This window comes from Leuciscus leuciscus (assembly GCF_965113295.1).
Source record: "Leuciscus leuciscus genome assembly, chromosome: 19".
NCBI lineage: Eukaryota > Metazoa > Chordata > Actinopteri > Cypriniformes > Leuciscidae > Leuciscus > Leuciscus leuciscus.
The window spans coordinates 33602952-33747130 of record NC_138743.1 but is presented as its reverse complement, the minus strand read 5'-3'; the positions used below and the strand labels follow the sequence as shown (position 1 = coordinate 33747130).

The 144179-nt window shown below is 36.6% G+C and overlaps 4 protein-coding genes and 2 long non-coding RNA genes across 14 annotated transcripts in view; 1 reads left to right on the top strand and 5 right to left on the bottom strand.

The window, feature by feature from the left end:
* Positions 1-23325: 23325 nt before the first annotated feature.
* LOC309482597 lies at positions 23326-112229 on the top strand. The gene is made up of 2 exons (XR_014200333.1): positions 23326-23733; positions 110306-112229. It is a non-coding gene; the product is annotated as an uncharacterized lncRNA (long non-coding RNA).
* scml4 (Scm polycomb group protein like 4) lies at positions 79015-115571 on the bottom strand. 9 transcript variants are annotated; one of them, XM_082147944.1, is made up of 11 exons: positions 114999-115571; positions 107812-108037; positions 99180-99406; positions 98795-98962; positions 96953-97079; positions 88009-88209; positions 86678-86878; positions 85332-85538; positions 83648-83793; positions 82717-82858; positions 79015-82682 (listed from the first exon to the last, which is right to left on the bottom strand). In XM_082147944.1, the coding sequence occupies exons 2-10, from the start codon at positions 108011-108013 to the stop codon at positions 82733-82735; spliced, it is 1605 nt and encodes a 534-aa protein (XP_082004070.1). In that variant the 5' UTR covers positions 108014-108037; positions 114999-115571; the 3' UTR covers positions 79015-82682; positions 82717-82732. The 9 variants fall into 9 exon arrangements, with proteins under 9 accessions (XP_082004070.1, XP_082004069.1, XP_082004071.1 ...); XM_082147943.1 differs by having other exon boundaries at positions 79015-82858; positions 114999-115569; XM_082147945.1 differs by having other exon boundaries at positions 79015-82858; positions 85332-85535; positions 114999-115567.
* Positions 115572-117086: 1515 nt separating this feature from the next.
* On the bottom strand, positions 117087-136627 carry sec63 (SEC63 homolog, protein translocation regulator). Its single transcript, XM_082147916.1, has 20 exons — positions 136411-136627; positions 134854-134953; positions 131130-131244; positions 130914-131026; positions 130548-130609; positions 130399-130457; positions 130234-130284; positions 129573-129681; positions 129389-129483; positions 129151-129283; positions 128756-128848; positions 126722-126867; positions 125143-125290; positions 124961-125043; positions 124636-124695; positions 124340-124504; positions 122720-122878; positions 122446-122646; positions 121805-121909; positions 117087-119406 (listed from the first exon to the last, which is right to left on the bottom strand). The coding sequence occupies exons 1-20, from the start codon at positions 136532-136534 to the stop codon at positions 119269-119271; spliced, it is 2259 nt and encodes a 752-aa protein (XP_082004042.1). The 5' UTR covers positions 136535-136627; the 3' UTR covers positions 117087-119268.
* On the bottom strand, positions 119829-121798 carry LOC309482592. Its single transcript, XR_014200328.1, has 2 exons — positions 121563-121798; positions 119829-120239 (listed from the first exon to the last, which is right to left on the bottom strand). It is a non-coding gene; the product is annotated as an uncharacterized lncRNA (long non-coding RNA).
* A 718-nt stretch (positions 136628-137345) lies between the features above and the next one.
* On the bottom strand, positions 137346-140046 carry LOC309482527 (uncharacterized protein). The gene is made up of 4 exons (XM_082147988.1): positions 139250-140046; positions 138667-138705; positions 138479-138572; positions 137346-138393 (listed from the first exon to the last, which is right to left on the bottom strand). Exons 1-4 carry the CDS (start codon positions 139345-139347, stop codon positions 137464-137466), a joined length of 1161 nt encoding a protein of 386 aa, XP_082004114.1. The 5' UTR covers positions 139348-140046; the 3' UTR covers positions 137346-137463.
* A 2540-nt stretch (positions 140047-142586) lies between these two features.
* Positions 142587-144179, bottom strand: part of ostm1 (osteoclastogenesis associated transmembrane protein 1) — a 7317-nt gene continuing 5724 nt past the window's right edge. The window contains exon 6 of the mRNA XM_082146579.1: positions 142587-144179. This exon is cut by the window's right edge and continues 260 nt beyond it. The gene's annotated coding sequence lies outside the window, so the exon portion shown is untranslated.

Sequence of the window (144179 nt, the reverse complement as noted above, 5' to 3'; positions counted from 1 at the left end):
AGAGATGAGTTATTCTTACTACTCTCTTTGTGCAAGTCTCTTATAAGTGCTTTTTTTTTTTCTTTTTTTTGTCCCAAAACACTTTTATCGCTACCAACAATTTGGTGTATTAATGTGCAGCGCATGAGTCATTGCTTCTCCTGAATGCTTTCTGTGGCAAGTGGCATACTCTGTCCTTTAAAGATGCATCCAAAATAAGTGGCCTTGTTCCTGTTGACTTGAAAGCAGAAATAGTACATTAATTTCACTTTAAGATGGCTGGGGTTGAAGCTAAGTGACCTAGCAATGCTATCTTTGCGCTAGTGCTGCAGTGCAGATGTCTTGGATGACACAGTAGGTGAATTAACACTAAAATATACACTGTCTCCAGTGTCTAGAGCCATTTTAGATTCAGATCCCAAGTCCTCCTGGCTTTATGGGCATCATCCATCCGAGGCCTCTGTCCTCCATTGAGCTATCCAGGGAGGAGGCAGGTTAAGTATTTATGAGAGATGGAGGAAAAACCAGCTTCAGTCCAGGCAGAGGTAATGGAGGCGAGCGAGAGTGGTCGGAAACGTTAGCGGCTGACCTTTTGCCACAAAGACGCAGCATGAATTCTTCATTACGGCTCTGTGGTGACTCGCATCTCATTTTTGAATGTAACGCCTTCCAAAGAGACCAATTAGCATTGATCATTTTGTTGTAATAGCGTAGTTATGGTGATGTTGCACGCATGCTGATGTAACTGTCCTTGTTTGAAATGTGATGAGACTCACATTAAACACTCCTTATGATCTTGATGAAGCAAAAATATGGGCAAATAAAAGACTTCATCCTAATAGATGCGTAATGATGCTGTCATTTGTGTGTGTGTGTGTGTGTGTGTGTGTGTGTGTGTGTGTGTGTGTGTGTGTGTGTGTGTGTAGTACATATAATGAAATCTTTGGCCTTCATATATATAAAAAATTTGGTTTTGTCAGAATGCATGTCTAATTTTTAAATGATCATCAACAGTGTTTTTATTGTTGCCTAAAACTCAAAATTGATAACACAAAAAATAAATGAGAAATGCTGTAAATAAAGAAAGAAATGCTGCATTGGCAACTAATTGAAATAAAGAATTTTAAGTTGAAGCACTAAAATGACTAAAACTGAACTAAAAAATAAATCAATTAAATTCAAATAAAAGCTAAACCTAAAAAATAATTCAAAAATATATATAGATACTATAATAGTATTTAAATAATAAAAAAAATAACACGGCACAGGACAACAGCTTACGGTCCATGATTAGCCAATCAAAAACATTCTCTGCTTGTGAATTATTTTGTGTCCAGGTTTGCTGACAACAGAAACCCGGTTTTAAGTTTACAAATACGTTGTGATCTTTGTGTACCTTCTACGTGCAGCACAATTTACTCATGCACTATGAGTAAGACATAAAATGAGGAAACATATGGAAATTATTCACCTGGAATAAATGCCTTTTGCCATTGCTCTGCATTAATGGCTGTGTGGAGTTTTTAGTCTCTCTCTCTCTCTCTCTCTCTCTCTCTCTCTCTCTCTCTCTCTCTCTCCTCTCTCTCTCTCTCTCTCTCTCTCTCTCTCTCTCTCTCTCTCTCCCCTAATATACATACAACCTCACACCTATCAGACGAACGGATATAGTATATTAATGAGCTATCATAGCACTGATGACAGTAATGTGGGTGTTTAGGACATGCATTATGTTTAATCCCAGATCAATACAGTACTATCTCAGCGCCCCGCATAATTATGAACACAGAGCGGTTTTAATTACTGTCTGACTATATGAAGGATCGTATGAAGGGTTTTCCATTAGCAGCATCCTGGTGTGATTTTTGTTGTGCTAATTATTGCGGGTCCAACGTTTTAGTGTTGCCGTGTATTTTCAGGGGAAGGGATGCAACATTTGTTTTTGTACCTCAACAGTGAAAAGCCATTAAGCGTGCAGGGCTGAATCCTTGTAAGTGTAGTATACCCTCTTTCTGGAGAGCTCACTGCTCACCTCCTCAGCTCTGCACTCACTCACCTTTCCTCTCCCCTCCCGTCTCGGTGTTCTTGGGGACATCGTAGAGTGACTCTGGTTTATTTTCACATTCCAAGCCTTTGCTTTGTCGAGTCTGTCACTGGCTGTGTGCTGAAGGCTGAAGTTGAAAGGGAATCTGAGGACTTCATGTTCTCTCACTCTCTGCTCTCTGCCCACTGTACGGTCACACTTCACGCTGAATTTACTTTGACACAAAGAAACAAAATAATTAAAGACAGCTGTAAAACAAAGAGAGAAATCTCCATTGTACAGGGGCATTACAAGGGCAGTGTACGTTGAGAGTTTGGATGTCAAACATAGTCATTGTAGTGATTTTTTTCTTCTGTCCTTGTGTGGAAAGGGAGGTCAGAGCCGTATAAGATTGTGGGGAAAATCACTGCTGATGGTGCAATGCTTCTCTGCAGAAGGACTTTGTGAGCACATAATTCTAAACTGAGGCTCCCATCGACAAGCTATTATAAACACCAGGCTGTCCTTGAAGTCAAGAACTTACAGATCTACACTGAAAAATAGATCTCTCGTGACTGGAATATTCCTCTTGTCATGATGATATTCAAAAAATGTGCTTTTCAAAATATTAGACAAAAATATCCCTCAATTTCAGTCTATATAAATCACTAGGCAGCATCACAACATTATAATAATGTACAGTATGAAAATGTTTGAGATGATTTTTGCTTGAGATTAGTCATTAGAGATTAGAAATAGTCATTAAATGATTAGCCATTTTCAAGATTAACTTTAGTGAGGGTTAGATGACTGCAAAGGTAATCTATATGTAACAGAGAAACTGAGCATGCAGCATTAAATCATTGGTATTTTTATATATTATAGTATTTATTAATATTTCAATTTGAGCTTCAGTAATTTTCTTGTGTCCTTATGTAAAAAAAAAAAAAAAAAATTAAATGACCTTTTTATCATTTTAGTACTTCAACATCAGCTTATTTATTTCAGTCTATTTCCAAACCTTTCTATATATTTTTTTTTAGTTCCTCATTTAACATTTATATAATAATAAAATTAGTAAAACTTAAATTTTATTTCAATTAACAAATTTAATACAAATACAATGTATTTGTACTATACAAATCTCTATAGTCTCTAATATCGACCAATATGGTACCAAAATATTGTGCGTCCCCCCCAGTATTCGGATGCAAAGCACATACTCATAATTCATTTCAGGCTGTGATAGCCACAACACAACTGTTAATCTATTTATTTAAAGCTTCATAATATAAAAAGCATTAGGAATAAAGCCATGTATTGATGCACACATCCAATTTATCTAACATCATGCACAAAAGTAGTTCAGCTGAAAGGGGCAAAAAAAAAGTTTGACTTGGTTTGAAGTTTTATCATTAGCATTGCATAATGTGTCCCTTTGCCCTACCGACCTTTTACTCTGGTGGAGGCCACACAACTGGTTTGTAATGATTAACATTGCTTTTAAAATAGATTGATCACGTTGTCTGTGAGGCCGGGCTGTGATAAGGTTCCTTTGAGCTTCCCTTTTTTTTAAGACAACGCTCACTTTTTAATAGGAGATACCAATAACACTGAAGCCATAATTAATTTTTCATATTAGTTACATTGGAAATCTAACTTCAACCCATCCGCAGGACAGTGCTTTTTAAGTTTCCGTGCTGACACCATGGGCTATGATTTAATAATGCCTCTTCTCTTGTGTTGTGTCCAGAGGTATTTTATTAGAATGATTTAATTAGCCATGAAACGTCTCAACATCTCATTTGCCCCAAGCTAGTGTTGTACCCCCTCTCTCTCTCTCTCTCTCTCTCTCTCAAAAGGGAAGAGGAAGTTCTTTTTCAGTCATAACACATTACTAGGTTTGGATGGATAGAGAGCCGCTCGGCATATTGAATGGCTGCCGAGCTTCAAACACATGTGTCCCTGTGTGACTGGATCACTTTGGGCTGACAGCAGTTTCCGGTGCCGACCAAAGTCTTCAGCAGATCTCTCCTAGCCAGACTCCACATTGCCAAGAACCACCTACTTGGATAAGAAAAGACCATGTAAAGTGTTTTTACAGTGTGTGTTACAGGGGTGGTTATATGTGAAATAGATGACAACACAATCAAATAAGTCATTTAAATAATGGTGGGGCAGTCTTTGTGAACGGATGTCCAGAAAAATGAACATGCATAGAGTGCTATGTAAAAGGGAAAGGTACTATCAAAATATTTCATTTTTATTCGCATGGATAGGGAAATTGTCCAAATTTGCTTAGTCTTGAAAGAAAGTGCAAGGTGTAGAGACCTGAAAAATATGGGGATCTTCACCTCGATTTCAATGACTGACAGTTTTGTTTTCTTACACAGAACACAGTGCACACGTTTTTGAAACAACCCTAAAAGTGGCATGCATCAGGAGAGAACTGTTCAGAGGACAAATATTTTTGCACTTGTGCTTTTATAACCTGCAATGTGATGCAATGTAGCAAGGTCTTCTTTCACTGCTGAATTTGGCATTGAGTATCTGGCTGTTATAGCCACTGAAAATGATCAATTTGTGACAAAGTAGAAATGCCAAAATGAATACTCGTCAAGCTCCAAATGAGCGCCAAATGTATCTTGGATGCCTAAAGTTTTCCCCCAAACTCCATGTGGAAACACATATGTGAAATGTTTTTGCATTAATCAACCAAAATGAACATATTAGAACAAAATCGTAATGTCTGTTTATATTTTTGTGGAGAAGAATATCGTGCGCATCGTTTTAGGATGCTGTCGGTTTGACACTAAGAAAAAAAAGAAGAAAAAATATATATAAAAAAATTATGCAAAGTACAGTTTTTGTTTAAAAGAAATATTGTAATAAAGGAATCATTTAAATAAAATAGTATAAAATACAGTTTCATTTGTAAAAAAAAAAAAGGAAAAAATAAGATTTCTGTATGAATAAAATGAAAATAAAAAGATTTGTTGCATTCCAATCTTCTGTACTTCAGCTTACTGATACTAATGTTTTGATCTTGATGATTAAATGGCTTTCCCAGTGCATGCGCTTTCAACCGTGAGATGTGTGCAGATGACCAAATCACCACTAGCTTTAGCTGTGTGATTCAGTATATTGAGTACAAAAGTTCAACCTTTACAAGACCTAAATAAAGGCATGCGCTCTGCCTTTTCATAAGAGCATGAAGGCTGACACCAGACATGCCCTCATGCTATTCCAGCTATTTACTGCGAGCATTATGACGGCAACTTCCTGTTTTTGAGCCTCTTACACATATGATTACAAAATCAAAAACCCTTCTTGCACTATGTGTACGTGTGCATGTGTTTGTGCAAGTCTATCCTTTCTCTAAGCAACACACGTTCCTCGAGGCGACTGCAGACATGCAGAAACAGATTCTGCTTCACCCAATGCATTTTCAATGACATAAATTACTGTGTGCTGTAGAAAGAGAAGAAAGGAGCAGGGGGTGAAAAGAGGGAGAGTTTTGTAATCAAAGGTCTGCTGACAGAAATCACATGTGCTAGCATTTGGTGGATTGATGGGATCTGGATGTATATAGGCGAACAGATGGAGGGATAGATGGATATATGGATGAAAAAGAAAAAAAATCTCTTCAGGTATGCAGTTAGAATGGTGTGTTTACCTAGAGAGGCCAATTTATTTGGTCTCTGCTTTAATAACAGGCTGTAATTGAATGCAGCGTAGTATAGCTTTACTTATAAAGCTTTTAAAACTGTATTGTAAAGGGTGAAAATCAATTGTTGATGGACTGTTTTATAGCTGGAATATAGTGTAAGGCGTGCTGCCTGACATTCACTCTACTGTATATATAGAAAACAAATGTTCTAAAGCTTTCTGAATAACAACAAATGCTTTTGATAAAAAATAAAACCATGTTATGAAAGGAAATTACAGTTCTTAATGTATGCTGGTACGGTACACATCTTACGTAAATGATTGTAAATGTTAAAAAGTGGCATCATGAAATCATTTATAATGTCTTCAGTGTATCCTCAGGCTACTGTAAAGGCAAACATCTTTGATGTCTTGTTGAACTGACATTATAGCTCTGTTTCAAAATTGTGTTCATGTTTTTAAAAGAAGTCTCTTAAAGGAATAGTTGGGCCAAAAATGATATTAAACCCATGATTTACTCACCCTCAAGCCGTTCGAGATGCATATGTCAATCATTTTTCAGACGAACACATTTTCAGTTATTTTAGAAAATGTCTTAGATCTTTCAGTGGTTATAATGTCAAGTTATGGGGTCCACCTCCTTCAAGTCCCAAAAATGTGCATGCATCCTTCAAAAAAGTAATCCATCCGGCTCCAGGGGGATAAACGAAGGCCTTCTGAGGGTAATCCGTGCGGTTTTGTCGTAAAAATATACATATTTAAAACTTTATAAATGAAAATAACTGGCTTCCGGCAACGGGAGATGGATGCCGGCGTATGACGTAGGATGTAGCGTAGGAAGCGTCGTGACGTAGAACGAACGCGACAGCGCAGCCAGAGAGCAGAGCAAAACAAAACTCCACTCAGGATTTCCGCGATTTAAAAAACGTGTATTTAAAAGAAAATGTCGGAGGATTTTGATATTAGAGAAGAGGATATTGAGTTTTTGGCCCAGCCCTATCTGTTTGAACCGGAGTACAGCGATGACGTTCCTACGCTACATCCTACGTCATACGCCGGCATCCATCTCCCGTGAACGCGCGTCGACCGTTGCCGGAAGCCAGTTATTTTCATTTATAAAGTTTTAAATATGTATATTTTTACGACAAAACCGCACGGATTACCCTCAGAAGGCCTTCGTTTATCCCCCTGGAGCCGGATGGATTACTTTTTTGAAGGATGCATGCACATTTTTGGGACTTGAAGGAGGTGGACCCCATAACTTGACATTATAACCACTGAAAGATCTAAGACATTTTCTAAAATAACTGAAAATGTGTTCGTCTGAAAAATGATTGACATATGCATCTCGAACGGCTTGAGGGTGAGTAAATCATGGGTTCAATATCATTACATCACAATATCACTATCCCTTTAAGATCACAAAGGCTCCATTTATTGATGATCAAAAAGTAAAACAGTAATATTGTGAAATATGCCATTTAAAATAACTGTTTTCTGTTTTAATGTATTTTAGAATGTAATTTATTCCCATGATGGCAAAGCTGAAATTTTAACAGCCTTTACTCTTCGGTCTTCAGTGTCACATGATCCTTCAGAAATCATTATAATATGCTGATTTGCTGCTCAAGTAACATTTCTTCTTATTATCAATATTGAAAATGGTTGTGCTGCTTAATATTTTAGTTTGATCTATTTTTCTTTGATGAATACAATGATTCTTTTGATCAATTTAATGCATCCTTTATGAAGTCTTATTGAAAAAAAATCATTCCGACCCCAAACTTTTGAATGGTAGTTTATATACGCTCATTTGTTTCTCACCTAAAACCAAACAGTTATTAATGTGGGTTAATGTGTAGTAATTATAATTATAATTAGATTTTAAAAAGAAGTTAATGGAATTTGACGTTTTAATTTAGTTAGCTAGGATTGTGTGTCTCATGTGGGCCAGAACCTTTCATCAAAACTGGTGACCAGAGATGGGATGAATACTGTATAGGTAATGCACAAGTACAACAGACTCTGAGATTTGTGTGATAGTATGTGCAGGTGTGAATGTGAATGTGTATGTCAGTGGTTGAAAAGCCATTTGGTTTTAAACGAGATTTCCATGCCTAAGGTTTAATTTATAGCCTCTATATCTACACTTCACTGTGTTTTGCAGAGTTAGCACTTCGCTCAGCCCCAGTTCAGTGGGGAAATGAGTTTGTCTTTTAGCTGCTGTTGAGGTGTATGTGTGTGCGCGCACGTACTCGTATTAGTAATGGCGGTATTGGGTTGGTATTGGTGATTGCATTTGGGCAGTAAAACAAGTCAATGGCCTTCAAATGGCCACTTTAAATTTATAATTTCAAACATTGCACAAACATACTATGCATGCTACGTGCATATACATGTACTGTTTTTACATAGATTTAGCTAAACACATTCACATACACAAAGCAATTATGTCTCTAACAAGTCATGCTTGAATTCTGTTGTCAGTATAAAATGTATAAATACTCTTGTTTAACCATGTTTTGTAGAGTGAGACACGCAGTCAGCAACAAAGACTGTTATCCAAGGATGTCGAAAATAAAGAGAAAGAGGAGATTAAAAACAGGAGGAGGATTGCCATCAAAGCATCATCCTCCATGCTGAGTGTCCCCACCATTACCGGCCTTAACCCCTCATTTACACAGAACGCCGAGCAGCAGGGCAGCGCAGCCTTCACTTCGCCTCATAAAAGACCATTTAAAGAGAAGCATCATTACACACATGCACGCAAACACACTGACAGGAAAAAAGGCACAACAACGAGCATCCAAAAAACTACTACAAATTTAACACCGACTCTCGCTTGCAGACACAGTGTACGATCGCTCACAAACCCACGCACATGAGTACAGCATCATTACACAAACCCATCAGCTCCCACTCAGCATCCATACTTTATAGGCTTTCACTTAATCGCACCAGAGAGAACATTTCAGACAAAAGGAAACGGATAGCTTGACACTTTGAAGCTTTGATAAAGACATTATACTGTATATAAGTGAGTGCGTGTATTTATATGTGCGCAGAGTCACTTCCTGTCTGGGGTCATCCCTCTACGCTCCTGGAATACTTGTCCTAGATTTTCATAACTTCAGACAGCCTTCATAAGTCAAAGTTTAGGACTGTGTCCCATATCATTGGTATTCACATTCAAACTATTTAATATAGTTAGAATGTGCATTCTACAATGCAATATAAATAGTTTATTGAAATTTCTAGAGTGCAACATTGTCTGTCCACTTTTTCAGCAGCCTTGGTTCCGGAAGTATTTTTTCACGAGTTTTTTCACGTAGTGTTTTAGCGCAGCGCGTCTGTGTTGCACGTCACACGTAGGCTCACTATTGGCCGACGCTGGTCATGTGTGTGATGCGTGGTGACGTACAACACAGAAGCGATGCGCAGTTATCCTACGTGAAAAAACTCGAGGCCCAGAGAGAAGGAAATGAATAGTGGAATAAAGTCGTTATTTTTGTGTTTTTTTTGCGCACAAAAAGTATTCTCGTCGCTTTATAAACTTAAGATTGAGCCACTGGAGTCACTTGGACTATATTAGCGATCTCTTTAATGCATTTTCTGGGCCAGCAAGTTATAGTGTCTCAGAAGCCTATGGAGGAGTGAGACAGCTCTCAGATTTAATAAAAAATATCTTAATTTATGTTCCGAAGATGAACGAATGTCTTACGGGGTTGGAACAACATGAGGGTGAGTAATTACTGACAGAATTTTCATTTTTGGGTGAACTAACCCAAAGCAACACCATGGAACTTTTCCTCTTCGGTCGCCCTACAGGTTGGAAGCGGAATTGTCCATTACCGCTGTCGTCAATCATTTAGCCTACCGCAGCCTACTGTCGCACGCACGCTCGCTGTTTATCCAGCACCGGCTTTGCAATGAACGATGTCCACAGACAAGGTAGAGTATGATGCATGATTTTATGAAAGAATGATGTATTGCGACATCAGAAGCGAAGAAAAACTAAATAATGACTATTGTAACGCTTGCCATAAAGCTAGTCAAATTTGTAGTTTTCTTATGTCTCATTAGAACTACAGAAACGCAACCCGATCTGGCAATCTTATATAGTGTGGTTAAAGCAGATAAAGGACCGCAAAGCGGAGGCATAAGTGCCTTTCACCCTGTTACAACTTGATGAACCACTGAAATGATTTTGGAAACATTATTTTAAGGTAAAAAATGTTACATAGTGTTGCTTTAAGAGTATACACCATGAGCCAAACCATCCAGCTGTGCATCACAACATTACAAACTTTGATTTGAAGCAAAGTATTGGAAAAACAGACAAAAAGACAAAGTTACAAGATTTTAATGAACAATCCCATGAAGCATTGCAAACAACATAATCAAAAATAAATATAATGGATAAATATAAAACTAATAATTTAAATGATGTTGATTTTATAAACGTATATAGCAATGTTATTTTACATTTATTGCAAGGTGTGCTTTAGCACAAAGTATTATTTTAGTGGGATTTGCTTGTTTTGATTATCTGATTGGTGGAGATCATATAGTTTCTCACACAGTTAAACACAAATATTTAAGTATTATCAAGTATTATTATAGTAAGTAAAGAACTTAGCGATTGTAGTGAAAACCTAAGACCTCAGAGGACTTACGACTTAATAATATTGTCACAGTGTTCATCTTGTTGCTATTCTGATTTGTATATGTTGTAATGGACTATTTTATTTGGGTATGGAAAATGTACTGGTAACATAAACATAGCTAATACATTTTTCTTTTCTAAATTTATGAAGAATAAAAGTGAGGGTAAATGATAAACCAGATCAAATATGAAAAAGTAAACGGAGGAATTATTAAGCTCGAAAATCTGCAGTAAATGAGAATTTGATTCTGCCTCCTTTAAAGTTGAAATATCCCCTAGCGCCATTTCTTTGTTTAATTTTCCACATGACTAAAGCTGAATCGGAGAGAGTGTCATGTTGGTTGTCCTCAGCTCTCAGTATCTGGCAGCTATCTTACCATCAGCACATTCATTTGTGCTCTTTTTTCAGCTCTTTTGTGCTGCTTAATATGTGCAGCCTTGTCATATTGCAAGCTGATTCAATCTTTGATTGAACTTTTAATTGTATTAATATTAATATATAATACATTTCTACTAGGACGTTGATTTCAAACCTAAAAGAAGTGTTGATTTTGGTTAGGTTTGCTGTACATCGATGTGCAGAAATATCTCTGCTTCAGAAGACTTGCAATATGTTGCATGAGTCATATGAACTGATTTTATATTATTTTTGACCTTTTTGGAGCTTGTCAGTCTGTGATCCGTTCTACTATGGAACATTTCTGTTTAAATTATTTTAATAGTCCCTCTTTTGTGTTTCATGGAAAAAAAATAACAACATGTGGGTTTGGAACGGCATGTGGTTGGCTAAATAATGACAGAATTGTCCTTGACCTGTCAACTGTTCCTTTAATTTAGTGTCCCCGTAAGGCTGTTTGAGCACATTAAACCACACTGAAGAAGAGTCGTACCAGCAGTGTGGACAGAGTGCTTCCGTCTCTCCGTGTCAGCGGAAAAAATGTCAAATGAATTCCATACCCTCCCTACGGGAATAGGGAATCTTTCCATTTAAATGTGAACATCATCTTCTGCAAATTGAGAATCCAATTATTTATTTAAAGCTAATCCCGCCCCAATAATTTGACTTTTTCATAATTTAATGAAAGTGCCGTAGGAGACCCCTTTGCTTCTCTATACTGGCTAAGTGCTGACACAGGAACAGAGTAGGAAAAGGGGAGCTGAAGGAAAACACCATTTCTTTTTCTGAATCGCTCACCTCTGAGGATAAAACGCTTGTCTGTTCTTTGTCAGATAGTGCCTGACGATGTCAAAAGAAGTGAAAAATGATTCAAGTCCTGTATTAAAGAGCCAAACAAGTCTCAAAACTCACAGATACGATACGCAAAGATCACAATTCATGCGGCGTGTCCTCAGGTACAGTACACAATGGCTCCATTAGCGTTTATCAATTACTGGGAAAAAAAAGTTCTGCGTTTGAAAACATACACCAACAAAGTCCACATAGACGGGAGAGCATTTTAGTTGTTAAGCAATTGTTGCTGCATTAGCACTAATGGCCCTCCGCTTACACCTTTAAAATCCTCAAATGGGTTTGCAAGCATGGCTGCCAAGATCTCTCCAGAAAAGATAGCAATCCCTCTTCAGGGACCATCGATTAAGACTAAATATGATATAAAGTAGAAACACGGAGTACATTTTCATCCACCTCCATTCCTCCTGCTTGGCTTAGTGCTGAAAGATTTTTTCCTGCTCTGATCATTTAAACATGATCCGTTTGCAAACCTTCTTGTTATTACACCATTTGAGTTGAATGAAAAAAATGAAAAATCGAAGAATTGGGGACAAAAACGAGAAAAAGGAAAAACAGCCTGAGAAATTGCGTTTCAGGAAGAAAAGGAAGTGTTCAAAATAATGTGTAAACACCTGTAAAAGCAGGACCCGTGACCCTCTGTGACCTTTTACAGTGTTGCTTCAGGGCATTTAGATAAACCACGTGTAAGCAAATAGCTAAAGCATAATCAATAAGCTGCTAATCTGCTGTCATGCTTCATGAGTGTGAAGTAGAGACTGAGGCAATGGCAATCAATGTTGACATTTCAAGCAACTGTTTTGCCAGGTATTTTGTTTACTTTTGGTCTGTAATAGTTACAAACTAACTAACTAATAAAATAACTTACTAATAAAAGTCCCAAAAGTGGTCAAAACAACACTGTAAAAATATCAATAAGTTATGACAACATATGTTTATCATTGCAGTAACTCATCAAAATAAATTAAGCAATTTCAACTTTCATGTTATACAAGATTCAACCATTTTTTTAAGTCAGTTTAATGTAATTTAAGTTGAAATTACTTAAAAACTGCACTTTTAAACAACATTTTATATATATATATATATATATATATATATATATATATATATATATATATATATATAAACTTCTTTTTTTTACAGTAAGGATTGAATGTTGGAATTGTCTTCAACAACAAGAAGTTATGTGCTGTTTTCCAGATTTGAACACCTTACCAGATAAGGAAGTTTGATATATATTTTTAGGTGCTTTGACACTCCCTCCGGCCAAAGATACTTGCTCCTGTTCATATTTGACATCGCTGTCACACTGTCTGGGATCCAGGGGAATGTAAACTGTGTTAGACCTGTACAAATAAAATTTGCAGGCTCAAGAAAAAGTACCTTGGTATATATAGCAGCTGTCATGATCTTTTATAAAACTCTGAATGTTTTCTGTGTGATCGATTATTTCTTGCACACATTGCATGTAATGTTAAACTATATTAAACTTATGGAGGAGGAACATTAAAGTGGGTTGTGGTGAAGCTTTGCAAACGGATCACACGTAGGACTATGGGTTTACATTGTAAGCCCTGCACATCAAACTCAAGAGAAAATCTGGAAAGTTGGGAAAAAAAAATTGAACATATGCACTATTTCGTAGGTGTAAGATAACTGCTCTACCAAACACTCAGAACTAAAAAAAAAAAAAAAAACTTGCTGGCATTTTAACAGTAGCGTATCTTCATAACAGGATTTTCCATCCTTATTTCTCAGAATGTGGAATTTTCAGACTTAAAAAAAAAAAGAAAAAATCTTGTTTTTAGTTCATGGATTTGCTAACTGCATAGTAATACTACTGCCCTACGTTATCTACATGCAAAGTATCATAACTGCAAGGATAGTCCTACTATCCCCATAATTTATTGCTTGCCATGTTTCTCTTTACATGCTGTTCTGGTGTGACAGGAAATTAGATTAGACAAACTGAACCAATGGTTCACCTCCAGGCTTTCACTGGTTTCAAACTCGCATTGCTATCTGTACCTGGAAAGAGACAACAAGTACGGCCTCTACTTGAGCGACGTTAGGCAAGACATGAATTTAAACATCTGATCTAGTCATGCTGCTTTTTTCCACTATCGCCAGAGTGGATAATGTGTCAAAATGTCTACAACCTCTAAAAGCAGTTAATGTCCAATATGCTATTTGGATGCTGGCAGGGTTTATCAGACGCAGACCATTTTTATAAACTGGAAGCTCACGCAATTTCACAGCGCCGTAACCCCATATTCCCTATTAAAGTTGGCTCATAACATATTCTGCTTGTCGCCGCGCTATCCTGCAAGTTCAGGACTGGAAAAGGAAATCAGCTTTTTTCCTCCCATGGAGCCGGCAAATTAACAGTTTAATTTCTTGTAAACGTGTGTTGGTGGGGAATGAGGGTCTTTGTATGTTGGAGAGAGTTTGAGCTGCATGTACTGTATGGCAGCTGGCAGCATACAATATATACTCAGCACTTTTTAGTTAAAGGTTTTTTAGGCTGACCTTTTTTTATGTCACATACAGCGAACATCTCCTCACTATCCGCTAGCTGCCTGTCCCCTGAACACACTGTAAAAAAAAAACGTGGTCTCTGTAGACAGCCCAGGCTCCACAAACGGCAACAAAAACAAACTGGCCCAACCTGGACCATGAAACATAACAAACAGTGTTCCAGCCAATAACCGACAAGAATATTTGGGGGGGGGGGGGGGGGGGGGGGGATGAGGAGGAGCAAGGGTCGAGCTAGCCTCCGTTTTGTTTGACAATACTTTGAACGTCAACAAGAAGTGATGTCACCCGACATCGCTTAGTGCACCTTTATTTAGAGCTCCTTTAATTAAAGCACCTTTAATTAGAGCACCTTTAATGTATCAACATAAAATTGCCAGGGGAAATGTGGTATTCATTCATATATGACGTGGAATAATAGTGTTTCTTTATATATTTTTTTTCTCATTGTGATTTATAAAAAGTGTAAAGATAATGTTGATTAATGAACAGAAACATTGAGAAGGGATACAGCAAGGTCCACAAATCACAACATGAAGGGATGTTTTTTGGATATAAAAAAAAAGTTAAAACAAAGAATGACATGAAATGAATAAGAAATATTTCAGATTCTGCGTTATATTTCTAGGTCACTAAAAATTACCTTGTGATGTTCAGTAAATATTTGAGTTCATGGTGCTTGAGCGCTGTGTCACGTCTTGTCTTGGTTTTGTTTCATGTCAGTCATGTTCAGCGCGGTCTGTAATGGGAGAGAGAAGAGACGAGCAAGTAGGTCAAGTGCAAATGACGAACACCTGTGTCTTATTGCAGTGATCCGCGTGGAGAGACCGCTTATAAGCCGCGCGCTGGAACGAGAGAGAGACTGAAGAGAAAATTGGACGCAGAGAAAGAAAACCGGTGGATCCGAGCTCTCATTTTTGAACTGTTTTGTGCCGTCGCGGTTGCCACGGTGAATGCGCGTTGTGCGCGGCTTTTGTTTGTTTTACTTTATTTTAATAAAGTACAAGTCCCAGTCACGCCGACCCCTGTCTTCTTCCTTCCTGACTCTTGAACCTCATCACACTTTTATTTCATTAAAATGAATTAACCGCAAGAAAAGTAAGGTTTAATACTACATTGGTTATCATAGATGTTACTGTATGTCGAATTCATTGTTGTGATAACGCGGGGCAGTTTTACGTGTTCTAAACAATTGTTGTAAAAGTACATTCGAACATACCCACATCATTTGCCAAAATACTGATTAATATGTATGTATAACACATGCTATATTTATTTACATGGCCATAAACACCAGACGTGATAAACAATGTCAATAAACTAAACAGAAATCTAAAGCAATAATACTTCCCTTACATACCGAATGCTACATTAGGAAATATAAAATTAAGCATAACGTTACTTTGTCGACAGAACCAGCTGCAATCGGTAAAGAATAATTATGTTCCATAACGACTGCAAGAAACAAGCTACGTGTGTTGCTTGATAGACGCTACAACTACAACTTCCGCATTTGTCCAGGACTCCACGCAGTACGAGCGGAAACCGAGGGTAACGCGGATATGACGCAATTGACTGGCGACTCCCAGCTCTCCCCTGCTCTAACGCCCCGTTTCCTTGGTTAAAATCGCAATTTTCTCACGATTTAAAAATAGTTGGAAACATTTGGGATATTGTAAGTAATCAACTTAACAAAATATATAACACTGGCCTTGAGATTATGGGATATTTTAATGCAAAATTTTTGCATATTGTACCTTTAATAGGGTCAGATTCAAGTAGTGCGCTAAACCAGTTTCAGAAACATTGAGTCAGAAGCAAGACAGGACATTATGTTGGAAATAGCCCAAACTCTTTACAGAATCAATAAAGTAGAAATAATGGTGAAATTTATCTGGATTCCAGCCCATAGGAGTAATCGGAAATGAATTGGCAGACAAACATGCAACAAGTGCAACAAAAAAAAGAGGTAAATATGGCAGTAAATTATAGTGAGGCGGAAGTTAAAAGCATAATCAAAGGAGAAATGAAAAAGAAGTGGAAGGAGGAGTGGAGTATGGAAACAAAGGCGAGAATGTTCTACAGTATCCAGAAGAAGGTAGGAGGAATGAGAGAAAATAATAAAGAAAGTGTAATTATTAATTGTCCTAGGTACAAGCAGGAAAGTGTGATTCTGAAAGATAGGCTAAGTAAAGAAAAAAATTGCTTTGAAATTAAGGAAATATTACAACTGACCAATATTACCACTTCAGGGCATGTGGGGTATAGAGCAATTGCAATATTTAGTTTTTTGGGAAAAAACTGGCCTTATTAGAAGGATATGAGTTTAGTTATTAAAATTGTTAATGATGTGAATAATAATGTATTATTAATAGTTTTATTAATTTATTTTATTAATTTATTTTATTATTTTGTAGTGGATAAAGTAGGCTATTTTGATCCACACTCATTTTCAGAAGGTGCCATTAATGCACTTTAAAAAGATGTTTGCCAAACGCCATTAAAAATCAGAAGAAGAATGTGTGCTGGTCAAGTATTGTTTCCTGTAACGTCTGTTGGTAAGCATTATGTCCATGTCCATGTTTATGATTATGGTTCGAGTTCATGCCATGCCTTTGTTTTATGTTTGATCCCGTTTTGTAAATAAACTGCGTTTTATAAGTTACCTTCAGTGGACCATCTTTACATGCTGTTGTCAATGAAGCAAAGGAGGCCAAACTAAATAATTATTATTATTATGATTTTTTAATTTTTTATTATTATTATTATTATTATTATGATTTTTTGTATTTTTTTTTTAAGTTCAGCTTGATATTGCTGATATTCTGATTTCTAAAGAAAAAAAATGGACAATTTAATGATTAGGTTGCATGTGTATTTCAGTATGTTTGTTTACACCTTTCTTTTTCTCACACTCACACTCTCTCTCACTCACTCTCATTGTGAATATTAAAAGGCATGCCTACATGTAAATTCAGGCTTTATGACTTTGGAACAACTGAAAATAAATGAATTTCTCACCTCCACACAAAGTTGTTCTCATGGTAGACCGGCTCACGGTCACTGTGATTTTTGCCAAGTAAGGCATGTTCCTGGATCAACATGTTTTGTGGAGCAATATTCCTGTCTGAAAACTGTCCTATCGCTAACCTACCCCCTAAACCTAACCCTATACCCATAATTGATCCCTAAAATTAGAGTGAAATGACCGGTGAATAACACTGATGTAGAAGCACTTGGTTGTAAGCGCTGAGTTAAACTGTCCCTCTGATCTGATTGGTTGATTGCAATGTTCCAACAAAGATGTTGATCCAGGAACATGTTGTACTTGTTAAAATCACGTTCACCACCGGGGGACACCTAGAGTGCGCCTGTAAAATACATCTTTTGTTACAACAACTGATGTCAAAACAGTTGTCGTTGCATTCCAGACTGAAATAATTCCCCAATAATGATATGATGACACACTCACAGTGAATTAAATTACTGTTATCAGATTTTAAAACATGACTAAAGAGAAAACATATTGACTCGAATGCCAAATGTGATAACATTCAGCATCCATTTATTGATTGAATGTGTGATGCAGAACAATCCAAATCACTAGATCAATCTCTGTAACACAAATTAGAGTGTTGCAGTTTATGATTTTTTGTTTTGTTTGTTTTTTCAGTTCAATGACATGCTGTTCTAATTAAGCAAACTGCACAGAGTGAAATCAAGCTTCAGTTTTAAGTCTTAATCCACTAAAGACATGTTAAGTGTGCCTTGCACGTATTACACACGATTAACAAATACCTTTACTTTCCTCCAGTCGTCCTCCTGTATCTTCTTAAAAACAACAATCACATATTTATCATATTTAGCACATCATTGTGAGATGGGACATGAAAAATAATAACAGATTAAAACGTCATAGTAATTAGAAGATCTTTGTTTGGATTTAGCCCTGTTGAACCCTGAGCATGCCATTGCCATTTTCATTTCAATATTTTCCTCTTCCTTTTCCATTATTTTTATTAGTTACTCATAAGCATATCTAATAAAGCAGACTAGTGGTGCATTCTAGGATGGAAAATGAGATTAACTGGGACAAAGCAGTGCGGTTAAATGGCTAACTCAAATTGCTGACATTTAATCAGGCCTTTTCAAAGAATATGTTTCCACTGGGACTGAAGCCACTTCTGTTTGGGTAAAAAGATGCCTGTCAAAAAATTATCCAAAAAGCTGTCTTCCATTTTTCAGAATGAATCTACGATTACAGTTTAGTTAGATTAGCTCCCAGTTTCATTTTGATGGAAACTCATATTTGATCCTTTTTTAGATTACATGAGTGCAATATTGCTTTGAATGAATTTATATTAAATTATATGTTGGCAACAAAAATTCATATTGAGTTGATGCTTGATAATACATCTCTGCTGTGTTATGTGTAAAGTATTGCATTTTACTGCTCATAAAGCTTTATTATTCAAACATTTGTTTAGCTTCCACTCAGTGAGCGTGAGATATGCATTACACTAGTATTTGCGTGAGCAAAATATAATATATCCAGCTATCCATCTTATATACCTTCTTTATCCTCTTTAGGGTCATGGGAGGGCTGGAGCCTGTCCCATCAAGCCTCAGGCTGAAGGCACTGAATACCTTGGACAGGCGAATATAATGTTAAATAATATGTAAATTACTTTCATGGATTTTTTTTTTTACATAATTATTACCACCTCAACATCAGCAATTTTTTATATATATATATTGTAAGATACAAGTAAAAATTCTAGCGACATTTCTTATCAGAGTTGATCGTTCAAAAAGGTGTATGATTTGGTTTATTCTCCAGAAATGATGCCACTCAAGAAATCTCATCTAGTGAACTTTTCTGTCACATTCTTGGATATATTTAACTCTTTGCTGTTCGATTAAGTGTGAAAGGTTAAAGAAATGTTCAAATAAAGTGATAATTTGATTTGAGCTGTCAGCATGTCCTCATTCATCACCAATACATTTTAATGGATTTTATACAATTCTGAAATTCATCTGAATAATCTGTTGTGACATGTTCCACTATATAAATTGTTTGAGATATATATATATATATATATATATATATATATATATATATGACACATACATACATACATACATACATACATACATACATACATACATACATACATACATACATACATACATACATACAGTACAGGCCAAAAGTTTGGACACATTACTATTTTTAATGTTTTTGAAAGAAGTTTCTTCTGCTCATCAAGCCTGCATTTATTTGATCAAAAATACAGATTTTCTTTTTTAATATTGTGATATATTATTACAATTTAAAATAATTGGTTTTCAATTTATTATACTTTAAATTATCATTTATTTCTGTGATGAAAAGCTGAATTTTCAGGATCATTACTCCAGTCTATCACATGATCCTTTAGAAATCATTCTAATATTCTGATTTATTATGAGTGTTGGACACAGTTCTGCTGCCTAATATATTTGATGAATAAAAGGTCAAAAAGAACTGCATTTATTCAAAATAAAAAAATATTTTCTAATAATATAAATCTTTACTATCACTTTTTATCAATTTAACACATCCTTGCTGAATAAAAGTATTGATTTATTTCAAAAAAAGAAAGAAAAAAAATTACTGACCCCAAATTACTGACCAGTAGTGTATATTGTTGTTACAAAAGATTTCTATTTTTAAAACATTTGTTTTTTTTAATTTTTTATTATTAATCAAAGTATCCTAAAAAAGTATCACAGCTTAAAATATTAAGCAGCAGAACTGTTTCCAACTTTGATAATGAATCATCATATTAGAATGATTTCTAAAGGATCATGTGATAGACTGGAGTAATGATCCTGAAAATTCAGCTTTGCATCACAGAAATAAATGATAATTTAAAGTATAATAAATTGAAAACCAATTATTTTTAATTGTAATAATATATCACAATATTAGATTTTTTTTCTGTATTTTTGATCAAATAAATGCAGGCTTGATGAAGAAACTTCTTTCAAAAACATTAAAAATAGTAATGTGTCCAAACTTTTGGCCTGTACTGTATATATACTTTAGACATTCTACTAACTATGAGTAACTTTACCACGACATGTCAACTAGCAGTCATTATATTATTACTGTCTGCTTAATATCTTCTAACACTTTATGATGCTCCCCCAACAGACATTACTGACTAAGTAACTTGTCATATTGGCCTGGCCAAGAATATTGACTAGATAATGTTGCGTGTTGTGATGATATTTGCTAATAAGCCTTTATTTATTGATTTTTATTTTGAACTGCCCTCAGTCCCTCAACATTCAACCCATGTTTCATTTAAAGGGTTGACATTAAAAACACATGAAGTATAAATGAGTGAATCATATTTATTTATTTTATATAAACTGAGTGAAACTTTGATGGTTCCTCAATATACACTCGAAAATAATGTGCACAAATGTTACCTTTAGGCTTTAGGGGTGGTATAACAGCTTATCGCTGAGGCTGTACCTTTAAAGGAACAACTTTGTACCTTGTTTACTCCTATGGTAAATTTATATTGATAGTGTTATACCTTAAGGGTCCATATTTACTCCGAAGTACATATATGCAAATTCGGGGTAGATAAGGGACATCTTTTTACCTTTAAGGGTGACAAGCTGTTGTACCCCTAAAAAAGTACAAAATGTACACGTATTTATTTTCTGACAGTGTACTGTATATATGCTGGTTATGGTCCTGGTTATGTGGGAAAATATGATTGCTTGGAAGTTCAGCAGTAACCTTTTCATGTGGAATGATTAAAAAATCCTGAAGATTTCAGGCACAAATGGCACAATTTCCTGATAAAGGGCTATTTACATGGCAAGTGCTGATTTCCATGTGCGTGTGCGAGCGAGCGTGCGTGCGTGTGAGCGAGCGAGCGTGTGTGTGTGTGTGTGAGCGTGAGCGAGCGAGCGTGTGTGTGTGAGTGAGCGTGAGCGAGAGAACTGCCTATTCTGTTTAGAATTCTTATAATTTAGCCCATGGAAATCTCTCACATGCCAAAGTGTGCCAAGTGCATCAAAATGTAAGATAGCACACTGAGTTACAGTGCAAGCATCTTGCTACATTAATGTCAAGAGTGGGAGAGATAGGATCTCCTTCATTTTAAGGCATGCTGGCAATACTTAAATGAAATATTCTGTCAGATGTTCATTATATTTGTAATACCCTGTGGTACAGATGGGCCCATTGTGTGTGCGTGTGTGTGTGTGTGTGTGTGTGTGTGTGTGTGTGTGTGTGTGTGTGTGTGTGTGTGTGTGTGTGTGCGTGTGCGCGTGCGCGTGTGTGCGTGTGTGTGTGCGTGTGTGCATCAATGTGGGGTTAAGGTGAAGTCAATGTGCTTCTTTCTGTTAATGCACATATGGTTTAGACAAGTCATTTAGCAGCCCACATTTTCTCAGTTCCAATTATTACAAATTTACAGATTATCATATTTCACAGAAGAAAAACTTGATTTATATTCAGCACTTGCCTCGGATATATTACTGTGTGTCAGGAGAGGAAAGGAATGAATAGCGAATTTTAAAAGAATCAGGAAAAAAAAAAAACATGTAATGAAAAACTGAGATTTTCTTTTTTGTCATTTCTCTGTGTGTTTTGAATACTCCGCATTGGGAATTTGGGCCCCAGCTGAATTATATGGCATATTTTATCTGTTACCATTAATACGATGATGAGCCTTTTCAAGCAGTAAGAAATGTCTGTTGTTAGCTTGCCAACATTGTCATAGTGTGTAATTTTGTGTGTGTGTGTGTGTGCATGTGTGTGAAAAACATCATCGAATGGCGTTTCCCTCTCTGTTGTGTGGTTTGTTGTAAGAAGAAAGGATGTGTATAAATACAATAATTTTGCTTCTCTCTTAAAAATGCTTCTGATTGTATTGTAATCCCTCATGGAATTGCCATTATAATAATATTTAAACTTTCAATTGAACAATCATCCCAACAGATATACTGGATCGTAATGTAATGACTGTTTTTGTTTATCTGATAATAAATTGCTTCTGCTGATGAAAAGGATGCAGGCAGAATGAAAGCAGAACGAGAGATGAGAGTACTCACTCTGTCATGGAGAGACACGGGAAGAGAGAAATGCACGTCAGGAGGACTTGTGCTAAGCCTCAGTGGGCAAAAGGAAGTTTGTAATTATCCTGACAACATCTCAGATAGAGGCACAATCTGTCTCTTGTTCGTATTCAGACCGTTATGGCGCATTCACGTCCCCTTTATTTACCCTTGATACTGATCACATCGCTTCCCCTTTATTGATTTCATTTAGCAGATTCCCTTTATTTGCATTGAGAAATAAATTAGTATTTCTGTTTTTTCACTGCTGTGTTCTCCATCAGTCAAAGCAAGTTTAGCTTACAGTATCTATCAAACATGATATTCAATAGTGGTTATATGATTACATTGAAGTAGCACTGTATACAAATATATGATCAATAAGTTATGACAACATATGTTTTTACATTACTTCAACTCATCAAAATAAGTCAAGCAATTTTCAACTTTATTTTATAAGTTATACAAGAATCAACTCTTTTCTTAAAGTCTGTTTAATGCCATTTAAGTTGAAATGACTTGAACATCCAAGTTGATTTTACTTATAAATTTAAGGTAGCAAAATTTTTTTTTGCAGTGTAATACATACAGAGACTGTTGCTGAGAGTGACCTGTTGTAATAGTTAATGTTTTCAGCCATGATAAATGTGTCTTGCAAGATAAAAAAAAAAAGATCCTGACCAATGCAGTGCTACTGTAGAGCATCATTAATCTTCTGCGATTACATTAGTTGACATGACAATTTACTAACATTTGAGGACTCATTATTTTAAGCATGTATGACAGATACAGATGTGTGGTTTAGTGTAGGGATAAACAATTCACACTTTAGTTTAGGGTCCAATTCACACTATTAACTATGACTTTTGCCTCAATAAACTTCTAATTACTGCTTATTAATAGTTAGTAAAGTTAAGTTTAGGTATTGGGTAGGATTAAGGGATGTAGAATATTGTCATGCAGAATAAGGCATTAATATGTAATAAGTACTAAATAAACAGCCAATATTTTGGTAATATGCATGCTAATAACCAAAGCTGAGTTTCCCGAAACCTTCTTAACGCTACACTGTTAAAAAAAATCTGTAGAAATTACAGTATTACTTGCAGCCGCTTGCCAGTAACTTACTGTAGATTTAAATCGATGTTATTTACTGGCAACAGTTTGTTCAAAGTTAAATGAACATTAAACATTAACAAGTCTTTATCTTTACAGAACAAAACTAAAATAACAGCCTCATGCAAAGCATTCTGGGAACCAGAATCTGAAGGAAAAAAACAGAAAAAGGTTGATGAAGATTTCTGGTTCCCAGAATGCTTTGCATTAGGTTGTTATTTTATATTTTTATTCTGTAAAGACAAAGACTTGTTAATGTTTAATGTTCATTTAACTTTGAGTGAACTGTTGCCAGTAAATAACATCGATTTAAATCTACAGTAAGTTACTGGCAAATAGCTGCATAACAACAGCAAATTTTTTACAGTGTACGTCGTTCTTAAGTTACACCTTAAGCTGTACCTTATGGATAATACGTGTTTCCCGAAACGTTCTTAGTTAAGTATACCTTCTGTAAGTCATACTTTCGTAAGGTTGGTCTGGACCACTCTTAGCTTCACCTTATCACTGTTGCGGGTCTATACGAATATAATTCTGAAGTTTTAATACATACAGACAGTGTTCAATTAGGCTAATTCAAGTGTTTTCATGCAAAGAATAAAATTGTCATTACACTGATTGTTGTTAGAATCTTAATTATATTATTATATATAATACAATTTTATAAATGTATTTTAATAAAAGAGCGCTTTTAAAGGCCAATGAAAGCATAGGCTACTGTCAGTTAAGTCCTATTCGGACGCTAATATTGTTTCTCATGGGCTCGTATGGTATTTTAAACATTTGCAGGGGTAAGTCTGTGATTTTAGTGCCGTCCGAATCCATAATATCAGTGTTTTTTCCTCACCCAACCCGCGTAAAAATCCTGGCCAAATTAGTACCTACTGTCTTTTGTAACAAACAGGTCGTGTGGTGATTTAATTGCCGTCTGAATCCACATCTCTGAGTTTACAAGAAGAGATTCAAAATTCACTGTTTAAATCCTTTTTGATCACTGCCGAGCACCGTACACAAGATGTACACTTTTATTACTGAAATGCTTGAAAGTATTTACAAGAACAATATTTCATCGCAGCTCCACCTCAGCGAACAAAAATGGGAAAGAGAAGAAAGCATGTAAAAATTTAAATGGTTATTATGGGCAGCAATATATGATACTATTTTAAAATATGTAGGCAATGCTATTATAGTTTGGATTACTTTTTATAATATCCCATGAGTCCTAATAAATGCAATTTCAACTATTTCTAAAGTGCTTTTTTATAAAGAACACCGCTTTCTCAGATAAGCAGCCCCTGCACGAGAGAATAATTGATTCTCGAGTTATCGATATCAGCAGATTCAGCGCCATCGCCACGGACAGCGCCGGGTAACGTCGCACGTAAGAAGGGATATCTTAAGCAGCTTCCTAAGGTATAGTTCGGGGAACACTCCTAGAAATGGTATACCTTCAGTTAAGTTATACCCAGAGCCATAGAGAGAGAGAGTTGCGACACTCCCATAGACCTCCGTTGTAAATAATGGCGGCGCTTTTAACCGCCTACTTCCGGGATATGAAGATCGGAATAGTTCCAAACACTGTCATTTGGGCGTTGGACACCATTCACTTACATTGCTGCGCGTCGAGTTGTTCCAGAGTTAAGTTGCCGAAATATCGACCTCTTTTGTATTGTCAACTGTCTATATTGTATCAGAGGCCCTTTGCGATGCTTATACTGGTCTTCATTTGTACATGCACAGCGTAATTATTTATATTTTATGTTGGTTGTTTCAACCAATTTTCAAGCACTGCCTGCTAGCTAACATTAGTTAGCTAGCGCGACTTCGTCAGCTAAGAGTTCGGTAATGAATCGCTACCACCTTTATAGCAACTTTTATTTTATTTAATTTTTTGGGATATACTAACTTTTCATTATGTTATTATTGTCTTGAGTGAAGCGGCTTGTGAGAACAATGCTGGACCTTTAGGATTGTTATGGCCATCACCAGTCCTGTCTGTTTCATGGATCACCTGCCCCTGGTTTTTGTTTTTCTTGTTCACACACACAAGCACACATTTTTGTTGTCTGTCATTGTTTAATAAAAAATATTTTATTTGAAAACCTTCATTTGTATCAGCCATGCTTAAATTCGTTTTTAATCTGTTATAGTTTTGATAATGTGTATGGCCTTAATCTTAAAATAATATTCTTAGTCTTAACATGATTATGTTTCACGTTGTGGTCCTGGGGTACTTTCATCAGAAGAAGTGAGCTAGCTTCTAAGCGAATTCTGAACGGACCGCCACGGCAGACCTCTTTGCGTGATCACGAAGGTAGGCTAATGGCTGAATCAAAATTTATAAGCAAAATCACGGGAATCAATAGCCTAATACAGCCCAGTTGTGCTAAAATAAATATCATGAGACGTCCATCATCAGATGAATGATATGGAAAAGTTAAGTTAGAGCCGCTAAAGCCAGTGCTACTACCCATGTGAACATGAACACTAAGCTTTTCCCTCCAAAAATATAGCCTAAAACTTATCTCCAAATGCAAAACTGACATTAACAAAATGCAATAATGCAATAACAGCTGAAAAAGTACTTGGGTGTGTGTTTTATTTTATATTTACCGTTCAATAATGCAATCGCTGCTGTCTGTCCCATAGAAGAACATGACAGCCAGCGTACGTTTTGGAACTATTGGGGCTTACATGAACCACGTGACAGCCATAGCGGCGACATCAAAGAGTGTCGCAACTCTCTCTCTCTATGGCTCTGGTTATACCTTACGAGTCTTCGTAGCGCGCTAAGAGACAACGTTATCGGGAAACTCAGCCCAACTAGTTAATAGTAAGAATTGGACCCTAAACTGAAGTGTTACCAATTCAAGTTACCAAAGTTCCCAATTAATTTTAATGGGAATAATAAAGATAATTTTTCCAGAGGGGGGATTTTTGGAAAGAAAAACATGCCTACAATTCATTTGCACTTCAGACAAAGTATAATTGCAAATCTCTGTTTTTCCACCGAAAAAGAAATCTGCAATGGCTACTAGAATCACACATTACTTCTCATGGTCATTTTCAGCTCGACCTCATCAAAATCCTTTCTGCAGACCATGAATACTTCCATAGTCTTATTTGTCTTTGTGTCATTATATGCTCAGGCAAGAGTGTGTTTTAAATATTGTATGTTCTCATGCTGGATACAGATGTCCCACATGTGTAGCAGAGCTTGAAAGAGCAACTTAAATGCCAGAGGTGAGCTGCTGCACATTATTGAAAAGCCAAACATAATTTGCCCCAATCAGGCTGTTGTTATTGCACACAATCATCTGGGACAAGAACCATAAGGATCTTAAAGCACCTGAAGACTTATAGCACACCAGGGGCTCTGTTTGTTGCTTAGAGTCCTTCACACAGGTACATATGACACAACTTACTATCACTACATTACTAAATGTATTTTCATTATTATTATTATTATTATTATTATTATTATTATTATTATACCATATTGGACATTTTCATGATAATCTTTGGATATGCTTTGCTCATCTTTTACTTTTTGGGAGCTTCATGGAAGCATTTACACAAAAACATACTCTGTATGTGTGTGTGTGTGTGTGTGTGTATATATATATATATATATATATATATATATATATATATATATACACAGTGCTATGCATAAGTTTAGACACCCATGCTAAAGTTGACTAAAAAGAGGAATAAAAAATCATCTTTTGGAAATTGAACTTAATGCCTTAATTAAAAAAATTAGGGAAAATCCAACCTTTAAGGACACCAATTTTCTTTGTGAATGAATAATGTATCGTTAATAAATAAATGTTCTTCCTTAAAATCCAGGGTGCATAAGTCAGGACACCCCTATGTTAAATTCCCATAGAGGCAGGCAGATTTTTATTTTTAAAGGCCAGTTACTTCATGGATCCAGGATACTATGCATCCTGATAAAGTTCCCTTGGCCTTTGGAATTTAAATAGCCCCACATCATCACATAGCCTTCACCATACCTAGAGATTGGCATGGTATTATTTCAGTTAGCCTAATAGCTTGAGAGCATTGAGAGATGATCTTATGGAAAGTACTCCATGCCAATCTCTAGGTATGGTGAAAGGCATTAAGTTCAATTTCCAAAAGATGATTTTTTTATTCCTCTTTTTAGTCAACTTTAGCATGGGTGTCTAAACTTATGCATAGCACTGTATATACACACACACACACACAAACACATACACTTTTTATATATTTCAGTGCAAGTTGCCTTCAGTTAAGACAACTCGAACATGCATTTTATATATGTATGTATTTGTATATGTACATAATATGACACATTTTTGAATACTTGAAAATGAGTGCTGTCCGTTTTATATCTGTGGAGTGCTTTTGTCATCAATAGTTTAAAGACAACCTTGAATGTAAAAGCAGCAACGTCCAAATGAAGACAAATTGAAATGCAGTGGTGAGCTGACTGCAGTGAGCGTACTTTTAAGAACTAGTGAGCATCCAACAGTGGCACAAAAACAAGAAAAAGAAATGATGAATGCATTACGAGATCTAGAGCTCCAATTTTCCACTGTCTGCATTTCTGCTCATCCAATTAATTTGCTTCGCCTGCTCTTTGGGCGTCGTGCCTCGAGGAGACAGCGAATCAGAAGACAGCGTCCCTGCTCTTGGCTTGAGTCATTAATAAGAGCAACGCACTGTACTGAGAGATGCAGTGCCTAATGCAATTTATGAAGCTAAAAACAAAATCTTAATGAAAAGAGATGGGCCTTATCATCCTGTGTCTCAGGTCTACATAGGGAGGGATGTCTCATCTACTATATTGCCAGATTGTGCTTGCATATGTATGGCTTTGTTGCATATTTCTTGGCCAGTGACGTGACATCTGTTATTTGTGCTTTTGGCACATTCTGCGCCTCGTCATGCTCTGAAATGTCATTGGCCTGCCTGTTTTCATTCCGTTGACTGTTTCTCTATATCTGGTGCTTGGGGACGTTAAACAATTGTTTAACTTTGAGTGGCCTACTCTTTGAGAATACTCTCACGGTCTTTGTTCTCTGAAAGTTAGACAAAATAGAAAAAACACATTTCAACTTTGTCACTTATTAATGATGCAAACTGAAAACATCACCAAGTATTATATCTGAATAAGTAAAATAACTTAAATCATCAACATCATGCATAGAGGAATTATTTACTGACAAGATTTTAAACAATGTTCAGACATTCTGAAGCTTTATTATAACATACATGTGCACTGTCCTAGTTTCACAGACGGGGCTTAGATTAAGCCAGGATTAGGCCATAGTTCATTACTGGTGTTCATCTTGAGGGAAAAAACAATGGCAAGTTGCTCTCAGTTAAAACTTTTAGGATTATTTTAAGCCTCATCTGTGAAACCGGGCAATTAAATAATTAAGACATAATTAAAATATAATGAATACAATACATTTATAATATAGTGTATATATTTAACAATTTTAGATGTATGCTCTTCTCTGAAGAGAAGTATTTTTTTCTCACTAAATAATGAGCTACAGACATTGAATGAGAGATGGACACTTTCAGTAAATCGTACAGAAATTTAAGAGTGTCAAAGTGAGAGTTATTTTTTTAATTCTGTAGTAAAAAAAACACTTAAAGTCGGTATGAAATGGAAGTAGCGATTGCCTTTTCTTCCCTATTGTGATATATATTTGAGAGAAACTGCTTCTCGAACTGGAAAATGTAGGGCGGGACATGATTTTGTCTATCGAGAATCAATTGGATCATTGTGGTTTGCTATTGCTGTGATGTCATTGTGAGTGACAGATTTTCCCGCCCTCGTGCCGGTAAACAGAGAAGAGAAGAGATGACGCTGCAAGAAGGAGGGGAAGTTATTTTGATTAAAGAATATGAGGGAAAAAAAAGAAGAAGATGTGCACTGATAAATCATAAATAAAAAAAAAGTCTGTTTTGATTTCATGGTGACTTTAATTTGAAACCTGAGACTTTTTTTTATAAAATTAAAAGAAAACAATTAAAAATAGCAGAAGACAGTTGCTTAAAATCGTGTTTCTTTATTAACGGCTCATTCTAAATTGTGACTCAAAATAAGAGCGTCACATCATTTTTATAGTTTACTTAAATTATTTTTTAGCTATTTATCATTGCCATTGACCTACATTGATTGGAGATATTTCCAGCACATTTCATAGTGCTTCCACTGCATATGAGTAATTATGAGTAATTTTTTCCTCTGAGAAATAATGGAATTGTAAAAGATTTCATTTTAGGGCAAAATCAACAGTGACACTTAATTGCCTTGTGATAAATACCTCTGACAAAGGGTGTTTGTGCGGCACTACTTCAATGTTACGTGTCACAAAGTAACGCAAATGATGATGGAAAATGCCCAGTCAACACTACCAATCATGACTAACGTATCTACAAAAGGTGTATATCGCACAATCTGACATAAAATGTATATGATACGGTCTTGCTTTGGCTCCTGCTCAAACTTTCCCCAGGCTCATTGTACATATCTGAAAAGCAACTATTTTAAAGGACTGAAAAACTGTACTTTGTGCACCGGACTTAGGATGGTGAAGATTCTGTATTGGGTAACACTTTAGAATACGGTTCCATCATTTATTAATAACTACACAGGTGCAAATCAGTAACGCAATATTAACATTCTAGTATATAACTAACAAGAAACTATACCTTACAAAAAAAGCCTTACAAAAACCTCAAAAGCGTACAGTGACTTCAGTCATTACTTGGGAGTTAACATGCTTTTCACTTTAGAATACTTTTCCAAATAATTAGTAATACTTTGGTAATACTTGAGTCATTAGTGGGTTACCATGATCGTCACATTAGAATTGATTAGCTAATAGTGAACTACCTCAACTGAGCACTATTACTTACTCATTTGTTAGTTTCTTGTTAATAGCAGTTTCTAGAATTTTAATATATTGTTACTCATTGGTTCCTGTGTAGTTATTCATTAATGATAGAACAGTATTTTAAAGTGTTACCTTATATTGTTCTCTGCCCTTCAATGGGATGATACTGATTAAAATTCAGCTCAAACATTCTGTTAAAAAGTTCACTGTAGTCTGTTCCACTTAAAAGAGTTTTGACCCCCACTGGCAAAACATTGTAGGCTTCACTGCAAAACAATGTCCCACAATGATTATAAAAACTGCATGTCCTTAGGTCTTCATAGCTAATATCATACATGAGTTAAATTGTAGCTGGGCTGGAGAATGAAAAAGTAGCTTAGAGAGGTTGTAGAGCGTATAATGTGTTCAGTTGGAGAGAGATCGCTGTGCACAGAGGTCTGACCAAGGCCTTAGCTTTCGAGGTCACATGGAAAAGATAGGAGAAACAGCATGCACACAGCATGAAAGATAGAAAAACAGAGTGAGAAAGAGACAGGGAATGATATAAAAAGGCAGAGAGCTAATGACAAACGTTGGGAGACATAGATGAATGGAGAGAGACACAGGAGGAAGGAGATATATTGTCTGTGTTATCACAAGGTCAGGGTTTAAGCTGTGGGGTACTTATTCTATCACAGAGAGCCAGCTCGGTGAATTCTTCAGGAAACGGACCTGAATTTATCATCAGCATCTACACATACGCACACTGGTCATGTTTGTGGGATTTGACCATTCCTGAAGCCAACCGTCACTGTATAGAGCATTTCTCTAGACCGTTCTCTTAAAGTGATACTCCACCATTTTTTTCATATTAAACTATGTTATTCCCTTAACTAAGACGAGTTGATGCATACCTCTCTCGTCTCAGTGCGCGCACTCAATCGCTCTGGCGCGCGGCGACACTTTGATAGCACTTAGCTTAGCCTAGTTCATTCATTAGGATCCAAACAGAGATGAAGTTAGAAGCGACCAAACACCTCCACGTTTTCCCTATTTAAATACAGTTACACGAGTAGTTACACGACCAAGTATGGGGACACAAAATAAAATGTGGCACTTTTCTAAGCGGGTAAAAAGGATAACTATAATGTATGGCGGAATAGCACTTGGGACTCGGGAGCACTTCGACTCTGCGCAGAAAAAAAAAAACGTTGGTTCTAATGACAGAAGTGAGAGGGAGAGGATTTTTCAGGAGTGACTTTTTACTGCACCGAGTCGAAGTGCTCCCAACTTCAAACGTGGAGGTTTTTGGTCGCTTCTAACTTCATCTCTGTTTGGTTCCTAATGAATGAACTAGGCTAAGCTAAGTGCTATCAAAGTGTCGCCGCGCGCCAGAGCGATTGAGTGCACGCACTGAGACGAAAGAGGTATGCATCAACTTGTCTTAGTTAAGGGAATAACATAGTTTAATATGAAAAAAACAGCCCGATCTCATCCCAAGGCGTCATATACTTGACGCTTTTGACATTTCGTCTACATCCAACGCACATGGCACCCTTTAGCGTCAATATGAGACGCAGATAGATATGGGCCAGAAGGCGCCTCCTAGCGGGCTAACCCTAACCCTACCCCAGACCTAAACCTACCCATAACCAAACAAAGCTCTGTGGTTGTCATATTGACGCTAAAGGGTGCCATGTGCGTTGGATGTAGACGAAATGCCAAAAGTGTCAGTATATGACACCCTAGGATGAGAATGCGTTGGAAAAAACGGTGGAGTATCCCTTTAAATTCTGTCATTATTCACTCACCCTTGTTTCATCGCTTCCATGGAATACACGGATGTTGAATATTCTACGTAAATGTTCAAACTACGAAAAGGATACATGTATCATACAATGTTTAGGAATTACTGTTTTTTACTGTATTTTTCTGAATACAGAACTTTTTTTTGAGCATGACTTCTAAAACTTTTGACTTTTGAAGGCGCAAATTTTATTTCTTTTCTGAGCCCCATGAAGCCTGCTGATAAAATGTTATAATATGAACGGCTGATGATTTTGGATGAGGTACTTTATCTCTTTAAATAAACTCACACACACATTAAGGCTGAAGAGTTTATTCTTCAACGCAACCTAGGACTGGAAAAAAAAACAGACGAATACACTAAAGCTAAATCTTGTTGCATGTTCTCACCAAGCTATTTTAAGATTATTTTGTTTCCTGCCAGCTTAATCAGGTAGTGACAGCCCTTGGGTGGTGTTCTAATCCTTAACTAAGACAGTTAAAATGCAGGCAGAACTCCACCATGGCTGCCATCCGTCATCTTCTCCTCCCTGTTACTGGCCTTGTGGGAGCTGTGGCTGCCTTTAGCACACAATCATGTGCAATTTATTATTCCATTTACACAGGTGTGCTGCCTGCAGTACCTGCGGTGCAAAACAATGTGTAGTAAATGTAGACAAATATATAAACACGCATTACCCTCCATTTCCCTCCCCTCCCCAAAAATCTCCCTCCATCACTTTCCAAAAGATTGCGTTTATTTTACAGTTCAGGGGGCAAAAGCAGCTGCCAATTATAAACTTGATTAAAACACAGTTATGCAAATCAGATGTGAGCAGCCCATGTAGCTCTGAGCAGCATAGTGACACAAACCCACTCAGACTCTCTCAATCACAATTACCTTCCTGTGATGCCTACAATACTGATTAGACTAGGAGAACAAAAGCTACAGCATATTTGAACGCAACAAACAGATGCTATCAAATATTCAAGAAGGAACATAACATCAGCTACCTTCCCCTTTCCTCCCTCTATGCCTTTTTTCATCCTTCTTTCATTTAAGATTCATTGTGACAGGATCGATCCCACTGCTTTTCTTGATTAGCATTAGCATGTTGCTTTGGCATGCTGAGATAATGTGGCTGCTGAGCTAGAAAGGGGCCTTTGCCCTTCAAAATAAGTTAAAGTGATTGTTTGGCAGCAATATAAAATCATTCACCTCAATATTTTCATTGATATTTGTCAAATATAAATTGATTATATAAAGAAAAATGATACATTTTGGCTTGTTCTATTAGCCTTCTGAAGTACTTCTGAACGACTTAAACCAGCCTATTGTGGTCTTGCCATGCAGGTCAGTCTGGTGAGTTTTTATGGTTTTAGAGGGGATTAATCTTCTGTAGAACACAAAAGAAGATATTTTGAAGAATGTTGAGGTCCAACCAATAGTTAGGGTGAACTAGGCTATACCTTTAAAGGGATAGTTCACCCAAAAATGAAAATTCTGTCATTTATTGCTCACCCTTATGTCGTTCCAAACCTATAAGACTTTCGTCAAGTCCAAAATTGCATCAAGTTAATGTTTTCACACACTCTGGTAAGGCTTAGATATGGTTCTCCTAAGACCTTGGTGTATTTTTTTATTATTATTTTTTTTAAACCAATCTAGGATTTACAGCTGCTAAGGCGTCAAACAAAAGCAGCAATACTTAAAAAGTAATGCAGTCTGCATACTCTCTGAGAAAAAAAAAGGACCATTCTGGAAATTAACATTTTAACTCTCTCTTGCAAAATTCACCATAAACTATTGAGTAAATCACCTCAGTGTTGTCTTAATTTACATTTATTTCCTTCCACCCTCTCTTCCCCCATCTCCTCTCTCTCTCTTTGGATGAATCTAAAATTCACCCAAAAATCTATGTGGTTTAATGTGAACAATTATCATACAACACTATACATGTTTGATATCATTTGAAATGTCTCAGTGCGACTGGTACAATGGTCTTATCCCCACAGAAGTAAACCAAAAGGTAAAAAAGGTTTTAAGAGTTCTGTCTTCAGTAAGGTGAAAACTACCCAAGTCTGGGACCTTGATTAATGCAGATTCCCATTGTTAGCTCATGTTTCCATTTTAAAGAGGTTTCTGTCTTGATCTGAGTATTTAAAGAAATGTTTCAAGAGGTTCGGTGAAAGCCCGTCAGCCCGTAATGCAGACACTCAGAGCATTTGATGTTATGTATTGATTATCTTTGGACTGATTATGTAATTGGCATGATACATTTACCTGACTAATAATAAATTGTTACATTTGACTTGTGTCCGACTGACACATTGGCATTAGTCATGTATACTTAGATAGTAGAGGATAATACTTGGTTTTCCGTTTAGAGCAACAGTGTGTTGTTCTAAATAGGGTGACCCTCAACCTCTTATTATTGTAATATTATTCTAACTAAGTGTACATGGGAAACCATGGCATGATTATACATAGTCACCATTAGAGGAAGTTAAGTTTTGGTCAGCTTGGTTCTATGGTAATGGTCATGACCTCTGGTTAGATATAGTCTTACCCTAATTCAGTGTGTTCAGATCTATGGGGACTAAATAATATATTCTAGAATGAGCAAGTAGAGTATGGCCATCCAGACTATTAGTCAATCGCCTCTGTCTAATGACCAAGACTGACGAGTTTGTGATAATGAGATCGTATACCCGGCCGGTGCGAGACTCAAAGTGTTATAAGAATCTGGATGAACGGGTGTAATTTCAATAAAGTCAAGTCAAGTCACCTTTATTTATATGTCGCTTTTTACAATACAGATTGTTTCAAAGCAGCTTTACAGTGATAACAGGAAAATAATGCAACAGTTTGTTTCGGCTGTACAGCAGATCTAGAAGAAAATAGTGTCATTGTCCAGCTTAAGTAAGTTCAGTGATGGTTCATTTTTGTTTGTAAAGAAGTTATTAATTTAGTTAATTTATCTATACAGCCACTCTGGAGAAAACAGTGATGTCTGCGTCCAGGTCAGTTCAGTTCTCATTTAATAGTGTCAATGCATGCAGATCAACAAATATTGTTGAATGTTAAGTATCCCTAACTGCAAGCCAAAAGCCAAAGGCGACGGTGGCAAGGAACCAAAAATCCATCAGGTGACAGAATGGAGAAACTTTTTGGGAGAAACCCCTCGGGGGGACCAGTTCTCCTCTGGCAAACGAACGAAAAGTGTATGATTATGATTCAGGCATTACAGGTCAGAAATCAGATTGGATCGGAACATTTAGAATATTTATCCAGTTCCATCTGGTTAAAGATTGGAGTCTTCATGGAGACATCCATGGTTTGTTGAGGATGTTGATGAGGCCTTCACTGCCTAAAAAAGAGTTTAAAAAAATAATCCAATGCATTCTAACCTAAATTCGAGGTTGTGATAAAATGGAGTCAGATAAAAGTTTAATTGGAATTAAACTACTTTGCCACTTATCGGAAACTGTTGTTGGACTGATTGTGGCGGCCCTTACACTTGAGACTAAAGAATTAGTAATCGTCTTCTTTGTCCCTTTGCTGGAGAAAGTGATCTGTTAAAGCGGTCCAAAGACAAAAGAAAAGAGAAGAAGGGAGTGAGAATAAGCATAAGGAATTAAAATGAGATTAATGTGTGGAATGTCATAACAGTAGTCAGCAATTTAATTTTCATGAGAGGATGAATAGTGAAGAGACACCGCACAGCAACACAACAATCACTTCTGCATGCTCCAAAAAAAGGAAAACACTTAGAGATCACGGTCTAATTTCAACTTGACACACTTTAGAAGTGATTTTAGAGTGAATGGTGACAATTATTTTCACAGTGCACACATAAGCATGACAAATACAAACACCTCATAGTTTATTTAAAGACATTGCAATTGTTATATTTTAGACTAATACAGTACTTGAAAAAAGAGGTTTATGAAAGTTGTTTTTCTTAAAATGTAATTTCATTTAAACCAACGGTTGGGTTTGTTCATATTTGACATAAACATGGGTTGAAACAACCCAGCATTTTTTAGATTGTACTATTATTTCAATCAAATCAAATGTAGGGGAGCGCGGGGCACAACCTAACGCGGGGCTAGTTGTAACACGCTTGTTTTAAATACTTCCGCACATGCTTGGATGACGAAACTTTGTGTATTTACTAGTTGCCATATCAACACTATATAGAAAAAAAAAAACCGCCAAAATTATAATTTTTTTGGAAGATATCCATAGACATTTTTTAAACCATAGCAAAAGTAAATTTCTTACTTAAGTAAATTTTTCATCTCTATTTTTTGTGTTTATTTAAAATAAGACAAATCTGATATTATTTTAATCTCCAAGATGTTATTTAACAGTTGAGATAGTTATTTAATGCTTCGCTAACTAGCAGAAGACACTAGCAGGGTTTAAACCCCAGTTGTGCAGGCGGGGGCATGTTGTAACACTGCGTTACAATGAGCCCCTATTAGAAATATGCTATTATATTCTATTCTATACTTTTATTAATTTTATTGGGAAAACGTGAGAAAAAGGTGAATAAAGACTGAGAGTCACTGTTCAGAAATGACTAATTATTTATTTGTTTTGAACTATGTTGTATAGCTGTGTTTTCATGTGTTCGTAGTCAAAACTCAAAAAAATATATATATTTAATTATTAAAAATTGCCATTATTTTATATGAAAAAGTTTTTTAATTGTATTTTATTTAGAAAATATTTTAGTTTGTTTTGTATATATTTTTTATTAGATCAGATAACATTTTAAGCTGTCATATGTTATGTTACAATGTGCCCCACACATGTTACAATGTACCCCACCTATGGGGCATGTTGTCACATTTCACTTCCATTCTTTCGGGGTATGTCAAGAAAAAAGTATATACTGTATTAATAAAACAAAACCACATAATTGTACTAGACATGTGGGAAATTAATGTGGGAAAAAATAAATACTCTGAACCATAAGTAGATTTACACAAACTGAGAAAGTCAAAAAGCGTTAGGTTGTGCCCCGCTCTCCCCTACAGTTTGTTTTATTGCAAAATGACACCAAATATTTTGCTGTAAAAAAAACAATTGTAAATTTCCATACATAACCCTACTCTCATTGATAATAAATCATGATGTAGCTATGTATATTTAATGTGTGTTCTCACATACAAACAGGATGTCCATATGTGTCTCTGTAGTAAAGCAATTGCTTTCTTGTAGAAATGTCTGATAAATGCTTTGGCTAGATTCACCATACAGCTCGTCATCTGAGAGAGCTATGATTTATGTTCCACTTTCTGCTCATCTCTGTCCGTCTTTAACTTCTCCTTTCATAGCTGGAGCTGCAGAGAGGCTTGGTTTCCAATAGCACAGTGAGCAAGCCACAGGCTTGTCAATAAAGTAATCATTACCTCTAAATTGAGTTTGTGCGCCTGGCTGACCAAAGACACTTGAAAGGCGGTGGCTACTGTGCTCTAGATTCAATATTTTGATGCGGCACATCACCGACTATCTCAGCTGGTTTAAATGTTGGGGTAGGTTTATGTGTGCATTTACTCCCATGCACATACTTGAGAGTATGCTGGAGAGTGATCATTTAAACTTACCATTAAACGGTAAATAAAAACACGAAAATTGATCCAGTCTTTTTATTTTAATTTAATTAAATACAGCATCTTAGACATAAAAAGTGTGCTGATGTTGCTAGTAATGTTGGAAGTGTCAAATAATTATAAAATGGATATTTCAGGTCCTTGATTCTGAGCCGCGTTCGATTACTCAACAAACATACACCTGTGATCACATTACATTAGTATTACTGCGCAACTGCCGTTTGTGATTCTACTTTTTTTTAAAGAATCGCTACTTTTCAAAAAATAATCGCTACTTTTCATCGCTACTTTTCAAAAAGAATCGCTACTTTTCAAAAAGGAATCACTACTTAAAAAAAAAAAAGAATCGCTACTCATTCTCTAATTAAATATGCGCTAATGTGCATATATTAAAAAAAACTAAATCTGAGTATTGGATAAACCCAGGTTCAAAATTCTTTTTTCATTGTGTTCACATATTAAAGGGGGAAAAAAATACAGAGGGATATCTACTTTTGTTATCCTGTAAATCAGAATATACTCTCAATAGCCTTAAAAAATTTATTTTCACCATGATTTTTAGAATAAAATGTTATATAAATCAGGCTAGGAATAATATATTTACAAATCCCTCTGTAAATGTCTTCATAATATATCTAGGTACAAGACTGGAAAGTTTGGTGTATATAGGTGCTACTGAAGTGGAGATTTCGGACTTGGAGTATGAGAGAAAAGTCATTTTGAGAAAACAGGCTTTAAAGATTTATATCAGGCAATGAGATTGCGCATTTAGAGTTAAATCCCCCCTTTTACTTTCACGATTGGTTGCTGATAAAAAGGAAATAACCATATTTGGATCCAACAGCATTGTACAGGAGAGAGAGAGAGCTTCGTAACGGTGCTTGTGATGACAGGGTGCAGGCAGCGACCGCGGAGCAGCGGGATTATTTAGAACGCCAACTTTTGTTGAATTTATGAGAAATCTACAGACACAAACAGACTGAAGTGTAGTAAAATAAAGACCTAAATGTGTCTTTCTGACTTTTTTCACCACAAGTCTGAAAGAAGACATGTTATTGAAGACAAATATCCAAAAATCTCAAAATTGACCAGTAAAAAAAAAAAACTATGAGTTAAATGTTACACCTTCCGAGTCTCGCCTTAAAGCTGCCGTCGGCAAAATTTTTTTTGATCATATTCAGTGAAATTGACACTATAATCCGACAGAACAACATAAATAAGATGGTTTTAGAAAAAACCCCCGAGCTTCTAACTCCACCTGGAGCGTGTTATTTGTTTTGCAAAAATCCACCACTCCCGGATCATCGGGTCCAATCAGCGCAGGGGGGTGTGAGATCTGACTGTCAATCACAGGTCGTGCACACGCCACAGATCCCCCTTCACTCGCGCACGTTAATATCACATGCACACGCCACGCCTGAAGTTCGCCTGGAGATTGCATGAAGCGTGATGGCGGAGAGAAAATCTACTAACAAGCTTCCAATTCCTCGGTTATTGCTATCTATGGATAGATTAGCCAGGGCAGCCTACCTCCGAGTCCATGGTGTTGATAGATGCTGAAGAGACGGACGCGTTCACAGAAAATCAGGTACACACGCACAGTGACACACTGACGAGCACGACCTCGATGGGAGGGTGCTCGCTGGTAGTGGGGAGGGGCATGAGAGTTGTAAACATTCAAAATTTTGGCTAATCGACCCAATCTGCCAGACTTGCCGACTGCAGCTTTAAAAAAAGAATGGCTACTTTTCAAAAAAGAATTGCTACTTTTCAAAAAAGAATGGCTACTTTTCAAAAAAGAATGGCTACTTTTCAAAAAAGAATCGCTAGAATCGCTACTTTCTAGAATCGTAAGTAGCGATTCTTGAAGTATGAAAAAGTAGCGATTCTTTTTTTGAAAAAGTAGCGATTCTTTTTTCAAAGTAGAGATTCTTTTTTTTAAAGTAGCGATTCTTTTTGAAAAAGTAGTGATTCTTTTTTTTAAGTAGCGATTCTTTTTTTAAATGTAGCGATTCTTTTTGAAAAAGTAGTGATTCTTTTTTTTAAGTAGCGATTCTTTTTTTTAAATTAGCAATTCTTTTTTTAAATGTAGCGATTCTTTTTGGAAAAGTAGCGATTCTTTTTTAAAATTAGCGATTCTTTTTTAAAATGTAGCGATTCTTTTTGGGAAATTTGTGATTCTTTTTGGAAAAGTAGATTTTTTTTTTTAAAGAATCTTAAAATCTTTAAAAGATTTTTTGAAAATGTCCTCACAAATTCATTCACTATTTGAACTGCTTCCATTTAATGGGAATGCCATAGACCCTTCAGAAATGTGAAAAACACATTTTAGACATTTGGTTATTGTACTAGCACATTTATATACAAATAGAAATATCTATATATCTAATAATGTCTAATATCTACTTTCTGCCTTCAGAAGTTGTGGATCTGCCATTTGTTTGAACTTAGGGAACAGTGGAAGTAAATTCTATGAATAAATATGAAGACCACAATAATGAATGCAAATGCAAAGATATTTTATTAATGTTCAATATATACAGTATAATATATAATAGAAACAATCTGCGTATAACAGGTGTTGTGGAGGTGATTCCTTTAACATCATTCAACCACTGACCTATTCAAAAGTAAGAAGGCGGTTTAATTTTTATTCTGTGATCTGCCCTTTAACAGTAATATTTAGCTTCAATAACTCATCTGTTCAATTCCTCCCCATGGTTTAAAAGGGTAAAATTGTCTTGCTTTTTCTCTGCAAAATCCACAAAATAGCATTCAAGCATGCATCTAAAAGAGAAAAATTAGGCACAAAGCACAAAACAATAAGAATGGGGCAAAAAAAGGGAATATACACATTTAAATGGATGATTTCTACTGTCATAAAATAGCAAGATAACAGACATTTTTATGTCTCACACAGAATATTTAGCAATCAATGTGACACTTGAAAAAAAAATGTTTTTGAACTACATGTCCCTTGAAAACAGTTTTTCAATCTTACACACGAACATTAGCAGAATATCCTTTTAAAACCATAGAGACACTGTGATACTTCAAGGTTAGCATGTGATCAGACAAACAACATATCCTTTTAATTCATGACACAGAGATAGAAAATCCATCCATGTTCCACAGTAAATGAACGAAACCAATTCTAATTGGTCTGTATTCGTCCTGAAGATAAGTGAAAATAGAAGCACATGCCGAACATCACCCAGAGACCTTAGAAGAATTTCTAAAAGGGAAATTATTTATTTATTTGATCTTTTTTACCATTACCATATTACCATTTATCTATATCTATCCATCAGATATGTAAGTTTTGAAATACAGAGCATGTTTGAACCATTGCATTATGACTTTATAAGCCGGGGGTTACCAGCAGAAATGTGACCCCTACAAATAGAGATGGTGTGAGCTGAGAGACTCAATTCAGCCGAGAGAGCAAAGGGCAGAGGAGAATAATGGGCCCATTGAGGACTCCTGGTGTTGCCCCTTTACAGTACTTATTGGTTTTCTTTCTCAAGCATCTTAAACATGTCTCAGAACACTCAGTATTGTAAAGGTACATTGCTATTGTGAGCCAGTAGTGAGCCTTATATATCTTATAAGTTGTCTTCACGATGGTGGCATCAGTTGTTAATAACTTCCTTGGAAAGCTTGTTATTGATGCAAACAAATTCAATGACTATGACTTGGTGTATTTTTAATGTGTTCCAAAATAGATTCTTTATATATATATATACAGAAAGCATTCCTATGTTGACATTTTACAGTAAATGAATATGGTTAGCTGTCACCTATGTCAACTATCTACTCTAATCTATTGAACATATATGCACTTCGTGTATATATGCACTTAACATAACGCACTGTTGATTAACATATCACAGGAGCCATGTGACTCTCAGTAATGACTTCATCAGTTACCTCAGAGAAGACCTTGTCACTGATCTCAATGTTGGCTCATTGATTGCCTTGTCTTTGACCTCATCTGTTCAACTCATTGGCAGGTAATTGAGTCTTCACCTTATCACTCTCATTTTAAACTAGATAAGATGTCTGTGATGTTTACCTTTACATTATTCATTTGACTCAAATTGCTCAGAAGCAGTTTACAGTTCATTATATACATTTTATCAGTACAGTGTTTCTTGAGAATCACTACATTGACATTTACTTACTTTTATAAAAGCAGATGCTCTTTTCCAGTGATGTATTTTCAAGCTATATATTTCCCCAGTATGTGTGTTTTGTTGGTATTGCCATCTCCATGTTCAAACCCTTTAGATATGGTGGCTGTCCATGCCATGGGAGATGTTCAACTTTACCCCATTTAGGGTATAATGTTTGAACCATTAGGTGCACATGGTCCTCCATGGTTCGGTATAGTCTTGGGCCCATCAAGCACAGTATATATATTGGCAATACAGCCCAAACCATCACTGATCCACCACCGTGCTTCACTCTGGCCAGCAACAGTCACCGCTTTGGGGCTTCTCCACACCAGTGAAGGTGAACTCAAAGAACAATACGTTTCACATTGTCCACAGCCCAAGATTTGTACTGTTGGAACAAATGAAACCTATAGCAACCCGACCATGAATATTGACTCTGTAGAGCTCTCGACGAACAGTTTTGGTGAACAAGAGAGTCAAGGGTTTTTGTTAGGTTGTATTTAATTCTGCAGTGAGTTTGGGTTGCTGTGGTTTTATGTTTTTGTTTTGGATACAATCCGGGTTAGTACCTGGACATCCCTTTCAGACAGCTTCCTCTTGCGTGGACAGTTACTCCTGTCCTACGTGGTGGTATGCTGACATTACTCTGGATGCCATAGATATCGACACACACCACACAGACTTGCTGTCCCGGTCACAGATGAGCCAGTAAGATGCACACTAAAAATGTGTCATCTTCTGATATGTCTCCCATTATGTTGTGTGGAATGTGGATTGCAATATCGTATGCTATTGCTCTGCTACATATACATTTACTCCAAACTCACTGAAGTGGAGGACCACAGGTATGCCATTAAAGGGAGTTGTATCTTCTGAAATGACTCGAGTGTTTCACCATATGTAGCAGTCTGTGTCCAGTTTGTTTCTCTTTACTATTGCAATATCAGATGAGGAGATTTCAAGTATCTAAGAATGCTCAGTTACCATTACTCAGTTAGCATTACCCATGAATCCACTGGAGGCAGAGGCAGCAACAGTGGAGTCCATAATGAACAAGTCTGCACATCCTCTCTATAATGAGCACTGTAATAATCTGGGAACACCTTTAGCCACCAGCTTATTCTACCATGATGCTGTAAGAAGCACCACGGGTGATCCTGCCTGCTGCTATCAGACAATACAACACTGTCTCCTCCTCTCCCCACAGTCCTTGGCCACACATTACACTTGACAGAAACCCCCATGAGGAGTGACAACATGGCACCGCACCGACAGTTGTTCTCGTTTCAGGGCACAATGGCATTACCAGATAATTCACTCGCATTGCGCATTAAAGTGTAATGCAAATGCATTTGTGTTTTGCACATGCCATGTCAGTGTACACTGTTTTGTCTTGTATGCATTGTGGCGTTTGATTTACTTTATGTTTGATGCATCTGTTGTTTTGTGCTGGAATTGCTCCTCTATCTATTAATTCATCTTATCTATCCAAGTGGAACAATACAAATTCTATGAATAACAACAGTCAATTTATTCTTTGAGTACCTCTTATATCAACAAGAACCACAAAGAATTTGACCTTTTTTTTTGTTCTTTTTTTTTTGAATTAGTCACATCACTGCCTGCAGTTTCTACTGTCGTCAGCAGAGGTCACAGTTTCCCAGATACTGCTCTATCTCTATCTCTATCTCTATCTCTCTATCTCTATCTCTATCTCTATCTCTATCTCTATCTCTATCTCTCTATGTCTATCTATCTATATCTATGTCTATATCTATGTCTATATCTATGTCTATATCTATGTCTATATCTATGTCTATATCTATGTCTATATCTATGTCTATCTATGTCTATCTATGTCTGTCTATCTATCTCTGTCTATGTCTATCTATCTATCTATGTCTATCTATCTATCTATCTATCTATCTATCTATCTATCTATCTATCTATCTATATACATACAAATTTGCAGCCCTTATTTATTTTATAAATGTAAAATATTCATAATATTATAAACATTTTCATGTTTATTTCACCAGGATTATAAAGTGTATTTAGCCACGTAACAATTTTGGTAATGGTTGTTTTAATTGAAACCATATAAAACTAATAGAAAATGAAACATCTCATAAGATTCGGTTTTGATTATTCAACCTTATGAACGTTTCAAGGACCATTTTTTGAATGAAATAAAATGAAATAAATAAATAAAATGAAATGATAAAATACTATTAACGGTATAGGTTAGAAACCCAGTCCATTGGTTGATCATATAATAGCTGACTAAATGACTATTAAAAGATACTTTTGATGTCAAGCCTGATATCTGACTTTTAGCAAATTGATTGCAATATCAAAGTACCTGTTGCTGCAAACAAAACATGCACCTGATGAGGAATGAGATGTGACCTTTTGTTGTCAACATGCATTAAACTGGTTTTCTCTGAATTCAAGCAGAGATCTATTTACAGTAATAGTGGGAAAACCTGCATGCTTTTCTTGTTAAAAATATTGCTGGGTTATGCAGTACTAATGTATCTGTAGCTGTATACAAATTGGATTAGCATTTGTTTAGCTCAATATAACAAAAAGCATAAAATATTAACATAATGACTGAATCGCAGATAAACCTATCAGAAAGAATATAATAAATATGCTCCATTTGATCTGAAGCAAACCTCACACTGTTAAAATAACAACACACTCAATAGCCAACAAGGTTTAAAATATGCTTGTCAAGGATGATAAGAGAATAGCACCCTGTCTCCGTGCATCATAACCCTTTACACTTGCTGTCATAAAAGACGACTTTCCACAGCGAAAGCTAAAATTAGAGTTTTTGTTTGTTCCCATGTGCCCTAGTGTGAGCTTTCCAGTGCCATACAACATCCAATCCTGGAAACTGCTCCATACTTTATCTCATACTGGGTTGACCTTTGAGAAACAAATTGTTTGTGGACCAAAGTTTATAAAGTTGAAAAAATGAATTATTCATTTTTATTAATACGTTTTCAAGGTTAAGACTTGAGACATGACTGCAAAAACATCACATGACCTGATTCCACCCAAAATATCATGTTACTATGTTAGGCTTAGTCAAGATGTGCGCTCTATTTCTATTTTGCCTGCTACAATAATTCTCCTCTGTTTAACATGACACTATTTTTTATTTACAGTACAGGCCAAAAGTTTGGACACATTACTATTTTTAATGTTTTTGAAAGAGGTTTCTTCTGCTCATCAAGCCTGCATTTATTTGATCAAAAATACAGAAAAAAAAAGTAATATTGTGATATATTATTACAATTTAAAATAATTGGTTTTCAATTTATTATACTTTAAATTATCATTTATTTCTGTGATGCAAAGCTGAATTTTCAGGATCATTACTCCAGTCTTCAGTGTCACATGTGACATCCAGTCTATCACATGATCCTTTAGAAATCATTCTAATATTCTGATTTATTATGAGTGTTGGACACAGTTCTGCTGCCTAATATATTTGATGAATAAAAGGTTAAAAAGAACTGCATTTATTCAAAATAAAAAAATATTTTCTAATAATATAAATCTTCTTTACTATCACTTTTGATCAATTTAACACATCCTTGCTGAATAAAAGTATTGATTTATTTCAAAAAAAGAAAGAAAAAAAAAATTACTGACCCCAAATTACTGACCAGTAGTGTATATTGTTGTTACAAAAGATTTCTATTTTTAAAACATTTGCTTCTTCTTTTTTTTTTTTTTTCTTCATGAAAGTATCCTAAAAAAGTATCACAGGTTATGAAAAAATATTAAGCAGCAGAACTGTTTCCAACTTTGATAATGAATCATCATATTAGAATGATTTCTAAAGGATCATGTGATAGACTGGAGTAATGATCCTGAAAATTCAGCTTTGCATCACAGAAATAAATGATAATTTAAAGTATAATAAATTGAAAAGCAATTATTTTAAATTGTAATAATATATTACAATATAAAAAAAAAAAAATCTGTATTTTTGATCAAATAAATGCATGCTTGATGAGCAGAAGAAACTTCTTTCAAAAACCTTAAAAATAGGTATGTGTCCAAACTTTTGGCCTGTACTGTATGTAATATTGTTGGCGTTTTGAATTTCCCTTTGTGGTTGATTGTTACAGTGGCTGCCATTTTGTTGTTTGACACTCTAATTTCCTCCATTATACTCATACTCAGTAATATATTCATTATTACTGCAGAAAGATTCTGCTCTGTTATCGCAGTGTTCTACTCGGGAGTTTATTTAAATGGTTCACCGTGAGTTTAAAGGGTAATAAATTTTAGTTTTAGAAAAACTTCAAAACAAGCGCAATCCTTTGCAAATAAAACAAAAACCTGATTTATGCAAAATAAATGTAAATGCATGGTAATTGCTATACTTTGCTTTTTAATTGAGGTATTAATTCTGCTGTCAGTGTAGAGCATTTTAAAGAAGAAATATAACTTTATAGGAGTTATCAGTGATTTTGTTTTCTTTATAATAAAGACATTCAGAGGAAGAATATAAAAAGCCAGAATGTCTAGCCAGACTGGATAAGGATTAATGAATTCCATGTTGGCATATAGAAAAAAACACTTTGAACAAAGATATAATGGTGCTGGTGTTCCTACTTTTGATATCCTTTTGAAAGCCTTCCAGTCACAGAAAAATCCAAGAGATTCAGTCACCAAAGATGCTTGAAAGCAAGACACTTAGAAATGGTTTTGTATTTAAACATTTAACGAGTGTGTTTGCACAGGGAGGCTCAATTTCAGAGATTTTATTGTCACACTAAAAAAATTAAAATAAAAATAGTTATTTTTGCCTTTATTTCCAGTAAAACAAAATTTTTTGAACATCTTAAAAAAAAAAAAAAAAAGGAGTAAAAAGTTAAATTGCATGATTTGCTTTTTTTTCCTTCGAATAATATTTATTGAATTATTGAATTTTTGTACCTCAATGTTTTTTTTCTTTTTTTTTTTTTTCTTATTTTAAGCATGAACAGCAATTAACAATACACTATTAAGTGAGATTTATTCGTAAAAATAAGAGAAAAAAAAAAACATTTAGCATTTCAAATGCAATGCAGAATAAATCACACTAACATGGACGGGTCCCTTCTAAATAGGACTGGTCTGAATCTGATTTACTAACGTCAGAGTCACTAACGTTTTCGATTTAGCTTTGCAGGTAAGGCGGAGAGAAGGAAGGGTTTACCTTTAAGAAACCCATTACCCGTTTGTCCACTGTGGCAAGGTAATGGAGTGAGTGCATTATAGCAATTGCTCACACACCCAAGCACCAGATGTCAGGAACCCCCTCAAGCACAGCCTATCAACCCCCCAGACAAAGTGCCTTAAAAAGTTTCTCCGACAGGCCAGCCCCAACTGGATATATTTATATGTTTTATTAATAAGTATAGATGTTAGTGTTATGTGAGTTTATATTGAATTCCAAATGTGCCATTTCCTTCGCGAGGTGGACGAGGGGGGAATATGTTTCAGCCTGTCTCCTGCCCGGTGAATTAGAACCTTCTCGGCACACTGCGGTTTTGCCTTGGTGCTCGTGGACCACAAGGACTGCGCCTGTGTGTAGCCACACATCCCATTCCTTCCTGGATCCCGCTCCATTCCCATCAGGGAGATTGGGACGAGATAGAGGGGTAATAGGGTGTGAAGAGACGGGAAATGCACCACATTTCACTGCTTCTGGATTTTTCCATCTTCCTCCAGACGCCTGTCAGATTATGGTCTGTTTTCCATGTCTCCGGCTAAACATTGGAGGTTGGGAATCTAATTAAAAGGGTTTGACTCACACCACTATGTTCATAGTGCTGGCGGGAGTTGGAGAGCCATCGTCTGTATCATGGGATGGAATTGTTTTCAAGCAGTTGTTAAGGAGCAAATCTGAAAATGAATCATTTCAAGTTCAGTCATACATTGACAATACAGGATATAATTTTAATCAGCTTTGACAAGCAAACAATGCTTTGTTTTGGTTTGGTTTCATTAAAATGTTAAATCACAATGCTTCATAAAAGCTTCTAAGGTGGTCTGAACTACTTTGTTTCTTATAGCTAATATTCACAATATGCGGAGATAAACATGATAAATGAAAAAGAATCTGTAATGGGGGGAAAAATGCTGTTCTGCAACATCCCAGAGCCTCATCTGTCAGTGAGTGATAAATGTGATATCTAGAGGCTATATGCTAGGCTAGCTCCTTTTGTACCACACAAGATTAATCACTTTGAAATCGAAAGGGAATACTACAGATATTATGCTGGTTGATTGGTGTCGAGATTGAAAATAGAAATATTTAAGCATAACCATAACTTTTTGTAAATTGTTATGGGTAAATATCCCTATACAAATGCAGTGCTGTGTTCGGCTCCCTGGTTCCCTCCGGGCCGAGGCTCTCCGGACTCAGCCCGACCGACTCGGGGAACCAGGGAACTCATTTGTATTTGAGCAAACACTCAAATACAAATGAGTGTTTTGAGTGAATGAACAATCACAAGTAGGGTGGCAAGATCAAATGCAAACTGAATGCAAGTCTACACTGTGAAGACTAACTAGAATACTCACTCATTTGTAGCTATAACGAAGTCAAATACATTTTGCTAAACTAAATACTTTATAAAAAGGTGTAAATAACATGTAATCAGTGAATCTGAATCTTTTCATTTAGACTCACCGTCCGAATGAACCGACTGAACTCACTAGAATGATTCGACTTTCCACTGTGAATGAGAGTTTTTTTTTATTAGAAAGAATTGTTTTGTCCAATTCAACACTTTGAGAGCGAGAGGAGCGTTTCACTAGGAGGAATCAGACCTGTCAGCAATCGTTTATAACGAACTGATTCACTAGAATAAATCGGACGTTCCCAGCATTGATAAATATGCAGAGAGAGAGAGACAGAGAGAGAGAGAGAGATACAGAGAGAGAGAGAGAGACAGAGAGAGAGAGAGAGAGAGAGATACAGAGAGAGAGAGAGACAGAGAGAGATACAGAGAGAGAGAGAGAGAGATACAGAGAGAGAGATACAGAGAGAGAGAGAGAGAGAGAGAGAGAGAGATACAGAGAGAGAGAGAGAGAGAGAGAGAGAGAGAGAGAGAGAGAGACAGAGAGAGAGAGAGAGAGAGAGAGAGAGAGAGAGACAGATACAGAGAGAGCTCAAAAAAGTAGCTTGTTCTGACTTGGATAAAACATTCTTTAAATCTATAAACAAAATGTTAACCTCTTTCATCTGGAAAAATTCCCTACCAAGAATAGCTTTTAAAACTCTAACAAAATCTAGAGAGAAAAGGGGGACTGGCATTACCAGACTCACAGATGTACTATTGGGCCGCCCAGACAAAGGGCCTGATAAGCTGGGTGCGAAGACGATGCACACTGGATAGACATAGAAGAAGAACTTTGTACACCTATTTCTATAACCTTGCTACCATTCATTAACAACATAAATGCAATACATCAAATAACAAAAACATATGTAGTTTACAACACTCTTCCGGCTTGGCAAGATATAAATAAGTTCTGCGGGAATTTTGGCAAAATCTCCAGGCTTTCCCCCTTATCCTTAAACCCAGATCTGCCGCCGTCTATTGGTGGTTCCTTGTTCGCAAAGTGGAGAGGAAATGGTGTACATCAATTCCAACAATTGTTTGACGGGGATACGCTCAAGTCCTTTGCTGTTTTAGTTCAGAATATGAAATCCCGAAACAGGACTTTTATAAATACTTACAGATTCGCCATCTAATAAACACCCTAAAAGGGGAAAAACGCCTGGCTAACAAATCTTGAGGAGATTTTGGTCAAATCAACATCATTTAAAGGAAAAATCTCTGAAATGTCTTGTGCTTTGTTGGAGCATTACAGCTCTTCCTTGACCTCACTTAGGAACATATGGCAGAAGGATATGGGATGTGCTTTAGATGAAGATCAGTGGGACACGATATGTCAGAATGTTTTTTCCTCACTGTCCTGTAATAAAATAATCGAACAAAATTATAAATTCATGCACAGGATGTACTCCGCTTAAGTAAAATGTTTCCCAACTCATCCCCCAGATGTCATCGTTGTGAAACATGTAAAAGGTCAATTATGCATGTTTTTTGGGAATGCAGGAAATTAAAACATTTCTGGAAGGCGGTACATGATTTAACAGTTAAGATTGTGAAAACCCCGCTGGACATTACACCAACACGGTACCTCTTTGGTACGGAATTGGACAAGACACTGGACACCACATGCAGGAAAAGGATTATCATAATGTCCTAAAGAAGTGCATCTTGCTCAATTGGAACCATCAAAGACCTCCATCATTTAATCTGTTTAAACAAATCCTAAATGAAACTTTAAGACTGGAACAACGCACATACGCCCTAAAAAATAAGGGAGATGCCTCCCGAAGGATATGGGAACCGCTTATGGACCTCTGACACTACCATGTCATAATGGGGTTTGGCATGTTTACATATCATTCACAAAGGATGAACCGTGATCTGTGACCATGGACGGACTTGATTTAATTTGTTGTATTATTTTTTTATATATATATATATATATATTTATTTATTTATTTATTTATTTTTCTTTCTTCTTCTTATGTTAATAAAATGTTTAAAAAATAAAATTAAAATAAAATAAATGGAAAAAGTAGCTTGTTCTGGAAAAGCAGCTGAGCCATGTGTCACACACACTATGTAGTATACTTAAGTAAAGTTCAAGTATATTTTATGTAGGAAGTACTATATACTAATATCAATTCTAGAAGTATAGGCCTACTTGTAAATGTACTATTTCAATATTAGGGACTAAATTGGTCCACTTTTTAGGGTATAAAAGTATACTTTTAAGTGTACCTTAAGTGTTACAGTTTGAGTACACGACTAGTTTATAACTGTCTTTTTCATATGTACTGCAACTATACTACAAGTGAACTTAGCCTATAGATACTGATCGTTTACTAGTTCGATGTATAGCACATTTTTTAGTTTACGATTGTAGTTTTATACTACAAGCATACTTTTTATGTTTTCTTTAAGTGAACTTAACATCATATTTAAGTGATCTTAACATCATACTTATAGTTTACTATATGTATATTTTTTTTATTTATTTTTTTTGCACTTTGAATATACCATATGTTCCCATTTAGGTAGGCTATTAATTTAATAGACAAATTTTTTTTTGCAATTTTTCACAAAACTTTCATGACCCCCAGAATATTTTGTTGTATACCTATATCAAAAGAAAGAACAGAGCCTTTTGGTTAAAAAGGCAAAAAAAAAAAAAAATCTAGCTTCATGCATTCTTTTTCATCAACATTATCGAGAATGTGGTTAAGTTTCATAAAAGAAAAAAAGAAAAGAAAAAGCAACAAGCAACAAGCGGAGAAAATCATGTTTTTGTACAAGACTAAATCTGTATGGGATTCAGAACGATGGTCAAAGCACGGATGGAGTAGATCAAGTCCATCAACACCCCTAAAGCTTCACAGTCGTTTCCTCTTCATGGAGGACTTCACTTCATTCAGTAACGTTAGCCAGTTTTATTTATATGCTGTTTAATGTTTAATGATCGTGTTAGCGTATATGTGCGTAAGCAATGCTTCTAACTGCAGAACCACACGTCACCGCAGTCTGTTTTCTTTAGAAATCAATATTTTCAAACAATGTATGCACGTAAAACTATGTGAAAAAAGTGTTTAAAAGGCGGATATACTTAGAATACTTAATCATCATTTTAAGTAGATCTCGATCAAAATATTGAGTACAAATAGAGGCTAAACATACTTAGACTGTCAGTATAAGTCAAGTGTACTTGAGTGTAATTTTTTGTATATTTCTGAGAATCTACTTATTTTTAGTTTATAAGAAGTATAGCACACTTATAGTTCTCACTTATAGAATAAAGTTATTTTTTGTAAGGGTCCCCACCACTCCTTAAATGTAAATGCCAAAGTTGCCATAGTATTTGCTCCCTATTTAAGAAACATTATTCCGTTATTATTATTTATTTGGAGCCATTACGCAACTATAGTCATGTTTAATCTACATGTACTGTTGCCCTCTAACACCAACCGGTGTGCAAAGATACTCTAAATTTAAAGCATAATAAAAAGCCTCTAAAGGTATAGGAAACAGATAAGGTGTGTTGGAATTGAATGAATTATAAACAGGCAGAGATAAGCAAAACCTTCCCCACAGGGCTTTCATATCCCGCAGTTATTTTCTACCAGCCTCTGTAACATGAATCAGTATTTTGAGACTGTGCGAATCATCTGAGTTTTCCAGACATGCTCTCGGGGAATACCGAATGTGTCATGCTGTTATTGCTGTCGGTTTCTTGATTATGCCTTTGAGTGATGGACAGCTGCTACAACTTCCATTTGTGAAACAATAACACAGACATGTACTGAATCACCATGCACATGTTTGGATGCACATGCTTTTCTTCATATTTTACGGCTAACATTCGTGTAAATCTGAAGCAATGTTATCAAACCGATACTCCCCTCATAAAGCTCTGGGGTCAGGAAAATGAAATGACAGGTGCCAAAAGCATGGGTTATTTTGGGATGATTGATTTATCATGACTCAATCAACCATCAGCTCCACCCCTCCTCTCCTGTATCTCTGCGCAGATTAAAAAGATAGAAAAAGATAGCGAGTGTGTGAGGTGTGGATAGAACGAAGGGTCAGATATGATGGGAGTTCGTGCGGAGTAATGGAGATGTATTATTTTGGGCGATTGGAGAATTGCTTTTTATCCCCGCTGATTGAATTCGAGGCAGGGAGATATTGATCAAATGAGCCATCTTTTTTCTTTCCTCTCATATTACACTTTCCCTTCATTTTCTTTGTGTTTTCCTTTTGAAAAGAGACACTATAGATTTCTTGATTCATTTAATTAAAACAAACACTGACCTAGCGGCATTTTGGAGAAAAATACTTTTATTTCTACTTTCGTTCAATTACAGTAATTCAAGTTTGATCCATCCATTGAGTTGAAGGTCGATAGGACCGTTCTTTTAATAAAAAAAAGCATTTATTTACAGACTTTTCCCCTCAAGCTCTGTTTAAATGGACATTTTAAGGGATTAACCCATGGCTCCTAACTCATAAAGGTATTACACCCTGAAACTTAGAAGAAGAAAAAAAGGAAAAAAAATTCTATATACTAATGTCATACACATTTTTTTTCTTTATCTTCTCAAATACAAGAAGACCATCAGAGGTCTCTGTCTTAGCCCATGCTTCACACCGTCGACAAGAAGGAGAGAATCTTTCAGTGTTTCAATGTGTGTGAGAGAGGATGTGCAGCTGTCCACTGACAAGCCTATTGCTGCATGAATTCATTGATTTATTTTGACAATAACACTGTTTTACATGTTCTGACTGCGCCAGAGAAACGAGGGCTCCGCCATCTTTAGAATATTGTCTTTAGTCTTTTAACTCGCTCTGTATATCTCTATGGCGCTGCTGTCCAGGAGTAATTAGCTTTTGAAGTGGATTTACTTAATGTAAAGTTAACGAAAGTTATCATGAGGATTGTAATGTTTAAAGCAGATGTCTTAAATGTCAGTAGACATTTGTAATGTAGTAAACAATGTCAGATTTTAAAACGAGCCGTTCATTCCTAAATACACAAGATCGCTGTGAAAATACAGACCGGAAGTCAAAAGACAACGAGCGCAGCGCTGAAAAGGGGCGGGGCTACATACGATCTATAGTATTACAACTATTATGTGCTGTGTATTTCCTCGCAAATTTCACACTGATAGCGGGAGACAAGAAACAAGAAGAGACAGACCAAGAAAAGGAAAGAGTGCAGCTGATGGAAGAGGGAAGGAGTTTTCTAATTGATTTGGATGCGTTTCAAAAGGGAATGCCAGCACCAACTGGGATTGTGGCAACACGGCACAAGTCGAGTGAAGACGGAGAGGAAAAGGAGAATGTGACAGGAGATGATGCAGAAGTGGAGCAAAGGACGAGGTGATGTAAAGGGACAGGATGCACATTACTAATGGCAAACTAAAACGAGGCTAACTGAGGAAATGTTGCGAATATCCAGGAACCAAAATCTAGAAAGATTTCCAAATAAAGGGAAAATTAACCCATTTTATTATGTACTTTACTCTTGTGTCATTTTTTTTTTTTTTTTTTTAAACAAAAGGAGACATTTCGAAGAATTGTTCCATTCACTCTTTTCTCATTGCAATTTTATGTTTTGGCGAACTGGTGCGTAATTTGTATGAATTTGTGCATTTCGTATTATCTGCTTACACCCCAGTTACAGTTATGTTTAGGGGAGGAATTTCATGATTACTTTTTTTTTTTTTTTTTTTACATCTTATGTTTTTGCACAATTCACATGAATTCATATGAAATCGCCACAATGTAAAATGTTCCTGTAAGATCGAAATCCCATGCAATTACAATGAATGGGTACTGAAGCTTTCAGGCTTTAATAGGCCTTAAAAAGGATGCAAAACCATCTTGTAAAAGAGCAACCAGGACATTCTTCAAAACGGTGTTCTGCAGGGGGAAAAAATAAAGTCATACAAGTTTTGATTAAGACTTGCACTTATGTGTACTTGCAATGTACTTGCATAAGAAAGTATGGTTAATATAAGGTAACTACATTAGTTAAGTTTAGGTTTAGGAGTAGGTTCAGGGTACGTGCCGAGTTACAGTTATTGTAATAACTATAATAAGTACATATGGAATGGGACTGTAAAATAAAGTGTTGCCATTTTCCACACTGTCTCAGTATTTGTACCGCATGAGTTAACTTATACCTCAGACTTAACACACACTACTATCACAGATGTAATCTCAGTGACCTTTACAATATTTTTCCAATATTTCTATGATGTTACTTTTATTCTTTTTCTTCCCTCTCTCCTTTTAGAAGTACATCCTTCTCCAGGGCAATCTCTGGAGAGAGAGAGAGCGCGAGAGAGAGAGAGATAGAGAGAGACAGCAGAGTCTCTGAGTGGCAGAGATAAGCCGGCATCAATGCTACAGGTTTAACCACAGCCAGACACCAACCAAAGAGAGACAACCGCGGGGCAAACAAACGATTCGCCCAAACATGTTTGACAACGAGACGCTCGCTCTCCGGTTACATTCCTCACACTTTGAAGTGCAAATGACATTGACAGACAAACAGGCATGTTCAGGGACTGCTATATTTATTTATTTGTGTGGACTTACTCGGGTACAGGATGAGGAGAGAGGCCTGATGTTCTGAGATGAGTAGATGTTCGAAGGTTGAGTTAGCTGACTGCTGCGGTTAGATAAGGCGATTGGCATGGCTGGAAGGTTGCTCCTCCTGACAGATCCTTTCATTCTGTTGAATATGGGCATTCATTTGACATGCATGAATGTACGAGTTGTCGATAAAGAGCAAGAACTGTAGAAAAACCTGAACATTACCTCAAATATATTGGCCACATTTTTTGGGGGGGCCAAATATATTTGCCAAAATTATACCCAACATATTGCATCATAAGTTTATTCAAAGAAGCTGTACAGGTGAAATGTCTAATGACACCACTTGTATTACCAAACAAGTGATGACTAAAGTAATTAATTCTTTTTTTTAAACAGGTTTTCTGAATAGTCATTGAAACTGCCATTGATTTAAACTTATTAAATCAACCTGGAATATGAGAAAGTATTTCACATCATCTTTATGAAAGTATATTTAGAAGAAAAAAAAAACTACTTTTTGAGTTTAAATGACAACAAAGAATGAAACCAGGAAATATATATATACTGTATATAATAACTGAATTGCATATATATTAAATATTATGAAAACTATTATGAATAAAATAATATTATGGTAGTGAGAATTGTTATAGCGAGAAATTGAATCAATGTGATTTTAATAATAAAAGCACAGGTTGCCTATATCAGTTCCCACTCTAAATATTGGTAAAATGACATTCTTTATATTAATCTAATTAAATGTACTAATAAAGTTTTATTGTGATGGCTATATTAGTTAAATTATATATAATATATAAAGCCTGCACTGCTTTAAAAAGGTTATTTTGTCTTGCTTTCGAAGCTGCCCGTCAGGGTGGGTTTTTCCTTTCAGTAATTAAATAATTAAGCCCAGGCTTCTGTGGTGAGAGATAAGTGCTAGAGGGAAAGTTTTAGCATATTAATTAGCAGTGATTTAGTATCTGCTCCTGCTCCAATAAAGACCTGAAATCAATCGCCCCTCACAGAGGACGTACTTAGTACCAGTTCTCCCTAAACACAAACTACCTAAGGTGCGTAGGCTTCTTGCTCTCAGAGATTATTTAAGTGGCATACTACTATATAAAATGTAAATATTGTTTTTATAACATGCTAATTTAAATGCAGATTCAACTTGAATGGAGTCATGTGGAAATGTCTTTTTTCTGATACTGGCTTATTAGGGGTTCAAGTGCGGGAGTCTGGTTTTCAATAATTATAAAAAAAAAAGAAGATTTTGTGGTAAAGTAAATACTACAGAAAACAACAATGTAATTTACATGAAAAAGTTAGTTCAGTCAAGAGTTAAAAAAAAATTAAGTAAATTCTATATTAGTAGTACTCAATTCAAGCGTGTAGCAATGAATATAAAGAAAATAAATAAAAATAAAATAAAATTACTCAACTTTTCTGATACTGGTGTTCCCATCATGCACTGGGCCTTGAATAATTAATGAGGTTGATTTTTCACTGTTTTCAAACTGTATTTACACTGTTTCATCATTGCTTTTGTTGTTAGGATTAGTAATGAGCCATTTTGTGACATTTGAAGATCATTTTCTACTCAAAATGACACATTCAAACACAAAAACGATCCATCAAATGTTACCGTCATTGTGTATTGTCTACCAAGTATTGAGGTCTCTGCGTTCACATTATACCTAACATCAGATATGTAGATATGCTGACTTGCACATTATCTATTGTATTAATTGGCGCTTTTCCATTACCAGTACCAGCTCAACTCGACTCGACTCGGCTCGGCTCGGCTCGCTTTTCGCTCCGTTTTCCATTGCAGATAGTACCTCCACAATAGTACCTGGTCGTCATAGCGACGCCGCAGGAAACTGCCGTGACTTAATCTTTTACGCGAGACGCGCGAGACACACCCGCTAACCAAACACACAGGACAATGGAGGAAATCGAGTGTATGCTGTTTTTGGATGTTTTTGTTTTTGTTTTTGCTGTTTTTATTCAGGATACTCCGTCTGGCGCGTGCAATGATGACGCAGGGAATAGTGACGATTCTCTCTGACCAATCAGCAGTCTGCTGTGTTTTCACGTCACATTTTAGTATCGCCTCAACTCGCTCAGAACCGCGCCGGAGGTGGTACGAAAAAAGTACCTGGAAGCAGGTACAGGTACAACTTTTACACAGTGGAAAACCAAACAGAGCCGAGTCGAGTCGAGCCGAGCCGAGCCGAGGCGAGCTGGTACTGTGTAGTGGAAAAGCGCCATATTAATTACTTACATTTTTTGGTATTCTGGTATTTTTAAGTAAAGCATATACATTATTCAATTTTATATTGTTTGAGTGAAATGTATTGTAAAGGAAACTTCAACTAAATAAATATTACTCATCCTTTTACTAGCCAAGTTAAAATTACTTATTTTCTTTGTTTCTTTCACTTAACTTATTTAAGTAGAGTTTACTTAATTCCATATGTGAAATTTACTTAAAAAATATGCGTGTGAAATTTACTTAAAAAATATTCGTGCAAAAACTTGCCAAAGAAAAATTTAGTAAATTTTAATTATTGTTTTTTTCAGTGTATTTCCTTGGTAAACTGCCTGTATTATCTGTAAATGGTCTTTACCATCTATGATCTAAGTGAATACATGACTGCTAAATAAAACATAATGGCCCGGTTTCACAGACAGGGCTTAGACTAATCCAGGAATAGGCTTTAGTTCAATTAGGGCATTCAAGTAGCTTTTATAAATGTGCCTGAGAAAAAATTGTTACACTTTATTTTAAAGGGTTAGGGTTAGGATTAGGATGAGGGTTTGGTTTAGGGTTAATTGCATGTAATTATGCATAATTTATAGTTATTACTACAGTAATTATGTGTGTAAACATATGTAACAATGACAAAAACATTACTGGTTTGCATCTTGAGACAAAACAATGGCACTGACATATTTTAAGATGTGTTAGTGCAAGTTTCTTTCCCTCAAACATGCATTTTAGTCTGGAATAAGCTTAAGCCTTGTCTGTGAAACGGGGGGGCTAACCAGCTATATATTCACTGCTATATTTGTCTGGACTCGGACATCATAAAGTGCGGCAGACAAATTGCTATGTGGCTTCCCAATGAAGATATCGTCCGAAGCAGAGAAAAGAAGAAAGGAAGACAATGTGCCCAGAATGAAGTAGTAATGTATTTTTGTAACATTTACTTATTTAGTCTTGACAAACCAATAAAGTCATAATAACAGAGTCCAGATCTCTGAATTGAATATTAGTAAACTGTGTTTCTTTAGAAATGCCCCATGATGAAATGTAATTTTCAGTTTGTGTCAGTAAACATCAATAATCAAAACGTTCTTGTGCATGGTTTAATGTATAAGAAATAAACACATTCCTGTGCAGTCGTGCAAGCTGTCCGGTGAATCCTGCCAAGTGCTTTAAAAAAAATTGTCTAAAGTTAGTACATTTAGAGAATTATTGAATCACGTATTTGGAAAATCATTTCAGCTGTGTGATATCTGACAGCTAGATGTTCATAAAGCACTTCCCGCACTTTCATAAAGCATTTATTGAGCTGTCAACGGAAATTTGGATTTAATTTATTTGTTCTAACTGGCAGTTTAATGTTTTTAAAGGGTTTTTCTTTTCATATATATATACAGTACAGGCCAAAAGTTTGGACACATTACTATTTTTAATGTTTTTGAAAGAGGTTTCTTCTGCTCATCAAGCCTGCATTTATTTGATCAAAAATACAGAAAAAAATTTAATATTGATATATTAATTTAAAATAATTGGTTTTCAATTTATTATACTTTAAATTATCATTTATTTCTGTGATGCAAAGCTGAATTTTCAGGATCATTACTCCAGTCTTCAGTGTCACATGTGACATCCAGTCTATCACATGATCCTTTAGAAATCATTCTAATATTCTGATTTATTATGAGTGTTGGACACAGTTCTGCTACGGTTCCCTGATTTTCACAGAGAGTGAGACTTATTTGGCCCTTTAAACATTCATGGCTCACAAAGCTTCATGAGTCTGATTAGCCTGGCTCACACTCCCTTTTTGCCACATAAAATGTTTTGGTAAGCTGTATAGCACAATTTGAGGCTAGTTTTTTTGTTAACCCTGAATCCCTTCCAATTACGCCCAATCAGCCACTTCACAGTGTGTGAGAGCTCAGCGTGTCCCATGGTAATCAATCTGAAAAATACCTCACTGCTGGCATGCTGCTTAGCTTGGGACTCATGCCGTCTCTCCCTCTCTCTTTTGTGAAATTGTATTTATCATTTTCCATATCGTTCCTCCCATCCACTTTGTTGCCATCCATCTCTCCACTACAGCACGCCACCTCTCTTAATTTGAATTTTCCATGCTGTTTTCTGGCTCTCCGCATCCGTTTCCCTCACTCTACATCATCATGTCCTTCTCTCTCTTTTACTATCAGAGCTGTCATCTCTCTTTGTCTCCAAACACACTGATAGTGTTCCCAGTATGTTTCTTCAAGCCCATTACACAGACTGTGTGTGTGTGTGTATGTGTGGGTGTGTGGAGAGATGCGATATGAGAATGCAGTTGCACAGTTTGGAGGGTCTAACAGCTGAGACGCTGTTAGATAGGCCATTTGGGGAGGGCGATGAGAGCTAACTGGTGTTCATAAGATGTGGCTGTCAGACACGATGTTGATGAATGAGTGTCTACAAGAGGTGGCGGAGCGGGATGGGTTTTAGGCAGTTGATAGAGAATGTTTGATGTTTGCTGAGATGAAGTGCAGTTGTTTCAAGCCGATTGTCGATCGGTAATGGGTTGGGTGGGCTGATATGACTCAAACAGACAGAGTTTGAAGATAGAGGAAGGCCTGGCAGAGTTATTTGCAGTGTGCAAAGGGCGATATGGACTGTGAAACAGGACCGGGAACTGGTCAGCTGCAACCTCACTAACAAACAGCGTGCATGGAAATGCTATGAAACTACTGAAGAAAGTAAATCGATCAACACTTGTTGAAGGGGGAATTATATTTAAACCAGTTCGATGTGTTTTGGCACACACACACACCTTTATCAAGATTTAAAGATTACAAATGAAGACAAACTTTTTAATTATAAAAACAATAGGAAAGTCCAACCATCAAATAGAAGAAAACAGAAGGCTGACCTTTTGTGGTCTCTCTCTCTCTCTCTCTCTCTCTCTCCATATATATATATATATATATATATATATATATATTAGGAGTTAGGAGTCAGTTTTTTTAATACTTCTATTCAGGATGCATTAAACTCATCCAAAATGAGAGTACCCAATCTCAATTCTACCCCTTACCCCTTCACTTTCCCCTACCCCTCTGTTTTGCGCGTTCCTGTGACGGGGTAGGGTTGTCTCGATTCTCTTTTGGTAGGTTGGAGGGGTAGGGGTAGGTTGGAGGGGTAGGGGTAGGTTGGAGGGGTAGGGGGAAGGGCCAGATAGCCCTTGAAACGAAGATTTTTCTTGACCACACTTCAAACGAAGGGGTATGAGAAATGTACCTGCATACACCGGCTACAGAGGCAACATGGCTGCCAATAATAATTTTCTTTATGTCACATTCAATCTTGTGTTCATATTTACGGTCATGTTCTTCAAAGAAACGTTTGAAAAAAAAAAATGAAAAAAAAAAACAAAAAACAATTATAATAATAAAAAAATTAAAATAAAATAAAAATCGCTGAAATTCGTTACCAATAGTCCCGCAACATATTTTCATGTCTGATAACTGGTGAATGTAATTGCGGCAGGGAATTGGCTTATCTTTTACCGTACGTCTGCTACTATGAACGCATTGTTTTCTTGTGGTTATATGTGAACACGATATGAAGGAACAGTGCTTACACAGTTTCGTGCTTTTGGCAACATGATCAACCAGTCTTGTATGTTCTTTATCAAACAGGGACACCTGAGGAAACCCGGCGGCTCGTTCGTTTTCGCGCTGACAACGAGCAACGTTTCCTGACGTCCAAAAATACTTAGGCGTCGAAGATATCGGCATCTCCGTTGTTTTCTGCAAACTTCAGAAGAAAAATGCAAAAAAAATTGCTGAAACACACGCAATCGAGATGACTACAGCTGATGACGGCATCTCTGGCGCATCTCCTGTGACGTAGGCGCTAGCGACGACATATAATGACATGTAACGGTGTAGTAGTGGTGTCCCATTTCTTAGGGGAATATTGTCACCCCTACGCCTTGCCACTCTGTTTCAAGGGGCAAGGGTTAGGGGTAGGCGAAGGGGTATAAAATAGAATTGGGATTGGGACTAAAGACTTTGTTAACCATTCTGTTTCAAATAAATGCTGTTCTTTTAACCTTTCTATTTATCATCAGATCCTGAAAAATATGGATCATGGCTTCCACACAATATTAGGACAACTGTTTTCAATTGTGATAAAAATAAGAAATGTTGAGCACCAAATCATCATTTAAAAATGCATGTGATCATATGACACTAGACTGGAGTATGGCTGCTGAAAATGCTGCTTTGTTACAGGAAATTACATTTTAAAATAGTCAGAGAAATTTAAAAAAATTGTAATCATATTTTAAAATATTACTGTTTTACTAAATTTTTTATCAAATTATTGCAGCCTTGATGAGCATAATACTTTTTTTTTTAAATCGTATGTTATATATTAACTGTTTCAAGGCTGGAATTTCAGAATAAACTGCACTGGTAGACAGATGAGTCTGTTCTTAATGCTTCTGTCTTCCACATTTGTTCTCATAATTGATGCCACTATCCTTCATAGCTGATTATAGCTTTAGGGTTAGACTTACTGCAGTGGGAAAGGTGTTATGTTATGGTGAGTGCTCAACCTAGACAGCACACATTACTAGCCGCTATATGCCAGCATTGCACATTTTTCACAGCTTGCGTATCAAGGGCCTTTTAAGCTGTCAGAGCACTTTTTCTATCCAGCAGCACAAATCTGCAGAAAGGTTGAATTCTAACCTCAGTTTGATGCCGTCCAGTGTGCTAAAAGCGATTTAAACAAGCCCTATTGGCCCTATGGCCTCTCTCTCTCAAGCACACAAAGGCGCAGACTTCATGAGCAGCCAAATATACCTGCATTCTTCCTTCCTCCAGACATTTTCTCAACAAATGCCTATTTGGTATCATGGATTACTCCGATCCTCTCAGGTGTATGTGCACACGCTCGCAAGAAATTGGGTTTCATGTCTTTTTGCAAAAGATTTGTGAGAGGAGGTGAAGATATTTAGCAGGGTCATATGTAAAGGGCAATGGTGCTCCAGAGAGACACTTGGCAGGCAATCATGAGTCTGGAGTGAATGGGCCATGGCAAGACATTGCCGCAGTTCACAGACTTGGCTGCACATACACACACACACACACACACACACACACAATCTGCATCACACAAAAAAGGGAGAAAAAATCTGAGATACACAACATGGCCAAAGCTATGTGAACACCCCATTCTAATAAATGGCTTTGGCTATTTAAGCTTTAACAAGTGCATAAATCAGGCATACAGCCTTAAACATTTACAGTAGAATGGGGAACTTTTTTATTCTTCTGTGAATGAAACAGGGTCTCAGAAACAGAAATGGTTATGGGTAAAGCCACATCTAAACCTCACTGAACACCCTTGCAATGAACTGGAGCAGTCAACTGTGAGCCTGACCCCATCAACGAACATCAATGCCTGACCTCAGTACTTTTGTGTCTGAAAAGAAGTAAATGCCAAGTGAAACTGGAAGCTGTTATAACAGCAAATGGAGGACCAACTTTCCTCTTCATGCCATGGATATGAAATTCAACAAGCATGGGTATGTTCTGGTGTACACTTTCTTTTGCAATACAATATATCAATCTCAGCCAATGGTTATCAACTCAAGAGAGTGTTTAAAGGGGTGGTATAATGCCCTTTTCACAAGATGTAAAATAAGTCTCTGATGTCCCCAAAGTGTGTATGTGAAGTTTTAGCTCAAAATACCCCACAGATATTTTTATATAGCATGTCAAAGTTGTCACTTTTTGAGGGTGAGCAAAAACCCACAGTTTTTGTGTCTGTTCCTTTAAATGCAAATGAGCTGCTGCTCCCGACACAGAGGGCGGAGCTTCAAGAGTTTGTGTCCTTTTACCTCACACACACATGCACTGAAAATTTCTAAAACTTATAGCCTTTTTATGTTCAAACCGAAGTCAGAAAGATGGAAAACCTCAAGAAGAAGAGACAACATGTAGACAACCTTTCTGAATGGTTAGTTGGTGAATTTATGCAGCTAATGTGTAGTTATCTTATAGTCATTGATCAGCATATTCTGTCATGATAATCTAGAAATCATGTTCAGGGGGCGGGGTTTATGTAAATTTTGGGTTAGTGATGTCACTAACCCGGGAGGAATGTGGTATAGTCTCTACCAGCCGTTTGTTGTAGTCCTTAAAAAGCCATTTCTTTAAAATAAAATATCTCCCTTTGCTTTGAACTTTGAGCTTGTAACTTTGGACATGTTGTTTATGCTCAAACAGCAACATTACACACTAACTAAAGTTAAAAAAGTGAAATCATAAGGTTACAAACATAAATTACACCAATGAATATTAAAGATCAAATATTTGGTTCCCTGACAGCGGTATACCTTTATTTCTCCCATGCCAACTTATTTTACACCTTATAACAATCTCTTTACTGTTGTAATCTCTGTACGATCTATATATTGCAGCATATCTTAAATCTCCACTTTCTTACTGACAAATGGACAAGTCTCTTCGCATTAAAGTGCTAGAACTTTAAGAAATCATTTACTCCCTGAACTGGAAAATAGGGCTGTTATTGCACTAAACTGCACTTTTTTGTTTGCATAAAATTAAATGGATTTCGTTTGGACAATGGGGCCATATTTCTTGTAATTCTTATTAAGGTTAAATAGCTGGCAAAGTACTTGAGATATTTTTAAGTCAAAGGCTGATATTTAACTTTAAAGGTACAATATGCAAGAATTTTTTTGCCGCTAGAGGGCGCTACATTCCAAACAACAACAACGGCGTAGCTTGATGACGATGTGAAGGAGCGTGGAATGATGGGAACTGTCGTTTTAAACTCCACCGTGGATGTAAATCAGTCAGACGGGAATCGAAAAATCATGTTCATGGATGAGGCTAAGTTCTATTTTTATAAATGTTGCGTTTAATGACATGCTTTTTGTGGCGAGGGGGGCGTGGTTCAGCGCGGTCTGTGATGGGAGAGAGAAGAGACGAGCAAGTAGATCAAGTGCAAAGTATTATTGGCGTGGAGAGCTTATAAGCCGCGCTGGAACGAGAGAGAGACTGGAGAGAAAATTGGACGCAGAGGAAGAGAACCGGTGGATCCGAGCTCTCATTTTTGAACTGTTTTGTGCCGTCGCGGTTGCCACGGTGAATGCGCGTTGTGCGCGGCTTTTGTTTGTTTTACTTTATTTTAATAAAGTACGAGTCCCAGTCACAACGACCCGTCTTCTTCCTTCCTGACTCTTAAACCTCATCACACTTTTATTTCATTAAAATGAATTAACCGCAAGAAAAGTAAGGTTTAATACTAAATTGGTTATCATAGATGTTACTGTATTTGTTGAATTCATTGTTGTGATAACGCGGGGCAGTTTTACGTGTTCTAAACAATTGTTGTAAAAGTACATTCGAACATGCCCACATCATTTGCCAAAATACTGATTAATCTTTATGTATAACACATGCTATGTTTATTTACATGGCCATAAACACCAGACGTGATAAACAATGTCAATAAACTAAACACAAATCTAAAGCAATAATACTTTCCTTACATAAACATAACTATTACCGAATGCTACATTTGGAAAATATAAAATTAAGCATGCTTTGTCGACAGAACCAGCTGCAATCGGTAAAGAATAATTGTGTCCCATAACGACTGCAAGAAACAAGCTAAAGTTTGTAGCTTGATAGACGCTACAACTACAACTTTCGCATTTGTCCAGGACTCCACGCAGTACGAGCGGAAACCGAGGGTAACGCGGATATGACGCAATTGACTGGCAACTCCCAGCTCCCCCCTGTTCTAACGCCCCGTTTCCTTGGATAAAATCGCAATTTTCTCACGATTTAAAAATAGTTGGAAACATTTGGGATATTGTAAGTAATCAACTTAACAAAATATATAACACTGGCCTTGAGATTTTGGGATATTTTAATGCAAAATTCTTACATATTGTACCTTTAATGGTGTGGTTTTTTATATCACACAAGTACATACATTTAATATGACCTTTTTGTTAAATATGCTCAACTGAACTTTGCATTATGTTGTTGAGTAAATCAAACTGAACTGAAAACTGAACCCTGTGGAACATCCCATTTAATCATTTCATAATTTCATCATTCGTTGAAAATTGCCAAGAATTACAATAATACAATCAAGTTAAAGGAATCATATGTAAGAAATATATTTCAATTAATCATAAAATGGCCCTGATATGTCACTAGACATTAAAAAATCATGTTCATTTCAAATACTTATATCACTGACAACAGTAAAAGTGAAGTTGCAGCCCTCAACTGATGTTGATGTTGATGTTGTCATGTTGTGTTTTGGCCTGAAGCTCCACCCTCCACCTATCTACCAATCACGAAGTCAGTAGTGTTTCGGCATCCGGGTTGCCAGCTCTGCTCTAGTTACCACAGCTGCAGCTACAAACGTGTCGGATAAAAAATGTCTAACGTTACGAAACCTAAAAGACCTCGTTATGAATCCGAAATACGTCGTGATAAAGTCCGGAAAAAAAACTTACCGTGTAGGACTCGTCACTTGCCATTGTAAGCTCCGTGTAGCAGCCGACGTTCCTGCTGGATCCTGCAGCCTAACTGGCAACCTCGAGTCAGGGGGAGGGGGAGGGGATACACCGCTCTACAGTCATTTGAAAGTGATTGCAGTACCAGTTTTGGCCACAATCTTACATACGGTTCCTTTAATTACAGAAGCCTTCATTAGCACTGTAATCATTATTTTAGCCTTGTTTTCCTTAAAAAAGATAGCAACATCCTTAGAATGACTTAACAACTTTTAGAATCAACTTCACAACTTTTCCCAAAAATTTGACAGGCTTCAACCTTTCAGAAAACTACCCTGCACCGCACAACTAACATAATTTCCCAGCAGTGCACACTATCCTTTCTGATCATGTCCTCTTTTTCATATGTAAATTTAAAGCTGAAAAGCTGACAGCTAACACAGTGTTTTAAAGCTCAAATGTAAATTTCCTTTAAGTAACTCCCAGAACACAGAACAAGAATGCTAATTTCTTTGACTTGGAAATTCATAGGGGTTATTTCATCCGTAGATCCCAAACTCCCCAGCCCAGGGATCGGCTGTTGGGAATAAAAGCGAGGCCTACCTCAGCCATCGCTCCCACAGGCGCAAAGGCAAAAAATTGGGGGCTGAAAAATTGTACCTGTCATTCTCACACATGTAGGACAGCTCTTTTTGGCATTTCAATTAAGCTGGAGATGGGGAATCTCACCTAAGCTGTCGGTGTGATCGTTGCTTGGTCTCCGGGAGGATTTCAACACTCTCGCTCAGTATAGGACATTCCTCGCAGACTTCATTATTGAACTGCTGCTCTGTGGCTTACAGTCAGAGCATATAGATAATGACAACCTACAGCTGAATCTTTCCCTAACTCTATAGAGATATTATTAAAATGTCATATCTGTTTGATGAAACATCATATTTTAATACCCGTTGCACTGATACATTTGGCTTTATTCCCTTTGCAGCTAGTGAGACTAAAGTGAAACACTGTGCTATTATTTTCATAATAATGTAGTCAATATCTTAATACATTTGAAACATTCTTGTGCAAACAAGGACATGCATTTGAAAAAAAACTGCACAAGTGATGCTATCATTAAATTTACATGAACATTTAAACGTACAATTTACATGGTAAAATGCCAAAGACACATTATAATTATGCAAGTCCCACTCTTTCAAGGTATACCATGTAACTTTTGGCCCACTAGCAGTTAAAAAACAAAACTACATGCATTTTGCAGAAGAAAATCTTTTTAATTGTGCTTTGTGACTGTGTGGATGAATATGGTTATTCTACTGCTCATAAATCATTCACAACTAGGCTTAAGAGATATAATCAGTTTAGATGGAAACAAGGATCTGAAGCTGACTAGCTGAAGATGTTACTGTAGCTATACCCATTAATAGACCCAGTACTTTATTGAAAATATATTCCAGCATAAAGCCACAACAACCATAATAAAAGATAGATAATGCTTTACGATGAACTCTGTTGAGCTACATATGGCAATTTATCTGTTCAATAAAATACCTTACTCACCTGTTGAGTAATAGAAACACCATCTCTGTGTCCCTTTTTCAAATACAGTTCCTGCCATCTCCAAAAAGCCAAGCCAAAGTCGATTTTATTACGAGCTCAGTCGCATTGTCTTTTTTTTTTGTCACCAGACTCTCCTCAGTCAAAGTAGCTGGAGAAAATTTTCCAGAGATGGGCTGCATCCGAAATCGCATACTTTCCTGCTATATAGGCGAAAAACAGTATGTTACAAAAGTATGTCCGAATTCACAGTACTCAGTACTTCTAAAAATGGTTTTCAATATTAAAGGGGTGGTTGATTATGATTTCACTTTTCTAACTTTAGTTAGTGTGTAATGTTTCTGTTTGAGCATAAACAACATCTGCAAAGTTACGAAGCTCAAAGTTCAAAGCAAAGGGAGATATTTTATTTGAAAGAAATTGCTTTTTTAAAGCTACACTCTGTAATTTGTTAAGTTGATTCTTAGCAAAAAACACTTTGTTGTTTCAAAATGATATGTGCTCATTAATGTGTAATTACTATTACCAACTAATCAAGTATTCTCGTAAGCGTAGAATCTGCCATTTAGAATACATACGAGCGAGTCACTCGGATGGCGGCAGCCATGTTGCGCCTCCATCTTGAAAATACATTAGCCACAGAGGGACATACCTGGAAATTCAAGCTTCGCCTTTCGCGTTTTTACACTCAGTGGCACCGTGACGAATGCGAGGGGGAGATTACTCGCGACTGCCGGCAGATTTGAAATAATACGGCCACCGTAGGAGTTAAAACGCCCTCGGAATGGGAGGGGCTAGAAAGTAATATTCAGTTGGTAGTCATAAACAATTTCACCGCTAGATGGGAGAAAATCCTACACAGTGTAGCTTTAAAGACTACAACAAATGGCTAGGGACTGGGTTAGTGACATCACTAACCCTAAAATTTACATAAACCCCGCCCCCGGAACACGATTTATAGATTATCAAGACAGAATATGCTAATCAATGACTAGAAGATAGCTACAGATAAGCTACATAAATTCATCAACTAACCATTCAGAAATGTTGTCTACATGTGTAGTTTCTTCTTGAGTCTCTCCAACTTTGTCTGTCTTCGGTTTGAACATCAAAGGCTAAAAGTTTTTGACATTTTCAGTGCATGTCTGTGTGAGGTAATCAAAGCTGCCAAGAACAAGCTGTTGAAGCTCCGCCCCCTGTGCTGGGAGCAGCAGCTCATTTGCATTTAAAGGGACGGACAGACACAAAACCGGTGTGTTTTTGCTCACCCTCAAAAAGTGACAATTTTAACATGCTATATAAAATATCTGTGGGGTATTTTGAGCTAAAACTTCACATCGACACTCTGGGGACATCAGAGATTTCTTTTATAACTTGTGAAAAGGGCATTATACCACCCCTTTAAAGAATAGCAGAGTTCACACCACAACTATAATGATAACGGCACAAACAAACCATATTGGAATCCCTTTCAGAACGATATTATCCAGCTGATGAACAAAAAAAACAATCAGAAATAACAATCAGAAAGCCAATCAGAATCCATTCTGCTGTAACAAACTCAAGCATTTAAAGCGGCAGACAAGCAGGGGCCGGTTTCACAAAGATAGACTTTGACTATGGCTCAGATATAGTAGATAGTCAGACTTCAGATAGACATCAAAATCAGACCGTTGCACAAAGCACTGAAGACTATCTTAAGTAGGACTACACTGCAATGCATTCTGGGTAAAATAAGACACTTTTCAAAACAAAAAACATGTCGGATCGAGTAAGCGCATTCAACCGCTCAGTGCAGTTTACCCCAGCGGAAAATATGTGTTTGTTGGAGGAGTATAACAGTTACAAGGACATTTTACTTGGGAAATTTAGCGGAGAATGTAGTAACAAGAAGAGATGTGTAATTTGGAAAAAGATTGCTACGACAGTTAACAGCGTTAATCCGATCGTTGAGCGGAGCGTTAAAGACGTACAGAAAAGATACAAAAACATGGTACAAGACACCCTGTATAACACCCGTGACACAGAAGCTTTGCTGAGACCCACTGTGTCACCAACAACATTCAGAAAAGTTCCTGTTGCATAAAATCTCAACGCAGTGCAAACCGGCGGCGCCCAGCAACGGCTCAGGACCTTGTTCAAAATCCTGCCGCCCCATTTACATTTTTGTCTCATATTTGTCTCAAATCGTCGTTAATGTATATACTGACTTCACCCTGTCCTGCAATATACATTTAAGTTTTACACTCATTTACAGAAATCAGCTGCGTGGATGAAAACTGCTGATGTTATCGGATTTTCAGGTGATATTCTCAATTCATTCAGTTAACGGACGCTCTGAGGTAACGTTAAAGTGTTCACGATTGTATTTAATTGTACAGTACAATCATAACATAGTACAGACATTATCTTAATTCCATAATGTCCTTAAACATAACAATATTGCTAGCCATAAACTGAGAAAATTCGCGTCCGGTGTGCGATACCTCGAGTTGTACCCTACTAGACGCGGCGCGGCGCTGCGCTTCTCGTCCGGTGTGTGATTCCCTTTAGACCCAAGTTAGCCTGGGGGTAAGGTGTCTAATTTTTTGGGTCTAAATTAAGTCAGTCTTCATTTTTGTGAAACAGTCTAACTTGCATTAGACTAGTCTATGAGCTAATTTTAGACTTGTCTTGTCTAACACTATAGACCGGTCTATAATAGCTTTGTGAAACCGGCTCCAGAATAGAATAAGGCTTAGAATAAATAGAACAATTTCATCCGCTGGTGTGGATGCTAATATAGTTATATTTCTTGGTGTAAACAGGCCTTTACAGTGTACCTTTTCAAGTTACCATAAGTATCTTTAGTCCATGTGATTCCAATTCCTTTGCGTTTCTGGTCCTATTTACCAACGGAGAGAGAGAATTTGCTCTCCTGCTCAACCCGACGAGACATGTGAGTGTGTGGGAGTGCAGAAAAAGTAGATGCATCTATCAGGCCTGGAGCAGCTGTAATAATGTTCAAGATGCAAACTGTGAGTCTGCCAGTCAAACCCTGGTAACATCATAATTGCAGCCCAACAGACGGCGCAGTTTCACGCCAAATCTGAAGGAACAGACTCACAGAAGCTCCCCTGCCCCCGTCTCACTAACTTCGCCTGTCATCTTCTCTGTAATCATGTCTTGATTTAGTTATGTTTCCATCATTTGTTCATTGGTGCATGTGCATCAAAACAAAAAAGCTAGGCTCTGGTTTAACATATGCGTGCATAAATAAATGCATACATACATGACCTGATAACAAAGCAATGTTGCAGGTCCTACTCCAATTGTCTCGCGAGAGAGAGTAAATCAGAGACAAAGAAAGAGACATGATGCAGCAGTAGCAAATAAAAGTGATCTATCTTAATTTCCTGAGGCAAAAGAGTCGTCTTACAAACTATTTCAGAATAAAATGATTACTCAAACAGGATTTAGAGGAACCCACAGGGAGGGCAAGACATATCCCACTCTCCGTCTGTCAAATCCAATGAGCTACTTCCTTTTTTCTCATCTGCTGCCGTCCCCCCATTTAAAAGCATCTCCAGACATCTCAACATCTCCAAACGGATGGTGTAGGGGGAGCTGAGAGCTTGCTGTGGTATTCAAGGCACACTGCACAATGTTTCAATATCTTTATGTGACATATTTATGCCAAAGTAAAGCTTATCTCTCTCGTCCTAGGGAGATAAGCTGTATGTACAGGAGAGGCTTGTCTTCAGTTGGTCTGCTGACACTCTTCCATGATCATTGAGATGATGAGTCGACACATAAGACTACAGCACTCTTCTACAAGAAGCCTGCACTGCTGTGGGCATGTTTCCCTAAAGCTTTTTCTTTCATGTGTTACGATATACACTCAGGTTTAAAAGTCGGAAACTACATTGAATATCTGGATTAAAAAATGTATTTAAACCTGGAAATATTCATGCCAATTTTTCTGTTCGACTTTCACAATTACTATGCTGACGATATCATTTGCTAAAAAAAAAAATGATGGAAATAAAAGTCTACACTTTTGTACATGACAGACAAAAAGACTAAAATTTAAATATTAATAATAATAATAATAATAATAAAGATGTATTGATGTCACAGTCTAGGGTTTAGACTGAACATGTTGAGTGCCGGTCAGTTGAATAGAGATCACTTTTTAAAATTCCAATTCAGTTCCTGAATTTGAATTGAGACACCAAACAGGAAACAGAACTAAGTACAAATTTGAATGTAAGGAAGTAAAATTAACATAAATTGAAGCTCAAATAAATAAAACTATAGTTTCTAACTATAAAGCAAAGTTTGTAGACAGACAGATAGATATAGATAGACAGATGTATATATAGACAGATAGATAGAAGGATAGATAGATATAGATCGACAGATAGATAGATAGATAGATAGATATAGATAGACAGATGTATATATAGACAGATAGATAGACAGATAGGTGTTCAATAGGTGATAGCTTTCACATAATAAAGCTTTAACACACAGTCACACTCTTTCTAATATTTTCTTATCAAGCACACAAACTGGAAATATATATTTCCAGATTTTCACTTTATAGCACTTCATTCTATGTGAAGGTTATGTTTACATTTCCAATGGTGGGAAAGGGAATATTCTACAGTATACCATGGTCTGTCTGAATACTCTATTCTGATTGGCTGGAAGGTGTGCAATAAAACCATTTTATGCACAGGAAGTTCCAAGTCCGTTTTATCACCGTTCTATATTAAAGCAACACTAAGGAACTTTTCCTCTTCGGTCGCCCTACAGGTTGGAAGCGGAATTGTCCATTACCGCTGTTGTAAATAATTTCGCCGCCCGCAGCCTATAGGGACGTCCCGCGTGACGTCACGCCATTTGGAGCAGCCATCTTGACGGAATAGAAAATGCTAAACCGCCGGTGATACTACAGCTCGTCGCAAAATATTCCTATCATGCCGGAGCAATGCTGTGCAGTTGTATGCGATCAGATACGTGATCATACAAAAGGAATATCTTTATACCGTAACCCAAAAGAAACAAAACGGAGAAACAAGTGGTTGGCGGCAATAAACAGGCTATCGCTGATGGCAGTGTAGCGTGATGGGAAGTGAATAAGGTGGCTGTAAATGTCACCGAACTCAATGTCAGGAAGTTTTTCTACACATTTAATGCCTGTAAAAAGAACTTGTGGTGCTTCATATGGATCTATGATTCCGAATTCCTTTATCTTCCTCTTGTATATATCTTTTTGTGATGCTAATAAGTGCGATGCCATGACGTGAAGAGTTAGCTGACGGCCGCTGCGCTAATAATAGATAGTGGTGGGGGAAAAAAATCGATTTTGTTCAGTATCGAGATATTTTGCACACGCAATTATATCAATACTGTAGCGCAATGTATTGCAATATTTAGGTTAATTATAAAATAATTATACTAATAAAATTATTAGTATAATAATATACTAATAATATATATTACCCACCCCTAATAATAGATCCATTGCCGCTGAGTAGCTGACGGATGTATTCCGTCAAAATGGCTGACACGCGGCTAGGGGTCACGTGACTGGGAGATCCCTATACTGTCGCACACACGCCCACTGTTTATCCAGCACCGGCTTTGGAATGAACGATGTCCACAGACAAGGTAGAGTATGATGCATGATTTCATGAAAGTATGATTTATTGCGACATCAGAAGCGAAGAAAAACTAAATAATGACTATTGTAACGCTTGACGTAAAGCAAGTCAAATTTGTAGTTTTCTTATGTCTCATTCGAACTACAGAAACACGACCCGGTTTGGCAAGCTTGCATTGTGTGGATATAGCAGATATAGGGCTGCAAAGCGAATCCAGAAGTGCCTTTCACCCTGTTACGACTTGATGAACCACTGATATGATTTTGGAAACATTATTTTAAGGTAAATGTTCCTTAGTGTTGCTTTAATACACTGTTTTCATTGAAGCGCACATACACATACGTCACTCGCACACAGGACGCTGCCCTTGCGTGCGCACGCGACTTTTAGTAATCTTAAAGGGTTAGTTCACCCAAAAATGAAAATTCTGTCAGTAATTACTCTCCCTCATGTTGTTCCAACCCCGTAAGACCTTCGTTCATCTTCGGAACACAAATTTAGATATTTTTGATTAAATCTGAGAGCTGGCTCACTCCTCCATTGGCTTCTAAGACACTATAAGAAAATGCATTAAAGACATCGTTAATATAGTCCAAGTGACTACAGTGGCTCAATCTTAAGTTTATAAAGCGACGAGAATACTTTTTGTGCGCAAAAACAAACAAAAATAACGACTTTATTCCACTATTCATTTCCTTCTCTCTGGGCATCGAGTCTTTTCACGTAGTGTTTTAGCGCAGCGCGTCTGTGTTGCACGTCACTACGTAGGCTCACTATTGGCCGACGCTGGTCATGTGTGTGATGTGTGTGACGTGCAACACAGACGCGCTGCGCTAAAACACTATGTGAATTCACTCGAGGCCCAGAGAGAAGGAATGAATAAAGTCGTTATTTTTGTGTTTTTTTCGCACAAAAAGTATTCTCGTCGCTTTATAAACTTAAGATTGAGCCACTGTAGTCACTTGGACTATATTAACGATGTCTTTAATGCATTTTCTGGGCCAGCAAGTTATAATGTCTTAGAAGCCTATATGGAGGAGTGAGCCAGCTCTCAGATTTAAGAGAAAAAAATATCTTAATTTGTGTTCCGAAGATGAACGAAGGTCTTACGGGGTTGGAACAACATGAGGGTGAGTAATTACTGACAGAATTTTCATTTTTGGGTGAACTAACCCTTTAAGTAATTCAACTCACAGCTTCATTGTTTATAGAGAGAGACGCTAAAAAAAAACGCAGGTACGAATTTCTCATCTCTCTCTCTCCATAATTAATTCAAATAAATGCTATAATTCATTCATTCAAATTAATGTAATCTAACGCACTACTTCATCTCTGTGTCTGATTCAAAGCGGACAGAATACTAGATCTAACAAGCCATAACTGATGAAAATAACCGTGAATTTTACCCTTCCGGTCAAATATTACGCTGCAAACATCAATAACAGCTTAAAGTTGTCAATGCTGTCAAATATGGTATACGCGGGATAATGCACGGTTAAGGTGTGCATTAAATGATTTTAATGCACTTCGCGTTGGGCGGTTCTTTGCCTCCACGTCGTGTATTAAAATAATTGAATGCACAGCTAGCCGTGGATTATCCCTTACATATACTCTTTGTGCAATATTCTATAAAAAATTCTTCATGCCTTTGGGGTGCACATTTTATCTTTTCAACATTAATTTAAGAGCTTCTCCAGAATCTCTAGACTCTATATTTGGTTTTCCGTTCAGAAACACTTGGCCAAAGGCACATTGGGTTTTATTTGGTGGGGAAGTATAGCGTTGTTTGTTGCTCTACTGTTGCATGTTGAGAAGCTTTTGAGTGCTTCCCCTTCAGCATGATACACATTCATTTCAGTTGCATCTGTATTCTATGGACACTCCAGTTTCAAAAAGATTAGAGAGCGAGCCTGACCTGCCCTCTCTGATTCTTGTAATCTTTTTCTTGTGCGTGGGTGCTCTTTGATGCCATCAAAATAACACCCTCAAAATAAACAGACAATAATAAAAAAAATTGTGAAAGAATAACAACATCATGTACACTTCATGATGTGCATTCTTTATGTAGCACTCAGGTTAAAACCTCCCTGCCATGAAAACATGTGCTGAATATCAACTCGTATCTATTATACTCTGTCCTGCCAGAGAAAGAGGTCAGGCAAACAGCAGGAAAAAAATTACAAAATAAAATCAATAAAAAAATAAAATCAATAAAAAAATAACCATAGCTGAAAAGCTATTCAATTATCATCAGGTATGGATGGATTTAAATTATGTACAAAATAATTGCATAAAATCTTATTGCATAGGCTATATTCAGATTATGACACTTATTAACCATTGTGGTGGTCTTTTTTTTTTTTTTTTTTTTTTCAGAAATAAGTATTCCCAAACACACCATGGGAGTGTGAGGCGAGGGAGTGAAGTATGATATATTAGCCCATGTTTAGTTACACACAGCACATTTAAGACACAATAGTGCCACCTATATGTAGAAGATAGTCAGCACATCACAACAGGATCGGTTATAATACAGTTTTTCTGAATTGCTAAAACACTAAACCTCATTCTCTGAACCAAATTCTCAATAGTCTAAACCAATTTGTCGAATAAATCACTCTTTCTGTAAAACATTAAACAAGTTCAGGTAGTTAAAACACTGTTTGCAAATCTCATGCACTCTTTTTTCAAAACTCTAAACACATTCTCACTCATTAAAACACATTTTGCACTGTGATGCACTTACGTTTCAAAACGCTAAACACAGGTATTCCAAAGTTAAACACAACTGCAACACAGCTGTCATCGTTTACACACAACGACTCAAAATTGTTCACACTTTTTTTTCTAATGATGTGACCAAACCAACTGTACATAATACAAATCAGTTCAGAGTCCCAAAATCTACTCAAAATGTTGCACTGAATGTTGATAACAACAATGGATGGAAACAATATAAGAGGGAGAGGAGGAAGAGTATGAGGAAGAGGAGGTGAACAAGCAGGAAGAGGAGGAGGAGGAGGAGGAGAAAGAGCAAGGTGTGGAGAATGTTGTCAAGGCTGGATCTGCTTTAGGGTTTTTCCCTTTGCCTGCAGAGATGACATTGTGATGTGGACAAAGTCCTCCGGCCGGACCGAACATGAAGACATGATCCTGAAGCAAATATTACACAATACTACTATACAATATTCAGTACAATACTATACTTGCAGTGGATACAGTTTATAATTTATTCACCTTACTACTGTAAGTTGTCATTACTATACTTTTTTTACATAATTGCAAAATTTGTTTCATTTGTTACAATACTTTTTTTCTGTGACTGCATGCATTGGATTCTGTGTTCTCCATTTTTTGATGTAGTCTAACGAATGATCTGTAGTGTTTATAATTTTTACCCACTGTCTATGATCTGGAAGCATTGTTTGATTTTGAGCAAAGATAAAATGGTTTTGAGGCAATTGTTTGATTTTGCCAGAAGAGTCAGAGGTTCTGTGAATGTGGTTTTGAGAAAGTGAGTGATGGTTTCATGAAATGTGTTTTAGCAATTCAGAAAAACTGTAATAGGCAATATTTAGATTTTCAATGTGTAACAGTTAAATGGAGGACTAGGATTTGCCACTAATCAATGTATTAATTAAAATTAAATAAAACTTTTAAGTGTGTATATGCATGTATAAAACGTTTCAAAATAAACCGTTTTAAACACCTATTTATGCAAACTGGCATTATTAGTTTATTTTTTTATTTTACGGTTACATTTAACTATAATATTTTAAACATTTAATAAATATTTTTTAATTATGCTTATTTATTTGTCCACTTCAAAATGGGTTTATAAATCACTTTTAAAAAATTTAATCAATTGCACATTTATTCCCTAATATAGGGTTAAGATTAGCTGTTTTTTAAGTATCAACCTTAACACCTTCCTTTCTTTTTATCATGAACACACATCACAAATAGCAAATTTTTCTTTGCCTAAGCAAGCTTAGATGGCTGAGATGATCAGCCTTACCTTCAATACACACTGTAAATTTGTACAGTATATAAGAAATTTTTCTTCAAAAAAAAGTTGTGTCTGTCTACACAAGAGCAGCGCTATAGGGATACAGGAACACTCTTATACACTCATTAATATAAAAGGTTCTTTATGGGCATCTGTGGTTCCATGAAGAAACTATTTCCCTGGAACCTTTCCATTGCACTAAAGGTTCTTTATAGTGAAAAAAATTGTTCTTTTTGATTATTAAAATGTTCTTCAGAGGAAATTTTTTTTATTTTAAGATCTGTTTACTGAAAGGTTCTTTAGTGAACCCAAAATGGTTCTTCTATGGTATCGTTACAAAAATGTTTTTAATTAAGGCTGAAAGAGTTGTTCGGAAGCTTGACTGTGACATTGATAGTTTGTTTATAGCCTAAGGTTAGATTTTTATTTCTGACGGTTGTATTTAGCAGGGTTCCCACACCTTGGTTAACTTCAAATTCAAGGACCTTTCAAGAACTTTCCAGGTCCAATATCCTCAAATTCAAGGACTTAAATTAATGTTGGTATGTTTTAGCTTACCTCAAGGGCATCCAAGATGTAGGTGTCTTTTTTTCCGCAGTAGTTTCAATTTTGATATTTTTAGGTCAAACCGTTCTTGTGTGTCAGTCATATAATGCAGGTCGATGGTCACTATCTCAAAGAGCATGCACAGAGTCCAAATTAAACAATTCCCCATCGTAAGTACACATTGATGGCCTAAGACACGAAACGAGCAGTTTGTGTGAGAAAACGAACAGTATTTATATCGTTTTTACCTCTTGTACACTTTCCGGCGCTACTTCTGCGTCGGACCTACGCCGGAGCCCTACGCTGTAGGCAACGCTTTGGTTTTCATTTATACTTCTGCGTCGTTGTCCGCGTTGACGCGCAATTACACTTGCAGAGAGGGAGCATGTGAAACCTGAGGGAGCGGTCCTAGCAGACCAATCATGGGGAATTGTTTAATTTGGACTCTGTGCATGCTCTTTGAGACAGTGACCATAGACCTGCATTATATGACTGACAGACAAGAACGGTTTGACCTAAAAATATCCAAATTGAAACTACTGCGGAAACAAAGACGCCTACATCTTGGATGCCCTTGAGGTAAGCTAAAACATACCAACATTTAATTTCAAAGTGAACAATCCCTTTAATGTGGGGACACATTTCAAGTGAGAGCAAGGTTACATTGTGTTACCTTGTAAGATACATTGTTACAGTTTTTTATGTGTCAAACACAACTATGCAAAAAAAACAAACTTTTTTTGCATTGATTTTTGGCCATATGACAGAGATCAGATATTCTATTTGTTATATTTCTGATTTGCATAAAACTGAAGAATATTCGTACATCCTATACTGTATTCTAAAATGATCTGATATTAACTTTTGCATGAAACGTTGCGGTACCATTGTTGTAGTTTGGGGAGAATGCACTTAACGTGAAACACTTAACGTAACGCGAAAATGCGCGTAGCGAACGTAAATCAAGCCAGCTAGTATGCATAGGCCACGAAGTGTTGGCGAAATAACACATTAGCGGACTTGAGGGAATAATATGGAATTTTTTCCAGAAAACATCTCGCACAAAATAAATTCAAGCACTTTCAAGAACCTGTATCTATCTATGTTTATTTCCAAAAACTTTCCAGGGCCTTGAATTATTTAATTTTTTTTCAGATTCATAAACTTTCAAGGATTTCAAGGACCCGTGGGAACCCTGATTTAGGCTTCAAAATTCATTAAAGTTGTGTTCATTTGTGAAAATGATCTTGATGGACAAAACGTAAGTAGGCCTATCATAAACTTTTGTTAGTCACAGAGCTTATTTTTTATGGAAAATTATGGAAAAATCCTCCCTGCACCACTCTATAGCCACATATAGATTTACAAATGGAGTTCAGTATAGGGTGCTCATAATGCTTTATTCTAACTCTTTCATAATGCTCTATATTAACCTCACAAACAGACACGCAATGCAGAGCCTGTCGTCAGTCACGAGAGTTCACAACACTGAAGCCTATCTGAAGAAATAAAGCAAACCAACCATAAAATCATATGCATAAAATCATTATTCGTTAAATACACAGTCATATTATAGCACCAACATGAATGGTCCGTGTTGAAGTCCCCCGTTTTCCATGAAAACTCTTTTGTGAGCTGACAAATTTAAAGTCGTACATGGGACTATCATCGAGAGCAGCATTCATAAATGTACTTACATTTTCTGTTATATCAAAAATGACAATGAATGACACGGTGCGGAGGAGGCAAACGCAAACCTGACATATGAATGCACACAAAAACGATCCAGAACTGAACTGAACAATAGATTATCCATAAAAGCCCACTCATATTCCTGACACAAACATTGGTAATATCTTGACAGGAACATCGGAGCCTGTCAAATGTCAGCAGAATATCTGTGCGAGGTCATAAACAGTCCAAAACATTATTAAAGATTGTTATGAAAGTGTCAAAGCTTCCTAACATGAAGTAGGATTTTAGTTAAGTGCAGCCATAAAAAATAATGCTTGCAAGCATCTTTAAAAGCTCAGTGCTGCTATTACTCAGTTAAAGGGCTTTTAAAACCAACAAGATATTCCCATTGTTTGAGTACATGAGTGGAAATATATATATAAAAAAAACGGTCTGCTTTTAAAGCTAATACAAGAGTTTGAACATCACACATGGGTAATATATTTCTATAATCTTGGGTTGCTGTGTTAAAACCCCAAACCCTTTTTGTTTATACCGTTGAACTTTTTCCAACCAATCAGAAGAGACGGTTTATGAAAAAAAAAATTCATTTCAAATCAGTAGATTCACTTATAAAGAGCCCTGACCTCTTAATGCAGCACCAGATTTAAGAGCTCACTGATTAATTCCCTTTTTTTCTGGTGTCACTGTTTTTTATGATTCTCCTCTAACACATTTTTCATTGAGAAAGCTATTAAACCCAGGACAACTGGTGCAACAGGAAAAAAAAGATTTAAAAAAAGTGGGAAAAAACAGACCACTTAAACAGCCTCCCTGATGCAAAATCATAAACAACGATTCTGTACAGATGCTAGCATAGCAAGTTAGCATAGCAGTCGCTTTAAGAGGCAGATCGTACAACAGTGAAGTCTAGCACAGCAAAGCTGGTTACATGTTAAAGCTCTATGTGTTCATTGGATGATTGAATCTAAACTGATTTACATAATTTGCTCTTTTACTTTTGAAATTGTAAATTTAATCTGTGGCTACTACATAAATTATTATATTTACACATGGTTGCAGATACAGAAATGTTGTACACTTGGGTGTAATCCACTTTGGGAGATGTATGACATCATCAGGGCAGACTTAAAGGGATAGTTCATACAAAAATGAAAATTCTGTCATCATTTACTCATCGTTCCAAATTTGAATGACTTTATTTCTCGCATGTCTGAAACGACATGAGGGTAAATAAAATATGACAGAATGTTCATGTTTGATGAACTATCTCTTTATGTTCACCTGAAAAGCAATACAGTAAATTCTGAATGCCATTTGTGCAAAAAAATAAAAAATATAGATATATATATTAAAAAGAAGAAAATAACAATAATGAAAAAGGATGATAATAATAATAATAAAATAATTTCCTGAAATGCCTCAGGAGACTAAAATGACTCTTTTCACACATTTTTCGCAAAAGAAAGCAAACGAAACCTAGCTCAAATGTAACTTAAAATAACATTAGATCAGAGAAGTACCTCTGAAGTACATCAGCTTGCGTGCACGGATACACTGTACATTTATGAAAGAAAATCCACGTCTAATCCAGTCAAAATGTTAGTGAAAGAAAGACAATTTACACACAAAAAAAAAATGGGTTGAAACATGCCTACAAAATTTGTGACAACGCTACAATAAAGTTCAGTTTGTTTAGATGTGTTAATGCATTAGGTATCGTGAACTAACTATAGACAAAAACATTTACAGCATTTATTAATCTAGGTTAATGGTATGTTCACCAAGGTTGCATTTATTTAATAACAGTAAAAACTGTAATATTGTGAAATATTATTACGATTTAAAATAACAGCAAAGCTGAATTTTCAGCATCATTACTCATTACACCAGTCTTCAGTGTCACATGATCTTTAAAAAAAAAATCAGTCTAATATGCTGATTAAAATAAAAAATTAAAATTAAAATTAAAATAAATTAAAAGCATTTCTTTGAATTATCAATGTTGGGGAAAAAAGTGCAGCTTAATATTCTTGTGGAAACAGTGACCCCTTTTTCGGGATTCTTTGATGAATAGAAACTTACTAAAATGTATTTTAATTGATTTAAAATATATATATTTTTGTGTAATAATTTAAGTGTTTACTGTCAGTTTACTGTTGGATCAATTATGCATCCTTGCTGAATAAAATAATTTTGGACAGCAATATGTAGAAATTATTATTAACCTAGACATAAGTATCATTATCAAAGTTCTAGATATCAGTATCAAAGTTCATTATACCCAATGTATTGAATATATTGAACCTTATTGTAAAGTGCTACATATTTTGTAAGTAAATCACAAGTTGACATTTGTGTAATATCAGAGCAGCTTTTTAATATGAGGCCTCTGCTCCGAAAAGAGAGAAAAACAAGACATTTTGGGACTGATGAGAATTTCAGTGTATTTGGTCCACAGTATGAAATGTATAACACCAGTATAGTTGCTTTTAGTTAAACGTGACCTGCTGGTTGAGAAACAGCACCTGGTGAGCATTACTATGTTTGTAATGCACCATTTTTACTGAAGCAGTAACTGCCTTATAGTGCATCCTGTTTAGTTCTGACTCTGGTTGGCTTTCCAAAGACATGACTGGTGGTCCATTGCTGAATATAGAGTTGCATTTGTGCCTGTTATTTGCTGGTTGCAAAGTGTTCATAGTTGTACCCTGCCAAGACTGTGTGCACACTGTACCTGTTTAGTCGAAAAGCACAATGCTGAATTCTGTTAGTAACTGATCTCCCAGGTTATCGGCCTTCGAAGTAGCTCTCCGCAAAATAAGAAGCTGAATGGTTCCTGGTTAGAACGGGGGTAAAGTGTCACAGAGTTGCAGTGACTCCACTTCACCAGCAGGTGGCTGAAGTTCACAGGGTTTTAGTCACAGTCCATGACTCTGTAAAAATGGGAGCGAGTTTGTCAGTGACCCTAATACGTTTCCGTCCATTTGAAGAAGGATGATTTACAGTTATAATTCATCTGCACTCTCACTTGAGGATTAAAAACTCAAATCCCAGAAAGCAGCTGAGATGACTTGCCTTTTTGATTAGAGCAGTGTTCAGATATCAAGTAATCAATAAAACGCTTGCACACTTAAAATTAGAACAAGCAAATGTTCTGGTCAGTGAAATGTCCCAATATACAGGCAGACAAACCACACAAGTAAAAAAAACAATGGTCTGGTGCTTGTCCTTGAATGACCAAAGAATGGGCGATAAAAACGTCCAGTACTACAACAAATGAGAGTGAGAGTAAATACTGTGAGTGAATCCATCTGTGTGTGTGTGTGTGTGTGTGTGTGTGTGTGTGTGTGTGTGTGTGTGTGTGTGTGTGTGTAAGGTGCAGAGACCGGTCAGAACTTGTTCTGTTTTAGCTTGTCAATGTGGTAGCAGAGCTTGAGAGCCGGGCCCAGTTTGAGTCCCAGGTACTTCATGATCATGTCACTCTTCAGGAGAAGAAGAGCATCCCCATCAATCTCCTGAAGAAGTAATCACAATGTCCACAACAGAATGCTTACTGTACACATGAAACAATGTTTTACAGTGTTTAACTATTGAGGATATTAGAATATTCTGAGTTGGGAAAACACATGCACAAAAATCTGGCCCAAAAACTACATTAGATTTAACAGAGTGTTAGCGGTCCAGAGTTGAAGCAGAGCTTAACAACAAAAATACTGATGAACTTTGCACAGAAGTAGTATTGGTACAAATGGTGATTGCAGAATGCTTTTGCTCCACTTGAACTGCTCATTCTAGCTGGATAATATTATAATAATCTCTATTTATATTATAATAATAATAATCTCCCCCTCTATTTCTTCACTTGTAGCAAATGTGGTGAATTACATAATGTGAAGCAGAAGTAAACATGCAGTGCTTTCCAATTACAGTTCACATGATAAACCACACAACCACCAAACTCAGAGCACATACTGAGATGGACGTATTTTCATAATTAATTAAATCACAGCCTTTTTTTGCACTTTAATTGTGCGGCCCTATGTGGAAGAGTAAAATTCAATTTCATTAGATGGTACTTTGCTTTTTGTTCTGTTTTAAATAAGCAATGAACAAAGATTTGAAATCTTTTCCATTTATCATTCAGCTCAGGTGGTTATATCACCAATCATGTGACCTTGAATTGATCTGGTTTTCTAACTTGAAACTGAACTAATGTTACCTACACAGGGATTAGTTATCTGACAATATGTTCAACACATGGTGTTTGTTTGCCACTTGTAAATAAATGTGTCAGTCAAACTCACGTGTTTTCTGAAGAGATCCACGTGCGGGCCCAGCGCTTGAGGATCTGCATCTTTGATAAACCACACCACCTCATCCACGCTCCACCTGGAGGGATCCTTACTGGGTGGGGGCTTCGCCTCCCCTCCGTCTGGGGATGGACTGTAGGCTAGATAGAGAGAAATCAGGTTCAGACAAGGCTAGGATTATCATTCTTGGTTGAAGCTAGAAATATCGGTAACACTTTCTATAAAGCCTGTATTTACAATGCATTTTAAGGGTATATTTAATGCATTATAATACATGCATAATGCCTTACAAACAACCTTATAATATGTTATAAATTTTAAGAGTACAAACACATTATAAGGCAATATGTGTGCCTTATAATGCATTAAGAATACCAGTTTGATGCATTATAAATACAGGCTTTATCTGGTGTTATAATGCATTATACTCGTAAAAGTTATAACCACAAATAGCCAAGTATTTTAATGTATTGTGTAACTATTGTTATGATTATTTATCAGATGATACAACACATTATAAAAGTTGTTTATAAGGCATTATGCATGTATTATAATGCATTAAGAATACCCTTATAATGCATAATAAATACAGGCTTCATAGGAAGTGTTACCAAAATGTCATATATGCAGTAAATGTGGTTCTTAACCTTTTTGACTCCAAGGCCCTCACTGACCACAACTATTTTAGAAGGCCCCATGACTTTTCCAGTTGTTTGTGATTCACTATATAAGTGAATTTCCTAATAAGGAGTATATATATATATATATATATATATATATATATATATTAGGGATGGGACTATTACCAGTTTCACCATAAACCACGATAAAATATACCGACGGTTAGTATTATCATTTAAAATTGAATTATCATTAAAACCATGTTTGATTATCGCAATTTTAATAACTCACTAAATAACAGTCTGGCGCAGGCGCAGCGCGCAATGTTGTTGTTTTTTTATTCGAGAAGGAATGGCGGAAGGCAGATTAATGTTTTAAAACTTACATAATCACAAAAATATGATCAAACTCAGTAAACAATAAATCAACTCTGATTTCATTTTCAATACAATCGAAAACGGAGACGCAAGACGGCAAGTTGTATTTGAATGAAACGAGAGAGCGCGTGCGCGTCCGTTGTGATACATGTGCGCTGTGCTATAATGCGTTGCTATTGACGACAGTCATTTTAAGGAAGGAAATGCCACAGAATATAATCTTGCTTAAAAAAAGTGCATAGAGCTGCTTGTTTTATTTGTTTGTTTGATTTTCAAATATAAAACTTGTTGAAATGTCTTCAGTGTGAGCATCAGTTATTTTTGAACACTTTCATCTCGTTTTAACAAAACCGTGACAATATTAATAAATCACGATAATTTTGGTCACTATTATCGTGGTATGAAATTTTCATACCGTCCCATCCCTAATATAAAAAATAAGAAATATCTGTTTTTTTTGTTGTTTAAATAATTTGAAGTCATCTTGAGACCTCCTAGTGGGCTCCTCCAACCCCCCTTACTTGAGAGCCATTGGTACTTTATATACTATTTAGTTTTCAGTTTTTTGATTATCTCTTGGTATCTTCTCACATACATCTCATTTGATTAACATGGTTTTAAAGTAGTGCAGAAACTCTTTTGCTGCTTTATTGTTTAAGTGTTAATTTCCTCTTTCTTACCACTTCTGTTTCCTTCCTGGAATGTGCTGGGACTGGCTGCCTGCCTGCACACACCTCCAGAGTAGACAGGGCCAGAACGAAAACCATATGCAGGTTTACTCGCCGTGTACGGTGAGGACATCGCTCCAAAAGCAGAGTCGCTGGGGTCAACAGAATAGCGCTTAGGGTCCATTGAATCGCCATGGTAATCATCAACCATCGAGTCTCCTGCACAAAAAGAAAAGCAATTTAGGGAAAATAATGCATGTATTAACATTAACATGCATGTCATTTGGCTCAGGATAATTATTGCTTTTTTTGAGTGCAGATTGGCCTGTATGGATTCATCCAAACCAAATTCTATACATATGCAAATGATAAGCAAACACATCTTTCCATGTTTTTCTGCATTAAAAAGCAAACATACAGAATGACTAGTGTAGTCTGATTCACGAAAGTGGAAATCTTAATTCATTAAGAAATTCATTATTTTAATGATTTACACAAATGCCGTTATGAGATTGTATTAGTCTGATGAACTTCACTGAATAAACTCTCTGAATACTTTGTCATGTCTGATTCAAAATGTTAGTTGATTATACAGACTGTTCATTATACTGACTGTTCATTCAATAAAAAAAAAATATATATAAATAAATTAAAAACTTTTTTTTTTTAAACCTGAAGAATAAAAAAAATAAAATTAGTTAATTTATATTATTAAATAGTTTTGTTTTGTTTTATGAATGTAGTTAGAATGAATTATAGGTAGCTGGTAGACATTGCACAGTAGGAAACACTGATAAACATACAGTGTTGAGGAGTAACGTAGGCTCCCCCTGGAGTGGGTTTTCCTCTCTTAACCACGTTAGCCATTGACATGGGATTAAGTCACAACACAACCTTTGCCTATGTAGCTGAGCGGTGTGATATTGTGTCATACTGAAGTTAATGCTCTAATCTCTAGAGCTCCCAAACCACATTCACGGGGGGGAAAAGAGAGGTAGATAGAGAGAGAGAGGGGGAGAGAGAGAGAGAGAGAGAGAGAGGTGGAGCCAGCAGAACTCAAACACTCAAACCACAGGCCACTCACAGAGGCACTCAACCTTTCACTGCCACTTAAACAGCTCAGCTTGCACTAAAGGCCTCCTCTGCATTTTCAGAAGGGCAAATTGGACAGAGACAGAAACGAGTGCAGATCCAATCAAACAGCCAAATTACAAAACATCCAAACCAAAAATTGACAAAAAACAAGAATTGTCTAATATAGAAATGTTTACTTCAACTGCAGGCTGTGTAGATATAGACGGAAACACAGCTCTAGTATTTAATAAAGGGTAGAATAACAGAGCTTGATGAGCACGCACTTGACTTGGGCTGTCCGTCTGAGTGCTTTTCAGCGTGGAATGAGGAAGAGGAGGAGGGAGACGATGAAGGAGCGATGGGCTGGTCACTGAAGAGGTTCTCACACATCAGGCTTCGGCACAACTTCTTGAGGAAGCGGAGAACATAACCTACGCTGTTGACCACTGGCAAACTCAACAGATGCTGTTTACCATCAAAGGTGGCTGATGAGGAGAAAGAAAGAGTGTTTAAATTCAAGTAAATTGCACACTGTTGTAAATGCCGTTACAGTAAAGGTCCTTGCACACCGAGTCCGAAATTAACTCCCACGTTAAAAAATAAATACGACCTCACGTTGTGTCAATCACGTTTACATACTGCCTCCGAAACTTTCGGATCGGGTTCGTTTTTCGCATCCATAGCAAGCCTTCTGAGAGGCGTTTTGACAATTCAGAGCCACCGAATGGCGAAAATGAAAAACCGCAATCGAAAATTTCAGACTCAGTGTGTGCAAGGACCGTAAGACTTTATTTTGCAGTATCTGTGTTATCCGCATTACATGCTCCTATAAATGTTCAATGGCTGATGCTGACACCAGATGCCAGATGTAATGCTAATATATATATAAACATTTGAAATAATATGCACCACAATTGCTGAAATTAAATTTAAGCTTAAACATGAAAACAGAAAACGTGGTAAAGACGACAGTACCTGTAGATTATGTTACTGTTACAAAAACAAAATGTAACTTCTGATAATCAGCCAAGTGGGCATAGTTAATGGCCGATGACGATGACCTCAAAATGGCCAAATATCTGTCAATCACATGTTTCTATTAATTGAAATTGCACATTTACAAGTAGATTCACAAAATAATTATACAGCAAGTATATGTAATTCCATAATATTACTCAGTGCTCACTTGTATACATACATACATACATACATACACACACACACACACATATTTATTATATAAAATATATACACACATACATACGTGTGTGTGTGTGTGTGTGTGTGTGTGTGTGTGTGTGTGTGTGTGTGTGTGTGTGTGTGTGTGTGTATACATGTACCGTTACAGTATATTTAAAAATGTCCCATAAACCAGCACTAACTTTGTGCTAGATCATTACTTTGTACACTACAATTTAAAATAAAACAATTAATTCAATTAACCATGAATTTTCAGCATCATTACTCCGGTCTTCAGTGTCACATGATCTTTCAGAAATCATTCTAATATGCTGATTTGATGCTCAAACTAGTAGTGCAACAGTAGTGCGTATATACAGAATCCAGAATGAGAATCAGGATGGAGGCACGCATTAGGGTGGTTATGCAAATGAACCTGAGATCTTTTCTCCCCCGTAGCCCTCTGTAAGCAAGGTGAAGACGGCTTTCTGTTGAAACGCGCTGTCGATGCAGCCCTGAACCGCCTGCTGCAGCACCACAGAGGGCCTGGCGGGACCCAAGTGATCCGGCAGCTGCAGCACCTTCTGCCTGTCCAGGTTAGGACCCGTGTTCACCTGCTTATTCACGTAGATACACACTGGAATAAAATGGACAGAGAGAGAAAGAGAGAGATTTTAAAATGAGCAATATCTGGGGCCGGTTTCACAAAGCTATTATAGACCGGTCTATAGTGTTAGACAAGTCTAACATTTACTCATAGACTAGTCTAATGCAAAAATAAAGACTGACTTAATTTAGACCAAAAAAATTAGACATCTTACCCCCAGGCTAACTTAGGTCTAAGACTCTGTTACCTTGGCAACCAGCAGTAACAATCAGTTACATTACAAACAGCCAAAAGAAAAGGGAAAATGGCTCATAATTTAAACATTTCTTCTTGTTACTACATTCTCCGCTAATTTTCCCAAGTAAAATGTCCTTGTAACTGTTATACTCCTCCAACAAACACATATTTTCCGCTGGGCTAAACTGCACTGAGCGGTTGAATGCGCTTACTCGATCCGCCATGTTTTTTGTTTTGAAAAGTGTCTTATTTTACCCAGAATGCATTGCAGTGTAGTCCTACTTAAGATAGTCAGAGTCTTAAGTGCTTTGTGCAACGGTCTGATTTAGATGTCTATCTGAAGTCTGACTATCTACTATATCTAAGCCATAGTCAAAGTCTATCTTTGTGAAACCGGCCCCAGCTTTCAGAATGTATTTTTAACGGAAAGCACAATATGAAACTGCTGTATTTGCATTTTTTTTTTCTCAGTTCATGATATGGTCTGACTAAGTCTTGGAATGCTAATGGAGGGTAATTCGTTGGTTTTGTTCGGCTCTTGCTTTTGAGCTTTTTTTTGTATTATGTACTGAAAATATGAGTTTATACTGTTTGCTTAAAAGAATAGTTTAGTTAAAAATTTAAATTCTGTCATCATTTACTCACCCTCAAGTTGTCGAGTAACATGTCGGTAACCAGACAGTTGATGGACTCCATTGACTCCCATAGTAGGAAATACTATGTAAGTCAATGGGGTCCATAAACTATTTGGTTAACGACATTCTTCAAAATATCTTCTTTAGTGTTCAGCAGAATAAATAAATTCATTCAGATTTAAAACAACTTGAGGGCGAGTAAATTATGACAGAATTTTCCTTTTTATGAACCATTGAACCATTCCTTTAAGTTAATAAGTAATTTTAAAGCAAAGCAAAGCAAAATCAATAGCACTAACATCATCACCACCACAGTATTTAAAAAATGAATCCATGATCTATAAAGACAATGCCTACATGTAATTGTACAACACACACACACACACACACATATTGGCACACAGTGCACATCTTCCTTATTGACACTACAAAATGGCTTGTGATATTTGTCAAGGAATCTTCAAACATTTGAGGCCACATTTATAGATCGTTTCGTCATGAGACCAAAGAGACGAGCAATAAAAGAAAGAGAGGGCAACATAGGAGAAACAACATAGAAATAAATAAATTAAATAAACTCAGCGCTTGTGACGGCTTCAATCATGTGCTATATACTGTGCATTTCAGTAATTGCAAAGGAATTATTTATCAAAATTAAACCTCATAAACATGTACCAAAAAAAAAAGTCTTTACATTTTAGTTTTATTCTCTGAAAAATTCAAGCACTTAGAAATACAAAGAAAATTACAAATATACACCTGCTCCTCTTCTTAAAATAATGCCATTAAACTAGACCACATACTGTAAATCACACCTAATAAGCATCTGCGGTTTTATGAGCCATCCAGAGCCAATAATGTTTTGATTACCCTAAAAAACTACAACCCTTTAATAGGAAACATTTCCAATTCTATGCATTTATTTATCCCAAGTGACTTACAAACGAGGAAAAATACAAGCATGAGCGTTTAATATCAACAAAGAGTAAGAGAGAGAGAGAGAGAGAGAGAGAGAGAGAGTGTGTGTGTGAGTGAGAGAGTGAGAGAGAGAGAGAGAGAGTGAGAGAGAGAGAGAGAGAGTGTGTGAGTGAGAGAGTGAGAGAGAGAGAGAGAGAGAGAGAGAGAGAGAGAGAGAGAGAGAGAGAGAGAGAGAGAGAGAGAGAGAGAGAGAGAGAGAGAGAGAGCGTGTGGGAATCCACCAATCACTCGTCCCCCTCCCATTTCCTCCCACACAATCTGTCCCCACTGACTTCCCTCGCTCGTCTCCAGCATGAGGATGCTTTAATCTGACAGATTGCCATGCTAAGGGATTTCCTTCGTCGTCTGTCATCTAGAAGCACCATGACCAGGAGTCAGACACACACACACACACAGATACACATTCACATACACACACACACACCTAAAATAATCTCAAGAAGTAGCCTGTGCTATGTTTGAGAATGTGTAACAGGATAAAGTCAATGAACAGCAAGTGTACAGAGTACAGAGATAACACACACAGTCTTAAAATAGATAACCAATAGCAAGATACCCGACATGCCAGACGTGTAGGCTTAACGACAGTGAAAATGAACCACCCTCGGGAAAGGCAGTATAATTTAATTGCAAGCAGTCATATACAAACACGTTTTCCGAATAAAACAAAACACCAAAGCTGTTAACAATGACCTGAGGTCATTAAGGTCATGACCTCGACAACAACTCCCCCCCCCCCCCCCCGGTAACACCCTCACATCGGAAGGCAGGTTTGCGAGCACCGAGATGCACTTGTCAAATTTCTTTCTTAAAAGAATTGAAGACAAAATGCTGGTGTCAAACATATCATGAAGGCAAATGAACCTGAACAAAATGAACACGGTTGTTGAAATATAGGAGAGGGACCAAACGAGAGCATGACTTTTCCATTGCAAAAAGAATTAAAGTCTAGAAACCTGGTGGGCAGACAAAAGCCTCTTGTTCAGCAACTACTCCCTACAGCAAACGGATTAAGCTTTGAGAGCTCAAGATGGAGTTCAGCCATACGCCACAACTTCTCATGTTTAAAGTAGACCCTGAACAGCATTGAGATGCAGTCTGCACTCATTTTGAATGGCATAATTGAAAATTACACAAGTTACAGTTGTGATGTGAATTCATTCTAAGCTCATATTTTAAAAATAGTAAGATTTTTTTATTCCATTAAAGGGACAGTGTGTAGGATTTTCTCCCATCTAGCGGTGAAATTGTATTTTGCATTCAAACGAATAGTGCTCTCCAGCGCCTCGCTTTTTCAAATGCGTGTTGCATCTACGGTAGCCGTTGTGTACCAAAAAGCTATGACAGGATGTCTTATAATAGCACTTCATCGAGTTTTCCTTCGGGTGAACTGGGTTGTTATTTCAAACAAACTGCAACTTGACACAACGAACAAACCAATGTTACAGTTTTGAACAAACAAAACTTACAACCTTGTTTTTAGGGCCTTCTCTACTTTACTCAATAGCAGCTATTCATCAAAGAGCCTGTTTAACTTTTAACTATAAATGTTCTACTGTCTATATAATAAAGTACACAACCAAGCAATGAAAAAAAGCTTGTAATTAAGACCGTAACATTGACTTGTCGAGAAGAAAGCAGGCACTTTTGAAAGCTTTCTCCGGCATTAGCTATCCCGACATTAACCCTTGTTTTTTGTAATCTTGTAATGTCCTTTTACGGTCTATTTTGGACTTTTTCGACGACGAGGACTCCTTATCCTGTGACTCAGCATATGTATGGTCCTCCATTATAAATAACCGTGCAGTGCAGCCTTTTAAACTTGCCGGGGCAGTGACAAGCGCCTCTCACTGCTCTGCTCCTCCATTTCTGCTGGTTTCAGTCACGTGACGCTGGCTCTGAACGAAAACGCGTTGGCCTAGTACTTTTTGTCCCTCTCTGCTATTATAGTTTTTCAAGATGGCGGAACTACATGGACGCCTCCGTGGACCTATCCGTCCCATGTATATAAAGATAATAAATTCTTCGTTTACGAGGATAAGTCAGATCATTGGCAGAGGTATTTGTACACCATTGAGGACATATTTATGAATAAAAATACTGATTTTAGATCATTAAAATACCTAAAAAACTACACATTGTCCCTTTAAGGCGAGACACGGCAGGCAAACACATCGATTTTTTCATGCAGTGGTCAGCTTTGAGATTTTGGGCTAGTTTACTCCTTCAATATGTGTTCTTTCAAGCTGCTATAAAAAAAATGTTGAAAATATACATTAAGATGTTTATTTTATTACATTTTGTTTACTTGCGGCAGTAAGTTTCTCCCGAATTTACCAAGTTAGCATTCCAACACGACACACCGAGATCCGAAGTCTGTCATGACCAGTCTCGTTGTAAAGCTCTGAGTCTCCTGCACAACACTATGGGCATTTCCTTTCTATCAGTAACCAATCGTGAATGTCCAAAGGGGGATTTAAAGCTAACGACGAAATCTGTAAATGACTTTTTCTCAAAATGAGATTTTTGTCATTCTCCAGTACAAACATCTCAGCCTATGTAGCACTTATGTACACCAAACCTTCCAGCTATACACTTAGCAGTATTCTGAAGATATTTTCAGAGGGATTTGTTAATAAATCATTCCTGGCCTGATTTATGTGACATTTTAATTAAAAAAAAATATGGCGAAAATCGTTTTTTTAAGGCTATGGACAGTATATTTTGATTTCCTAGGTAATGAAAGCAAATCCCTCTGAATTTTTTTTTTTTTCATCTTGTGTGTAAACAAAATGAAAAAAGAATTGCAAAATTGTGCATATTTAATGAGAGAATGCCTAATTTGCATAATTAAACATACAAATTTCTAAAACTTGTAATACTTTTTTTTTATATACAGTATCAGTCAAAAGTTTGGAAACGTTACTATTTTTAATGTTTTTGAAAGAAGTCTCTTATGCTCATCAAGCCTGCAGTAAAAAACAAAACAAAACAAAAAACAGTAATATTATGAAATATTATTACAATTTAAAATAATGGTTCTCTTTTTTTATATATTTTAAAATGTAATTTATTTTTGTGATGCAAAGCTGAATTTTCATCAGCAAGTACTCCAGTCTTTGGTGTCTTATGATCCTTCAGAAATCATTCTAATATGATGATTTGATACTCAGTTATTATCAATGATGGAAACAGTTGTGCTGTTTAATATATTTTTTTGGAATACTTTTTTCAGGATTCATTGATGAGTAAAACGTTAACAGCATTTATTCATTAAAACAGCATTTATTCAAAATAAAAACATTTCTAACAATATAAATCGTTACCATCACCTTTTATCAATTTAACGCATCCTTGTTGAATTAAAGTACTAATTTCTTTTAAAAAAAAAAGTGTATATAGTTACAAAAGATTTCTATTCTAAATAAATACAGTTCTTTTTAACTTTTTATTCATCAAATAATCCTGAAAAAAGTATCTCAGGTTATAAAAAAAATATTAAGCAGCACAACTGTTTCCAACATTGATCATAAATCATCATATTAGAATGATTTCTGAAGGATCATAAGACACCAAAGACTGGAGTACTTGCTGATGAAAATTCAGCTTTGCATCACAAAAATAAATTACATTTTAAAGTATATTAAAAAAGAGAACCATTATTTTAAATTGTAATAATATTTCATAATATTACTGTTTTTTTTTTTGTTTTTGTTTTTTTTAACTGCAGGCTTGATGAGCATAAGAGACTTCTTTCAAAAACATTAAAAATAGTAACGTTTCCAAACTTTTGACTGGTACTGTATATACTTGTGTAAGTAATCAGCTGAGGAATGATTTCATGGTGATATCTATTATTTAAAAATGTTACCCTATTCACCAGTAGTGTCTCGCCTTAGAAAGGCAATATAGCAGAACAGAACTGATCTCTCCATTGTAATGAAGAGATAAATTGGATGATAATGCCTCTAAGGCTAGAGCAGTCAGGTTCCTCAATAATGTCCCTTGAGACTTTCACACCTATTAACCTTTAAAATAAGAGATGTAACTACTCTTCTCTCTCCGTTCCCTTTCCTTCTAGTCATGGATGTTATTGCCGAACTGGATGGGCAGCCCGTGTGGACTGAAGGGTCCTGACCCCAAAGATTAAGTGTGTCTGTGCCGTATGAAATCTTTACTGGCTACATTCACACATACTGAGTTTAGGATTGACAGATCTATTATTTAAGTCTTATCACAAATGACACAACAATGTTTGCATGCTTAATTTGATTTTTAGATTGTTACAAAATATTTCTATTCCAAATAAATGCTGTTCTTTTGAACTTTCTATTCATTAAAAAAAAAAAAAAAAAAAAAAAAAATTCGATCACAATTTTCACAAAAATATTAAACAGCTGTTTTCAACATTAATACTGATAAGAAATGCTTGAGCACGAAATCAGCATATTATAGCATATTAAAGGGATAGTTCACCCAAAAATTTACCGTATTTTCCGCACTATAAGGCGCACCGGATTATAAGGCGCACCTTCAATGAATGGCCTATTTTAGAACTGTTTTCATATATAGGGCGCACCGGATTATAAGGCGCATAGAATAGAAGATACTGCAGTCAAACGTTTGACTGGGTTTGCGTTATGCAGTGGTCACCAACCTTTTCAAGCCTAAGATCACATCCAAAGTCCAAATGTAAACCAAGATCTACCACTTGCAAAAAAATATGAAAAAAACAAGTGGCTGAGCTGTAAAACCTTGTTTATACTCGACGCGTCCGCATGAGCGCGAAGGTAATAAAAAACTAATATCCGTCTGCTCGGGCAGATTCGGCTCAAAGTCGTGCATCTTCGGATGCGGAGGCGCGCGCGCGGCAAAATGACGTCATTGTGACAGCGCGCGCGCCTCCGCCCGAGCAGACGGATATTAGTACATCTCATCACACCGGCACCCAGTTTGCGCGTCTAAATCAGTTGTATGGTCTGGTGTTCAGTCTAAAACAAAACAGTTGCGTCAAGTATAAATGCCTCGTCTGTTTGGGGAGGTGCGCGCGCGGTCAGCGGAGGCTCGCGCTCCGGTGCCAGGCGAAAGTATAAACAAAAGGTTTAAGTCAGCGGTTGTTTTACAGACATTAATATAAGGCGCCAGATCCATATATAAGGCGCTCCGGATTATAAGGCGCACTGTCGTTTTTTGAAAAAATTAAAGGCTTTTAAGTGCGCCTTATAGTGCGGAAAATACGGTAAATTAGCCCATGATTTACTCACCCTGAAGTCATCTTAGGTGTATAAGACATTCTTCTTTCAGACGAATACAATCGAAGTTATATTAAAAATTGTCCTGGCTCTTCAAAGCTTTATAATGGGAGTGAATGGGTTTATGTCTTTGGAAGTCCATCAAAGCGCATCCATCCCTGATTAAAGTGCTCCACGCGGCCCAGGGGGGTTAATAAAGGCCTTCTGAAGTGAAGCGATGCGTTCTTCTAAGAAAAATATCCATTTTTAAAACTTTATCAACTAAAATAGCTAGCTTCCGGCAGACGGCCAACGCAAGTCGACTTACGCCAAAAGAGTAACACTTGACGATGTATGACGTAGGATGTAGGAGTAGCGTAAGCTTTGACGCCTCTCGTGGGTCAAACAAACAGGGCTGGGCAACCGCGTCCGTCATTAAGCTGTGCGTCAAGTTCAAGGGTTACTCTTTTGGCGTAAATCGATGCGTACGGCCGTCTGCCGGAAGCTAGTTATATTAGTTGATAAAGTTTCAAATATGGATATTTTTCTTACACAAGCACTTTTATCATGAATGGATGTACTTTGATGGACTTCCAAAGACATACACCCATTCACTCCCATTATAAAGCTTGGAAGAGCCAGTACTCAATAACTCTGATTGTATTCGTCTGAAGGAAGAATGTCATATACACCTAGGATGGCTTCAGGGTGAGTAAATCATGGGTTAATTTTAATTTTTGGGTGAACAATCCCTTTAAGCTCTGCCGTCACAGGAATAAATCACATTTTTAAAATACGTTTAATAATAAAACGTATTATTATTTACGTTTAAATAATTTTAAAAAACAATTATTTTAAATTGTAATAATATTTCACAATATTACTGTATTGTTTTGAATCTAATAAATGTAGCTTCTTTCAAAAACAATAGGAGTATTGAATTTTAAAGAACTTATTATAGGATAAGAAAAGGACGGAGAATGAGTACAAATGAAACCAAACAGGCAAAACATTTTCAGAATTTTCCACTGGAACAGATGATGTCTATTTGGATAGTTCCCCCAAATTAGTTAGTCAATAGATTACTCACCCTATAGTTGTCCAAAATATGTATGAGTTTCTTCTGTTGAACACAAAAGAAAATATTTTGAAGAATATGGTTAACAAACAGCTGATGGACCACATTGACTTCCTTTTTTTTCCTCCATACTATGGAAGTCAATGGGGTCCATCAACTGTTTGTTAACCACATTCTTCAAAATATCTTTTGTGTTCAGCAGAAGAAATACATTTATATAGGTTCGGATTGGAACAACTTGATGGAGAGAAAATGATGACAGAATTTTCTTTCTTTTTTTAAACTATCACTTTAAATAAGATGAGGAAAAATATCTAGTCTTGTTATAAAGACAGTGTTGGTGGTCTTCTCTCACCCCTGAGACACATCCCATCATATCATTTTGATTAAAAAAATAACAGTTATCATAATTCCGGGTAGAGTTACAGTCCCTACTGGCCACTAAAAAAAGAATGAGACGGCAGAGAGTCATAATGTGACTCCTCTGAGGACAGTGATGCCTCTAATGCTCACATTTTATTATTCCCTTAATAGTTAGACCCGGTTACTAGTTTCTGGGATTGGCATGGCAACACTTCAGACTACTTCAGTCTACGGATGTGTGTGTCCGTTACCTGTGAGGACCTGTGGGGTGGCTGAGTGGGGGATAGTAGCAGCGTCCTGGGGGATTGAGCTCATGTCTGGCTCTGGGGTGCTGCTGGGAGGAGAGATAGCCAGGGGCGTCATCAAGCGAGACTTCAGCTGAAAAAAAAAAAAGTATTATTATTATTATTATATAATTGATTAATACAAATATATTAAGATATTCAAAAAATTATATATTTATGCCATGTCATATTTTATATTGTTTTATTACAACTACAAATACAATAAAGTAAACTAACAATTACAATAACAAACTATATCTGATATACACTGATGAGCCAAAACATTATGATCAGTCACAAGTGAATATCGTTGATCATCTCCTAACAGGTCCACTTATTAAGGTCTGGATAGATTAGATGGCAAGCAAACAATCAGTTCTAATAATCGATGTGTTGGATCGGATGCAGGAGAAATGGGCAGGAATAAAGATCTACGCGACTTTTACGAGGGCCGAATGATGACAGAATTTAATAGCTGTAAATTTACTTTCCTGCATCCTAGCTCAAAATCAATGCTTTACTGTCAAGTGCATTTCTTTGTGACAAAAATGCAATATTAAAAGGTGCCATAGGTGAATTTTTTTTTTGTTATGCTGGTTGAAAGTCTTCTCATATCTTGATAGCAATCACTCTGTTAAGCGGTCTAAATATATGTCGTCTGTGGAAGGCGTAGGACCATAAAATGTTCAATCGTTGCGTTCGGTCCGAACGATCCTATAGCATGTGTTCCCTGTCGGTCGGTGTGTGTTTGCGTAGCACTGCGCAGGCTGTTCACGCAGACATAAGTCATCTGCGTGTTCACGTACGCTGCGCAGATAGAGCGAGAATGGCCTAACTTTCCTTCTGAACCGACAACAAGTGGCACTGGCAAAGGATCTACGATCTATCTATCTATCTTACTCAGAGCCAAACAGACTCTCATTGTGGAAACCCTGTCATGCAAGAAATATTATTACACACTGACAAGTTTTGCTAGCTAAACAAAACGAAAATATGCTGCATCTAATTCTGTTTTTAAGAATTTGTTTGCGTTTGGTATTGTCGTGTAAATGTTACTAACTGTACTGTAAAGTTCTCTCACCGGTGAATGACACATGATATGGGTATTACAGTAACGTTGTCTCCGGTCTTCTTGGCTGCGCGCGTTCATGCTTTCAGGAGGCGTGGCTTTGGACGGCGATTTGCAGGGAGGGTGGGACGTACCCTTTTAGTGCTATCAGGCTAAAGTTAGCATTTTCCCAGGATGTCCTACAGCAGTGGTTCTCAACTCCAGTCCTCGGGACCCACTGCTCTGCACATTTTGTATGTCTCTCTTATCTGACACACTCAAATCAGTTCATGGAGTCTCTCCTAACGAGCTGATGATCTGGTTCAGGTGTGTTAAATAAGGGAGACATACAAAATGTGCAGAGCAGTGGGTCCCGAGGACTGGAATTGAGAACCACTGTCCTACAGCACCTTTACGTTTGCTAACTGCATTGTATAATAAATCTATAATATCTATTATTATTTGTTTCTGTGCTGTTTTACTGTATTCATTCAGCAAAACATTCCCGGGGGAACCAGATGGGCTGGATTTGTCCAGGGACGAATTTTAGCCCCAGTCCAGCCCTGCCACAGGACAACTTCAGGGGTCAATGCCTCGGCGGGTCGGCGCTGTTTCGGCCGCACACAGAAGACCAACAGCATATTAGGCAGGTGGTCATAATGTTTTGGCTCATCTCATCAGTGTACATCCGGTAGAAAATGTCTTTTTTATTTAAAGGTCTTGCAAGGATGTTTACTGCAAATCTCCTAACATGCACACACATTGTGGTAGTGTGTGTAGCTCTTTAAATCAGCAGCAGAGACATTATGAGGCCTGTGCTCAGGCACACGGCTAAAAATAACTCCGCAGCAGCAGACTGCAGATACATCAGTCAAAGAACAACCACCTTGTCCCCTCCTTCTCTCACAGTCAACATCAGATGGGCCTACCTATATACAAACACACACAAGACATTACTCTGCTCCTCTAGCTAAATAATTATACAATAAGCGTTACACACGCACCAGTATGTATTTAAATGCACCACTTTGATGACATTTATGCAATTGGCAGACACTTTTGAACTACGGAAAGGCCTTATCTTTGTGGCCTACAAATACATACTCATATTTAAATCTACACACAAACACTCTGATGTTTACTGACCTTAAAGCCAGGCTTCCTTCCTCTTTTCTTAGGCACTTTAATGGGTGGGAGGGATTCTGGATAGCGACTCTGATATTCCGGGTGCCTCTTCAGGGGTGGGCGACCCCTCTTGCGACCTGGAACTTTTCCACTTGGGGGCGGGAGGAATGAAGGGCTAATGGCCCCAGGTGATTGCATCTCTCCACCTCCTGACTGAACTGATGCAGCAGCAGGAATACTCATCAGACCTGAGAGAACACCACAATGTCAATGTCAGAATGTTCAACTGCATTTACATTTTTAATACTGTATGCTGAATATTTTTTCTTGATTGAAATGTAAACATATTGATATGTGTACTGTTTCGACTGCATAATGTGATGGAGATTTTTCCTTTTAAAAAATACTTTAAATTGTATAAGGAGTACACATGTCTACTATGTGAACTTTCTGGTTTGGGTTTCATTGGATAATTCAAAGTTATAAACAGCAACAAAAGACACAAACCACAACTTTTTGTAATTCCCAACCAATCAATTCATCTTGTAACTCTCCAACTCACTCACCAACTACAACAAGCACACACACACACACAAATATGTGTAGTCAGTAAGAAATTTTGGGCTCCCAGACCTTTTGACCAATGAATTTCCATGACTTTTCATTCGTCAGTCATTCGTGATTACTGGATAATTTTAGTAATCTGAAAGAAAAAAATAAAATAATATAATATAGCAATTTTAGCTGATGAAAATGTTAAAAGAATAGACATCAATAAATCAAAAATAGTAAAAGAAAAGAAAATGGCAGTATTTTATTTTACAGTCCTGTTCCGCATGTACATACTATATACTTTATTATAATAACTGGTTAATAAATAGGTACTAACCCTGAGCCTACACCTTAACCTAACCTTAAAGGATTAGTTCACTTCAAAATGAAAATTCTGTCATCATTTACTCGCCCTCAAGTTGTTTCAAACCTGTATGTAGCCTATTTCTTTCTTCTGCTGAACACTAAAGAAGATATTTTGAAGAATGTCGGTGGATGGACCTCATCCTACTATGTAAGCCAATGGGGTCCATCGACTGCCTGGTTACCGACATTCTTCAAAATATCTTTTCATGTCTAGAAATCACAATTTTAAGATTCCCTGATATTACAGGTTTTCAATGACCATGATAACCCTGCAATTTCCATTTAACTCAATTCACAGAAAATAAACATCAAACCAACCAAAACCAAAACAGTTTGTTTGCATTCAAATGACAGTCAATGCTTTAACACATTGAGTTTGAGAAAGCAAAACTAACAACGCTAGAAGTTTAACTCAAACACATGACCACGGCCTAAACACTGCAACTTGTAGTTCAACCTGCAAAGCTGCTGTTCCTGGAAACATCACTAGTATAAATAAATATATATTTATACACACGTTCTGACCATAATTACACAAAGGAACTTTTATATTCATTGGATAAATAGCGGAAAAACATGCTCAAACCAAACAGATATGAAATTCTCAAGAAACTGGGCTGGAAATATATGAAGAACAAAAGCTGTGAGGTGGCTTACACTGTGCAGAGGGTGGAAGAAACAGACACTGTGCCACATAAAAGCATCTTCACTATCCTCAGCTCTTCCAACTCTCTCTCTCTCTCTCTCAGTCAGTCCCCCTCCCCCAGCCCTCATTCACTCTCATCCCCTCCCCCTCCAGCTGTGGCGCCTGGCCTCAAGATCAGCCCTGACAGACGGCTTCCCCTGCTCTCATCCAACCTTTTTAACTAAGTATTCCCTGGAACTCTGTAGGACCTGGACCTTTTGAGGTGAAATGAATTATTATGATTTAATTATGGATTTCCTGGAAAAAGAAACTAGTAAGACACATTTAATCTCATAACTACAATTCAAATAATGATAATAAAAATAAAAAATAAATCAGGTTAATCAATTATTGGTAATTTTACTTTATTTTATATCCATCATGCTACATTATAATCTTCTTTAATAAAAATACACAAAACACACTACTTTCAAATTCAGGTTTTTTTTTTTTTTTAAAGGGGTGTAATAAATATGCTTTGCAATGTGTGTGTAGTGTGCACAGACAATAGACAGTTTGAAGCTCGGCTGTTAAAGCAGAGATAATAAGAAAGACATGAATCTGCATCTGCTTTTCCAGATAAATATTCATAAGACTAAATGAGGAATAGTGAATATAAGAATAAGTTATTTGCCCAAAGCATCAGGTAACATGTCATGTGACATATTATGCCGAAATATAAAGAAATGGGTCATTTTAATAACTATTATTTGTCTGCAAGATAAATAGGGATGACCCTGATTCAAAGTTATTTTCCTAGCCACTTTCTAAACATCAGATTATTTCCGCTCACCTGCTCTCTCTCTCTCTCTCTCTCTCTCCCATGCATCAGACAGGCCATGCGTAATTACATTAATCTATGTCTCGAGCATTGTGGTTTCCTACAGATGCATAAATCCATTCTAATTCCGATGAATTTATGAACCGGTGCACAGTAAACCGTTCAGAAAGCAGAGAGAGCGCGCGCCATTAAAAATAGAGCGTCAAAAATAGAGCACCGTTCCTCATGCGCGTGTTCATGTTTACGAGCCGTGTTGCATTGCGCGAGGTCTTCCTTCCTTATTTCCTAATCTCACCGCGAAATCAGCGGCACGCAAACGCATTTTTGAATGTATGAACACTCACCGACCACTCAGCTCTGGAGCGGATTCGTTATCAGCAATGTCAAGAATAGCGTGTATCAAGCGCGCTTCCACAGACGAGACCGGCCGCTTCTGAAACCCCCGCGCGCTCTCGATACCACCGCGCGCTCCGCAGTCGCTACCTCGTCCCATTTCTGTCGTCATGGCAACTGGGCGCCTAACATCCTCCCTTTGCCATAGTCATATGCTGATGCGGAGCCTGCGGAATAATTTACACCACAGCCAAGACTCCCAAAACGCAATCCCCACTGCCAAGAGCTAATGGACCGAATTTTGTTAGCTGATTAAAAAAAAATTATTATTAATGATGTAACCAGCTTACAGCTTACAAAAAAAAAGAAAGAAAATAAAAAGATTCATTACACACGTACTAATTAATATAATACATCATTAATAAATAACTAGATGATTTTAAAGAGCTGGCGAGTTGTTTTACAACAACTTAATAGTATAAATATTCAGGGCAATTTTAAATGCGTAAAACTGAATTTGCAGATTCTCACTGTATGTTTAAATCTAAACTAGAACAAATTGGAAGTATAGTGAGATTAATCTAATCTATATATAATCTAATCTAAATATATATATATATATAATCTAATCTAAACATATATATAGATTAGATTAGATTATATATAGATTAGATTGAGTAGATTAGATTGAAGAGTTCAGATGCAAAAGCCTCTAAGTGCCATCTGAAATTTTCTTCTAAAATAGTCATTTTTATCAAGCTTGTATATTTAAGTTCAATAATTTCACTTAAATGGCAATGCAAATTACCTATTAATTGTAATTTAAGTGAAATTACTTAACTTAAATATGCAAGCTTTATAAAAATGATCATTCTAGAAGAAAATTTCAGATGGCACTTATATAAGCACTTACATATATATGCGTTCTCACATAATTTGGACAGAAAACTGATTTCAAGTTTTTTTTTTTCTCTATGCTTAAATAATATAAACAATTCTGCGGACATAATAACACTGTAAAGAACTTGTAGTTGTTTTAATAGACTGAAAATGTAAAAATGTTCGTACTAGCCTACATTTCATTGGTTAACTGTAGATTACCTTATATGTAGGCTAGTATATTATATTTTAAAAGATAAAACAAACACATGCAACTAATCTAAAATACTGTTAAAAAAAGAAGTAAAAAGATTGAATTAGCTATTAATTGAGAACATTTTATCATATTTAACAAAGCAATATGTAAAAAAAACAAAAAAACAATATATGGGTGAAATGATATTTTGTAGGCTAATTAATCTTTTATTTAAAACTGTTCTGTTATTATTATTATTATTTCATTTTGCAGACAATTTTTAATAGCTTAAATAGGGTGGCATTATATTATTTACTGATATTGACAGTTATGAACTCATGATGCAAAATAATTGTTTGCATTTTAGGGGTAAACTAACAATAAATAAACAAATATACAGTACTGGTCAAAAGTTTGGAAACATTAACATTTTTTACTAATAATAATGATAATAACTGAGTATCAAATCAGCATATTAGAATGATTTCTGAAGGATCATGTGACACTGAAGACTGAAGTAATGGTTGATGAAAATGCAGCTTTGCATCACAGAAATAAATTATATCTTAAAGTATAATATTCAAATAGAAAACCATTATTTTAAACTGTAATAATATTTTTTTTTAAATTAAAAAAATAAATCTGTATTTTCGATCAAATAAATGCAGGCTTGAGCATACGAGACTTATTTTAAAAACATAAAAAAATAGTAATGTTTCCAAACTTTTAACCAGTACTGTATATTAATCTCCAGCTCTTGAATGTTCAAGTCCCTTTTAGGTTAATTAATAATCTTATACAAAGGAATTCAAGCTGCATAGTTTTAAATACCCTTATTAAAGCTTGGAGGACTATATATAACCTCTTTTACTAAAATTCAGGTACTTCATTATGAATCATTTAATTAGAGGCATTTTTTAATTAGACTACTATAAAAATGAATCACAAATGTTACATATAAGTGTGTAAAAAACACAAACAGCACAATACACACACTCCAAGAAAAAGAGCAAATTAAAAACTACACTTCAGAAAACCCATATAGGCTACAATATATTAAAGGCAAACCAGAGGAAAGACTAAATTGACCTTATCAACAACACAAACACTGAACCAACAGCACATCACTGAGCTTCTGAGCTCTCAGCCCTTATGAGACTTATGAGTTTATACTTGCCGTAACATTCACTCATCAGTGATGGTGCTATAGTCACTTGTCAATATAGGTCATTGAAAAGGTATAGCTTCATTAACCATGCATCAGACCAGACCTAAGCAGATGATTTCACGAGGTGCAGTGAAACTGAAACCTGATACCTGAAGAAGTTATGATTGGAACTACAGGATAATCTCAACACTCTGAGTCCTAGCACTGTACAGAGCTGGACGAAGCTTCCTCCTTCCCTTCCGACCCCCCTCAGAAGAACGCCGGGAATGTGTAGCACTCCCTAAGTCGGAGGTGGGGAGGGTGGGTGGGGGTCTGGCTCATGTACCACACACACACACACACACACACACACACACACACACTCACACTATCACATGCTGGCGAGTGTACAGACAGCGTAGTCACGTATCTGCTGACTTGCTCTGTGCAGGAGAATGTTGTTAAATACACAGGCGAAAGATTAAGCACTATGTAAGCTGGACAGTGAAATAAGATTCAGGAAAAGTCTTTATATGAAAAGGTTAAACCATTGGGCAGTGAGGCAATAAATTACATTTTGGCCCCTTCTATCTCAGCACTTTGCTTCTATACGGTAAAGTCTACAGGCACTATGAAAGTACACTTGTTTCCGATCACACAAACACACACAGCAAACACACAACTGGGACTTCTTCACACGCCGTCTATCAGACAGACCTGTCCTTGACCTCCCACTTGGAAACTTGCATGTGATAAACTGCTTCCAGGTCAACAGAAGGTCAAGCCAATTGTCTTTCAAGTCCCACCACACACACACACACACACACACACACACACACACACACACGTCTTCATACACACCAACAAACTGAACTGGAATAAAATGATTAAAGTTCAGCATCACCATGTCATCATTTTCAGTAGAATGAAAAAAAATAATGTTTTTCTTTTCTTCTTTTTTTACAAGCCCTTTACAACAAAGAGCCGCATGCTTTGAACACACCAAATGGATGAACCCGTGAACAGAAACAGCAGCACCAGCAAAGTTCAAACTACAATAGATGTACACAAAATCAAATGGGTCATCAGCGAGATCAATAACCTATGTGGGTTGCTATGACAACAGCACTTGCCAATGCAAAGATAATAGCGAAGAAAGAAAGAAAGACAGACAGAAAGGTTATTTAAAGGGACTTGTAAAGACTCTTGCTGGCAGTCAGAGCACTAGCTGCTATCACAGAAATCACATCCGCTCCCATGGCTGAAAGACAGTGGTTTCTGGGGAGCCGTCGTACTGGCCACCAAGAGGAAGCAAACTAAAAACAATGAGCAAACTTGTGAAAACTGTGCTAGAAACCCAGCTAGTCTGCCACAAATTATTCAGAAAAACCAAAGCCTCTATACAAATCCCAGCATTGGTTCGACTAGTTTTGATTTAGGAGCCATTTAACACTAGAACCAAATGGTGACTGACCCAACATCAAAACTACCGTACGGACCAGGCCCCACGGTTCGGCACGCATGTGATTCACGGATCAGTTTAACCATCATAGAGTGAAAGTTTATCGTGCTTGTCTTGCCAATTTACACATTCAAACAATTTTAAACGCAGAAGAAAAGGTGAAAATTGGGACTCACGTGCGGTTATCTGTTAGCCTAGTACACCCGAAGAGAGAGAGAGAGAGAGAGAGAGAGAGAGAGAGAGAGAGAGAGAGAGAGAGGTTGCGCTTGTGTCGGACACATACACAAAATGATGTCAAAATAACCATATCGGCAAGTATTCTCTTGGTTATGTCATAAGTGAACAGTTGAGAAAGAAACTGGATGTGTGTCAGTATGTTGAGTCTGTGCATGCGCTCTTAAAGAGACAGCAGCCCCAGTAGTTGGCGACGTCACTTTGTAAAGAAACACTACGCACCTGATGCATGCTCATGACATCACTGTTTTCAAAAAAAATTTTGGTTTACACAGAGATGATAAAAGGTATCGGTTTCAAAAACCTGCACTTTGAAACCCATTTTCAAAACTTTGCATTTTCAGGGCCCCAAAATACCATTATCATGTACATGAACGGCCAAAACGTAATAAATTCCCCCCAAAATTCCAAATTCCAAATATTTGCCATATTACCGAAACCCATCTATTGAAAACCAGTGAAATATAAAATTCAGAAAAGGACACATTCACGGCTGTCTCATTGGACACTCTGTGAAATACATTTAGACAGCCCATTTCACAGCCTTGACGCGGAGCTGGGCGCCATTCACCCATCCAGCGGATCACTATATTTAATTTCTAATTATGCCTGGAATACAGAAGCCAATAAATCAAAAGTTAATTAAAGTCATGGATTCATCTTTAGTGGCAACTCAATCATCTCAAACCCATTAACACTGCAGATGAGGGACTACTACTGTGTGAGTGTGTTCATGTATGTGTCTATGTAAATGGAGGAGAAGGAGAGGAAGCTGGACAAAAGCCTGAAGCATGCTACAATAACCTTAGTCTAAAAGGTTTGGGATTTTAATTTTTTAATTCTCCATGACAAATGTGGCATGCATGATGTCAGAGAACTATGCTAAAAATGAACCAGAGCATCATTATTATCACTATTTTCATATTATTTTATTGACACTATTTTGTCACAGTATTTTATAATGTTCACAAAATGTCAACAAATTGCAGCTTTGACTGGAACAAAAGCTCTAGGTGAACCAATCAGAGATCGATCATCAATGTCTGGATTCAGAGTCACATGCAGCCACTGACTGGAAATCATACCTAAAACATTCCCACTGATTACACACACATGCACAAAACATGCAGTATACACACACACACACACACACACACCTACTAACTCAAACCAAAATAACAATAGAAAATCAACCATTGTTTGCCAAGTCCTCCAGCCAACGCCTAGCATAGAGGAGGGGTTTTGTGAAGAAAGAAAAAAAATAAATGAATGTGTTACCCCTCTAATGGCAAAAAGTTATTTACTTCATTCATGGCAAGTTGCCATAGCAACAGACAAGGGGCAACCTGATACTGAAGACCATGTGATCGAAATGTAAGAAAATAACACCAAAAATTAGTGTGTGTGTTAGACAAGTAATACTGTATTCTACCCGAAAAAACAACAAAGCATTAGAAAAAGCGAAGGAACATATGTCTTTCTTCACACAGCGTGAGAACCGGGACTGCAATAATTAAGAATGACACATTAATCTGCATTAATCTTTCTGGAGTCAAGCAGCGCAGAATCCCAGGGTCCGATGTAATGAACGGAGGATCTTCTCGCTCTTCCAGCCTTTCTGTCTGTCTTATCCTCTCTAATATTGTATTTTTCCCTCTTGTGCCCAATTATTCTTCTCTCATATCTTTGCGGTCCTTTTCACCAGCTGGCGAACCATCTAAATCCCTATTAATGATGGTAAAACCCTGAGTATTGCACAAACAGGTCTCTGTATGCATGTATAGCATTTTATACAATGAAGAACTGACCTTTTTCATTCATGAACAGGATGTGAGGAAACAACATCAAGAGGGATCTTTACAACTAAAGTCAGCAGAGTGCTAGTATAACTCCAAGCCATGCACTTTATAATATTCTTGTCATTTCAAACAATTTGGCAATTCAGGATCAATGGATTATATATTTTTGTGAATTCTGCCATTGAACTGTAAGTTATCATGAATGAATGAATGTCTTACTTTGTGAACAAGTAGGAGGTGTCCTATCACGTATCCGCTGCCCACTCTGCACTTCCTCTCCCAGGTCAACCAGTTGCCAAAGGCCCCTCCCCCTGTCGTCACGGCGATCAAGGCGAAGGCGGAGCCTGACGCTCTGCACACCCAGGACACTTGGTATCCAGGAGACAGTGGAATCCTCCAAATCCCTGCCACGCAGTCTCATTCCCACAGCGACCAAAACATTACACTGGGAGACACAAACACACATCATTGAGGACATTAGACTAGAGTGCATCGAATCGTTCTCAGCGACATCTTTACTGTTTCTTTTACGGTAACAAGTAGCCTAACATCTAATGTGAACAAAATGACCAATAAATGTTAAACAGCTTTTCCATCGCTCTCTGAGGAGACTATGCCATTGGCATCTCATTCTCACCATCCTTTATAAAATGTATTATATTAACACAATGGGAATTTAAAGGTCTATATTCACAAATCTTTGAATATTTGGAATCTAAATAATACATTCTTATTTTATTTAAAAAAAAATGTCCAATAAGCAGAGCAAAGTAATTCTTGACTAAATGTAAAAGTGTTTAATGTGCATGCATTTATACAAGGAATTATAAATGCATACTATATATTAGGGCTGGGGATCGATTCGATTTTCGTGGCTTTTGAGAATCGATATCGAATCAACCACATTTAAAAAAAAAAAAACCCCAAAACATGTTTTTACCCAAACATTTTTGGGTGTGTTATATATTGTATGAATTTATATTTTACATTTAAGGAGTGCCTTTGCGCTTTGCTTTTGATACGAATATAGTGTTGTGCTTCTTCAGTTTTGATCTGGGAGTAAACAGGCCTCATTAGCTTGGAAGAAAATGCACACAAGCAGAAAAAGCATTTGCATCAAGGTGATCCAAGAAGCTTTTGGGCAACATCAAGCTTCAACAGACACATTAAATGGAAAAAAACAGCTACGAGTTGGATAGTGGACTGAATAGAAGTTAACAATGGCTAGCAAAAGTCCATATCTGAGGCACACTTGGACTTTGATAACAAATTCGCGCAGCTTTTAATACTACAGAATACCAGTTACACACATAAAAGCACATTCAAATACCTCTTAAAGTGCAAGGGAGGTTTTTATTGACAAGGTATTGAAGGAGTCATTGTGTTAGAAGTTCCTACTAGGCATATTTGTCAGTGCAATAAAAAAAATTAAAAAAAATCAGACCAAGTGCTTTTTTTGGCAAAGGAATATATCTTGGCAGCCATTTCTGACCCACCCACTGGTGGGCATGTTTGTTATTCCACAGAGTGGTGATGCAATACATCTTCAAAGTAAAGATGACCCGAAGTGGTCAGGTCATCTCACTCAAACACACACACAGACACACACACACAGACACACACACACAGACACACACACACACACACACACACACACACACACACACATTGGGTTTCTTTCCATGCATGCTTTATGGGCACCTTCCATAGACATATTGATTTTTATACTGTACAAACTGAATATTCTATTCCCTAACCCTAAACCTACCTCTAAACACAACCCTCACAGAAAACTTTTGTGAGTACATTTGCACAAAAAAAAAACATCACTTAGTCTGATTTATAAGCAGTTTTTCTCATGGGGACCGAAATAAGTCCCCACAAGGTCAAAAAAAATTGGTATTACTATCTTTGTGGGGACATTTGGCCCTCACAACATAGGGTTTACCCTACCCTAAATGATGACAGAATTTTCATTTTTTGGAGGACAAATCCCTTTAATCAGAATCACCACCAGAATTACTTTTTTCTTAAAAAAAAACTACTTTCAGTGCTCAGATTCCAGTCCTTATAACCACAAGTAAACCATTTCCATCCCTCTCAGCATCAAAACAAAATGTGCATCATTAAAATCAGATGTTGAATTTGGGTTAAAAAAAAAAAAGAAAAAAAAAAGGCAATGACTTCTAGTGACCAAAAGAAAAGTAATCATAATAAAAATGAGATGCAAATTAGCCCACTGTCCCAAACAGTAGAGCTATTGTTAGGAAAAATTGGACTGGAGGAGAGGATTAATTTTCAGCACACAAGACAAAAAAAAGTAAAAGTCCCTTCCTCTCCTTCTTCCTGTCTTTTAAAGGGCTGGTATAATGCCCTTTTCACAAGATGTAAAACAAGTCTCTGATGTCCCCAGAGTGTGTATGTGAAGTTTTAGCTCAAAATACCCCACAGATATTTTTATATAGCATGTCAAAGTTGTCACTTATTGAGGGTGAGCAAAAATGCAGTTTTTGTGTCTGTTCCTTTAAATGCAAATGAGCTGCTGCTCCCGGCGCAGGGGGCGGAGCTACAACAGCTTGTGTCCTTTTACCTCACACAGACATGCACTGAAAATGTCAAAAACTTTTAACCTTTTATGTTCAAACCGAAGTCAGAAAGATGGAGAGACTCAAGAAGAAGAGACAACATGTAGACAACATTTCTGAATGGTTAGTTGATGAATTTATGCAACTTATGTGTAGTTATCTTCTAGTCATTGATTAGCATATTCTGTCATGATAATCTATAAATCATGTTCTGGGGGCGGGGTTTATGTAAATTCTAGGGTTGGTGATGTCACTAACCCGGGAGGAATGTGGTATAGTCTCTACCAGCCGTTTGTTGTAGTCCTTAAAAAGCGATTTCTTTAAAAGCAAATATCTCCCTTTGCTTTGAACTTTGAGCGTTGTAACTTTGCAGATGTTGTTTATGCTCAAACAGCAACATTACACACTAACTAAAGTTAGAAAAGTGAAATCATAATCAACCACCCGTTTAATTTCTAATTCAAGCATCCTTTGAGCCATTTCTTTACAGTCTTAAGAGGAAATCTAAGCATGTAAAGCATTCAAACTCATGGCACATCAGGTTTTTCTGTCAAACATTGAACCAACCACCAACCTAGTTTTCGTAAATTCATATTTTACTGGTTAGTACCCTTGGTGGCTTTTTCGATACATGTATTTGCGAACGGTATTGGGTTAATTTACCCTTTTCCATAGCTAACTCGTAATGTTTTAATCATATTTTCACTTGTCCAAATTTTTCTGCTATAAGGGAAACATTTGATATTTAGAGTGTGCATCTTAATGGGAAAAAAAGTTAAATCACTGCTAAATTTGAAAGGTATTAAGGCACGGATTGCAGCCTTTGATAGAATATTACACTGTATTGGATGTTTAAATTGTGCATAACAGTGTATGGAGCGCACAGAAAAATAGTCCTACAATTTGTTTCATTTTTTTGGCCACTCCATTCATCATTTTAATTTAACAACCAAATCAATGTGGTTGGTCTTTGAATATTATGTTAGTGAGCTAACTCCAGGGAAACACCAGTGTAACAAAGGGTTGTAAACAGTGACCGATGGGTGATGTAAGTGAGTTTACCAGGCGGGCTGAAGTAATCACTAAAAATGAACCATTCAGTTTAATGAGAGTAATGAAACTCAGTCATATAACACCCTGAGAGTCAGATTACATTCGATACCTCCTTAGCCTTCAGCACAACAAATCAGTGCAAAAGAGAGCTAGGTTTCACTACCACAAAAAAAAAAAAAAAAAAAAAAAATTCTAACCTGAACCCTCATCCCTTTTAGTCATTAAATAATGGATAAATCTGGATGCAGAAGTTTGCATGCTTTGCTCTTAAGGCAGACCGGCAGCTGCCCCCCGTAATAATGTCTGCCCTTCCAGATAATCCTTTTAGCGAGGGCCACATTTGGCCAGTGCTTTATTAGCATTCATCCATATTTTATCATATTTATTCGTATTTGCCCTTGTGCTCTGTAGGCTGAGAGAGGCTTAGTCTCCCCTTGAGAAATTACTTTAGCAGCAACCGACAGAATCAGAGACACAGACACATTCAGTATATAAACATTAAAATTCACTTGTGCCCAGTATAAATAGTGACTCTTGATTCACATTCACCCCACACACACACACACATCCTTCTGAAATGTTAAAGTGTCTAAATGTGCACTCAGTAATTTTTTACTTGTTAAAAAATGTAAGAAATATGTTTAAAATCATAAAAAGTGGCATAAAAAAAGCAGTTTTAATTTACATTCAGGGGTCACGTTAGGTTGAGATTACATGTTGGGATACACAATATTGGCTGATAATAGGAGTTTTTTTAATTGTTCATTTTTATGCTTAATTCCCCTATTTCTACATTTAGATTACCTTTGCCATCATCTAATCCCCACTTAATGTTCATTTAAAAAAAAAAAACACTAATAATTAAATATCAACACTGTTAAATGTAATCTTGATCAAATCTCAAAATTAACATGCATTTTTTCATACTGTAAATTATCATGTGGTGATGCTTAAGTTCACGTATAGTATTTATTTATTTATATTTATTTATTTTTTATTTTTTAAATAATAGAATTATAATATCGGCCATAGCATGAAAATACTATTCAGAATAGAATTATAATACACTAATCACTTGATATACGCTATTGTTTAAAAGTTTGGGGTCAGTATGCTTTTTTTTTAAGCATTAATGCATTAATTGACCAAAAGTGACAATGAAAATTCAAATAAATGCTGTTCTTTTGAACTTTATATTCATTAAAGAATCCTGAAAAAAAACTTTTCACAAAAATATTAAGCAGCACAACTGTTTTCAGCTGTGATAATAATAATAAGAAATGTTTCTTGAGCAGCAAATCAGCATATTGGAATGATTTCTGAAGGATCATGTGACACTGAAGACTGAAGTAATGGCTGCTGAAAATTCAGCTTTGCCATAGCAGGAATAAATTGCATTTTAAAATATTTTAAAACAGAAAACAGTTATTCTAAATCGTAATAATATTTCACAATATTACTGTTTTTACTGTATTTTTTATCAAATAAATGCAGCCTTGGTGAGCCGGAGACTTCTTCAAAAAACATTAAACCCTCTTACTTTTGAGTGGTTGTGTAATCTCAACATGCATAACATAAACAAACAGAGTGCATTCAAAAACCAATCAAAATTCAAAACTATTTGAAATGCAAAAAATTCTATAGAGTGAGATCTTATGATGAATTTAACACACACCAAACACAACCTTAAAAAACTGAACTAACCCTTCCTCTTGACCGTGAGGAGTGCGGAGCTCGGACTATCATTGATACTCTGCTAGGCTGAGTCATCAAAACAAGAAGACTGGACTACATTCAGTAAGAAATATTCACTTTCTTTCAGCTTTAATGTATGTGTTACCAGAATAGGAGAAATATTTGAATATCTCAGTTAAAACTAGGGGGTTGAATCATGGGGCAAAAGGCATGGATTTAGAAGAAAGCCACATATAATAGAGGTAACAGTGCAATCAGAAACGGGGAGGGTCTAACAATGGTAATAGTGAATTGTCAAGTGATGTGGGGAAGGTCTTGTAAACACATAAAAATAGGGGAGTTCGTGGCGAGGATCATCTAAATGACCTTCAGGTTGATCTCAAATTTCACCCAGCTGAATCTCAATCGTAATCATACTCTCAAGAATCACTTCAGAAGATTGCCGAGCTCATATCGGCACTTGGAAAGGTACTATGTCTCTGTCTATGACACACACACACACAAAGATTAGCCACTTTTAGGGCCAATTACTCCACAATCAAGTCTTATTTTAGGTCCATTTTCAGACCAGGAACCAGGGTGAATTTTAAAGTACCGTGTGGTCTACAATATCCTGCTGATATCTCTGATGCCTGAACGCAGGGTCAACAGAAAATTATTTATCTATCATGCAGTGGTATTTCCTCACATGAACATACCATAAACTGTAAAAGGGCAGGGCTGTTTGTGCATGACCCAGAAGTTCTCTGTGACGCCAGCGTGTTTTTCTAACCTTGTAACCAAACACACTTTCACACAGTCCATCTCTAGGGGCTTATTTGGTTCAATAATAAAGAATGTGTGTATCCACTTATTCACTCTGACACAGTGCCTGAGGGTCTGTTAATACACACACCACTGCATTGTCTATGTGTGTGTGTGGGTGAGCGACCTTCCACAGAAGACATTTCAGACGTGCTTAATCCCTGAAGTTGCTTTTTTTCCAAAAACATTACTGGGGGATTAATAATTATCCCAAAATGATGACTGCTAAAAATCATGACTACAGAGTTTCATGCCATTAAAGTCCAGAAGAATAAGAAAGTATAGCCCACAAATGGCTTCTCTGACAATACACTAAACCAAATTTTTTCTTGCAAAATGTATAGTTTACTAATAAAGCAAACTATATTCAGCTTTCTTATTCACAAATCCCACCAGGCTGAGATGCAGGCCTTTAGTACTTTAGGGAAATTGCCAGGAAAACAAGAGCCAGCACAGGTGGGGCAGATAGGTTGTCCCAGCGGAGTAAAACACATAAACAACCCTTCCCAGAGGAAATGTTTTTTTTACCCAGAGGTTCCTCTTTCATAAATCAGGAGACTTAGAAAACGGAGATCTCCGTAATGTTTCAAAGTATCAACTTCGCCTCAGAAGTTTCCTAATCACACATTTAATGAGGATTCATACATGGCTCAGATAATTTGATGAGAAATCTTTTGAGTTCATATCAAAAATCTCTGGCTTTTGATTGCAGTGTTTGGTATCTTGCCAGTTCCGAGCACAGTGCGAGACATTGCTGAGATCTCTTCTGAAACTCTTGGCATGTGAGATTGCTGGGGTCATTTTCAGGAGAATTAAACACTTTTCTCCATTTAATCTCATTGCTGTATAGGATAAACACCTCATCTTTGACTTCTCTTTCCTGTGGGTGTAATTAAAACTGATCTTCAGATAAAAAAATATATAATATTTAACATTTTATATGATATTTCTTAGTATTATTAGAATGAAATGAATTAATTAGCTTTGCTGCAGATTCAAAGTTGCAAACATTCACAATCTGTTTTGTAGCGTCTCAGCGATATCAATATTAAGTGCAATCTTATCTCAAGATACTCTTATAAACAGACAGATATGCAATGAACAGTAAGTTATCACAATTATTATACACTCTATAATGTTAATTAATCACCAGTCGGACGGCATCGCAGTGACCATTTCATATTTGCATCGATGAACTTGCCGTCTCGAATGACGCTGACAACCGCAAAGATCCAGTTGGAAAAAGCAGCGAATGCCGAGATGATTTACCTCTGCTTGTCGGCGGCGGACGCAACGCTTGGATGGTCGTCAGTCAGTCCGAGTCGTGCAGAACACTTCACCCCGACAGCAGCAGCTGGACTGCGGGCTCGATTTTCTCCCCGTGCCGCCGGTGCAGGAGTGGATTCGCGCGAGGACCGCGGCCAGGGATCCGGGAGCAAAACACAAAACACAAAACCAGCCGGTTTCGCTTGCACGCAGACACGGTGCCAAACTGATCCGCACCCCGGGGATCTAATTAAATGGCTAGGCACGGGGGCGTATGGTGAAACGTTTATATATATTTCGCCTAGGTATGCAAAACGATGTAGAGTAAAACACCCACACAGGATATCCGACTGTATCCCAAAATCTATTGCATAAATACTGTGTGTGTGTGTGTGTGTGTGTGTGTGTGTGTGTGTGTGGATGGAGCTGGAAATCTCTCTTCGGTTCTTGGGTTTTGGAACAAACCCACTTGAACTCACTTGAAGCCTGTTTGTGAAATTCCGTGGAGGATTGTGAGCTAATTTAAACAGTGTTTCCGATCCGGTTATTTTCGCTGATAAATCAGTGTTCAACGTTTATGAACTTTAGATTTTTTTTAACAGTTGATTTTAAATTGTCAACTGACTCATAAGGAAGAAAATACAGCAGAATCGGTGTCATTTTATTAAAATGTGTTGCATCAACTGTCCTAAAAGCTCACTATAAATAAATGTATCAGTTTCGTGTTTTTTTAAATAGGCCTACATAAATAGCTTGTTTAAAATAAGTTCACTGCAAATTTAATTTCATATTACAGTAAGCTCAATTTAGTCTTACAACCCATTCTGCTCGCATTCAGCTATAAAATCATTAATAGTAGGCCTATGTTTAAGAACTCAAATGATTTGGTGTTTTTTTATTATTATTATTATTCTTGCACAGAATAAAAAAAAAATGCGTTTAATTTATTGTTGTTTCGTGCATTGAGTTGATTAGCCTATATTCGTCTTTATTTATTTGTTTATTTATTTTTTGTTTTGAAAATGTATGTCACTGTTCTTTGTGGTCATTTAGCCTTCTCAAAGCTATTCAAAATCAGAAGAGGGGGGAGAGAAAAAAATCATATTGGATTTGTGGGTGTTGAATATGTATCGCAACCTGTTCGGGAAGCCACTCAAGGTCATGGGACGATATCTGATGTTGGTTTCGCACTGCAGAAATACACCGAAAGCATGACAGTCAGAGTGTTACGAGGTAAATATGAGGAAAATACGGCACATTTATGAGCATAAGCGACTCACAGAGACGATATTATACGGAAATCCGTTTAAATATGGCACGAATATAGTTATTGTCTATCTATTATAGAGCGAATATTGTCCACATTATATATAGCCTAATAATAACATATTGACGTGTCAGCGCGTGAAGTTTTGACTTTAAGTTGCACACTTGACTAACTTATTGGTTTAATATATTACATTTCTTACAACGGCAAAAAATATTTATAGAAAGGCGAAAAATGTCGATGAGTAGCCTACTATAAACTATTTAGGAATATACTCTCAGTATTTAAAAAAAGAAATTACACTGTAAATTGTGATTGCTGCTTTCAACATCTAAAAAACGTCTAAAATCTAGACATTGAAATGCATTTGTTTCTCGTTTAATTCAAATAATTAAATTCAAAGTCCAAATAGCAAATTTGACAGTATGTGCTGTAGCCAAACCCATTATATATGAGCCTCATATAGAAGTTTCAGAAACTGGGTGTTTCAAAAATAAACGGGATGCTGATGTTTAGACTTTACAGACCAGGACCCCCATTCTCAGCTCACCAACAACAGGCTGAAGAAAAAGCAGGATTTGTAGCACTTTAAAGTAACTTTCATTCTCTTTTTTATAATATTGAACAAATCATTAACAAATATTTCTTTATGAAAATGTCACGGAAAATTAACAAGAAAAAAAAATCTCCAAAGGGCCCCATACCTTCAGACAAATAAAGCTTAGTAAACTCTTATTCTATAAAACCATGTATTTATCAAAGAATGATGCAGATTCAGAGAACATCTCAAAGCTGTGTTCAGTCATGTGTAATCAAAAAGAAAATCATTTAAAAAGTTATTTTATTTGAAATTATTTAAATACAAATAATATATATTTTCCATTTACAATGACAGTTTTCTTGTAAACAAAAGTGGCAGATACTGTTTACTAGGCAATTCACCCCTTTTTCTGGCCGGTGAGTTTCTCTGTGTGTATTCGGAGACATTTCCCATAATCTGTGCGCTTCGGTCACAGCATGAATTCTGAGGCTACAATCTTTTGTGGAGCTATAATACTAAAATGTCTAATTATCTGTAAAACCTTTATTATTTTATAAAATTGGTTGTGAAATGTGTGTGTTACATGCAGCCAGAATATGACACTTTCCCTATGTCAATAAAGATTACATTGTGTTTATGCTAATGAACGCGAGGGGAAATAAGTCAAATAATTTTCTACGGATGTTTGCAATTTTCCAAATGTAACTATAAAATACATACATTAGCTATTGGGAACAAACAAGAAAATCCAATTTCCTGTCATAAATTTTTGATAAAAAAAAATTACAATAATTTGAAAGATTATCATTTCATTTCTACATTTCAAATAATTTCATATCAGTCACCTCTCCCATTGATTGATAAATAAAAAGACCAGACTAGTATTTTCACAACCACTAAATCAGCACTTCCAATACGCTGTCAGACCTTCCACTGGTGCAAAATAACATTTAAATGGAACGAAAATCATATCCAAAAAAAATCTACCCTTAATTTTAAGCCATTTATGCTTAAATCCCTCCATGCAAAAAAAAAAAAAAAAAAAGATAACCATACAGAAATAAACACTGACCCTCAATTATTCCCATCACTTATATTGGTGTTTTTGCATCCCAACCCATTTGAAATATTTGTGGCCACTACAAATTTTATACATTGAATAAGGCATTCATATTCGATGAGAGTGGAATGTAAAATTATTATATATTATATTTAAAAAAAAAAAATAATAAAAAAAAATCAAGCTAAACTATCAATAATTGAGGAATACAGATTCATGGGAAGTCAAAAGTCCTATATGTCATTTTATAATTTTTTTGGTTTAAATTCCACCCACCTGTCTTTCAAAGCCCTATATGGCCAACAGATTGATGGGAAAGACCTGTACCTGTGTACATTCACGCTAGAAACACGGGCTCTTTGTAACAACTGCAGTCAGCAACAGTCGGGAATTTTCTGTTTCCAGTTCAAAAAGTCAGTGGGATAAATATATAAGGGCCAAAATTCACATTTCAATATTCCAAAACTTGAATTGTCCTAAAAAAAAAAAAAAAATTAGGCCATGTTAATACACAGTGGCAAGAAATCAGTCTGATATCTACCTGTCTATTTGTGAAACAGCGGAACAATAGTTATAGGTAAAGCAACATTAAAAGTTAAATCAGGACTAAACAGTAGACCTGGCTGTGGAATGTCTGCAGTCATTTTTTGTGAGGCTGAGACAACCTGCGCTCGTGATGCGAAGCTGGAAGAAGTTAAGATAGGTGAGATTTAGAAATGGATTGAATTTCCACACTTCAGGACAATGGAGACAATTTGAGATGCAACCCACAGCGTCGCCCATAACTCCCGGCTCAAGCGGCTCTGAGAGCGCAACAAGTCCTTGTGCTCACTCCAGATTACACTCCACACAGCCTCGCAAAAGTGGAAACACCTGGTAAATCTGATATCTAATAAACTACATAAAACTACAAAATGATAAGGTAGAAAACACCCTTGAAGCATAAACGGACATGACATTGAAAAATGATTTTTCAGCGGTACTCTGGTTTTTATTTTTTCCGACGCATTGGTTGGTCAGACATGTTTTTCGTCAAGTGGAGAGGAATATGAAACACAGCTGGATCCCACACATAACCACTGTGACATCCCACCGATAACGACTGGATGAACGCAGGGAAAGATAACCAACAGTTCCTCAAGTCTTGTTTTGATTGGCAAAATAAACGGTTCAGACAGATTTGTGATTCATGAGGGTTTTAAACAGGAAGAGGGGGCGTCAACGTCCTTGTCTCCTGTTTGCCTCCGGTGTGTGGCGGCCCAGAAGACGGCAACGGTCTGGGGGCTATGTGGGTGTGTGGGAGCATGTGTGGGTGTGTGTGTGTGTGTGTATGTGTGTGTGCGTGCACGCATGAGTGGGCACATGGGTGTATGAGCTGGGCTCAAGTTTGCATGAAATGACTGGTTTAGTCGTTGTCTTCTTCGTCTTCCTCAGACTCCTCAATGCCATCACTGTCCTCTGGGTCATCCTCCTCTTCCTCAGTTTCTGGGATATCCCACTGTGGGTGGTTATCCAACATGGCCTTCGCCTCGTGAACCTCCAGCTAAAACAAAACAAAAAAAGGACCACAAAGATTATAATAAACACATTTACATATTGATTAACTGGAGTAACGGCTGCTGAAAATACAGCTTTGCCATCACACAACTACATTACATTTAAAATATATTAAAATAGAAAACAGTTTTTGCAATATTACTGTTTTACTGTATTTTTTATCAAATGAATGCAGCTTTGGTGAGGATGAGAGACTTATTTAAAAAAATATTTTTTTAAACATTAAAAAGGAAACTTAATTAAGTTTCATTGTTAATGTTTAAAAAAATATTTACAACATTTAAATCGATGTTGTATTTAAATGTTAAAATTGTAACATTTAAATGTTAAATTAACATTGTGCGTATATTGTTAATGCGTATATAGTTAATTTATTGTTAATCCAGTGTGCGTATATTTTTACATTAAATATTTCAACAAATATTTAATAAAAAATAATTTAACAAATGTGACCATGGACCACAAAACCAGTCACATGGGTCAATTTTGTGCAATTGAGATGTATACATCATCTGGAAGCTGAATAAATAAGCTTTCCATTGATGTGTGGTTTGTTATGATAGGACAATATTTTGGATGAGATACAACTATTTGAAAATCTGGAATCTGAGGGTACAAAAAAAAAAATCTAAACATTGAGAAAATCTCCTTTAAAGTTGTCCATTTATGTTGGCAATTGTGCTGCATTCACTCACAAAAATAAATATTTTATATATTTATGGTGGGAACTTTACAAAATATCTTAATGGAACATGATCTTTACTTAAAGGTATAGCGGAGGATGTTTTACTTCCTGGTGGGTAGTCTAAACTATTGGTCCTCCTATTAGGGGTTTCATCAACTAGTCGACTAGCCGACTAGTCGACTGTCACAACCACTAGTCGGCGCTGTCGGCCCTAATCGACTAGTCGGAAAACAAAATGGCGTCAGGCGCTGAGGTACCTATGCGTCCAAAACGGTCAAGGTCATGGAGTGCAATTTGGTGCAATATAGATGGACACGCAAAACGGGACACTTTCAGAATTAATAAACATTTAGTAAACTACAGAGCAGCGCGAGTGGGAAATGGCGCACCTCACACGGGCAGGGCTACGAGAACGGACACTGCACTGGTGATATAAAACGCACACACACAGGTCTGTTAACTTAAGCGATACTTTTAAGGTTGTCTAATATTTTTCTGACTAACAAATTACTGACACAGTAGGCTAAAGGGTAGATTTAAAAAAAGAAAAACGAAATTTAAATAAAGAAAAAACAAAATTTAAATAAAGAAAAAACGAAATTTAGGCTAAATAAAACAAATGAAATTTAAATGAAGAAAAAACGAAATTTAAATAAAGAAAAAACGAAATTTAAATAAAGAAAAAACGAAATTTAAAAAAGAAAAACGAAATTTAAATAAAGAAAAAACGAAATTTAAATAAAGAAAAACGAAATTAAGTTAAATTAAAAACGAGATTAATTTAAATTAAAAACGAGATTAATTTAGATTGATAATAACGGGTAAAAAGACTAATACATTTTGTTTCTATTATTCTATTTTCCACAATGTCAAAGCAACGCAGCTTAACCGAAAACACAAGCTCAGGCATGCACTTCGGTCCATACAAACTCCGCTGTTCTGCACTCTAGCGGTTCGAGCCGCGCCTGAATCGCGTGTCTCACGCAGGCAGTGTGCAAACTTGTATCGGCCTTTATGCTTAAATGATATTTGCTTAAAGATGCAATGAAAAATGCACAGTTAAAATTATATGCAAAAAATATGTCGTGATGTTGACAATGTTATTGTCTGAGCCTGAGGCTAGCCATGTGGCAATGTTTATCTGCAACGTTCGCTGATGCGCGTGGTGTGGCAGTTCATAACGAGAATGTTTTAATTACAAGAATGTTTTAAATGAATGCTGCTGTTTTTGTATTAACACAAGAATAACTGATGAATTTATTTATTATGTTATTTCTGAATTTCAAACATACATTTCCAATAATTCACCAGAACTCCTTCCTCTGTCTTCCTTAACAATGCTCAATGCAATAATGCGTCAATTTAATGAATAAATAATTCAACGACTAGTCGACTAGTCGTCGACTGTTATGCAAAACTAGTCGACTAGCAAAAATCAGTAGTTGTGAAACCCCTACCTCCTATTTGTCAATCATTCTGGTGAATCAATCAAACTTTTCAAAAAGTGGAGAGGGCGGGTCTTATCTAAAATTTGGAAAGATCCTCCGCTATACCTTTAATATCCTAATGATTTTTGGCACAAAAGAAAAATCAATAATTTTGACCCATACAATGTATTGTTGGCTATTGCCACAAATCCAGGGTCACAAATAAGAAAGAGCATTTCAAAAAGAAGAGAGAATGACAAAAGAACACTGACCTTGAGTGGCTTGACCTGATCTAATCCCATGAATGAATCTGATCTGAGAATCACAGAATATTGATAGTTTCCGGTTTTGGATGGAGCGGGGAATTTCAGTTCAACCTGAGGCAAACAGGAAGTTTACATAATCATTGGTCACTTTGCACAACTCAGCACAATCTAATACAGAGGAGTAATTGGGAAATATGGACTGATTTATGACCCTTTTGTTTACATCCTTGCATTCTCATGCTCCTCACAGAGAGGAAGCACTCAGTATGTCAGACAGAATTATGACAGGCATCTGGCTGTCCTGCAACCAGACAGAGACTGCAGTGTGGAGGTTGCCTGGCAACAAGCTATGGGGAAAACTGCAGCGCAGGAGTCACACACACACACACACACACACACACACAGCAAAACACTCACTCATTCTATTATTCTTCCATTTAACTATATTATAGTGGAACACCATATTGTTTTTGTTATTATTCCAGTTCTAAATGCCTTTGTTTTCCTATTGAAAGACTTGAAAAAATACAAAAAATTCCAAGACCGCCAAAACAATGAGCAACACAATGTCATCCTTTCTTTTAACTCTTTCAACTTTCCTCAACAGAAAGGTGTGATAGAGCACAAACAAGTGGTTGTGTCCTCACCTCCTCGGTGTCTTTGAGTGTGCACACATGATTGGGCATAGACACCAGTGTCTGTTCCTTCCTATCTGCGATGTAGAGCCACCACCACTCCTGTTTCTCCTCAGGGAAGTACAGGCTGTAGACAGGGTGTGTGACCTTAGACTTGGTCTCCAGTAGCGCCCTTTCACGACGCTGAATGCTCTGTTGCAGGGCCTCCCATTCCTATAGAGAAAAGACATGCTGGTTATGGAATACTACCATCAGCAGTCACTCATCCAAGGGATTCGACACACACCTCCTCATCATCTCCGGCAATCTCATCCAACTCCGTGTCACTCTGCTTGTCACTCTCCTCGTCTCTCTCGCTGGGCGAGTCCTTATTTCCCTCTGCTTCGTCGGATTCACTGCCTTTATCAGAGAGATCGTCCTCTTCCTCTTTTGATGCAGCAACTTCCTGTGAACAAAAACATAAGCAAAGGGATGAAAGATCTGTTGTTGCTGGCAATAATATCAGAAAATGTGCATCAAAGTAAGACTAAAATGAATGAATATGACGTATATTACACTACCAAGTTTTGGGATGGCAAGATAACTGTTTTAAAGAAGTCTCTTATGCTCACCGAAGGCTGCATTTGTTTGATTGTGAAATATTATTGGAATTAAGAAAAGCAGTTTTCTATTTTAAAATGTAATTTATTTCTGTAATGACAAAGCAGACGTTACTCTAGTCTTCAGCGTCACATGGTGCTTCAGAAATCCTTCTAATATGCTGATTTGGTGCTCAAGCGTTTATTATTATCAATGTTAAAATCAGTTTTTCAGAATTCTTTGATGAATGGAAAGTTCAAAAGAACAGCATTTGGTCAAAATAGAAATATTTTGTACCACTATACATGTTTTACTGTCACTTTCATGCATCCTTGCTTAAGGCGAGGCTTTATTTTTCACTGGTCAATTTTGAGATTTTTGGATATTTGTCTTCCATAACATGTCTTCTTTCAGACTTGTGGTGAAAAAAAAAAGTCCGAAATACACATTTAGGTCTTTATTTTACTACACTTTGTCTGTTTGCGTCTGTAGATTTCTCATAAATTCAACAAAAGTTGGCATTCTGTCATCACATACACCGTTAGAAAGCTCTCTCTCTCTCCTGTACAATGCTGTCGGATCCAAATGTGGTCATTTCCTTTTTATCAGCAACCAATCGTGAAAGTAAAAGGGCTGAATGCGCAATCTCATTGGCTGATATAAATCTTTAAAGCCTGTTTTCTCAAAATGACTTTTCTCTCATACTCCAAGTCCGAAATCTCCACTTCAGTAGCACCGAAATACACCAAACTTTTCAGTCTTGTACCTAGTTATATTATGAAGACATTTACAGAGGGATTTGTAAATATATTATTCCTAGCCTGATTTATATAACATTTTATTCCAAAAAACATGGCGAAAATCTTTTTTCTTTAAGGCTATTGACAGTATATTCTGATTTACAGGATAACTAAAGTAGATATCCATAAATCCTTCTGTAATTTTTTCCCATCTAATATGTGAACACAATGAAAACATAATTTTTAACCTGGCTTTATCCAATACTCAGATTTCGTTTTTTTAAATATGCAAATTAGCGCATATTTAATTAGATATGGCCTAATTTGCATATTTAAACATTAAATTATAGAAAACTTGTAATACATTTTTTTTTCTCATCTTAATGTAGGTAATCAACTGTTAAAGTTTCATGGTGATATCTGCTAGTTACATTTTTTACCCTATTCACCTGTAGTGTCTCGCCTTAATAAAAGTATTAATAAAAAAATAAAACTGACCTCAATCTTTTGTATGGTAAAATTGAAGGTTATTTTTATCAAAAGAAAAAATGTACCACTGAATATATACACAGTTGTAGTTTCCTTACATTTCCTGCCACATTGCCATTGGCCTGTTTGGCCTTGTCTCCTTTCGCTTGCTGTTGGGGGACTGGTTTCTTCTTAGTCAGTTTCTTCTTTTTGGACTTGGCAGCTTTTTTAGCTCCTTTATTCTTATTTTGCCAAACTTTTGTTTTGTTTTTGGCATCGCCTTGCTGCAAACGACAAATTAATAATTTTAAAACGTTCAAACATGATAATGAGAAAATAGCAAGATGCAAATGTGCAATTTTTAAATCATTATAATTTTGTGTTTGATTAATGTGTAACTTAAAAGCATCACTACCTCCTCTGTATTCGCTTCCTCTGTAGGTAAAGGTGCATTCTCTTCTTTCTCAAACATCTCCTAAACACAAATACAAATTTAGTGTACAAATTTACAATGTTGTTGTGTGAAAAGAATTCAAATAATAAAGACTTTTTTTTTTGGTAAAATGTGATTGTCTTACTGAAATTCATTCTCAACCAAAAAAACTAAAACAAAACAAGCTCAGCATTGGCCTCTTGTGGATGCCTGCTGCAATGGCACACATCAACACCTATAGTTGAGTAGCACTACCCCTTTTCAAGTAAACATCTGGATGAGATATTCTGGGAAATATACTACTTACAGACATTCTCTTCCTTGTCAAGGTAACCGTAACAGTGACGATGGATCCTGCTGTGATGTTATTGCTATCTTCATCATCCAACACTGCAGAGTGAAGAAACATACACAGAGTTAAAGTCTTTAAATCACACGTATTGTTTTTATTGAACGTAAGAGTGTACAAACGCTGACTAACAAACACACCTTGAAGTTTAGTTTCCATGTTGATATGGGGGAAGCTCGCGAGGACCACCATGACCTCATCATACTTCTCATCCCCAAGGAATCTCAGCATGTTTCTCCTGTCAGAGTCTTTCAGACCGACCAGATCCTGCAACGTCCGCACCTTATACTGAGAATAAGAGAGGGGGAACGATATTTGGAAACCATCGTTTTTGCATAGTAACAATAGTTTAAGTGGGGGTATGTAACTATGGTTTGTATTAAACTTATTATGAAGGAAAACAGCCTACACAGTTTAGAAAGTGCAACAGCCCTAACTATTAGTATGCATGGATTTACCAAATAAAATGCCACAGTTTTTATAGTTATGCTATAGTATACTATAAACAACAACAAAATTGCCCTATCAGACCCTTTTATGTGCTGTAATCTTTTTTGTTGTTGCTGTTAACAACTGTTTATTGAGTTTTCTTTTTTAAAGTCAAGAAAAACTAAAATACAAAGCAAAAAGCAACTATACAAATCTAGAACTCACCCCATCCCACCCCTGGTAGATTTCAAGAAAATCAAAATCAAATGCAAACATAGAATGTAGAGAAAAAAAGAGATAGAAATAAAAATAAATAAATTACATAGATGTTAAAGGGGTGGTAAAATGCCCTTTTCACAAGATGTAAAATATATCTATGATGTCCCCAGAGTGTGTGTGTGAAGTTTTAGCGCAAAATACCCCACAGATATTTTTATATAGCAAGTTAAAGTTGTCACTTTTTGAGGGCTTGCAAAAACGCACCGTTTTGTGCCTGGCCCTTTAAATGCAAATGAGCTGCTGCAGAGGGCGGGGTTTCAAGAGCTCGTGTGTGTTAGCAGCTGCTATTACCTCATGCAGACACACTAAAATGACAGAAACTGTTCTGCCTTTAATGTTAAAACGGAGTCCGACAAAGATGGAGAGACTCAAGAAGAAGTGACAACATGTAGAATGCAACAGGACGTCTCTGAATGGTTAGTTGATGAATTTATGTTGCTGATGTGGAGTTAACTATCTTCAATTAGGATATTCTGTCATGATAATCTATAAATCGCTCGTATAGGAACTGTTGTGAGATGCACACAGAGTGACTTTCTATTGCATGTGAAAAGATGGATGCTAAAGTTTGAGCTGACTCACAAATGTACTCTTATACAACAACTTTTCCTCTTCTCAACATAGACTGCGTGTTCCCGGGGGCGGGGTTTATGTAAATTCTAGGGTTAGTGATGTCACTAACCCGGAAGGAATGTCGTGTAGTCCCAACCAGCCATTTGTTGTAGTCCTTTTCTTTATTAAAAGCAAATTATCTTCCTTTGCTTTGAACTTTGAGCGTTGTAACTTTGCAGATGTTGTTTATGCTCAACCAGCAACATTACACACTAACTAAAGCTAGAAAAGTGAAATCATACTCAACCCCTTTAAAAAAGTTGACAATATCAAAAGCAGCATGCCATAAATTCACAGTCTTAACATTGGATCCATGCATACGAGAAGTTGAGAGTTCCATCGATATAATGTCCAGAAAAGATACTGTCTTATGTGCTGTAATCTTTGGGAAAGATGTACCTTTTTAGAGATGCAGTATCGGAGGTGCTCCTCTTCAAAATGGGGCAGCTGCAGGAGAGGAGACTTGGCCTCCTGCAGGCCTTGAACCACCATCTGAGACAGCTTCATGCAGTTCTCTATGGACGTCAGCCTGGGGGCCCGAAGGCCTAGAAAATCAAACACAAGCAAACAAAAAAACATGTTTTAATCATGTATGATACTTCATATCGTCACCTTCCTAAAATAATTGCCTAAGTCATTTTTTCAGGTTTCCCAGAAAACACAAAAACACAATGAATTAAGTAATTGAAAAAAACATTAATTTAATTTACAGATAAAACAATCACATTAGTAACCTTCCACACCCAACAACGTGTATCAGAATCAGAAACATTATTTTTTTTATAGAAAATTGTACTATGCATATTATACTGTAAAAAACACATAATTAGTTGATTTTAGTTGATCATAGTTGATCATAACTAGAGATGAAATGGCATGAACATTTCATTTCAATGATTATAGTGACACAAATGACCACGGTTATCACAGAATCCTGTTCAAAAAGTACTAATACTACACAATGTCGAAAACCAGCAAATAACAAATAAAATTAGCATCAATATGCACTTTTTGTTTACATAAACATTAAAATCATACCATTAAAAATGATAGCCAGATTTTAAAAGTGTCTTGCAACATGTTATATACTAACATGTACAAGTTCAAATAAAGTTGAGACAAAGTTTTTTCTATAAAAAGATAAACCTCACATATTTCAGACTTTAAAATTTTTTTTATAAAAAGATAAATTAGTGACATTTACAATGCACTTTAACTCTGTTTAAATCGGTCGAATTTTCCCGTGGCGTCTGTCGTTGCTATGCAACCATGCACTGCGCTCTCCACAATGACAAAGAAGTTTTAGTGGCTAATGGATTTCCACCGGCGAGAAACGCTTGCTGTAGCTCTGCTTCAAGATTTATTTACGGAGAAGAGAAAAACACCCGTAGTGTTTGGGTGCACCCGCATCCTTCCAGCTGAGTGAGCTTTCAATGCTGTTACGGAAAGGGGCGAAGCTGATTGGTTGGTTCTTGTCAAAGATTTTTTTTATCTCGCTGCGCCTGGAAAAAAACGAGTGCGTCGCTTCAATTATGAGCGCGCGCCTACATTTGAACGAACTTGAGCGCGCAAAAGATGCGATATGTGAACGGCCTGTTGGCGAGACCTTTTTTAGACCTGACTAAATGAAATTTAAGACCACGGATGAAAATCTGGCCGTTTTTAAGACATTTTAAGGCCTTAAATTTAAAGTTCAGAATTTTAGACTTTTTAAGACCCCGCGGGAACCCTGTTTTTAGGCATAAAAGAAAGATCAATAATTTTGACCCATATAATGTATTGTTGGCTATTTCCACAAATATACCCGTGCGACTCGTGACTGGTTTTGTGATCCAGGGTCACATATACACTAGTGTTCAATAGTTTGGGATCAGAAAGATTTTTAGATGTTTTTAAAAGAAGTCTCTTATGCTCACCACGGCTGCATTTATATGATTAAAATACAATAAAAAAAAAAGTTATATTGTGGAAAAGTATTACAAATTAAAATAACCATTTTCTGTTTTATTTTATTTTACATTTTTATTTATTCCTGTGATGGCAAAGTTGAATTTTCAGCAGCCACTACTTCAGTCTTCAATGTCACATGATCCTTCAGAAATCATTCTAACATTTATTATTATCATCATCAATGTTGAAAACAGTTGTGCTGCTTGATATCTTTGTGGAATCCATGATTCATTCACCTTTCAGGGCTCGTTGATGAATAGAAAGTTCAAAACAACAGCATTTATTTGAAATAAGTTTATTTTATATAATTTAAAGTCTTTACTGCCATTTTTAATCAATGTCATGCATTCTTGAATAAAAGTATTAATTTCTTTCAAATAAAAAATTCAACCAAACTTTTGAACTGTAGTGTATATGTATATGTATATTAAAATTAAGCCTTAGTCCATAAGTCAATATTTGAAAATATTGTTTTGAAGTTACCTCCTCTACTGGTTGCCATCATAGTGAGTTGACAGCCAACATTGATCATTTCCTGCAGTAACGCAGGGCCCTTCTTCACCACAAACCTTTGATCTGCAGAAGATACAAAACTACCAATTAATTCACATCAATAACCCTAAATTATCTGCAATGATAATTCAACATGAACACAGTTCAGTTAGCTCAACTAGCAGAGCGTGGCATTAGCAACGATAAGTTTGGGTTTGATTCTCAAGGAGCACACATACTTGCAATGTATAGCTTGAATTCTTTTGGATAAAACCGTCTGCCAAATGCATAAATGTAATGAATTGTATTAGACAGGTAGTTGTTGTGGTATTATCTTACAGGAATAAATGTTGACACTAGAGAGGTGTGTGTGTGTGAACGCATACCCTCCTCTATGTTCTCAGAAACATCCATCCTGGCAAGGTGTGTAAGTAATAAGACTCGAGCCTTCAGGCTGTAGGGATAGCAGAACGGAGGCTCCTTCTTCTTAACATTAATGTTCCCCAGCTCCCGAATCAACTGCATAAAGGAACAAACACCCAGCATTATATTTACGATATTAAATGGTAATCATTAACCAAGAGCGCTCTTAAATCTACGCATATAAATGTTTGAATATTTTACCTGGGGAACTTCTATGTTGTCTGTTGGTCTTATAATGGCCTCTTTGTTACTACGAGGATCAAACTCAAATGCTGCCGTCAACACCATCACCAATCCTGTCAAACAGAGAGAGGAATTCACGAAAGGAAGTCATAAAGTAGTTTTCTGAATGGTGACGTCACGTCCTTCTAGGTGTTGCACTTACGTTTCATGTTCATTGTAGGTGTTTTGTACATAAAGTGCATAAAAAGCTGAGTTGTGTTGATCAGGATCTGATCACCACTGTAGCGGATGGAACGGTACCACCATGTGCCCTAAACACAAATGCACACATTAATATACGGATTATCAGAATATTAATCAAATGGAAATCAATTAAAGGGTTTCTATACTACAGTTTCTAAAATGCCTGTACAAAACGACCAAACAAGGTACACTACTGTTTAAAAGGTTATTTATTTTTATGAATTCATATCTTTTATTCGGCAAGGATACATTTAATTGATCAAAAGCAACAGTTAAGTAATTTAAACATTGTTTTCAACATTGATAATTAATAAATAAAAACTTCTTGAGCACTAAATTAGATTTCTGAAGGATCATGTGACACTGAAGACTGGGGTAATTCAGCTTTGTCATCACAGGAATAAATACAATTTAAAAATATATTAAAATAGAAAACACTTATTCGAAATTGTAATAATACTTCACAATATCAATATTTGTAACTTTTATTTTTGATCAAACACATCTGGTGAACATAAGAGACTTCTTTCAAACACATTCTAACTTTTGAACAGTAGTGTACATGTTTTCTATTAAATCTAACGTCTAAGTTATTGATCGCCACTAGAAGACTAGCTTACCACAACCACAGGAAGGATGACCATAAAAGCCAACCCATAGACCAGCAGCACCTGTGAAAGGCACAAGCAAACAGGTTCTGCCAGTTATTACACTCTTGGGGCATTTATATAATTTTTAGTTGACTCTTAAAATGTGCTTAAAAAAGAAATAGTGTGTGAACTTACCAGCATGGAGTTTTTCTGGTCAACAATCCACGCAGGAAGAGCGATCCCAAAACTCGTCACTGATCAAGAGTGAAATGAAATCGAGATTTTTCAGTTTAGGGAACACTAAATAATCAATCAATAAATTAACAAGTTAAAGAAATCATCACCTCTTGGGCCATCAGGGTTGCCATATGTCTCCCAGTTTTTCCGTGATTCCTCATTTGTCAAACTGTGAGAAAGTATGAGCGTGGAAAACCATTTAAAAAACTGATTATTACATACAGTGCCATATTGACAAGTAATAGAAAGGTGCAGCGTGGGTATTTCAAGAAGATTAAGCATTTAATTCTGGCACAGTGGATGACATTTTTATGAATAGCTTTTGTATGAATTGTATTGTGCAAGCTAAAACAACACACTGCAATACCAAGATTGACTCACACAGAAAAATTAAGTTGCCACAGCCATAAATAAACATGACATTGAATTTAAAAGGCAACTATGAATAAAACGGGTGGCGGCAGCAGTCTTACGCTGAGTAAGCTTTAGCCAGCTTCATGAACATGGCCTCATCTCCACCTTTATCAGGATGGTGTTTTAGAGACAGAACTCTGTACTGCTTCTTAATCTCAGCAACAGATGCCCCCTAAAGAGGAACATCATGGATCTATTAATCTTGAGAAGTAGTAGTTTGGAGATTAAAATGACAAAGAACAAGATTAACAAGAAAGCAAGAATGTCGTCCTTACCGCGTCCAAGTTGAGGACCTCATAGGGGTTATACTCCTGGTACTCTCGATCTAATTTAGACACCTTATAGGCCAGGAAAAGAAATACTGCCCACCCAAACAACAGGGCTGCTTTTCTAAAAATGACATAGAACAACAACAACAAAAAAGTGAATTTTAGTTTGTGACAACAATTTACAATTAAATCAGAGCTGCCAACTCTCACGCATTCACCGTGAGACTCAAGCAATTAACACTTTTCACACATCCATTTACTCACGCACAGATAAATCACGAAGCAAAGAGGACATGGAGATCGGATGCACCGATCCACATTTTTTCACTTCCGATCCGATCCCGATACCTGAATTTGGATATCGGCCGATACCGATACTATTCCGATACCAGAGCTGTGTTTGCTTTAATATTATTATTATTATCATTATTGTTTATTTTATATGATGCTGAAATAAACTCCTCTCTCAACAGGCAAGTATGATATGTAGGCCTACATATTTATGCATGTATGGTAAGTATAAGGTCAGAAAAGGAAGTCAGAAAAACAGTAAATCCTGTTAACAGGAAAAATCCCATTCTGAAAACAAATATGCAACTGTAGGTCATGTCAATATTTATTACATTCCCAAAATGTCAAATACTTGAGTCTTGAAATATAAGAAAAGTGCAAGTGTAAACATCTTACACACACACACTATCTAAAGGGTGATCCTCGCTCCGATGCTGTAACTCTCTCGATGAATGCTCGATCAACATCAGCCATGTTGCAAACAGACAAGCGGATTTCGCCTCAGACGCGCGTCAATTTCGCTTCAAACTTTTGCTTTTTGCGAGCATCAATTTCGCTCTGGGCGCGCGAATGGATTCAAAATATTCAAGCGTCCAACTAGACGCGAATTTGACGCGCTATTCGCGTTTGGTGTGAACGCACAGTAACGTGGTGTTTTTTAAATGTTTGATTGCATTCGTTGTGTTGTACGACGCGAGGGAGCTTCAACGAGCTCTGAATTACGGCTTTGCAAACATTGCATTTTGCTGTCTTCCTCTGCGGTGTTTCCAGTGTGAAGTATTTCCACACAGCGGCCGCAAACTGCGGAATGGATTTCCTGAGCGGTGGCGTGTCTCATAACTCTGTGTCTCATTGAGCCGCGCCTCCGTTCAGGAAATCCATTCCGCAGTTTGCAGCCAGCTAGCAGACTAGCCGGCGGGAATCACTTTTGGAGTCATTTCAGCAGACAACGTTAAAGCGCAGACATGACTCAAGGATATCGGATATCTCCGCAGGTTGGATCGGGAAAATCCGATACGTGAATTACGCTGGTATCGGTCCCGATACCGATACTGGATCGGATCGACCCCATCCCTAGACACAGCAGTTACTTATGATATAAAAAAAAAAATCTCAGCTCTCAGATTCTGTCAATTTTATTACGAAATTCAATCAATAAATACCGTTTTGGCGTTTGTAAATGTGGCGTGACAGATCCCTAGCGCACGTGAACCCATCATCTCTACTAGCTAATAGTAAATAAACACGAATTAACAATGTTAAAAGAAACAGTACAACTTACCGAAATGTATATTCATATTTACATATATTTTACAACCGCGGAAAGAGGTCAATAAAACAGCTGGAGAACTATTATGTCACATAACATTTACCTCAGGAAAGCCATTTAATGACCATAATATAGGCATGTTGGCTAGAAAAAAAGAGCTATAGAGTGTGTTTTGCTAAATATGTGTACTCTATTACAAATATATAATAAAAAACGCATTATATTTAATTTGAGTTATTTTTAACCTAGGCCTGTCGCAATAATCAATATACTGACTTATCGCACAATATTTGTACATGACTTCAATCATTTTTGGTGACACAATATATCGCCCATTATGTTTACATGATAATGAATGCCACCAACATTTTGCCTATCGTGCTAGCATCTTGTCTGTTCTCCGTATCAGAGGCAAAAGCGGGGCTCGGGCAGTTCCTTCAAGATGGATAGTTTTATTCATACACAGAGCGGTCATCGACAGGTGAAAAAAGGCGTCTTTGTGCCGTTATAGTGTTCTCCTGACAACTACAGACAGATTGAAAGAACAAGTTCAAATGCACTTGATTTCAAAGCTGCAATCCACTGTTCTGGCGCAAATATAAACTAGAAAAAAAAAAAGAATAAAAAATAGTTTTAGCAGCAGATAAGGCCTTTTGAGGCATTTGTGCCTTTGTTCATACGGACATCTGAATGCTAAGCAGGGTTTGTGTTTTCAGTAATTTAAAGCACCTTTACTTTACAGAGAAAAGAAAGTCAGGGAAAAATCTATAAATGGAACATTTCAATAAGTGCCCTTTGTGCTTTTGCAAGTGCTTTTTTTTTTTTTGAAAATGTTTATTTACTAATTATTTTTAGGATATTAAATTTTTTGACATTTTATTTCCATGATCTAAAGAATGATTGTTGTCATCTGAAAGTGTGTAGGCCTACTTGCATTATTATGCTGTTATATTATGATTTATATTCAGTGGCATAAAATGGTCTTAAAATGGCAATTATATTGTTTATCGCAATTATTTCTGGGACAATATATCTCACAACAAAAAGTAGTTATCGTGACAGGCCTATTTTAACTATACTACCAGCTGATAGGGCTCTCTGTATGTTTACAGCATTAGGTGAGATTTTTTTTCTTGAGAAAAACTAACGCCTATCTTGTGTACCTAATATTTATCCACAAGAATTTAACTGAATTGAAATCCTGAAATTTGTTTCAAGCAATAATAAAAAAACGTAGCTTACCAGAAATTGTACCATATAAACATTGTAACATGTTGTCACTAAACCTAATAAAATTCAGTTTAGTTACTAAAATGTTTTGACAATCACAATACACTTATTGTGATGCAAGATTATTTTTACATCCCCCCCTCCCCCTCCCCCTCCCCCTCCTCCTCCTCCTCGTATATGTAATGGTGACTAAATAGCCAAAAGAGCAGATTTAAAACATGAAAGACAGGCTGTCTGAATACTCCATGCATCTGATCTGATCCAAGCTTTGTGCTTTAAATAGTTGGTGCAGAGCTTTGAAAAGTGTCTGAGGCCGTTATTTTGCTGAAGAATTAATAATTCCATAAGTTTAGACCACTGTGCTGCATTGCTGAGTGGTGAGAGCAATTTAGTACATTTGAATCTGCCCATTAAAATCAAACAGATCTAGATCGCTATATGAAAATTCAGAAATAAAATCAGATAGTGTGATATCAATAAACAAAAACTTACAAAAGCATGAAATAACTGCTGTCCTAATGGTGAATCATAATACAAAATAATGTTTTCAGAATACCAAGCACCTAATACATCATATGTTAATATATTAAACAATGTTTTTTATATCCTTTAATATGCTTAACATGCATAAAGGGCAAATGTAAAAAAACAAAACAAAGTGCATCATCGTAAACAGATGCTGTTGTACAAATTGAGGAGAGATCCCCTGACATGACTGTAAAGCGCTTTGGGTGTACAGTAGTACATATGAAAGCGCTATAAATGCCTCATTCATTCAAATGCAAATGTTCCCCAGTGCACACTATATACAAACAACTACTGGTCTGCAATAATAACAATCTATGCATGTTAAAAAAACTAAATGCAAAAGACAGCAAAACAAGCTAAATGAGATGAATTCCCCTGAAACGCACCATTTTCACAGAAACAATCACTTACTTAAGTGTTGGAACAATGCTCTGCTGTGATTTCATAAGCCGAAGGCGATACCACAGACATCTTCCATGAACTCTTCGTAAACTCTTCAACCGCAATTGCTCTGTGAAGTAATTTAAGTAACAGACAAGAATGAGAAAAAACAATTGTGCAATGAAATCTAATTCTCACTCACCATGCAAACAAACATACAGCCCATACCAAACCAGTGATAGCTTCAGATAAAAATGCTGTGGTACGTTGATATATTTCATTGTACTGAATGCTTACCATATTCATATATCACAGTATACGTGCAAGAAACAATATTAGTCTTAGCATGCCCCAAAAGTATGGTACTTTTTAGTTAGTGGGGTTTTGCAAACTCGGCATGGCATTTGATATTTTCATCTGAATGTGACCATTTGTGCCCCTCTTACATTGAGAGCCGTATTACAAAAGCTGCCTGAAAATGTACAAAAATGTTAATGTTATATAACAGAAAACGAACAAGACAATGATTTTTGTGAAGTCAAACCATTGTTAATAATATTTAGACAGAGGGTTTTATACGCAGCCGCGCACACACACACAGATTAAAGGTATAGCGGAGGATGTTTTACTTCCTGGTGGGTAACCTATACTATTGGTCCTCCTAATTGTCAATCATTCTGGTGAATCAATCAAACTTTTCAAAAAGTGGAGAGGGCGGGTCTTATCTAAAATTTGGAAAGATCCTCCGCTATACCTTTAAGCTGTAAAAACCAAGAAACTATAGCTTTTCTTGAATGTTGCTTGTGTTACACACTTCATTCTTGTTTGCTCAGCTGAACACTTGCACTGTTTATACAGCTGGTTATACTCTTAAACATAAATGTGTTTACAAATGTGTTTTGTCACTTTAAGCATTTAATTTTATTTATAAATTTGTACCTGCAGAAACGACATGCCATTGCTGCTGGATTTATTGCTGTGAATTTGATCAAGTTTGACTTGACTTAATAACATGTCTATGTGTTGCATGTAAACAGCATGTAAATGAAATAAACATGCAGTTCATTAAAAAGAGCACAATTCACAAGAAGTGGTTAAAGAAAACGTTTCATAACAAAATAGTGGGAGTGGCACTGAATGCCATGCAGACGGAAAATATAAATCACTGCATTATATTATATGATCAGATTAGTTGAATGTGTTTACCAACGTAAACAAATGAGGACATACGAAAACAAGAATATTGAACGGAGGACCAGTGCATTTGACGCATGTAGCTGGTGTGTGATGGCAGCAAAGCTCAAATAGAAACCTGAATAGCCTTATTTGTATCTGCATTAGGATCCGTTACTGACGAAATACTGGAAATATCCCACCTAGTCTAGTTGATTTGAATAAGGGTCAGCTGCTAATGCCACACATTAACATTCTGGCGAGCCCTTGGTGTCATTAATGGGTTTACTCTCGGCATTCGTTTTATTAAATACAGCAAAGTCAACAAATATTCCTCGCAGAAAAGGCAATCTGGTGATCAGCAAGCGACAGGCAACTGGTTAGCTGGTAGTGCATTAGCATATGGGGCCTTACCCGCATTCTGATCCCGGGGCCAGAGGTAATAGGTGGCTGGGATGACTATTAGTCCCACAAAGGACGTGAGGAAATAGAAAAAAGTGTTGCCACTGTCGTCGTACTGAAACTGCTGTCCAGCCATTTCGCAGCGGCACTAATCCCCGATTTTTTCTGCCGCCTTGCCGCCGTACCAGTCGCTTCACTGTAGGACTAGACACATATGCGGGAGAGGGAAGCCAGCATCCACGCACCGTCTGCCACGATAGCTATTGTTTTCAAAATAAAAGTCCCCGGTGTTTGTATTATTTTTATTAAGACTTTGCCCGCCTAAGTTGATTATGTAAAAATTCGGTGGGTATTTTTAAAAAACGCATTTTATTTAACAGTACTGCGATTGTTGTTGGTAGGATAAAAGATTAATATATTTTTACTCTTAGCATGACATAGACATTTATTGTGGCGTGTTAATAACGCCTCGCCGCTTGCTGTCGTAGCTCTGAAATACGAAAAACCTGTGCGCCGTTTTTAAGTAGCAGTGTCGTTACGTGTTCTACGCGTGCGCGTTGTAGTATTACAAGTTTGTTTTTTTACACAATTTGTATTTTTAGTTGAAACCCCTGATTTTAAGTTTCTATTGGCTTTTAATTTACAAAATGACAGCGTGCTAAACAACCTTTACAGACATTGAGACCCTCACACTCTCAGCCAAGGACCCCAATACATTATATAATATAATAATCTTTTTTCTTTACCAGATTTGGACCCAGATTATTGTAATGGATCATTTTAAATAAACCATAAAAGTATTTTCAGATGATTATGGATCCTAAATCCTCAATAAAGAATATGTTTTTATTAGACAATCACTTGATTTTTTTTAATTCAATATAATGTATTTTTATGACATATCACTCCAACATAGTAGTGCATATTACAAAAAAGACAAACTACTGTGCTTTTTGACTTGTTTACACAAAAGTTACCTTACAATTTAAATTAGGACATTTTTTCAACATTGTCATATTAATGTCATTATCATGCAAAACTGAAAATAATTTTCTAATGGTACATTCATTTTCTTTTTTTAGTGGTTCGCCCAAGTAAGGCGGCAATATCTTGTCTTTTTGAAATTCCACCAAGACTTCCCGAGTGTCCATAAGGTAGTTCATGGAAAGGTTCTGGGGTCATATCATCTTCCATGCAATCCACTGGCACATTATTCGTTTCCAGGAACATGTTGTATAAAATACAGCAGGCCTTCACAGCTAAGCTGGTTTGACAGATGGACTGCTTCTGCAGACACCGGAGCCTTTGAAAACGAGATCTCAGATTATGGATGGAGCCTTGCACCACTGCAAGAGATGACTGCACTTTCTGATTATAACATACTTTTTTCTGTCCGACCGTTCCATAATCAGGGAAAGGGGTCAGGAAGTGCTCTGAAAGTGGGAAGGTGGAATCACCTATGATGTGCTTGCCATGTAGGAGAGCCACGGGGTCTTCCTGCAATTCCTTGCCAATCTCCGTGGCTAACAGCACTCTTGAGTTATGCCAGTTACTAGGGTGCTCAGCAGTCACATAGGTAAAACGACCCTTGTGGTTGCAAAAAGCCATGAGTTTTATAGAGTACAACCCCTCTGCATCTCTATATACCTCTGGATCTGGCACATCAGTAGGCTTCTCAATTGGAATGAAACACGTTCCTGCAACACAGAGAGTATCTGGTAACCCCACAGTAGAAAAGAAGCCCAGCACAGACATTTCTGCTTCCTCCCCCTGAGGCCAGTGAATTTCATTAGCCAAATTGCTGGTAATAATGATGCAGAATTCATCCAGCTGATCACAAACGAGTGACTCTGTGATGTGGAAGCGGTTTGCCACACTGTGGTAAGACTCTTGGGTAGAAAGAGCCCACAGAGTAGCAAGCACAGCATGCCACACGGTCCATCCCTCTTGTCTAATGGCAGTCCATTTACAGGGTGCCAGCAGCCGTACCAACTCCTGCAAACACAAAAAGAAAAGAACAATTTGTTCACAAAATACAAATGAGATTAGCAAATAGTAGGACCAGCATTAGCTTAAGTACCTCAGTTTGAGTTGGCGTCAGCTGGAAGTGACTCTTAAACTCACTTATTGTCAAGCTTTGCAGCACGGTATTGAACACTTCTCTTTCTTCCTCTCTGACACGTGAAAAAGAATAATGTTAGAGCATTTATCTAACATTTCATTATAAAGATGTCTTTCTTTCATCAAATGCTGTGTGGATCACCTTACCTTTTCAGATTATCACTTTGTTTAGTTTTCAGCTTCATTCTGTTGAAATATAAATTAATATAATTTTTTTTAAAGCTTTTTAGTTGCTGCTGGTCATTGGCATTCTCAGGAGGAAAAAAAAAAAGGTACAAAGCTGCAACTGGGGCAGTACCCTAATGTACAAAAGCTAAAAAAGAAAAGAAAAAAAGAAAAGTACATCTTTGTATCTAATTTACCCCTAAATGGCACATAATATTATCTTTAAAGTTACATATGAATACTTAAAAATTAGTACCTTAAAATGTACATATCAGCACCTACTGCCCCAGTGACAGCTTCCTCAACCAGGAAGCTAGCAAAGGTACTAGCCAAGCTGGTGTTTAGACCATTGTGGGCAGACAGTCAACCAGCAAATGAAGAGCAACCACGTTTGAAACATGTCCAGTTTAAAATGGATTTTAAACAGGCTGGGAAACATAATGAATACTTCCAAAAATCTAACTGTTGCAAGCTGTAGTGAGTAAGAGCGCCGTGCTGTTTGTTTACTAAATGAAGCAACAACGGCGATAATATTAAGTATTAAATATTAACAGTTTTTATTCACCTGGCTTTCCGGCGAGTCGCATTTTTCTTGAAATATAAGAAATCTTCAGCATCATAACTGTCCGCTAATAAAAAAGCAATACATGTTTCCAGCGCCATGCTTTCCGGACCGGTTCAAAATAATTTATTTATTTATTATTTCAAGTTATTTCAAACACTCGCTTGTGTCTGAAAGTGTCTTTTGAGCTGAAATGGTTTAAAATGCCTTAAATGTTGAGGTTAGCCTGATATGGAAAACATGGGAAATGAGCAGCGGTGCTGCTGACCGGCTCCTGGCTCCTGGCTCCTGACCACACTTTAAGAACCAGTTGGCCCGCTTTGGACCAAGATGTTCGGTGGGACAAAAGTAAAAACCCCTGGCCGTTGCCCCCGATTTGGCACGATCAATCCCTGTGCCAGTGGAAACACGACTGGTCCTCCTGGCTCGCACTGACACTAGCTTTCTGCCCGACAGTGGTTGCCTACGCGTACGCGGCTACTGGTGCAATGCCGCCCTCTTATGGCAAATCCATATGTGATGGATTAAGAGGCTTTTCCCGAATGCGATTGATTTTCTTCAGTGAATATTGCTGTTTCAAACCAATCAACTAAGTTAGGTTGAAAATATCTTAAAGCAGCCCAAGATAGCTGGTCTCATCTGGTTAATGTTGGTCGCCGGCCTGGCCAATCAGGTATTCTGCCCTAGTATAGCTGGTTTAAATGCTGGTAAGATAAAACCAATAATCTGAAGTACCAGTCTAAAAACCAGCAAACCAATTTAGTCTGGTTTAAGATTTTTTTTCAGCAGTGATGGTATGAAAACATCTCGTCTCAATCTATTAATTCAATCATAAAGCATAATCAAATTCCATCGATAGATGGCACCAGAGTAATACAATCTGATTTATTTTTGATTCATCTCCATGTAATATAGATAGTCTCAGTATGGTTCAACTGTTAATAAATTCCACATTATTTACACACACACACACACACACACACACACACACACACACACACACACACACACACACACACAAAAAACACATCAAGTGTCTCTGTCTGAGTTGATATGAGAGACAGAGTAAAAACGAGAGGAAGTGATCATGCTCAAACCCTCCTCAATAACCTTTGCCATTTCCTCTTCAATCCCATTGACCTGAATGATGATGGCAGCAGAAAATAACAAATAAGAGCTACAGTGATGAGACTGCTTACTTCAGACTTGAGAGATGCTCTTACCGTCCTGCGTTAATCAGACAGAGTTAAATATGCAGGGAGTAATTGTGTAGGTCACAACCCTCATCTTAATTTACACATTATTAAATGGAGGTTATATGCTCTATAAGGCCATAAATCTGTATAAAAATCAACCATAACAAGTTGCATGAAAATTAAGAAATTAATTTTGTTTCATGTCCAAATATATTATGTAAATTTTCTTTTTACAATGAGGGTCATGGTTATTTTAAAACTGGATATTCAGTAGTAGAAATTGTAAAATAAAGGTCATGTCCATAAATATTTAATATTTGTGTTCATGGTCCCAGTGCATTTGTAGGCTAATCGTTTGAAACAAAAAAATTTGACCCTATACACAATTTATCACGCAAGACTCTGGAATACTTGATTCTTGACTGATCGATCTTCGACGATCAGATATTTTCGAACATGGCGTCGCTGGATAGGCTATCTATCAAACAGTTTGCCCGGGTAAAATATGTTAATATTGCTGTGATATTTTTTGCAGAGCTCGTCTGCTTATTTTGTACACTTTAATACACTCTTTCTTTCTTTTATTTTCTTAGAGGAAGTTCAGTATGAATGTAATTAAGGAGTAAACAAACATTATCATTAGCAAACAGAGAGTAAAAAATATTAGCATATTGAGTTCAGTGCGTAGCAAGATATATAGGCTATATAAGAATATGTATAGGCTTAAATAAGTGGATCAATTTATTCATTTTATCCTATGCTTTCTGTTATGTTGCACTGAGCTATTCAGATGCTAAACCCATTTTAGAAATAGACTTGAATGCAGCTCATCACTGATGAAGATGAAGCACCACAGTGAAGCACTATTTCCCCACTGAAATCTTGTGTATTATTTTCCTCAAGAGGCTTTATAGCCGTCTTATCCAGCTGATGGGCAATGCACTGTACCCAGAGATGAGTGGGCAGGGGTGCCCAACAGGGTCAGATGTTTCTGCCCTTATGCCATAGCCCCTTATTCAAAAGCTCTTATTCTGCCAGACCCCCTGTGTCTGTGTAAGCCTTGCCGACTGTGATCCCATTGTCTTATTAAAAAAAGCTACAGGGAACAGAAGTCATCCACCTTAGGATTCTGACACACCAATCAGCATCTGTGATGTCTCCTCCAGCTGACCTCTCATATGACCTTTGTAATGGGGCGAAGCATTTAAGAATGATCAGCGGGCAAATGGAGGCTGGAATGGAGAGCTCTGTAGCCATCAGCGGTGCTAAGTGACCACTGCGATGAAGTGATTTTATAATCATAATACCATAATCCCATGATCTTCAGACTTTAACCCTTATGAGGTCATAATGGCCCCTTTCATTCAGCAACACGTTGGCTCTTAAGTGAGAGTTCTCTAATTATAAAGCTATATTACTTCAACAAAGCACCATATTCAGCTTTAGCTACTAACTGACAGCTTTAAAAGGTTTGCATAACTACCAAAGTTGCACTAAATAAGAATACTATGTGTGATGGATGACAGAGCAGATTGGTATAAGGAACCAGAGATACAAACCAGACTAGTTTAAAGATAAAAATTTGATAAGTGAACCTAATTTGTGTTAAATCAACAATATTTAATTTATATCCCAAATATTATGATGATATAATAACAGGTGTGTATATATTATTATATTACTATTATACCAGGGTTTTATCAGCTAGTTGATTTTTCTTGTTGCAACACACTTGACATGCAATTACGATTGTGTTTTCCAGTGTTTTATCTAATTTGTACACATTTTAACTAACAAGAAACAAAATAACACATTATAATGACTTACCAGTTATCACTATCAATTTCTTACTTTATTTTTCCTTCAAACTAATTTTGAGCAATATTGAGACCATTTAAAATAATTAAAAGGCAGAAACTGAAACTTTTTTAAATTACAAAAATAATTAAATTACGAAATATTACATTTTACACAATTTTTTTTTTAACAAATTAATTATTTTCTTAGTCAATTACAATGAAAGCTCCTTGGAATAGATTATGATTGCTTGGAAACAAGCCAGAGGGGTGGTAATGAACTCAATTCACATTGCTATATACATTGCTGTACTAAGTAAATTATACATATAAATAATAATTATACAATTTTAGAATGAAATGTCTTTTTATTAGTCGAAATAAAATTACAGCTTTACAAAAGGTGAAAATATAAGACTTTTTTTTGTTAGTATACGAATTCTCCTTAAGAGCACAAAGCAATCATCAACAGACAAGAATGATTTCATTTCTAATCACAGGTCATCCAAAATCCTAATGTCAACTTTTAAACAAAATGCAGCAGCAACATTCAAGGTTTGTTGGATTTCAAAGCCCCTACTGAGTTTCAGGCTCAGGGTTATTTCTTAACAGGCTCATTGCTTAAGGTCCAAAGTCACTGCTCTGATTCTTATTGGGGCAAAACGTGATGTGGGATAATCTCATATTTTCCACCAGTTTCCCCTCACCCTCTCTAGGGTTCTTGTCAGGGAAAGTAAGCTCGGGTCATACGTCTCAAAAGCTATTTCAGCTTTTGCGTCAGTTCGTCGAGCACGTGGCCGTAAAATTCGCTACATTTGGCAGTCAGGTCAGGAGTAATGACTTTCACCAATGCTTAACGGATAATGGCATTGCAGGGATGAAAGCTGTCATTCTTGTTAGACATTGCACTCATGAGCCGCGTATGAAAAGGCTATTTTTCCCCACATCTTCCTGTACGATCATATGATTGGACAAATCAAGCAAAATGCGCTTATGAGGCAGTGTGATAGGCAATGGCTCGGCTCCATAAGACCAAAAAGCCAATGCGGCTTAAACGGATGTGTTGTTGCGATTATTCGGCCAAGTAACTTTATCCTACATTTAGATTAGCTGCTAATGACTGGGGAAACGGGTGCTTTGCAATCCAAGGAAAGTCCACATAGCCATGAAAACAACGAGCCTGTCAATCCCTCCGAGGAAGGCTTTAGGAGTTAAGCACAATTAACATATTTTAATAGAGGTATGAGGAAACTAGTAGATTGAAAACTATTGCACAACCACAAAACAATGCAAGGGGTTTTCTTATAACTTACACTTTACATAATTTAATACTCAGCAATGGGCAACATCTGAGCTGAGGGAATAAAAGTTTCATTAATTCAACTCTAATTAGTCTAATTTGTTCGTCAAACATTTAAATGACAGTATCTAACTATACAATGAGGTGAAGACTATGGCAACTCCTTTGTAAAAAGCATAAAAAGCAAACAAGCACATGGTTCATCTAAAAGGCTTCATGTTGCCTCTGCCATCCTTTACTTTTCTCCTCTACTCACTGCATACACCTTTGACCCTGAATAAGGTATTTGTTACAAGACCTTTCTCTAATGCACATGGAGTGCTTCCAGAAGTGGTACATTGCCATGTCATTTATTTGTGTGTGTGTGTGTGTGTTCGTTACTACCTAGGAAAATAGAGAGTATAAAATGTAACGTGCTCTCTCAAAAATGCAGCATAACCAGTTTCATGTAAAAGATAAAGCAACCTTTTCTCAGGATCACATCTTTTTCATACTTTAAATACAATAATTTAATACCAACATCCTTTCTAATTATTGAAAAGCTCACTGATCCTCTCTGAAAAACAGTAGGATTATGTCTTAACAGCTAAGCAAAAAAAAGCAAGAAAAAAAAAAAGCACTGAACCTTAATCAATAGTGCA

Bases quoted from the DNA above. Each gene is read 5' to 3' on its own strand.
- scml4 (XM_082147944.1), bottom strand. From the start codon at position 108,013: ATGAGACTGCGTGGCAGGGATTTGGAGGATTCCACTGTCTCCTGGATA. The intron at 98,963-99,179 runs GTCAGTAAACAT...GTTTGTATATAG, and splicing joins GAAGGAAGCCTGGCTTTAAG to GTAGGCCCATCTGATGTTGA. The intron at 88,210-96,952 runs GTAACGGACACA...ATTTTATTCCAG, and splicing joins CACCCCACAGGTCCTCACAG to TGTGTATCTACGTGAATAAG.
- LOC309482527 (XM_082147988.1), bottom strand. From the start codon at position 139,347: ATGGCGCTGGAAACATGTATTGCTTTTTTATTAGCGGACAGTTATGAT. The intron at 138,706-139,249 runs GTGAATAAAAAC...ATATTTCAACAG, and splicing joins GCGACTCGCCGGAAAGCCAG to AATGAAGCTGAAAACTAAAC. The intron at 138,394-138,478 runs GTACTTAAGCTA...TTGTGTTTGCAG, and splicing joins TGACGCCAACTCAAACTGAG to GAGTTGGTACGGCTGCTGGC.
- sec63 (XM_082147916.1), bottom strand. From the start codon at position 136,534: ATGGCTGGACAGCAGTTTCAGTACGACGACAGTGGCAACACTTTTTTC. The intron at 130,610-130,913 runs GTAAGACTGCTG...ACTTTCTCACAG, and splicing joins CTGGCTAAAGCTTACTCAGC to TTTGACAAATGAGGAATCAC. The intron at 126,868-128,755 runs GTAACTTCAAAA...TTGATTTTCTAG, and splicing joins GATGGCAACCAGTAGAGGAG to GCCTTCGGGCCCCCAGGCTG.